Here is a 144,179-nt window from a genome sequence, read left to right on the forward strand (position 1 = left end):
ACTGGAAATATGAATCAGTATGAATTAGAGAGTTGATATATATATATATATATATATGATTGACAGATGATAGAGAGATAGATGATAGATCAGTAATAGATATATAAAGAGAGATTATAGATGGAAGAAAAGTAGATAAATGGATGACATAGATAACAAATATAGACAGATATAATATAGATATAGATAGATAATGGATAAATAGATCATGGATAGGTGATAAATGATAGATATGATAATAGATGATGCCTGCCTGGATGGGTAGATGGATGAATGAATGGGTGGATGGACAGATGGATGGACAAAGGTAGATAATAGGTAACAGAATGAGAGAGCTGTGGGTTTCATAGTTAGGAAAGTAGCATCTATCTATAATATGGGTTCAGATCTCAACATTTTTCTTTATGCCTCAAAATCTGCAAATGCAAAACAGATACAATGACATATCAAACAAGAGGTTTTTTTAAAAAAATTATGTATTCATTTAATGTATATGAGAACACTGTTGTTGTCTTCAGACACACCAGTAGAGGGCATTGGATCCCATTATAGGTGGTTGTGAGCCACCATGTGGTTGCTAGGATTTGAACTCAGGACCTCTGAAAAAGCAGTCAGTGCTCTTAACTGCTGAGTCATCTCCCCAGCCCCCCAAAAAGTTTTTATAAGTATTAAAGGAATATAAATGTGTGTATAATGAAATCCACAGTGGTTACAATAAAATATTATATTTTAATGTTTTAATCACATGTGCATGTATTTGTGTGCACATGTGAGTGCAATCACTACATGCATATGAGTGACTGTGAAGGCCAGAAAAGTGCATTTAATCCCAGTTCATACTGAGAGAAATCCTGCCTAAAGGAGGAGGAGGAAGAAGAGGAGGAGGAGGAGAAGGAGGAGGAGGAAACAGTCATGTTCACAGTCATGAATGAGGTGTGTGTGTGTGTGTGTGTGTGTGTGTGTGTAAAGTCCTTTCTTGACAGTTTTTTCTCCTTCAAAAAGGTCCAAGAATGTTTTCCACCAAAGTGTTAACACTGTTTATTTCTGGATAGAAGCATAAATATCGGTATTATTTATTTTCTATTTTATTCTTTATGAAGACTTTAAATTTTACATGTTTTCTATAGATAAGGCCCTTTTATGTTTCTCATTATAGCCTGGAACTTGATCCTCCTGTCTTGTCATCTATGTACTTGCATTACAAAAACGCAGTAGCACACTAACTTCATAATTTATTTTTATACATACTGCATATATACATCCTTTCTCATTCTGTGTTCTTGTCTATTTTAGGTGCAAAAGATATGACTGGGAATAAAACCAACTCTCTGCTGGGCTTGAAGGCCTCCACTGACCAGGGCAGTGGTACAATAAACAAAACTAGACTATATGGCCAGCAGAAGGAAAAAAACAGCTACTGAATATTACACTATGTTGTTCTCTCATCACAGTGGCATCTGAACAGAGACAGGATGACACAAAACCCCCATGCTGACCATCACAGGAAGGAAACATTCTAGACAGAAATATACACAAAGGTCATGAGTGTAAAAATTCCACATTGTTCTTTCAGCTTTTTAAACATTTTAATTTTTGTGGAAAGGAAAAAAAAAAAACAAGGAAAGAAAGAAAAAACCTAGCCCTGCAGCTCTATTGTCAAACTAGCATCACTGTCATTCTAAACATCAACAGCAGAAGCAGGGAGTGGACCTTGGTCTTACCCCTTGATTGTACAGCACTAGCTTCAAAAGAAAATTATACAAGGAAACCAAGTGGTCCCCTGCATTCACTAGTATCTAAGAGGCAAAAAGGCTTTGGATCCTTTACTTTCCCATGTCAAGAAACAGCGGCTGGTTGCCAGCACTGTGCCCAGGAGCTGAGTGATGTGTGGAGATGAAGGAGACAGATTGCTGGCCCCCACTGACATAACAGCCTCAACAAAAACACTGGATGTCCAGAATGGTTATAGAATCCTGCAAGACAGAATACTGTTAAGGCTCAAACTGCTACACAATGACTTTCCCTAAGTGAGATGGGGCAGATTCCATGAGTTCCAGAGGCCAGGAACTATGGTGGCTATTAAGAATCTAAGGACAGTCAGTGATATATACTTTTAACTCCCTTTCATCTAAGTATGTTGGGTTTCTTTTTTCTTTTTCTTTTTTTTTTTTTACCAAGGCACACTGCCCAGAAAAGAAAGCATGAGTCCTGAGGTCATTCAAAGTCTGACAGCAATAAGTTTAGGGCATGACAACTGCTAAGAACACTCTCTAACACTCCCAAAAGCAGTATGAGTATATAGCGACATCATAGCCAGATATCTGGGGCAGGAAACCCTAGAACTGGATTACGTCTTGGAAGCCAGCATGCAACTGAGCTTGCTCCTTCCTTCGGGACCCATGATCTGCAGAGACCTATCTCCTTTTCTCGCCTGCTTTCTCGGCACCACACTACCCAACATTGATGGCATCAGCATACAGGTAATGTTAGACAGGACATCTAAGTCTATAGATGTTCAACTTTCATCTGAAGAATGTAAGACTGACTGCAACACCCCCTCACCCCCATTTCTGCTTCTAGCTGCCAGTGTTGAGCTTCTTCAGGCCTCACTGTAGCCAGAGCTTTGCACTGGCTAAGGAGGGAACTTGTGACCCTATTTGGCACTGGCCTACAGAAGGAGCACATCAGCATGCCAGTAAGGAAATGTTGCCTACGTATGAATGGTCCAGGTCATGACTTTCAGTACACATGAAAAGAGTTAGTGAGTTTGACCATTTCTGAAAAAAGATAAGGAAGTACATAGATTACTGTCAATCATTATCTGCCAAAAGCTAAAGGGGTACAGACCTTCTGGTAAGGTAGTCTTAGGGATAGATTTCTAAAGTTACTTTTATGAAGAAGTTTAAAAACAACAGTCTCAGAGTACTAAAAAGTTCTCTCACCAGACTTGAAACCAAATTTCCTATCCAGATGGCTTCCAAGGCCAAGAGGGAGGGAAGTCCCGCTGCCTTTTTATGTTGGTCTTGATTGTTGTTAATGATCCCCAGCTGTAAGGCTCCCACATCTCTTTAACCTCTCTCTGGTTGGCCTCACATATCTCTGCCTCTCTTGCAGAGAAAATAGAACACAACACAGCGTCCTTTCCCCAGAGTGTGTGCTGTACAACACATGCAGGTCAGCTGCCAAATGGACCCTAAACTTTGCCCGATCACATCAGCAAGATTCCTAGGCTGTCTTGGATGAAGTGGATTGGCATTGTGACTCCTGGTGGTAATGTGGAGTCATCCCAAGAACCAGCCATGGAAATTCAGTGCTCCATGGCCTGTACTCAGCTCTCTGATGCTTCTGCTTGCAGTTGGTAGGAGTCGGTGCCTTCAAAGTTGAGACTGTTGGAGATGCATTACATGTCTGAGTCTAAAATCAGAGTCCTTGCTTCAAAGTTGCTTTCCAGAGTGTTCAGCTGATGCTAACACTAATGTTCATAAAAGTTTTCTGCTATTTATAGCTCACTCATTCAAAAACATTTATACTGGGTGACTCTGTGTATGCAGAAGGCCCAGAGACAAAACAAGTGTTACAGCACTGGCCAAGCCAGGACAGGAATGAGGATAGGTAATATTCAAAATAGAGGAACCTTCCAGGCAGAAACAGCAGATGTACAAAGGAAGAGGCTAGACTGGGGTGCATGACAAGTAAGAATGTAGTTCTTCCAGGACATGTAGTCAGGATGTGAGGGGATAAGGACAGGAAGAGCCTGGGAAAGGGTAAAGAGCAGAGAAAAAAAATAACCTAGGCCTCCCATCAAAACTCCATCGAAGGACACTATATGATGCAGATCTCTCACAAAGTTCCCTTCTGAGGTTAGACAGCCCCTAGGCTGCTGTAGCTGGTTTGCCAATTGCCCTACATTCCTGACCATTTGTTGAAACCTACACTGGTTAACAATGGACAATTGAATGTTTCACTTCTGTTGATTTAGCTGTTTTTCCCAGTAGGCTGATTTTGTCTGACCACAGTACCAACCCAAAAACCCAGGGAACTATTGGCTCTCATAAACTATAAAAAAAATAGGCAAATACTGCAAATGAGCTTAAAAATCTCTGTGTGTAAAGGACCTGAAGTTGTTTCAACCTTATAGAAAGTAGCTGCTTTCAGCCCTCTCGCTGACAAGCATATACTTTACAGCACTTCCATATCCCAGCAGCTGCATCCAGAAGCCCTGGGCGCCTCAGCCAGCTCCAGATGAAACGCCCTGAGCCCAGCACAGCCTCCTCCTCCTCTTCCTCTTCCTCCTCCTCCTCCAGGATTTTAAAAATGGACCCAATAAAGAAAATTTGATTTCCAAGCACAGAATCAAGTTTCTTTTGTTCTTTCATTTGATTCTGGGCCAGAGGGAGCAAGGCCCTCTCCTCTTCTTTATTGTAAATATAGAGGAAGAAAGGGAGAGATTTGAATCTTAACCCTGAAAACCCCAGCTGATGAAGAGCAGCAGTGCAGCAAAATCCAGCCCGCGGGTCAGGCAGGCAGATGTACACATTGGCCAAGACACACCACAACATGGCATACATGTCGAAAACTGTGTTAAATCCTTCCTCCTGTGGCTATCCTACCCCAGCCTCACAGCCCAACCTCCCTCCCTCTCAGGTACTGCCAACACTGAAGAAGGTTCTAGGGACTAGAGAGATTGTTCAGAAGTAAAGAACTTCCTGCTCTTCCAGATGACTAGATATCCGTTCTCATCACCCAGGACAGGCAGCACACAACTGCCTGCAAGCTCCAGGGTACCTGATCCTATTTTCTGGCACTTAGAAACCAGCATACCCTCAAGCTCTTCTGCCCATCTGTTGTTAAAGTGCAGACTCAAGGGAAAGCCAGGAAATTACTGGCTATAGGGATACGAGCGTTAAAGCAGAGGTCTAAGAGACATTAGAGCACATCCTGGGTGAAGACCCTTGTTTTAGATAGGTGTTCTAAAAACAGAATAGTTTAACCTTTTCCTCATGCCCACACTCTCATTACACTCACTCTTTGAAATACAGAAGAACCCTAACAATCACCCAAGCACACTGAGTATGGTACACACCTCCAGCACACCCAGGGTGTGTGCCTAAGGGAAGATGAAATGCAAAGAGGAAACAGGAGTAGCTTAGGTCAAGAGTTTGATGCGAGGCAGCATCTTCCTCAAACAGGCTGCTCCATTTGTACATCTCTGAAAGAAGGGTTTGTTTACAATCACTCCGAGAGCATGCACACCCATTGCTGGATTGAGACTCAGACCTGTTTCTACCCAAGGCTGGCTCTTCCATCCTAGGGTGAATAAAAGTCAGCCTGTGCTCTTAAAAAATAAATGCTTACCTTATGGTGTTTTGAATAAGAATGGACACCCTATGTTTATATATTTAAATACTTAGAGAGTGGCACTATTTGAAAGGATTAGAAAATGTGGCCTCCTAGGGCTGGTTTTGTTGTATGTCACTGGGCGTGGGCTCTGAGGCTTTAGATTCTCCAACCAGGCCCGGGAGCTGTCTTTCTGCAGCCTGTGGATGCAGATGTACAACTCTCAGCTCCTTCTCCAGCATCATGTCTGAATGCATGCAGCCATGCTTCCTGCCACGATGAGTAAGCCGACCCCAATTAAATGTTTTCCTTTGTAAGAGTTGTTGTGGCCATGGTGTCTCTTCACAGCAATAGAGTCATGATTAATGCAACCTCCTTCAGGAGGACATGTGGTGTACACCTATTGTCCCAACAACTGTGTCAGGGACCATAGAAACAAAGGCAGCAAACATGGAAGCAGGATAAAAACAAAAAGTTCACATTTCCAGGCGTCAGGAAACAAGACCATTTGTATGCACAAGCCAGAGCAACAAAACACAGCTCAACAGCATTGCTTCAGAGACATATCAGCCCTGCCGAGTGGACAGTTATGAAAATTCTGTCCTGAGATTTGTTGTGATTTTTCTCAAACGCCAAAAGTCAGTCTGTTAAAAAATTGCACCCCGGGGATAGCTCTACAATCCATCTCTGACTCCATGTCATGTTTCCTCAGTTTACTTCCAATCAAAATGCATATTTTTCCCAGGGCTCCCAAGGGTTGGGTCAGTGTAGCTAATGAAAAGCAAGCTGTCTCTCCTCCCTGCTATACACAATGGCACACTAACAAAATGCGGGTTCTGATCCTGGCATGTTTGTTGTTGGTGATGATGTGGAAACTGATGGCCGACACCTTCAATCTCTCTAAGCTGCAAAGGCTCTGTTGGGAGAACAGGAAGGAAAAAAACTTTTGATTTTGACTAGAAGTAAAACAGTTGGATAAACATGACATGACATGGTGTCAGAGTGCATAATGTCAGAGTGCATAACCATGGGACTAGAGAACTCACAGACATGGGCAGAATACTTATGGTGAGACTCAGGAGTGTGCTCATGGTATTGCAGACTATCAGGATGGAGTTCTTACAAGAGGCAAAGAAAAAGAAAGAAAGAAAGAAAGAAAGAAAGAAAGAAAGAAAGAAAGAAAGAAAGAAAGAAAGAAAGAAAGAAAGAAAGAAAGAAAGAAAGAAAGAAAGAAAGAAACTCTTAAAATTTAGCCATTATCCTTTTTCTACTGTACTAATAGAAATAAGGTAAAACCCCAAAATCACTAATTTAAGACCAAAGGTTATATTCCAGGGACACAGAGTGCATTATGGAAGATCTAAGATTGAAATCAGAGGGGAACTGGAGCAAGTTTCCAAGACTGACAGCGGAGTGGGAGCATTAAGCAAAGTACAGAGGGCACGAAGTAGAGGGAGGGGTCTTGAGGGGATCAGGCTCCCGTTCCAGCTCTGCAGAGTACACTAGGCTTGTTACTCAACAGAGTCAGCTGTTCTTCCATGAGATGCAACCATAGCCTCTTTGCTTCAGTCTATGAACTCTGCTTCACTCAGATGATTCATCTCAAACAAGCAAAACAGCATCAGGCTATATTCTTCCTACTGGAGGGGACTGAGTTCATTGTCTTCATTAATGACAAATAATTTTCTGAGTAATTCAGAATGCTGAATCATCTACTGTCACCACGTCATGTCTAAATAGCCTTCTCTCTCTAGCTCCTTTAGAACACTATTTTTGTTTAACCTTTCATGAACTGCAAACAACTTTGATACCCCCATGAAAGAATGGAAAATTAACCCAGGAAATATGCAAAATATCAGATATAATTTCAGGAGTTTCAAGGATTCCTGAAAACTAAGGGAGTTCTTACATGAAACCTAGATCTGGCAGCAGCAAAAAGGGATCTTAGATCCAATCTGTTCCCTGGGTGTTATGGGCACCAAGATTACAGTTACTGAATTCATTTGCACACTCCACAGTACCACCACTTAGAAGGGAATCCATGACTTCAGTGGCTGTTTTGTAACCTCCAGTAAACATAGAGAATGAGGAAGGCTCCTGTGGTCCCCCATTTCTGAAGTTCTTGGATTTTTGTAGTTTGTAGTCTTCATGCTCCAAGAGAAAGGGGACATACAATGAGCTGTTTCAAATATTTTTCAACCCACAAAAAGTGCTTTCCAGTGTTCCTTTATTCTGCTGTCTGCCTTTGCTATACACTATCAGACTCAATCCCCTCTTCCAAATCTTAGACCTGTGTACCTTCATCAGTATCCTCAGTCCTCTTGTCTGGAGCAGGAGAATGCTTGAGAGGATGGAAATGGAGAAGGGGAAAGGAAACCACCATGTCCTGCAGGTGAATTGGAGGTTTCCTCTTAAGGATCTGTGAAACAGTAGCCAGTGGAGCAGACTGAGACAATCACATCACTGTTTCTTTGCCTCCAAGACAGCCTTTATTACTGCAGGGAATATAGGCTGATTGTGATCAACTGGCTCAGGGCCAGGAATCCCAACTCCCCTATTAGAGGAGAACAAAATAAAAGAGGTAAAATGAATTAGCATTGCATGCTTTTCCAATTGTCACAATGGTATGCTCAGGATGTTTAATCAAGGATGAAGTCTGACCCTTCAAGAATGATTGAATCAATACCAAGGTACAGTAATCCTTACTTGAAAGGAAGAGTTGGGAGATGAGTTTGCAAGAGGAACTGAAACTGTCTTTCTCTCCATACTACCCTCAACTCTATAAGACCATCTCTAGGTACTGACCTCAAGGTCTTTTTAGAACCTTGATCCTGTATTGAAGAGATTGAAATTCACTAACAAGGTAAAATCTTGGGCTCCAGCCCAGACTGACTGAACCATGTTTTGTAAATCTCCAATAATTCATATGTACACTTGCTATTCAAATTAAGAATCATTTATGGTGGGTTTTATTGTTATTGTTTGTGCTGGGGTCTGGATGGGTTGTCATTCATTTTACTTTTAGACAGGAACCAACAATGTAGATTAAGGTAACCTGAAACCCTGAAACTCACTATGTAGCCCAGGCTGGCCTCAAACTCACATTAACCCCCATGTTTCAACTCCTGAGAGCTGGGATTACAGGCATAACCCACCAACTTTAAAGACATATTAAAGGATGAAACAGTTTCCCAAAGTTTTTCTCTCAGTCCAGACTAAGGCATTTTCTCTTTGGAGAGAATAAAGTCAGAGTCTGGTTCAGAGGTGAAAGTGTGATTTTCAATACACACAAAGCCAGAAGAAGAACTGCAGGGAAAAAAAAAAAAAAACAGCCTGAGACACAAAAGCACAAAGAGGGTGGTAAGATAGGCCTCAGTAATGTGATAGGAACCCTGAGGGCACTAAGGTCAGTCTCGGTCTCATGACAGGAACCCTGACACTGTCTTCGGCCAAGGAGTCTTAGGACTGAAGCTGTGAGACTCGATCTGTTGCTTGTGATTTCCACCCCACACCAGGCTAAGCACACTCTCCCCTAATTAGAGCCTGTGTCCTGTTTCTAGGTGACAGGTGGTGATAGAACGCTCTGATAGGGTACCCTCTCTCCATTCATCACAAAGCATGTAGGTTCCAGCAGGTCTAACAGAGAAGCCGTCCTGATGTGTTGTCCATGGGACTGTCACTTGTGATGAATGAGTTACACAAGTCTTGGTGTTTTAGGGACTCCTATGAAGTGTCAGATCAAATAAAGCCATCAAAAACTTAGAGAAAGGGACACAAAGAATATATTAGGCACTGACCAGTTACTAATGCACTGGTGATGTTCGAAGCAGAAATCAGACAGAAGACACAAATGTGAGTTGCTGTTTTCACCGAAAGAAAATGCTATAACGCGTGGATTTAGATTCTAATCTCAGCTGCAGGGATCAACAGAATCTTCACTCTTCTAAGTTGTTAAAAATGCTTCTCTGCATCCTTCCACTGTTTACAGCACAGCACTTGTGAAAACATTTCGAGATAATTCTTCCTTAGTCAGTTCAGAGATTCTTGCCCCTATCTATAGCCATAGGTCAAATGCCTCCAGCAAAAGTGATCAACAGACAGAAAACAACAAAAAAAAAAAAAGAAAAGAAAGAAAGAAAGAAAAAAAGAAAACTCCATCAGACACTTGTTCCAAGCTGCAGACAATCTTAGGGAGAGCGACATAAGGGAAGTAATTGCCATCTAATGGGACAACAGTGAGCCTCACGTAAGGAAGAAAGCATCAGATTAAACAATGCTGAAGATTCCCCCACTGGACTCTGAAAAGGGGAGAGCGGCCCAATTCCAGCCACTGAACTTCCCTAGGATTCTGAACTCTATACCAACTTCAGGGTCTATGGTTTTTCAGAGGTCCCCACTACCTCTTCACTACATGGTCATGAGGCCCAATGACGGTACGACTGGGGTTGTCATACGATAAACTCAATGTATAAAATGATAAAACTGATTTAACTATATTTCAAGCCAAGGATCTAAGATGAAATTAAAAATAGGATGTTAGGAGGTGAGACTCCTTTTAATCATTTAATTCCTCTTTCTTTTGTGAGTGCTCAAAATTTAAAGCCAAGTCTTTACAGATGCCAGGCAAACACTCGACTACTGTGCTACATCCCCTGACCCATTTAGTCCTCTTAAATTACAGTTATCAACGCACAACAGTGAGGCTGATACAGTGTCCTAATAACAGTCTGCCCTGAAGGGACAACCATTTCTTATCTGCTGGCTGACACACTTCTGTAAGATTTTCTAGCATCAAATCTGGGGTACTTTTTTCAAACAAAATGGTAGTCAGCATTTGTGTAAGCAGTTAGCACCACTTGCACCCTGGGCTGAAAGAAAACGTTGGCCTCTACAATGGACACTCAGAATCCAAGGAAGACACTGAAGCTTCCCAGGTGCTAGACTCAATTGCTGACCAGAGTCACTTCTTCTAGGAGTATGGCTAACAGAGTTTTTAAATGCAAAGCCCAATCTGCTCCTGATGCCGGCCTACATACAGAATCATACCGTGGCCTGGCATAAGAATGACAATAACGTTCCTATTGCTGTGGGTTAAGTGTGTCGTCCTAAAACTCATAAATTGAAACCTTACTTTTTTCAGTGCAGCAGTGTTGGAGATGGATCCCAGTATGAGGTCTTCAGGTTGGGGGTCGGGGGGATAATGCTCTTACAAACGGATCAATATCTCTCTCAGGGTAATAGATTTGCATATGAGATTTTTATCCCATTTTCTCTCTGTGTGTAGGCCTATTTTCCTTTCTGTCTTCCGCCACAAGTCAAGCTGATACCACACCCTTGCTCTTATATGTTCCAGACAGCACAGCCACAAAGCAAAATATACTTTTTTTTGGAAATTACATGACCACATCTCATTTATCCTGTCATAATCCCTGAGAATGAACTAAAACACCAACTAACTCACTCCAGCCCACCTAATATGAACTCTTTCACTAGAAAAAGACTGACAGTATCCCTTATCTAATAGAGTCGGTGGAAATTAACTGTTGGGATCTAACGGGCAGCCATCTCAGCTGACACCAAGCCACCGTAGAGAACCCTAGGACAAAACCTTAGGAAACATTTAAAACAATCCAGGCAATTTCTCTGTTCATTTCCATCTCTCTATGCTTGTTGGTGTGGTCACCCTTCATTAACGACAGATGCTACACAGACCCACGGCTACTTGTCACTGACACCGAGAGCCAAACCTTTAACTTTGGAATTTCAGATGTCTGCCACTGTGGAAGAGAAATAGAGATTTCTCCCATCCTTGATTGTAGAGATAGCAGCTGTCTGAGTTTACTTCTCTGTTGCTAAGCTAAACATCATAGCCAAAGCAACTTGGGAAAGAAAAAGGTAATTTTAGTTCATATGCTATCAGTCCATTATCAAAGGGAACCCGAGACAGGAACGAACGCAGGTGGGAGCTGAAGCCAAGGCCAGAGAGCAGCTCTGCTCAGTGGCTCACTCCTGGCCTCACTTTTCAGCTACTGTTTTTACTCAGCGCAGACCCACCCACCCAAGGATGGTTACCACCCACACTGGGATACATCAATTAGCAGTTAAGAAAATGCTGCAAACACTTACTCTCACAGGCCAATCTGATGCAGGCAGTCGTTCAGTCAGTCCAGAGCCCCTCACTTGGGTGTGTCGCTCTGAAAACCAAGATTGGCCATCACAGCAGCTTCCCGTGGTATTATTCTAAATATATAACATGCAAACTTTCAGAAAGGGCCTCAGGAAATGTTTGTGTCTCTGTAACTCAGGAAATTAAAAGGTGAAGAAAAGAAACGTGGGCAACTTGGCCCCTTCACCTTCCACAGAGCTCCTGACCACGGGGCAACCAAAAAGATGGAAAGTCACCAGCTGGTGACTCAAATCCAGAACAAAGCATTACATGATGCTTGACTGAATCTTTCCTTCTCAAATCCATTGATCTTAATAAACTTCATTGGTCTGTAGGGGAAAGAAACAAAACACTTTTCTGTATACCTGAACCATGACACACGTGTATTGCTGGTTTCCTAAGTGATTGTCATCTGTAATGCACTGTCCTAAGATCCAGGGTGGATATGAGACTCTAGCTTCAAAAATATAACTTAACCAAGAAATTAGGAAGTAGTGAGCATTATTTAGAATAGGGCTCAATTAGCCAAAATGAAAGTATGTAAGGATATTTGCGCAGCAGTGAGAGGATCCAGCAAAGTCCAGGAAAGAGCAGAAGCAGGAAAAAACTGGAAAAATCTTTAAGAAAGGAAAGTTATCCACAGGCACCCCAGCACAGCAGCGTGTAGCAAGGTAAGAAGGAGCAGGTCATTATGAGGCTCAGTGTGTGTGGTGGGAGCCCAGTGAGGGGTTTGCACAGCAGTCTTCATACACAGATTTCTACACAGACTGCCATCTATGGCCTCATTTTCTTTGCCTTTGGAATGTTTCTAGATATGTCTTCAAGTGACTCCATATTGCGCTGAGTTAAAGGAAGTGTTCTCTCACGAGATCTACTATATTGTATATAATCATCACCAAGAACATAATAATTCCCTGAATTGTAAAATGCTGAACATCTTAAGACAAATTAAGAAAAATTATGGAAAGATCATCAATTCACATAATATTCTGTATAGTTTACCTTCCCAAATGAAAACACTTGGGCCTAAAGAGATGAACTCACAAAAGTAGGCTGGTAATACTTTATACCATATTGTGTAAGCTCCATAATTTTATTATAAGCACGATATAATGTGGTCCTTATTCTGATCAGCACATAAGCTTCAAGAAAAACGTAGAGATTAAAAATCATTACATGATTGGGGATATTCATTGAGATTAAAAATCTCATACATTCAGCTGATTAAGACAGATGCAGATACTTAACAGCCAATCATTGAACTGAGGTCAGGGTCCCTATGGAAGAGTCAGGGGAAGGAATGAAGGAGCTGAAAGGGATGGTAACCCCATGGGAAGACTAACAGTGTCAACTAACCTGGACCCCTAGAAACTCACAGAGACTAAGCCACAAACCAAAGAACACACAGGGGCTGGTCCTAGGCCCCCAGAACATGTTAACAAAGGACTGACTGTCTTCTCTAGCCTCAGTGAGAAAGGATGCACTTACTCCTGTAGAGACTTGATGCCACAGAGAAAGAGGATGCCTTGGAGTAGGGGTAAGTTCTTGGAGGTGAAGGGCAGAGGATGGGGTAAAGAACTCTGGGAGGGGGGCCTAGAAAGGGGCAACATTTGTTGTGTAAAAAAATAATATAATTATTATTAAAAAATAAAAAGGAAATCTCATACATTGGACGTTTTGTTATTCCAAGACCCTAGTTATCCAATACAGTTTGTGCTTTTATGATTCTCCGTGACAGCAGAGGCTTACTCTGCTACAACACTGTAAATGAAGTACCAAGACACCGAACTCAAGCCAGGACAGTCACAGACGCATCAAGTGCATCATCAATCTTTCCCACGTGGCAGTTTGGGATGCAAAACTCTATTTTAAAAAAATCAGATAAACAAAATAGCAGAAAGAGAGGTGTACATAAGTCCTCTCATTTTCTATATTCCAAGCAGCAGGTGCTGCTCCAGTTTGGTGGTGTTCTTATTCCCACACGTTAGCAAAGAGCAAAGTAGAATTCTCTCTACCCTTAACAGAAAGCTTTGCCAGCCTTTTATTCCTATTGCTTTGCATTTTACCAGTAGTATATTTTGTCTTTTGCCATGTATAGATATATTTTTATAGTTTGACTAGAAGTATGTGTGTGCGTACGCGTGCATGTGTGTGTGTGTGTGTGTTTGGGAGAACTACCTATATATGATCCAATGCACAAGCCCCAAGAACCACAGAACCATAACCCATGGTAGGGCTGCCAATGTGTGTCTAGAACCAATGTGGCAAGCCAAGTACCCAAAGTGTTTCCTGCACACATACATGATCTTCCTTGTTCCTATCCCCATCTTACAGGCTTTATTCAACTTTACCTCATCCCATTTCGGATGGCCTCACCTCCAATTCTGCTTGGCACTCATTTCTAGCTTCATTGGGATCTAACATCTATAAAATAAATTCAAAATGTCTTTAAATTACTTTCAAAATACACTCTGTTAGCATAAAGTTGCATAATTACAATAGCTACGTTGCAAAGTGTATTTTAAATTCTTTTCCTCTAAATGTCCTCTTTCCAGCTTGAGAACTCTCTGCAGGTTACTCTCCTGTGTCTGTGGAACTCACATCATGGTCAGTTTTTCAATTGCAAAAACTGAATGACCTCTGATATGAAAAGAAACCAAGATGGAGGTAAAGGCTCCTCCCCTCCTGGGACCACCATGTCCATTACCTCAACAGTGAGGGTGATGTCTAGTTGGATTTCTCCATCCTTCCTATTTACCAATGTAAAACACCAAACAAAATCTGAGCAAAGCCCTGATTTCTGTCCAAAAACCTTCTGAGCACCCACACTATACACCTCAATTATTACATAAGGGGCTAGAAGTCCATAACCCATGAACTTTGTAGCTGTACAAGTTAGTAATAGGGCATGGTAGGCATGATCCAGCCATATTTGTGGGTGTTGTGGTCACAGGATGGTGAGTTAAGAACACGTGTGAGCAAGCACAACAGAAAATTTCTACAAATACATGTCTTAGAATAGAGTGAGTTTGGTGCCTCCAGCTGTTCACTGTTCTTCCAGCAAGAAGCGTTTGACATAATATAGTGTGCTCTTGAGAGCACAACCAAGGCTCCTCTCCACTTAAGAGACAATTCCCCTACTTCTTTTTCCTTTTTTAAAGTGAATTAATCCTTATTTTGAAGAAATGTTATATGCTTACCTAGACAATCTCTCTCTTCTCTACTATGGACCACTTGCAAGAACCAAACTTTTGAGAAACAAATCCTGAACACTTGCAGATGCAGTCTAAACTTTAATAACTTTAAGAGAGACACTGGGGGTTCAGACCCAGGTCAGAGAGTGAGTCTGTTCCAACTGTTCCCCTGAAAGCTTCCAGAACTTACTTGATGTTTCTTGGTGGCGCCGTCACCTGTGTGCACAGCGCTTGCAGTCTGTTCTGTTGGTGGGTTTGATAGACCTCAGCGATTACTCACTGCAGTGTGTCCAACCTCTCCCAGCACATCACGAGCTTCACTATCTGCTCTTTATGACACTATCTGTCGCTGCCTCAATCATCCCATCCATAAAATGGAATTAATAATTCCTGTCCTCATTTACCATGAATAAATATTGCTGGGGAAATGAGCATATAAATTAAATAGCTTGGTGCTCTTTGGAAGAAAGTTGCCTTAGAAACACAGGCTTATTATTTCTCCATAGAAAAAGCTAAATATATTAGAGTTTGTACAATGTTTCTGGCTGTGATTTTGCTCTTTTTAACCCTAGGCTGAAGGACTACATTAATTCCAGTCCCTAGGTGAACCTTTTATTCCATTTTCCACAGGAGGAAAAAAAGTTACTTTGCAAAGAAAAGAAAGAAAAAAATGCAGTATTCCCAAACCTCATTTAAGGAACATTCTGTTCTCCAAATTACAACGCAGCAAGCAGGCGAGTGGGAACTTTTAGAATCCTGCATCCAAGCCGCTTCCACACAGCACCCACTAATACAAAATGGCTTTAATTACTTTAATATAAATCCTGGAAATGTGCAGATGGATTGTAATAATTATGCAAAACTGCGATGGTCCTTTATAGAAACACAGAACTTGCTAGCTAAAAGAAAATGAAAGGAACACAAGTTCAACACAATATGTCAGGAAGCATATCTCCTAAGAAGTCCTGTATTTCAAATACCAAGCTGTACGTTTCATCTGATGTGGCCGTCGTTATGGAAACTATGCTTTTTGATTGAATAGCAGAATAAATACCTACCTAAAATCAGCATGATGGGCTACTGCATAAATTAAGAACTCCCAAGACAACAATAATGTGGAGTTCTTCCTTGAGATAAATTTGAGAAAAACACGTGTGTGCATGTGTGTGTGTGTGTGTGTGTGTGTGTGTGCAATTATGAAATCAAACAAGAGCATAAGCATTTCAGAATTGAGTTTCCTTCCTTACCTGGAGCAGGGAGGCCTGCTTCACACCGCGTGTGAGTGGCAGTGTTTTATCTCCAACATAGTCACTGACCTCCTTACTCACTTATGGTTTACTGAGGGGAAAGATCTGATGCTTTGCCAAAAATATCATCTTTTTGAATAAAAAGTCACATTCCTCCACTTTCCTTCCGAATTAGTGTAGAAGAAGACTTGAGAAACGAACAAGGGGTTATTATAGTTGAGATTTTGAAATCATGTGGATCATATATAAATGTGGAAAATCCCCAGGCACAACCGAAAGGCCAGTTAAACAGGGTTTTCCTCTTTTTATGAGTGTGGTATTACACTGTTGCTGGTTTCTATTCATACTAACAGCCTTTCATAAATCATAACATAAATACCTCTATCTTTCCATGTAGATATAATTTAGCCACTTGCTGACTTAACTAAAGGATTGCTCTAGAAAGTACGGAATAAAACATAATGACACTTGTTTTCGCACTTTTCCTTTTAATCAGGAGATATGTGAGAAAGTCAGCGCAACAGGCCCCATCTTACAAACTTCCCCATAACGGGCATGCATTCGCCCATTGGATCAACATCTTTCAATTTATTAGCATGACAAAGCACACAATTATTTTGGATATGCCTGAATGCAATTTTCATTAACTTTGCAATGATTTATTAACAAAAGTGTCAGGAATGTAATAAAAGCAGCAGGACTCCTTAAAATGCCAAAATAAAAAAAATGAAGACTACGCTAGAATTTCCCAACTCGCCTTACAGCACCAGGTCAATAAGGTTGCCTGATTCCATCAAAAGCATCAGCATGGTGAGTGAACTCTGCAATTAACAAAGAGTAAGCACAAAAAAATGCTAATATCTCATTTGAATGTAATTATGCACAGATTACTGTTCACTGGAACAAGAAAAGGGATTTTAATTGTCATCCAAAGTTACATGCAAACCTAGACTCTTGTTAACTTATTTCTTTTTTTTTCTTTAGGATGTACATGTGAGAAAGAAGGCAATTCACAGTTCTTATGTTCAGGGATGTTGTAAAAGGGAATGCCTTTGCTTAAGAGATACAACTCACAAAGTTTTAAAACAGCATCATTCCATGTATATTGGCAAGGTTAGTTTGTAATAAGTTTCACCATCGTTTGCATTTTAATACTATTTGATCTCATTTACATGTTTAAATTTGTTCCTGTAATAAAATTCATTAGTATGTTTATCATAACTACATAATGAATATAGCCCTTATGTAAAATAAAAAATTGAAAGTACATTAGAGACATTACAAGCTGTTTGAAATTACTGTGCTTTGCATATTATACCTTATTAATTAAATTATAAATTATTTATTTATGTTATTTCTTTAATCAGGGGCAAGCACTAGAACAATATTATATTAGTATAAGAAACACAACACATCTCAAAGCTAAATCACGCGTGGGCCAATTTTCCATACTGAGGCACACTGATCCATTTTGCCTTGGGGTGGCCAATGCCGCACTCCCCCTGCTGTGCATCAAGGGCTGCAGAGAGCTGCTAAAAGCAGGCTGAGCATGGAGCAAATCGGTGTTTCCTGTGCAAGTTAAGAACTTCACTTGCTAGTCTAATGTCTCCCTTTGCCTTCGCCTTTTATTAGTATAATTAGATCAGATATGCAGATGGAAGCAAAGAGCAAATCATTACAGGAGCTAATGCCATGTCCCTTTTATTTGGAGTCCATGGGTAAGAAAAAAAGTAATCTTTTCTATTATTTCCATTTTTCTTCTGATTTCCTTTGTCAGCGGTGGTGCTAAAGAATATGAGGGAATGAAGTGAAGGAGCTAGAAGAGGAGAGAAAGAGGGGGCCAGAGGCAGGGAGGGGAGAGAGAAGAGCAGAAGTGGCAGAGCCTGTTTGATGTGTAGGGAAAGGGCACTAACTCACTAATGCTGCTTTTCCTCAGTTCTCCTAATTCACCTTTAAAGACATACATTTAGTTGGTATGCTGGCACATTCTTAGCAATCTCAGCACTCAGGAGATAGAGGGAGGGTCTTGAGTCCCAAGGTAGCCTGATCTACACAGGGAGACCCTGTCCTAAAAGAAAAAGCAACAGAAATCACTTAAATGTGGGTAAATCATCTGATATCTCTGCAGGTCTGTAGAACACTGAGGTCCATTTTCTAAGCATGTTTCTAAAATCTTGTTGAATAACTCTGATTTGACCACAACCTGGCCTGTGTCTGAATTCACTCCAGGTCTGATCATTTTGATAATTTATACTTCAGGGTCTGTACATCAAGCAGACAAAGGTTTGGAGAGACTCTTCATGCCTTAAGGAATCATATATGTGGGGACCTGGAATGACAAAGGTCATTCAGGGAGCTGTCTGCTGGGGAAAGTCAGACAGCTCCCATCAAAAGGTCTGGAATTTAATCCAGACACAGATAATGCCTGCCCACAGAATCCCCTAGTCATTTGGATAAAATGCAGCAGGTTATCTATATAGTGTCAGTTCAGGAAATATCAATTCTCATGCAACTTTCTTGTAAGAACATGATGTAACATTACAACAGACTCTCATAAAACTCCACAGGCCCGTGTGACATACTAAAACTGACTCTTATACCTATCTGCTTGGGATATAGAGAAATACAAGGTGCATGCTGAGAACAGTACTATTTGAAGCTAATAATAAATTCCAACACCAACACTGATGTGTGGTAGATTTAAGTACTTCTTATTTCATAGATTTAACTCTGCAGTTTGTATCATCTTTTCTTCGGTATGCGATTCCCTCACTTTTTTACACTCATTTTACATACATTTTACATACATTTTGATACATGGCAAAAGAGGAGTCAATGAAGACTGTGACAACAGAGTACGGGGAGGAAGGTCGTCTGTTGTGCATAGTCTGACTTTCTGGAAAATCAGTATATTCAGACACACCCAAAGCACTTTGTGACATTCACCTAACACATCCTTCCAGGCTCTCTGCCATAAGGCAAAGCTAGACGAACCAAGTTCTAGATAGCTAGCTGTGGGACACAGGACTAATGGACTCTTTTCTGTGCTTGGTCTCTTAAGAAGATCTTCACCAATCCTACATCAGATAGAGGGCTAATATCCAATATATATAAAGAACTCAAGAAGTTAGACTCCAGAAAACCGAACAACCCTATTAAAAAATGGGGTACAGAGTTAAACAAAGAATTCTCACCTGAAGAACTTTGGATGGCGGAGAAGCATCTTAAAAAATGCTCAACTTCATTAGTCATTAGGGAAATGCAAATGAAAACAACCCTGAGATTTCATCTTTCACCAGTCAGAATGGCTAAGATTAAAAATTCAGGAGACAGCAGGTATTGGAGAGGGTGTGGAGAAAGAGGAACACTCCTCCACTGCTGGTGGGGCTGCAAATTGGTACAACCACTCTGGAAATCAGTCTGTCGGTTCCTCAGAAAAATGGGCACCTCACTTCCAGAAGATCCTGCTATACCACTCCTGGGCATATACCTAGAGGATTCCCCACCATGTAATAAGGATACATGCTCTACTATGTTCATAGCAGCCCTATTTATAATTGCCAGATGCTGGAAAGAACCTAGGTATCCCTCAACAGAAGAGTGGATGCAAAAAATGTGGTATATCTACACAATGGAGTACTATTCAGCCATTAGAAACAATGAATTCATGAAATTCTTAGGCAAATGGATGGAGCTAGAGAACATCATACTAAGTGAGGTAACCCAGACTCAAAAGGTGAATCATGGTATGCACTCACTAATAAGTGGATATTAACCTAGAAAACTGGAATACCCAAAACATAATCCACACATCAAATGAGGTACAAGAAGAAAGGAAGAGTGGCCCCTTGTTCTGGAAAGACTCAGTGAAGCAGTATTCGGCAAAACCAGAACGGGGAAGTGGGAAGGGGTGGGTGGGAAGACAGGGGAAGAGAAGTGGGCTTACGGGACTTTCAGGGAGTGGGGGGCTAGAAAAGGGGAAATCATTTGAAATGTAAATAAATTATATCGAATAAAAAAATTTTAAAAAAAGAAAAAAAAAGAATTGTCTACCTTATATGCAGTTTCCTTGTGCTCTATATTCTCTGTATTCATACCGAAAGCATACCGCTGGGAACCTTCAGAAGGCAAGCTGGGATGGACCAGTACACAGGTTCTTTCTATTGTGTTATGCCTGGAGTATCGTTAGAACCATTAATCTATTCTTATTAGAACAAAAGCAAGAAAGTCACTAGAAAGTGATGAAGTTTTGTTTTCTGTGGAAGTCCTTTTGACTGGAAATGAAATTCCAGCTATAATTAATTTGGTGAATATGAAAAAATGTCCAGAAATCATTTTTTTTATTTAAATGGAATGTGGCACAGACAAGATGATCCTGGAAGACTCTTTCAATTGGAGTTTTCTTGAGAACAGTATGCATTTTATAAAGTAATATGTGACTACAAACAAACCTTGAATATATATTATGTTCCAAGTAGTGCTCCATACAAAGCAGGAAAGCAACGCAATGCAGTTTCCTAAAGAACTAAACCAAACATGGAGATGATCATTACGGAGAAATTAGATTCACTCAACAAAAGGTTTCTATCAAGAGCACGTTTCCAATCACTGTGCTGTTTTCCTGAGGGCAAATTTCCAGCCAAAATGCTTCATTAACAAATAATCATGCACCCCCCACCTTTGTGCTGCTTCTGAACCCAGAGAGTGTGAGCTGCACATGACGATGGAGAAAGGTCTGAACAGAAGGGAGAGGAGGGGTGGATGGCCCCACTAGACGATGCCAAGTGACGAAGTGACATCAAGAGGAGAAAGAAAACAGAATTTTATATAATTCTAATGATTTGAAAGGTGAAAACTAGCTTGATATTGTGGCTCACCACTTTAATCCTAGCACTAGAGAGGCCAAGGCAGTCAGATCTCTGAGTTTGAGGCCATCTTGCTCTACATAGCAAGTTCTTGACCCACAAAGACTACATAGTGAGACACTGTCTCAAAAAAAAAAAAAAAACGACGAAGTAAAGTGTAAAGATTCTTTAAAGATTTTCATCACAATTTTTAAAATCTTAAAATTTTAGATAAACCTATTAATGCTGAACCTAATATTAAGCATATTGGTCATATTTACACAGTGATTATTAAAATCATGAATACAAATTGTGAGTCTATAAGGATGGGCTAAATGCTGCTTTTGGGTTTCTATTGGCCAATTACCCAGGGTGATTACACAATAGAACTCCTACAATCCAGTGCTTCTCTTTCTTTGGCTTGGTGATTTCTATTTTATTTGTTGGGGGATAAATGAATTATATTGGTATAGGGAGATTATAAAAATTTAAATTATGATTGATTCTAAAACTTTTTTCATGTTTTTCTTTTGGGGCATGAATGGAAGCATTATGGAATATTGGTTTCCATAAGCAATTCAATTCTTGGTTGAATATTATTTAAAATTTGAAGGAAATAGTCTTTAAAGGTTTGATTTAACGTTTCCATAGTTGTACATACAATAGTTTATGAACTCTAGTAAGAGCAATGACACAGATATGGATCAGATAAAAGCAGCAATATAATATTTAAGTCATCTCATACTTTAAAAGTTCAGGAAAGCATTCTGTATCCAATGTGTGGAATATTTCATGTCAGCCAGTATATGATGAGGACAATAAAAACATCCCAGAAGATCCACTAATATTTTATTATCTATATCCTTTTTCTTAAAATAAAATCATTATTATTATTGTTGAAAGAGAGTTTTATCACATAGCCCTGGCTGGTCTAGAACTCATCATGTAGATAAGGCTTGTTTCAAATTCCCAGAGATATGCCTGCTTTGGCTTCTTAAGTGCTGGACTTAAAGGAGTGTGCCACCAATCCCAGATGTAGTTTCCTCTTACCTTTTCTACATGGTATATTAGTTACTCTTTCTGAGCCTCAGGTTTCTTTTAATGAGTTAAGGAGTTAATATGGTTCTCTTGAGAATGTATATTAACCAATAATTTTTAGATTCTGGGCTCTGGAATTATTGTAGAAAGCAAATTAGAAAAATAAATTCACAGATAGCTTGCATTCCAATAGGGGTAGATAGATAAAACAATTACAATTAATATGTTTTTATGGGGAAAAGCAAATCGAAAAGGAAGGGGTTGGTAAGGCAATGGCAGAGGAACAGCCACAATGAGAAGAGAGAGCAGGAGGTGCAAGGGTCCTGAGGTAGACTATAGCTGACACTAATTTAAAAGACCACCGGGGCTTGTGTGGGTGGAGTCAACATGAGGAGAAGAGTAAATGAAGAGAGGCAGAGAGGAAACAGGCAGATCTTGCAGGAACTGTATATTTGTTGCAAGGACTTTGGTTCCTGTTCAGATGTGATTGGGAATCTGCTGAATGCTGTGAGAAGAAGGGCAGAAGTAAGCTTTGCTTTGAAAAGGACTTTAAATGCTACGGTGCTCAGACCCTCTGTGAGGTGAGATGTGGAAGGTGAAAGGAGTGAAAGGCAGGGATGGCACTGCTCTGGGATGGAGAGCTGAAAGGATAGAGTTGCTCTTTGCTAAGAAGGGGAGACAAGATCCAACATGAGTGAATGTGAGTTCAAGTGTAGAAGACTACAGGGGCTTCCAACGAAAACAATGAGCTGGGAGATCAGCAGACCATTGGTAGGCAGGTCTCAAGTGGTTGTGGGAAATCATGAAAAATGATCAGTATTCTTGAAAAGTATGGGGGATTTAACTCACTATCACAATTTGTGATTGACAAACCCAAGTTGTCCTGCTTTTCTTTGAATTTTTTTCCACTTATAATTGAAAGTTTCAAGTCAGTTTTAACTAACTAAGCTATTAAAGGACTGGGTGCTAAGTCACTGGCTATATACACATGATTGTATGCTTCCCTCGTGTGGGCTCTGCATCTTAACTTAAAAAGAGTTTCATAACATATTACTTCTTGAATTAAGTCAAAATGTTTCGATTTTCTCTTCCTTGTGAGCATTCCATAAGAGTTATTCTAAGTATGTATTAATAGACCACCTGACTGGGTTTGGTAGGACAGGTGGGGGATACCTTTCATTGCAGAATTGGTAGGCTGAAGTAGGATACTAGATTAACAGCCAGCCTGGCCATAATGAGACCTTGTCTCACAAAAGCCAAAATAGCCTGTGTACACACATGCATGCAGGTGCGGCATCCATACACTCACACACTCACACACAGACACACACACACACACACACACTAAAATAAATCTGAAAAGCAAGCAAGCAACAAAAAAAGATCTTGTATAAGGCTGGACAAGATGGAGCACTCTTGTAATTCCAGCACTTAAGAGGTAGAAGCAGGAGGATGGTAAGTCTAAGTCGTGTGTAGCTGCATTATAAGCTTAAGGCCAGCCTGGGGCATATAACATGCTCTCTCCCCTTTAAAAGTAAAGTTAAAAATAAAATAAATGATACACCCCACAAATGGATAATAATTATTTTTACTCAAATCTGCCTTACAAATCTAGAAAAATTCTAAAGTGTTTTTCACACGATTTGGAGGCTTTATAAACTGTATTTCAACTGAAAGAAGAATCTGAAGTTGAGACTCATGCAGAAGAGACATGAAGAGCCAAGAACTGAGACTCCGTGCTCACAGGAACGAGACAGACAATATCCTGGCTCCGCCTGCTCACACTTCTGCTAAGCCATGTTGAACATCTGGTGATGTCCACTGACTTTTGATTCTGAAATTGCTATCCTTTCTTATTATTAGCTTATTACATATTATTCTGTGCAAAGTTACACCCTGATAAATTTAGAAAGTCTTTAAGTCTGGATCTCTAAATAAAATTGAAGGTAATGTTTGGGGTAGAGATAGCTTATTGAATATAAACCAATGGAGCAGAAGGTTATGAAGGCTAAAGTATTGCCTGCAAAAAAGTAATTCTTATACATTAATAAAAAGGTTTCAGAAGTATAGTAAGTATTGTTAATGTCTAGCAAAGTGTGTGGGAAAGCCCTGTGCAACGGGTAGGCATAAGTCATGGGGATGTGTGTAGAACACTGTCTTCCTATAGAAAATCCAATTGCCTCTAAAGTAAGAAACATTGACTTAGAGGCTTACATAGTAGTAACTATAATAAAAAATCAGCATTATGACAAGAATTCAAGTCCAATAACAGCTCACATGGACAAAAACATGACAGTGATTTTTCTTTTGTTTCCAGTCGTAGGGATTGAACATAGGGTCTCTAAGTACTCTGCCAAGACCTAGGTCTCCAGTCATCCTTCTACTTTGACTTTGAAACAGGCTCTCACTAGTCCAATCTTCTAATTTACCTTCCTCTGCATCAGCATGTAAAATAGCTGGGAAACCAGGCTGATAATTATTTCTCAATTCACAAACCATAAACAAAGGAAGGAAGGAAGGAAGGAAGGAAGGAAGGAAGGAAGGAAGGAAGGAAGGAAGGAAGGAAAGAAGGAAGGAAGGAAAGAAGGAAGGAAGGGAGGGAGGGAGGAAGGGAGGAAGGGAGGGAGGGAGGGAGGGAGGGAGGGAGGGAGGAAGGAAGGGAGGAAGGGAGGGAGGGAGGGAGGGAGAAAGGAAGAGAGGAAGGAAGGAAGAAAGGAAGGAAGGAAGGAAGGAAGGAAGGAAGGAAGGAAGGAAGGAAGAGAGGGAGGAAGGAAGGGAGGGAGGGAGGAAGGAAGGAAGAGAGGAAGGAAGGGAGGGAGGAAGGAAGGAAGGAAGAGAGGAAGGAAGGAAGAGAGGAAGGAAGGGAGGGAGGAAGGGAGGAGGGAGGGAGGAAGGAAGGGAGGGAGGAAGAGAAGGAGGGAGGAAGGGAGGGAGGAAGGGAGGAAGGAAGAGATGAAGGAAGGAAGAGAGGAAAGAAGGAAGGAAGGGAGGGAGGGAGGGAGGGAGGAAGGAAGAGAGGAAGGAAGGAAGAAAGGAAGGAAGGAAGGAAGGAAGGAAGAGAGGGAGGAAGGAAGGGAGGGAGGGAGGAAGGAAGAGAGGAAGGAAGGGAGGGAGGAAGGAAGGAAGGAAGAGAGGAAGGAAGGAAGAGAGGAAGGAAGGGAGGGAGGAAGGGAGGAGGGAGGGAGGAGGAAGGGAGGGAGGAAGAGAAGGAGGGAGGAAGGGAGGGAGGAAGGGAGGAAGGAAGAGATGAAGGAAGGAAGAGAGGAAAGAAGGAAGGAAGGGAGGGAGGGAGGGAGGGAGGAAGAGAAGGAAGGAGAGAGGAAGGAAGGAAGAGAGGAAGGAGGGAGGAAGGGAGGGAGGAAGGGAGGAAGGAAGAGATGAAGGAAGGAAGGAAGAGAGGAAAGAAGGAAGGAAGGGAGGGAGGGAGGGAGGAAGAAAGGGAGGAAGGAGGGAGGAAGGGAGGAAGGAAGAGAGGAAGGAAGGAAGAGAGGAAGGAAGGAAGGAAGGAAGAGAAGGAAGAAGGAAGGAAGGGAGGGAGGGAGAGAGGGAGGGAGAACAGAAGGAAGGAAGGAGGAAGCGCGATGGGAAGTTGTCCTTTCTGATTCATCCCATTTACTTCTTAATGAAATACTTTTGCAGCATACAGTTGACCTGGGAACCAGGTATTCTTGCTTCACCTGGAGCTTGTATGACTAGGAAGGTCCTGTAGGTCACTCCGGACCTGCTGAGGCACAATACATTTCATCAAGATTCGTGTGAACACTTAGGTTTGCAGAACATTTATACAAAGTATAGTGAAATACTTTTCTGAAAGCCATTAGAAGAGTTAAGGCTCTGTTGGACCACCTCACAGTGATTGAGCAAAGGCTGCCTCAAAACTATTCTGGCCACAAGGACCTTGTCCCCTGGTGGTCCTGCCTATCTGGCCTTTTACTTCCTATTGGGAGTGCAGACAAATGGTCTTCATCACATAGCCAATGCTCTTTAGACATTAACTCAACTCATCAGAAAGCAATACTCTTTTTCATCCTTTTAGCTCTGCCAAGAGCACTGCCATTATCACCTGAATAAAAATAATTTCACCCTCAAGTCTAACATTTAAATGATATAAGATTCCAGTTTAATTAGGACAACAATGTAAAGCCAGCTAAATAAAAAGCAGGAACAATTTTCTAATGGATTTGAATTACGAGCTTGTGACAGACCGTGACAGATGACATATTTGCTTTTCATGGGAGCTAAGTGAATACCTTAGATAAAATGTGAGCTTTAAAAGAACATAGCAAATCTGGAATTAATTAATGCGTTGACGATTTAAGACACCTAACTTCTTCTTATAAAGGGAAATAGATCTGTAAAGCTGGTTAGTTAAAATGACAAGATTCAGCACATTATTGGAACTTAGTACCAAGTTGGGAATTTGACCTTTCTTCAGAGATTGACGATGTAATTACTGAAGATGCTATAATCAGAACTAGCTGCAAGTCCGATAGGTCAATTGTATGGTGGAGTTCTATTGTGGGGTGTCTGGTCCACTCCGGTCACTATCGATTAACCTACCAGGCACTGCCAGCTCTGCCAACTTCAGAGCTGTTTTGGGGGAGTTGCCACTTTCATCATTTCTGGCACATCAAGCTTTCTTGTACATCTTGGCCTGGATGAGGATCCTTTTGGCAAAGCGATTAATAAATTTGAGATCTGGTATCAGATCTAGTGCTTTAGGATGACCATCATTTCCTTAAGAAATAAAGAATTCAAATGGGAGTATAGAAACTCAGTGGAAAATGAGAATGTAAGTGTACGCATGCTTGGAGACAGCACAGTGAACTCATGACTAATTACTGTGCAATTGAATACTAATGGAGAGACCCATGAAATCAACATGAACAGGAAATGAACTCAATATGACCAATGGTTCTACAATTAAAATCAAATAACTGCCTCATGATAGAAAGACTTAAAAGATATGACTACAACCAGCACAATTATTCTTCAGGTTATATACATGTTACATAAAAAAAAAAAAATAAGCACAATGTGAAAGAGAACTAACTATCTGGCTTGATATCTTTTGAAAAGTTAATGTGTATCTGAAACGTGAATTATCGTATTGTAATTATCTCAAAATTAAAGTATGTAAAAGTAGTTCAATAGCAAGGCGCTTATTAAAGCAAATCAGATAAACATGAATTTCAGGAAGGAAACTTGAGAGGTTAACTTTCGGGGACTGCCTAATTAATTCATTATCAGTCTGGATGTTTAACTCCTTAGGTCTTGGCAGCCCAGTCAGAAAGCATCTGACAGAAGCCCCGGCATTCAAAAAACAAGAAGCAAAGAAAACAAACGGTTTATTAAAGACATTCCCCCTTAAGCCCGAAGAGCAAATAGAAATCATTAAAACTTGATTATTAACTTTTATAACCACTTTTTAAGAATAACGGTGTACACACTTCCTTTAGTGCTATTGCACTCCCTTCCTTTGCCAGGACTCAAGAGCTGCAGGAAGCCGATAGAAATGAAGCAAGCGCAATATTCTCTCTCTCTCTCTCTCTCTCTCTCTCTCTCTCTCTCTCTCTCTCTCTCTCTCTCTCTCTCAAAAAAAAAAAAAAAATCCACTCAGTTATCAGCTGTGGATCTAATCAAGGCCCTAATAAGTCTATAATGGCACATTTGCTTCCCAGGAGAAACCACTGCTTCTCATCACTCCAGAAAACACCCCTCTTGCAAGCAAGGTGCAACCAAGAGCCACAGACTCCCTGCAACAGTCTAATAATTTGATTGGGAGCCCTTAGGCAGGGATAACTTAGATGACAATTAGAGAGCCTTCACACTGCTGCTAACATCTGTGTGCTGAAACACTGTATACTGATTAAAGGTTTTTAAAAGAGAACTAAGTACTTCTCCCATTAGAGCTGAGTCGAGTTCTAATGGCCCTCGTCCTTGGTATGTAATACTTCAACATTCCCTACAGAATGCAAAAGCTGGCTAATCACCATCTCAGGAATGTCCAATCCGTGGCTCCGGTGTCATGGGCAGAAGGGCACGGTCCTGGGAAGGGGAAGAAAGCACGGTTACTTCCTTGCCCTTCCTGGGTAGATTTCCCCTTCCTGGGTAGTCTGTAGCTACACAGAGGAGGCGCTTTTGGTTTTGCTTTTCTGTTAAAGGGGATACTGAGAAGAGGTTCAAAACTCAGAAAAATTACCATGGGGACACCAATTAATGAAAGTCACCATGAGTGAGGGATGCTCAGCCCCTTTCTCTCTGCCCTTCTGCCTTGTTATTAAATGAGTCGTGCATGCAGGGGAGGGGTGTGGAGGCAGCCCAGCTCTGGAGCTCTCACAAGCCCTTGCCTCGCCTCTCCTTCCCCTCCACTCATTAAGGCCCTTTTCAAGCGCATGGCTGCAGCAGATGTCCCTGAGAGAACATTTTGTTTCCCCCCTGCATCTCGGCTCAAACACCTGGGCTCTGACATGACGTCCAGTGGAGGCTATTTTCTTTTTCCTTTTTTAAATTTTCCTTTTATTTGGTTTGCATACAAGGCTAATAATGAGGTTTAAAAAACTATACACAATCAGTATACAATTACACTCATCGGGAGCCTGACATGTAATTTCTGATAAACTCATATAACTATGAACAGCAAAAGGAACCACAGAGCGCACACAATGTGTGGGGTCATCAGAATACAATGCCAACACAATCTCTGCGTCATGTCTTGTTGCATAGTATTAATCAGTGCAAACATTGTTTGGGAAATGAGAGGGGAGAGAAAGAGCAGTTTCCCAGCTGCTAGTGCTTTGCCATCAAATGTGATCGGTGGTTTCATCTCACAGAAGAACTTCACTAAGAGCCTTGGACCAAGGAATACCTCTTGAGGAACTTGCATAAGCTGTTCAAAATGCAATAAATAAGAGATCCTTCTTCATAGCAGCAACCAGCTTGGTCATTTCACAAAAGATACTTCTTGGATTATTTCCATAACCCCCCACATTCAGGAAATACACTTAAACCCTTTGCAGCTCCAGCCAGTGACCATTGGGCGTCCAAATAAGCTACAGGATCAATGTTACTGGCTCATCAAAAGATACAATTTTGATTTTCAGTTCCTACACATTGAATCATGATTATTTATTTTCCTGTTGCTGTTTATAGGTAAAGAAGACGACAAGGTTTCATTAAGAAAGAATTATCCTGGCCCACAACAGGAGAGCTCAGGTCCCTGAGAAGCACGGTGCAGTGCTATTGTCAATACTATTGATATGTCTTAGGAAAAGGGAGACTGGAAAATGCAGAAATGTCACCAGCTTCGTCTTATCTTCATTTTAATAGCACGTAGCACGACCTGTCTGGGAGGGGTTGACTACTTCAATTAGGTTTATGCTATTTTCAATAGGCCCTCAAATGAGTGTATTTAGCTGGAAAGCATTCCCTGGCTTTATTATTACTGTTGACATCCTTAAAATGCATTCTATTTATTTTTTTAATTCACCAGGAGGGGTGGAGGAATATGGGAACAATAAAGAAAACAAGCCAGTAACATGCCCTTGGGGACCAATAGCAAAGGGAAAGAATCACAGGGGAAGAGAGATGGCAGATGAAAATGAAAGACGTAGCTTATTAAACCATCATAATTAAGAAGAAATAGATATTCATAAAGAGACCCAAGACCAAAGTCTTAAAGATGTCCTCAGTAGCAAGAGCAAATGTTGGCTAATAAGAAGTAATCAACAAATAATCTGCATTAAAAAGCCATCGGAAGCACAGGAGAATGAGATGCAGAGACCTGCCTCGCTGCCCTCTGCCCCCTGCCATAGTGCACGGTGGGCAGACCTAAACTGAAATTAAGTTCCACAGCACAGCACTTCAGACACACACAGGTAAGAAGCGTGCAGCCCGTGCCTTGGCACCTGTGGCTTATCATGGGATAGCCTAGGCTGCGAACCCTGGGATTACAGTTGCCGCCAGAGGATCAGGAGGATCAGGACTGATGAGGAAACTGACCCCACATCATTCATTTTGGCACAAAACAGGAATTAATTGGATAGATTTTTCCCGTAGTTCCTGTGTTTTAAATTAGCTGGACCTCTGAGCACTGAGGAGCCAAGGCTGAAGGAAAGGAGGACTACACTACGTTTGGTGCTTGGACACCCCCTAGTGTCTATGTGAGCATGAACACGGCCGGCAGGCAAATTCTTTGCACCTCTGTTGTATTGAACAGAAAGGACCAAATACAGAATTCAAAAGCTGAGACGGAAGTCCCAGGAGACCACAGGACTGGAAATCTGCTCTCTGGGCCGCAATCCCGATGTCGGAACCCCAGCTCACTTCAGATACTTCCTAGAGTTCCCACTATGTAGCAACTTGTTCAGTGTGTCAAGAATCTGCCTCAAGAAAATATGGAAAATTATACCTGTGGCCAGGAAAGGGCCTATAATTTGTTTCCAAATTCTCTTTAAGAGATGGATCCCAGAGTTAATATGATGAATACAAAATGAAAAGGAGATATGGAAGGAAAGAAATCTCTTTGGTAGTACCTCTGGCCATCTGTCTTTATATAGATATCTTGGGAGTGTTTGCAGAAGCTCTGTGATGTATTTATGTCTGACCCTGTGATTGGATGCGAAGTCTGAATAAAGTCCGGGAAGACGGCTGGCCTCTTCTCACAGTCAGCGGTTCTCCGTGCGAGATTTCATTTGTGTGATGGAGATATAATTTAAAAGTGGCTCAGAAACGCTTCAATATAAGTGCCTTTAAAGGTTCGTGTACAAATCATGTGTGACTTCCTTTCCATCTAAGTAAATTAATTTTTGGTATCCTATGGTTATCTATGGGCTAGGCTTTCTCTGTTAACGTATTGTTGAAATTATGAAGTATTACCACGGGTTTCATCCACACTCACCTCAGAAGTGTAAAGGAGTCAAATGTTATTCTATATAGCTCTCACAAATGACCCTGCCCACCTCCCAGAACTCCCCACAGTTTGGGGGAAAGCATTCTATATATGAGTAAATGAAAACCCAGACTTTGCATTTTCCTAATTTTTCTATCATTTTCTAACTAGTTGAGGAAAGCAACTAGTCATTCTCTAAAACACTGAAGACTACATTATCACAGCGAAGGAAACTGTTTCTTTCTGCGTCTGGGATCTATCACCCAGACTAGACCTAGCATTTCAGAGGTGAGTGTTCTTAAAGAGCATCGTCCTGTAGACTGTAAGGAAGAGAGAGATGCCAAGAACGGCTTGGCCTAGTCCACAACCACCCGAAGCCGGCGAATGAAACGCTTTCACTTTATATTTTATTTTTATTTTTTTACTTCTTTCACAAGAAATGCTATTGTTTTAAATACCAAGCAAAGATAGCCATGTTTCTGGTTAAAGCCCACACAGAATAAACTTATTTGAAAAAGGAATCTTGGTATATAAGAACAAAATGTATATAATTCTCTTGATCTTTAATCGCTATGTCAATGTCTGTTTTAGAGATTATGGCTCCTGACAAATATGCTCAGTGAATTTTTGGCTGACAAACCTGGCAACGCAAATACTGTCTGAAACACACTCTGAAGGCTAAACACTGTTATAGTAGCTACTTTACATAGCCTAGTAGGTTTCCCTTTAGGATACCAATTAGACTTTTTTTCTTAAGTGGCAGTATTAATTTTTGTGGTTACACACAGAACTGAGATTTTTATTTAATACGCTGGGCCTTCTTTTAATGCTTCTCAAGGAGATCAACACTTTGCCAGCAGACGGGCCTTGCAGCAGGGGTGATTACACTCATTTTTCATGTAATTGGGAGTCACCATTTGGTTGCCATATTTCACTTGCTCATTGACTCATCATATAATCCTTTATAATGGGGGTTTGGTGTATGTCGGGGAAGAACTGTGCCAAGCAGCCGGGAAATAAAGAGCAGGGCAATCCCCCGCCCCCAGCTGGTGGGAACAAGAGGGTGTCTAACAGCTGCCCAGCCTTCAGACTGCAGTGCATTTTCACTTAATAAAAGTGACCTAACATACTGAAAAAGGGGGTTGAGTAGGATTGAGGAGAATCTGAGTTTTTTTCTCAGAAGATATCTTAAAAACAGGTTCTACTGTGCACGGTCTTTAAAAGATGAAAAGCCCTAAGTGCTCATTAGCAATAGGAACGCCCCTTTGTCCCTCCTCATTCAGCCAAGACCTAAACCCCAAATAAATGCAGCACGCTGGCCCTCGGGGTCGCTTATTACAGCTTTCGTTTCATTTCACATCAGGTAGCAGCAATCAGTACTAAGTCATCAGTCATGGCCCTGCGTGAATCGTCAAATGATATTAGTACGACTCAGACGGACATTCGGACACCTGAGTTCTGAGCCCAGTTCTGTCATCTTGGAAGAAGTCTGTGAACATTAGAAGGTCTCAGGTTCCCCTAACATTACAAGCAAAGAAAAACATTGCTCTGATTCCTGGGATTCTCTAAGAAAGAAGAAAAATAAATAACAGAGGGAGACTGAAAATATTTCACGATGTAAAGACCAACTACAAGGCCGTGCAGCTTAGCTTGAAATGATGCTTTCTGTTAACACTGTGCCGTCTGTGAGCCAGTGAGGTTGGCACAGCCATCTGTAGTGTACATTCTATCTGACTCTGTGTGTGCAATTCCCTTTGGAATTTTCCAAAAGTATTAGAACTAAGCTGCTCATTTTTTGTGAGCAGTATCAGATGAAAAGCCTCCTTCTTAGTTGCTTGTGAATGATCAGTAGCTGCTTTCTTCCACAGGAGAGCACTGGCAGCTATGATGCCTGAAAACAATAGCTAAGGCTGGATGTGCTGGACCTAGCTCTGAAACACTGGTTGGATGGAAGACCTTGGGTTTGTGTCTCTCTGCCAACATTTTGTTATTGTTGTTTTGTTGTTGTTTGTTTGTTCATTTGTGGCGGGTACTGATAGAATTCAGGAGCTCATACATGATAAGCATACACCACTAAGTTACACCTTTAGCCCCAGAATTTTCTTGTGCCTGTGTATACTTTTAAATTAACATATATATATGTGTGTGGATCTTCCTCTATAGCTCCCCACCTCATTTTGGGAAATAGTTTCTCACGATACCTGAAATTTACTGTATCTGCTACATCAGCTGACTAACAGGTCCCTGAGAGCCATTGTCTCTATACCCCCACTACTGTGGTAACCATTGCACCCAACTTTTGCAAGGGTGCTTTGCATTGGAATTCAGGTCTCTAATAGATCTCCCCAGCTCTGGGACTTGCTTTTAAATGTAATCATCTAAATGCCACTCCACAACTGGTGCATGCTCACTGTGCTTAAAAGATCTGAGATACCACTCGTGTGTTAAAAACTAACCCCACAGGAGGACCACGACAAGATAGAATGAGTTAGGTTACCATCAATATATCTTGCACGATTTTAAATAAGCTTAAGAAATAAACAAAAGTCTAGCAAAACAAACATTTGCTTAATCAAGTTTAACCTTTGTGATACCAAAAATAAAACAAAGCCTAGAAAATAAGACCTTCCTGCTAGATTTCAGGAGTTAGTGTTTCTCTTCCAACATTCTTTCTTTCCTTATACCTGAGTACTTTATATACTCATTGCTTTCAAAACTCCTCTTCAATAAGCTCACTGAATAGCAGGCCATCAAAGGAGACAGTTGGAATAACTCAAATCTAATTTTATCTAACAATTGCCTCACTTAACTAAAAGTAAAGATAGAACACCAGAGACAATTCCCCCCTGGTAACTGAAACTTCAAATAATTAAACAGTTAACCTTACACTTTTAAAACCTCTAAACACTGAGGACCCTTTACTTGCCAAAGTCCAATTTGTCCATTTACATAAAAAGTAATAACTTAACAGTTGTATAAATAAGCTTTTAGAATTAAGTTTAGAAGTTCATTTCATAAGCTATAATTAGCTTTTGCCTTAATATCTCCGAGAAGCTCAGTTCTACTACTTAGATCAGGAGGAGGGTGTACTCTTTGTAGGTTTGTCTTGGTTTTTGTGGTTGTTGCTTTGTTCTGTTTTAAAGACAGTCTCACTCTGTAGCCCTGGCTGGCCCAGGGTTCACTGGGATCTGCCTGTCGTGGCCTCTGCCACCCATCCCCATGATGGGAATAAATGTATATGCCCCAGTGAGCACACTACTGCTAAGGACTTTTATCCCATTTCTTACCACCAAGACAAATAAACCCATGAAGAACCAAGTCATAAAATGGATATGGCATGCTGTTCTTTTTCACAAGAGAGAAAAGTTGGGCTTGTTTGACTGGTTGGTTGGTTTTTGTTTTGAGTTGTTGGATCAAAGTCATATTTGAAAGTATCAGATATTTAAGAATCACCCACTTTGCAGCTCCACCTTGGTGTGAATCACCATTTCTATCTGGTGAGCTACTGTGTCTACTTCAGCGCACGCTATGAGTGACACCTACCAAATCATGAAGCAAAAATTATACGCAATTTGTTATATCCCTGCATCAGAACAATAACTCATCTAATTCCCTTAACAAAATTGCTTCACTGTTTTTTTAAACTTGTTTTCTTTTCTTTTTTTTTTTTTCAGAAAAAGAGGGAGGGGCATGGAGGTAAAGGCTTTGGGACTATGTATCCTCTAGTTTTCCTTTTGAGTTTAAAATCATAAACTACCCACTAGTGTGAATTCTTAGGCACAGCCTGTCATATCCATTGTGATAATTAATATAATGTCATACTGTAAATGCCACTGTTGTTCCGGCTGTTATCTTGGTGATCGCTGTTGTTTCTGACAATGCTATTAATAACATTACTATGTTGATAACGATCCTAACAAACACTGTTAAACACAAACAGCACAAGGCACTGCCTCCGACTCTGCCTGGAAGGAAGCAGGTAGACAAGTGAAACTGTAAAGGCAGCCACAGTACACAGCACAGCACATGCTATCCGTTGAGTAGGAATAAGGGAGCCGTTGCCAATGTGCTGGTAAAGCTTCTACGGACATTCTTCCTACTAAACATTCAAATGAGGCATTGTTGGTGAGATAGGACCAATGCAAGTGAAGCTAGACAGAAGCAAAGAAGCAAAGATTTCAATTTTAGAATTCGTATAGATAAAGATAGATAGAAAGACAGACAGACAGACAGATACATATATGCACATATACGTGTGTTAGCAACCACAAAGCAATAACTTGGAAAGAACTTTATTTCCTTAATCTGATTACAAAAGTAATAAACTCAATTGTAAAAAAAGGGAGGGGCAATGCAGAGTAGCATAAAGAAGAAAATAAAAAGCCTGTGTAATACCACCAATGGGTGGGTAATTTGGGTAATTTAAATTTTGAGTAATTTATTTTGTAATGGGGAAGAATCTTGATTAGAACAATTTATCTAAGTGCTTTTCAAATATCCCATCATAAACCATTAGTGGAAGGTACAATCAGTTCGGGGTGTTATGCTCAACATTCTTTCAAAAAGAAAATGGAAGTTTTTTATTGCATCATAGAAGTTTTCATGGAACTTTTAAATACATATTATATATGTACACATATAATATATAATGCATGCAGGTATAAGGTTATGATATAACATGAATTTCTGAATGTAAGTCACAGACAAGATATTGAAAGTAATGGCTAAAAAACTTTGTCATAATTTCAGGCTACATATCTCAAAAATGGGAAGGCATTTGTACAACATTTTAATAATATGACATATTTCCTAATACACTTAGTCTTGGTGAGAAAAAAATCTTTCAAGTGCTATCTTATTGGGTTACTAATGGAGTTGTCAATTGCCCGCACTTGGTTGCACTCGTGTACTGGATGCCATTAAGCAGAAAGACACATTGCTGTCAACCTTAGAGAGCTCACAAAATAGATAGGTATCAAGTAAGCAAGCACCCCAGAGTGCTCACAAAGTCCAAAACAAGTACACAGCCTAACTTAGGCCAAAGGAATATTCAGAAAGTGCCTTGACTCTTGCAGCTTGGTCTCACAAACCCTGGCTAAGGGCTGTGAGGGAAAGAGAAAAAGACAGACATACAGACGCACATACAAGAAAAGTGACATCAGGTAAGGTCCTCCAGTCACTGTTACCTGAACCCTAAATTCCCAGATCCTGCCCTTGGGGGGGGGGGGTTGATTCGTCTCTGGGGGAGGTCTCTGGAGATCAGCACTCACAGGTCACAAATGTCCAGGAAGAGGAAGCTGCAGACTCTGATCTTGACACACACTGATCAATCATTCGTAAACGTTTATGTGTGGACCTCTGAGCACAGCTCGGCCGTCCCTCTTGAGCCTGACTTTGCCAATTTGCCATGTGACTATTGGTTTAGAAGTCCGCTAAAGGTAGTACACAGGTCTAAATAAAAACTCCCTCTGATATTACTAACTCTGAGCTTCCTCTGGTTCCACAAAAAAAAAAAAAAAAAAAAAAAAAAAAAAAGCATGCACTGAAAAGTAAGATTGATAGCATCAGAGCCTAAGAGTACAGAAACTGTACAGACTTTAGGTAAGCATGCTTCAATATGCATGTAGGCAGGTAGGATAGTCCATTGTATGCTAGTGCAACAATATAATCGAGACCGGATGATTTATAGTTATGAGAAAGTCATTCCTTAGATCTGGAGATGCAGGCCTTGTTCATGGGGACCTTCTGGTTGTGTGCACACGTGTGACAGAGGGAGCAAACTCATTCCTTTTATAGCAGCATTAATTTGTTTGTGAACGCAGAGTTCTTAGGACCCAAACACCTTATTAGGCCTAGCATCCCAGTCGCGTAGTGAATGCTATTTCTACCTTAGGAATTGGAGCAACCACATTCAGAACAAAGCAGAGCGTTGCATGATCTTTCATGCGCCTTTCAATTCAGGCATTTCTTCATTTTTAAAAGATTTCTTGTGGCAAAAGAATCAGAACAGTTCTTGGGGGTTTTGCTCAACTTTCTATATAAGCGCTGTGCTTCCGCCATGGTGCTAACATCTTCATAATCCACCACTGTACCCCTTGTAATTATCATAGCCTGCTATACTCTCGGCTCAGTGGGGAAAGAACTAAAAAGAATTAAGTGCATTTTCTATGTACTGCCAAGCACATTTAACCGATTGGCCACAAGTATGAATTCTGAAAACCAGATTAGAGGCACGGTTTAAGCTCTTGTTCTCTACACTCTGGAATTATTTTGCAAGTAATTAAATATTCAGCATTAGGACTCTTTAAGAAAAGTTAAGATTTCTAAGAAAAGAAACACGTCTAATTTAAGCAGATAGTTCTGCAAAGCTCAACCATCCTAAGTATGATGGCACAGCAGAAAATAAAGTGAAATAAAAAGTTACAGTGAGTCTCCTGTTTGCTAATGGACATGTCAACCGCTTTCTAAGCATCAGTATTTACATGTAGACCAGTGCTTCTCTTAACTTTTGCCAAAGAAGTTTCTTTCTTCAGTGGGCATCAGTTAAGGAAGAGACTCATACTGGTTCAAAATGCTCATAAAAAGTGATCACTGAGTGCGAATCCCCAAATCTCTACCAAGCCACCTTGCCTCAAAGCTCAGCAAGCATGGGAACATTGCAGGAGCTGGAGTGCAAGAAATGTGAGCTGCAGAGATGGGGCGGGAAGAGCGCTGTTGGCGGTGACTTCTCGGTGTGCATAGCAGTGCCCTGCACAGGACATCCAGCATGGCAGGGGACAGTGCTTTAGTACAAATGGCAGTTGATGAATAACAAAAAAAAATCTAAAAGCTTTAAAAAGGAGAGAACCTGGAAGTGGGCAAAAGGTCATGTTCCTGGGCATCTGAAGGAAGTGGGAAGAGAAACTTAGGGATGGGTAAAATCAAGATACATTTTATGCATGTATGAAATTGGCAAGAATAAAAAAAACATGTTTGAAGTATGTTAGGTAAATTTGGTCTTGATTATATACATCTATTTTATACTAGAACCACATTATAAAAGTTTTTCCAACTGTCATGGCAGTACAGGCCTCTAATCCCATCATTCATTAAACTAAGGAAGGAGTCTCTCAGGTAACAGCCCATCTCATGCTACATAGCAAGACTGTGCTTTAACCCTATAACCTCAAAATAATAATGATAAATAATAATAATAAAATAATAATAATAAGTAAGAACAATAATAATTTCTCCACAGCATTTAGTAGGGTTTTCTCTAATTCTGGCTACCAAAAATTAATTAGAGCTGCATCTCAGCCGGGCGGTGGTGGCACACGCCTGTAATCCCAGCACTCTGGGAGGCAGAGGCGGGCGCATTTCTGAGTTCAAGGCCAGCCTGGTCTACAGAGTGAGTTCCAGGACAGTCGGGGCTACACAGAGAAACCCTGTCTCGGGGAAAAAAAAAAAAAAAAAGCTCCATCTCCATCTCCTACATAGTAACAAATGCAGTGGTTTTGTACTCATTCCTTCCACTGCTACAAACAGATACATGAACTAGTGACTTATTGAATTAACCAGATACTAAAGAAACTCCTCGAATGCCCTTCCTGCAGAGCCGAGCAGGAGGTATGGAACTTTAATCTCCGCATCCTGTCCAGCTTTGTCTGTGCCCTCCGCACATTAGGTAGCAATATAAACTCATGTCCTAGAATACAAAGCCACACAATCTAGTGCTTGACAGTTCTCTGTCTTTATCTCACCAGCCCTCAAGTCTTATGTTCTGGACACAATCTGCCACACTTACATACACTCCCACTTGGGGTGTGACCAATGGCTATTCATGGATCAGAAATCGCATCTGTCCCTTCCATCCTTAATCAGAAAACAATTTTGTTCATCTTCAGGTCCCTTTAGGAACTTACATGTTCCAACAATAGAGGGGCACATATCTCCCCAGTGAGAACACCCTGGCATTGGATGTACCTCCTTGTGATACTGACCACAGTTTATAACTATGGATATCTTACATGGATTCTGTGTTTAGATTGCTTTTCTCCAGGAGACGGTCAGCCCCCAAATTGCAAAGTGAATGTCCAACTCTTTCATAATATGAATGTAGAGCTCTGCTCTTTATGCAGCCATAGAATATGTGTGCTTTAGTACTGTTCACAACTTAACCTGGACTTGTCATTTAATCTTCCTGAAATTAATTTTACCATCTAAAAATGAATACAATGCTACCTTCCTTGTGTACTATAGATTCTGAAAGTACCTTTGTGTGCGTGTGTGTGTGCATGTGCGTGTGCGTGTGCGTGTGCGTGTGCGTGTGTGTGTGTGTGTGTGTGTGTGTGTGTGTGTGTGTGTGTGTGTATGTTCTGGAATAGAGCGAAGCTAATGAATGAACTCAGTTCTACACCTACTTTCCTGTGTGTGGCCTCTGTGCCACATCAAAATGTGTTTTAACACCATCCAAGGTAAAGAAATGTTCAGGGATCTGACACCCTCCGCCATGAGTTTACTTTCCCATCCTACTCCCCAATTAAGAGAAAGCTCATTGTGAAGCTTAATGGAGAGTGTCGCAGGTTCATCAGAGTTCAAGTCAGCAGTCTGGAGTGAATCTGTAATAATCCATGACCACGGACCAGTTTGTATTTTCCCACTAATAAAACTCAAGAATGGCTATGTTTAAATGAAATTTTGCAGGTCATTAATCCATTTGAAGGCCTGCCTCTTTGGGCTCTTTAATTGGGAAACAGTGGTGGTAGGCCCAGACTAAAGTGTGGAGTGTTGTAGAAGATGGTTTGGTAGACTGTTCACAGTTTATGGATTTATTAAAGAATTCCTAAATAGATTAACAGGGAAGCTCTAAAAGCCACTATCATCTGTCTGCATCAAACAGATTTGGATGATAAAATCTACAGTGGCTCCCTGTAAAACACCAGCCCTGGAAAGGTAGGCTCTCAACTTTATTTTCACCTGTGGAAATAACAGCTTCAGAAGATGGGTTTTGCTGAAGTGTGGAAGGAGTTAGGGAATTAGGAAAAGAGGAAAAGACCGAAAGGGGCAGCTTAAACTTCTTAACACGAACATTTCAGCAAGTCATCCCCAAACTGCTTGCCTCCAATTAGTTAAAAATTTGCCAGACAAGCACTATGGGGCCCCAAATTGGCCACAAAACTAAAGGACAAGTTGAGGCCAGTAAATACAATTAACTCTGACATCCTGTCCCAAGGCTAACGATAGCTAAAATAAACTTATGGCAATAAACCATGGTGAGTTTGAGTCACACGAAAGGACCTGTAACTGCAGAGTAAAAACCAAACCTGTGCAGTTAGCTGCTTCTTCCACTTGGCATGTGGAGAAGCAAAGTTCTAATGTCCTACTCTCCCCTCACGGAACAGAATACGCATCTCAAAGGCCACAAACTACAGGCATCTGGCTCTTTGCTCTCTGTGTGCCCGCCGCCGCCATCCACACAGGCGTGTCTTCTATTCTACTAAGATCTTTCTAAGTCATCCCTTTGGGTTTCCACTTCGGAAGGGTGTTCTCACAGGGAGGCATTCCAGTGGCTCTACAGAAATAAGTCTGGCCTGCTTCTGCTGGCTCTCACTGTTGCAAGCCATAAAATGTCTGCTCTATGGTGGATGCTGGGAATGACAAAATAAAATGTAAAGAACTGAAACAAGTAACCGGACCTGGGTCCAATCTTCAGCGCCATAAAGAATAGTAGCAAGCAAAGAAAATCATAATGAACCACTTGAAGAAAAGGTGGCCATTTATTAATCTCATACATGGGTGGTTCACTTGGTAGATAGATGGATACATGAACAGGGATAGTTATTTCATAGATAAATACATGCATATATACATAGTTAACATATGGTACATAATGTACTAAAATCCCCTTTATCTGTGTATCAGACTGTCTATTTCCAACAGTGAATACTTGACAATGAAAATAATATCAGAATCCATATACAGTATTTTTCTAGACTTGTATGATAAAATTTAATTTAGAAATTAAGCATAAGAGATTAACTATAGCATATCATAAATCTTAGCATCATCAATGTCCATTTTTTCTTTCCTTATTTAGCCCACTCTCTCACTCCCTCAACTAAACAGAACACTTCCCATTTTCCCTGGGCGCGTGTGAATCATAAGCTTCTGCTGCTGAGGCTATTATTAGGTAAAATGAGGAGAGCTGGAGAACAATTCCTGCACTACTGAGACAGTAGATCGGATAACATGATAGAAGCCGCTAGTAATTGACCAATGGGAGCATCACGCACACTGCACAGACATTCTAAACAAAGGATTGTGCCATGTCCCAGGCAGGATGGTGCCGGATCAGACAGAGAGGGGGAAAAACTTCACCACGCTGCTCAGGACAGAGAGCAGTTTCAAACTGGCATCAGTCCTGGAGTCTTTAAAAATATTGATGACATTCTTGACCTCAGTAAATAACTGACATTATAGAAATTATACTATGGATAAGGAGGACTGCTGTATATGAAATGCATAGCTCATGTGCACATTTATATATGTAATGTATATAACATGTGTGTGTGTGTGCGTGTGTGTGTGTGTGTGCGCGCGCGCGTGTGCATGTGCTTGTGTGTGCGCATGTGTGAGTGTGTGTGTATACAAACACAGCATGTACACAATGTGGGGTTGGGGCAGCCTAGAAGGAGAGAGGTGCTACTGACTAAGTCATGAAAACTCAAAGTAGAGCTGGAAATGACACCGTCCCCAGACCCTTCGCATTCAGGGTTTACGAGTGACTGCTGTTAATCCAGAACCCTGAGGAACAAGTTCACAGAAGCACCTTAAACTGTCTCCATACTCTCTGCAGAGCTCCCATGACTAACTGCCGCTCTGTCCCCTTTCTGCACTCATCTGTCTTCTTGGGGCTGTACCGACTCGTCATAAAGATGATGATTGAATGTTGAAAGTCATCTAATATTGTCACCCACAGTAAGGACACAACTAAAAATGTCTATGGATACTCAGGAAGTACCGGATTTCTATAAGCAAAAAGAGATATCCTTAGAAAGGATCGCTGGGATTTAGTCTCCCCACAATCATACTGCTATCAGGTTGACAGCCACGCAGAGCCACCACGAGTCGGTCTCCATTTGCTTTTCCCTGAGCAGGAGTGCACTTCAGTCACAGCTGAAAAAGACAAATGGGACACAGAAAGCTTCATCCTGTTTACCCAGGATGAAGTTGGAAAAGTTGAGATCTCGACTTCCACAAAATACACCATCCCTACGCTTTGTTTCCAGTTTTAATCTAAATAAATAAGACAAAGCATCCTGGAGGCTCTCGCTCCTGACTGGCGCTCACAGGTCAAATTGGGATTTACAAGGTAGATCTCAGCATGGAAGTAGGTTTGTTTGTTTTCGTATGAGTGCAGCTATTTCTCATGTATTCATAAACTATGTGGCTTTCATCCAATTTCGAAGCTACTACAAACATTAAGTCATTTTACCACATGAAACAATATATATGTACATATAAATACACACACACACCACACACATATATACATCCTCTTAACTTGCTAGAATATCCCTTTCTGATCCCTCTTCTCTTTTTTTTCCAGACTTATCAGTGAATCAGACAGAAAGACATGGTTTTGTTACTTAATAGATACTATAATATTAATGTACTAAAATCTGGTTTTGTTTTAATATTATCTTTTTAAAAATTCAGACTAACTGCTTTGGAGAACAGATAACTATTTCATGAATTTCAAGATATTAACAGTAAAAATACATACAGTCAATTATAGGAAAAACATGAAAATATATTAAGCTAATATTTAATATTATCAATTGCTAAAATATGTCATAATACTGGGATCATATATATATCATAACATATATATGTATATATCATGTGTGTATGTGTACATATGTACATATATATGTATATATACATATATATATGAAGCATGCTACTCCCAGGAAAATCAGAATTTAAAAATCAGAGTTTGTAACAGCCCTTTTTTAGATTTTATCAGTATCAATAAAGGGAAGATTCATGTATATTTTCCATACATTGCACATTGGCAGCCATTGTTAATCATGTGTCTGAGTAAAGGGAGAAACATAATCTCCTCTCTGTTTGGACAATTCATCCAATACTAAAATTACCTAGAAGGATATTAAGGATTGGTTATGTGCCTGAATCTGACCATTAACTATAAGTTGAATTATTTTAAAATTCTGGATTCAAACAAGCACATATCTTTCTTAAAGAAGAAAAGAAAGAAGGATTTTAAAAGGAGAAAGCAGTCACTTGGTGTTTGTTTACTGTCGGATGCCCTCGGCTCTCCTTGTCCCTGTAAGCATCAGTGAGGTAGTGTGTGGACATGCTGCAGTTCCGTAGTGTACTTGTGTGCAAAAGCCAAACATAAAAACTGATCACATGCTCACAGCTGGAGACCATGTCGGCCTCATTCAAGGAGGCAGCAAGCATTATCATTTAGTGCTCCACAGCGGGAGGAAAATGGTGGCAGAGAGGAGAACCTGCACATCAGACACACCCCAGGGTTCCCTGCCCTCCATTGCTCCTCGCCCAAACGTAACTCTTTAAATTTTAAGTAGGAAAAGAACACACAGAATCATCATCCAACAACAACAAAATGGGGTGGAGACTGGGAATGCACGGGAAGGTTAAATGAAGACATGAGGGATATGGCCACATGGGGTAAGGAAATATTAGGAAGCTTGACATACACATTAACGTGTCCTTAAGGCCTATGCACACACACACACACACACACACACACACAAGCATGTATCCCATATCCACACACATGCTCATGCAAACACACACACACATACATACACACACACAGGCATTCATATGTTCATATATTCCCACACACACATGTGCACATACTCGAGGCCCTGAATATTTACTTGAGTTCAGATACAGCAGCTTCTTTTTTCTTGGAAACTAGGCTGATTTATCATTGTTGATCACAAACAAGTGACTCCTTAGTAACTAAATGCAAATGCACGCAAGAATAGCTCATTGATGAACCTTCTGTCTTATAAACCTATATTTATCAAATATAATATTATTAATGCACATTAAGATAATTGAAAGTTGAAGACATATGAACTGTGGCACCTCTTATTTTTCCATTTCCAGAGCAGAAATCACCTTCAAACCCTATTATTTCATCCAATTTCCTCATAGAAAACTATAATAAGGTGTTAATTTTAACTTCCACAAGTCTCAATTTTCAGGTTATTTATTATTTAATATAATAATACTATCATTATTTTATGAAAAAATATTACGTCAGTAGGTTTATTTTACCAGAAAGGCAAAATTCATGAGAGCAGTGTAATTTTAGAAAGCAGGGGAATTTCTGCAGAAATAATTGATATTTCATGTCTCTGGCAGTCCTTTAGTGACTGTTTGATCAGCCCCCTGTCCCTGTCTGCCAATGCACAGTGTATTTGGCGTCTTCTGCGTGCATCTGCTTTACCTATGGTCCAGCTTACAGCTCTTGTGGGTGTCTGTTAGATGCAGACTAAAGAGCCTTCCCGAATCGCGAACACTTTGCTGTTTACAGTGCTCTGTGTATTGAGAAACACTTCTCCGATCCCCTGGCTGAGTAAAGTTGCATCATAGCTCAGTCCACGCTTCCATGTGTAATATGTCATCCTTATCTCTAGAATTGCTCTGATATCTTACAGTAAATTTCTGATATGCTTTGTTTATGGTTTGTCACAAGTACAAAAAATTGAGCAGCAAGGATATCAGTTAGGGATTAATACTATTAAACAACATTTAGATGTTACATCTACCTTCTAAAGTACACTTTTGATCCTCACAGAAGTGCCCTACCCAGAATTATCTGAGTTGTGACTGTGTGTGTATGTATACATGCATGCATGTGGGTCTGGGTGGATATGAGGACCTACCACTATAAATATATGACATATTTATATGAGAATATATATACATTTTTATATATATACATATATATATACATATATATATCAGTCTTTTAAAAACTCTACAAATTTCCTTATGTAGAAAACTAGATAAATCCCTAGCCAAAATAGGAAGGAACAAACTGAATATGTGCATTTCCTCTTTAAACAGGGAATCAGATCAGCCTAACAAGATGTTTCCCTGAAATACTGGCCTCAAATGAGTCCATTCAGCCATGGCAAGGAGAGGTTTCCAGCCAAAACATTTAATTAGTGCCCAATTAAGACAGCCAGAATGATGTGAAGTCCAGGCTCTGGCCGCGTGCTTGCCTCAGGATGGGTAAGCAGCTTAAGTGACTCTAGTCTGACTAAAAGCTGTCAACTGTCAAACTGTCATTGGGCCATATGGGTCGGGCAGCATCTCTGTAAAGAATTCGACTTGTCCACTCATCAGGGAAAAACACCTTTAACTCCGTCGGGTTGACAAGTACCCAACAGTGCCTCAAAGCATGAAAGGACTGAAGCTGTGGTCCTGTTAAGGAGGAACTGGTCCTGTGCCCTTTACTGGCACCCTGCAGACACAAAAAAAGCTCCAAATTCTTCACATGGCAGCTACCAGCCATCTAATAGTCTGGCCTCCTCTCTCACCTCTCCCTTTTGATCCCTGAGTGCCACTGAACAGCCTGTTGTTCTGTCTGTAAACACATTGTCTCTCTGGACTCTGCTAACATGGTGCCTCTACCAACAATACCACGCTTGGTTCTCACTCCACCAAGCCAGTCACTTCTCACTCAAACTCAACCTCCTATGCTGAATTTAAGAATCAGCTCTAACCGGAAGCTGGCCTACTCATTTCCTCTACCCCGTCTCAGGTCGGCAGGCACTGGGGTCTCCTGAACCAGGCTTCACAAGCCCTGGGGCGCAATCTTAATGTCCTTCAATTCATTCCAAGCCCATTTTCTTTCTTAAGTCTATAGAACTTAATAGGAGGGAGGTGCCGTCATCCTCCTAACAGCCAACAAATCAAGCACAAAATCACATTAAAACAGACCTCTTTTGGGGTTTATTACTTTTTGTCTTAAAATATACCTTTTAGGCAAACAAATATCAACATGTGGTTGGACAGACTTGCCTATGTAAACACCCTACACTGTCAGGAAACAGGTAATTCCCCCATTCTCTGTAGCATCCCCCATGCCTCGATCGCTGGGGACACAGCACAAAGAGTTGTAAGGAGGCCTAAGGGTCACTGACTACAGGATCAGGCCAAGAACTGCCAAATAGAGAGGTCTGCTGCCTCCCAGCTAAGGTCAATGATCTTTAAAATAAGGTCCTACATGTTTGGATTGTGTAAGAGGGTTTGCCGGTGTGAGAGCCCTGGCTGTCCTGGAACCCGCTTTATGGACCAGGCTGCCTCAAACTCAGAGACCGGCCTGCATCTGCCTCCCGAGTGCTGGAATTACAGATGTGCACCACCGTGCCAGGGAGGACTGCTTCTCTTTTACTGTCAGAGTAGCTGTTCACTTTATTCCATGTCCTACCTGGTGGGAAAGAATGGACGTGTGTGACATCCCTTTACCTCTCAGTTTTGTAAGAGTCAGAATTGTTCCTTGAAATATCGTTTTTCTAAGTGAGAACTAGCCTTATCTCTAAAGTTAAAACCAGACCATGAAACCAAAAATTCAACTTACTAGCTCAATTTCATATTTACATGATTATATTTAACCAGTTTTTAAAACAACTGATAAACAAGTTAAAGCAATTTCTAAGGAAAGAATAAACATTACGCTAAGCTCCAAAGTGAAACTTAGTCATTTGATGGAAGTATATATATATATATGGAATGGTCATCTCTTTGGCAATATCTACTATACTACCGATGATACTTGCCAAAACTAATAAATGAAGCTGTAGATACTAAAGCAGTTATAATATGAATTGTTATAACATGTTAGATGGAATCACTGGGAACAAATCTAGAAATATCCTTTTTTTTCCTCACCAAAATGACAAGGATCCCAAACGTTCACACTGAGTAACTACACTGGCGTATTTTAATAGGTTTTTCTCCTAGGAATGAATACTCTGTGTAACAATGGGGTGGGTACATTAAGTTGAGAGAAAGAAGAAAACTGTTTAGAACAAAACCAGGATTTCCTGTATACAGTTTCCTACGTACAGCTCCCGAAGGCCATCTCTGTTTCCTTCCCTGGGGATCCTGGAGGGAAAGCTCCAACTGTTCTCACCTCAACATGTGTGTCCACTGACCAGTCAATCAAGACTAAGAAGGACTCTCCCGGTGTCTCTAAACCTAAAAAATGTGGCCTTAACCAGGCCATGGTGGTAACAATGGACAGGAACTGCCCTCTGAGACGGAGGCCTGAGAATGTCCACCACTCTTCCAGCACGGGCAGGAGTAGAGTACAGAGGTTTGCTCTGTCCTCCATCATCTGCAGGTGTGTTTATGAGCCTTTTCAAAGAGCTACTAAGAAATGTTATGTGGTGGGATAAGGCTTCCTAACCCCCATTTCACCAGCTCCTCTCCTTTTTTGCTTAGCTTAGCTCCCTTATTGAGGATAGGGTATTAAGTAAAACCCCAGACACATAGATATATGGATATATAAATGTAGATATAGATTATTTATAGATAGAGATACAGACAGAGATAGATGTACTTGTAAAATATAGGAAGTCAGAAAACAAGATAGTGAAATTTCAATGTGTACATGTATGTATGTGTTACATGTACTTGTGTACATATCTACTTGTGTATGGTGTTTATGTCTGTGTTTGTGGCATGTGTGTGTGGCATTTATGTGTGTATGTGTGGGGGGTGTCTATGTATAGTGTGAGAAAGTGACAAACTGTAAGAGGACAACAGAGGCAGTCAAAAAGAAACAAAGACAAAGATAGCTTTGTGCACAATTTCAGCAAAAGCAAACTATCTGGTAGCTCACCTCATGATCTAATAGCCCAAGGGACTACCACTGCCACTCAACTATATTATAGAAATAAATTTACATGGAATGTATTGATTAAGAAAGAACTTTGAAGAAAAATCTCAATGCTAATAAGAGAGGGAGAGATGTCCCGCTGAAATCCATAGACTGATCATTGCCTTCTTGTAAAGGGAAAAACTATGTGTGACAAATGAGACTCGCACGTAATGGAGCCAACTTATCCAGGATCTGAGGAGAACGAGGAAAACATGCCTGGCTGGAAGTAACTCCTGACAGAATAACGACCGAGCAGCGATTGCTATAGATCTGGTGGAGACATGAGATCTCTGACTCTGATTCACACGTCTCTGATGAGATTCGGAAAATGGTACCCTAAGATATGCCATATTGATCTGCAATTTCTGGGCAACTGGGGAGGAAGACAGGAACAGGAGACTTTTCTCTGATGCTCCTTCTCTATTCACAGATCAGATTGACCAAAGAGACACAGAGCTGTCTTCAGTCTTCCCTCTGAAATTACATTAGCCAAAGATTAAACTCATCACAGGGGAAGAGTGAGGGTTCTGTCTCAGGCTGCCACCTGTCCTGCAAGCCCTTTCTTCTCTCCTGAAGTTCATTTTGTCACACTCGAACCACCAAAACTGCCAATGGGCCAATTCCCTCTCCTAATAAAGGATATTTAGGTCTAAGCCACAGCTACAACTTTTCTCCTTCACTCCATTTGTTAGTTTATGTTAGCAGACTCCATTACTGAACACTGAGAGGAAACGTCTTGATGTCTCTGTATCTTCAAGGGCAAACCTGATCACAGATTCAAGAGAATTGTCACATATATGAATGCATGCATGCATGCATGTATGCATGTATATGTGTCATATATGTATGATTATCATGCATATCATATGATGTGCATATCACATATGCATATCATATATTGTATGTAGAAATATGGTATATGTATGTGTGTATATATGTATATATATGATGTTCAGGTATATATAAACATAAATATATGTATGTGTATATGTATACATACACATATATACATAAGCGTATACATGCATATTAACTAAATGAAATCAAGTACCAAGTTTGATACCAATCCATAAATGGAAAATCAAGGGCAGTGTATGGTCTGGGATGTATATTAATTGGCAGAGTTCTTGGCTAACATGCATAATTCTGGGTTCAGTCTCCAGTATTTCATAAACCTCCCACAATGGAATAAATTTATAATCCTGGCCCTGGAGGAGTGGGGATAGGCAGATTTAGAAGTTCAAAGTCATCTTCACTCAGCAATATAGGAAGATCAAAATCTGCACACACACACACATACACACACACACACACACACACACACAAACACACACTTTAATAAGTCTAGGAAAACAAACCAATTATTTATCCCTATGTAATAATGACGCTGAGGCCTATTGACTATATGTAGTTTTTTACAAAATGATGAAAAGAGCTAAAAACTTTAAAAAAAAAAATGGTCTAGACAATGAAATCTTAAAAATCAAATTCTGTCAAAGAAAAACTGAAAACTGAAGTTTAACAACACCAAGATTGTTTTAGATGATCTGAGAATGACATTTTCTGTATATTACTAGAGACTATAGACATTGAATATTCACATAGAGAAGTATAGATAACAATCATGAAAAATGAAGGGAATGAATTTCTACTTCACAAGGTAATCAGATAGGTATACAAAAAAAGCACAATGACACTTAAAATCAAGTTTTACATTGCAGGAAATATATTTTTACATATACACAACACACACAGATATTCTACACATGAAGTTCAAGAAAAAGAGTAAGCATTTTAATGAGTTGTCAGCCATCTAGCCACCTAACAGCATCTTAGACTACAGAGAAGGGTGCCAAGGAAGGGAGAGAGAAGAGCTCACATGTGGCCAGTGTGTGAAAGTCAAGAAAGATCATAAGAAATGGCTCTTTGAATCCTAAGAAAATGGGCAACAGTAAGGAACCCTGACTGCTAGTTATATGAAGCTAAGTCTGTTTAACAAGAGTGAACTGATTTCAGAGTAAAATATGTTGCTTAAGTTTCAAGAGAGCTAGGCATGGTGGTACACTCCTTTACTCCCAATACTCGGGAGGCAGAGGTAGGTGGATTGAGGCCAGCCTGAACCACCAAGTAAGTCCAGGACAGCCAATGCTCTGTTACACAGAGAAAACCTATTTCAAAAAAAATACGTTTCAAGAAAATCTTAATAATAAGAAAACACACTCCTATTCACAGCTATGAAATCATAATTCTACATTGGATTCCCAACTCCTCAAAGGAATTAGGCATCACTGAATCTGTGATGTCTACATGCAAAGAATTGTGAGGCCGGGCCTTCTCTACCAACTAGCTTTGTCGTTGCATGGCTTGGGTCTCATAAACCTGTCTAGAACTGACAGAGAATGAAGAAAAACAGACACAGAGCTGGGATGAAGTAGATTGGCCTTCCCAATAGGTAAGCCTAAGCACCCTGGAAACTCAGCATGTTTATCATTTATATACAGTCTAGGGAGAAGACTATTGCACTCACTTTTGGAACCTTCCCTCTGTTCTCTTCATATTCAATACAAGTATGCATGCCTGTATGCATGGGTGCATTCAGCTGCATGCATGTGTGTGTGCATGTGTGCATGTTCATTGATAAACAACCTCAAGCGTCATTTCTCAAGCATCACACGTGTTTCTTGTTTAGGGTCTCTTCACTAGCCTGGGGCTCACCAATTTGGTTTGCTGACAGCAGGACCCAGGGTCTCACCTGTTTCTGCCTTTCCAACTGGAATCACAAGGCATACCACCACCCTTGATTTTGTTATGCTGTTCTTTTGCTTTTCATGAATTCTGAGGGTGGAATTCAGGTCCCCCTCCTTTCATGCAAAGCTTCCTACTGAGCCATCTCCTTAGCCCAAATTCAGCTCCTATTTTGAGGTGCTGGTATATCCTTTCTCACCTCTAAAACTTCTTCCCTTAAGTTCACTATACTGCGCTATTTACTGTCCCTGACCTTCTGTGGACTTTATCTTCCACCAGTGTCTACTATAAATTCCCTGTTGTGGACAGATCATCTTCTGTATGTCTTCTTCCTTGTGCAGCAATCAGCACAGCATTGCAGGAATGGTGATAAGATCATGCTCCGAGCCTCAATAAAATAAAGATGCGTGGAAATGATTAAGTTAATAATTTCTTAGGAAGCATCTGGCAGTTACTTTGAAATCTCTGTGGCAAAGGTGTCATTTCTTTTGCTCGTTTTAAATGTGTGCCCTGGAAAAACTTTAAGGAGGTGCAGCTAAAAGCTCTCCTCTATGAGGATGCCGGAACAAAACTCACTGAATTAAAAAGAAACTCTTTTGAAGTAATATGTCCATCTACTGGACTCAAACAAACATAACACCAATTCAAACAATCCAAATCTATGTCTAATAGATGGATAGGTTGAGGTTGAGCTATGACAGAGGGTGTGCCAAGTTCCACTAAGGTTAGGCTGCACAGAGCAGGTCCTTGTGGACTAGGGGAAGTAGAAAGAAGATTCAGTTGATGTTGGAATTGGCTAAGTGCATCTGATTAAACTCCTGCAAATAGGTGTGGCTGCAAGTAAATAATAATACTGAAATCCACTGGACACAGAATGGACAAGGGACAAGGACACAGAGGGGAAGCTGGCAAAGAAGTAGAGCACACAGAGAAATGCTGTTGAGGGGACACCAGCGCACTAGTCCTTTGCAGCTTCCAGATAAGGTTGCTGTGATGCAGTTACACATTTGGATGATGGGTTCCCTCACCACAGACCCAAATTAATAGGTCTAACCTAATGAGGACTGGCCCTCTACAACTGTGCATCAACATAACCCTTCTTTCCTTATAAGCTAATTATCATGGGTAGTTTGTTATAATGACAGGGACCCCATATAGCTAACATTGTCATTTCACTTTTAGGCTATTTTTTGTTGTTGTTTTCCTATTTTGTACTCGTGCCCAGATTCAAAGTGATGGCTTCATAATAATAAATTAATAATTAAGGAACCCAAGAAAAGATCCAAAAGATATGCCAAGAAGGGTTATAAGCTTGGCTCCATCTCTCGCTTGAGTGAGAGACAGAAAATAGGTTTGGATTTGCCTGCCTGGATGGCTGGGAGGCAGTGACAGACATCCAATTACAAAGCTCAGGGGGCATTTTCTCTTGCCACTGGTGAAAGCCAGGCTGCCTGGCATTCACACTTTAAAATACTTATTTTTCTTCCCAGACTTTAAATGATAGAGTCATGTTACCCTAGCCTTTCCAAGAGCTTCAATATATACATAGCTTCCCACTGAACTTTGTTTAGTGTAAAGATTGAGAGGCCTGTAGGGAATTCCTGAACTCCTACATGTCTAACACCCTAGAGAACTGCGATTCTGTGCCTTTCAGACTTGCCCTCAGCTTTCAAGACCTGACCAGTGAATAGACAGAACAGTAGACTGTTGCTGACCAGAAACAACTGGACACTGACTACTACCTTGGGATCATGACATGCATTGATTTCCGTTGATAGAAAGCATTCAGTTCTGGCCTCCCTTGCTCCCTGTGAAGACAGCAGAGTGCAGACTGCCATTGCATTGTGCAAGCAGGGCAGAAGCTCAGCAGGTTAATCTGCCTAGTCGGATTCACACAGCTGGTACACTTTCACACTGGCACTGGAGCCCGAAGACCCCCGAGTCATGTGGACACAGGAACTGAGGACTGCACTCCAGAGAGCATGAAGCTCGGAGACTTTCTGAAAGATATGGGACAGAGATAAAACCCCAAGCCAGAAAGGGAGTTAGCAAATATCAAAGGCCAGCTCCCTCATTTTGAAGATATGGTCTAGTTTGAATGAATGACTGACCTAAACTTACCCATCAAACACACATAAAGGAAACTCCCAGTCCAGTATGGTCTCTCACTCCCATGACCTCTTTTTATTTAGTGTGGTTTAAATAAAACAAAACAAAACAAAAAAACTTCAAAGGCATCCCGGACTGAAAGCCAGAGAGACAGGTTAGAATTCATTTATGCTGACCAAGTAAATTGGAGGTTTGATCAAACACAGAATGAAACTCAGCACCACGTGTAGGCTAACTAGAGATGGCCACAGAGAAAGCCCAGAGGGAGGAGGACGCCACATCCAGAATTAGCAGATCTCCATTTGCTTCCCTGTGTCCTCCCATGGAATGTTTGGAAGTCTGACAAGGGGTCAGTGTCTTCAAAACTCACTTGGCCACTACCTGTCCCGTCTTACTGGTAAAGGGGAGGTTGGATAAAATAAGCATTGGTGGTACACAGAGGTGTTCACAGCAACTGGTGGTAAGGAATCGTGATCCTTTTGCTACGGTTTGTGTCCTGCACTTTCACTTGACGTCTGAAGGTATTTGTTGGGCCCTTGTTAGCTGTCTACCCTGAGAATGAGAGGCTGGCTGTATGTCATCACACAGATTACCTAGATTCTCCTTTTTCAGGCAAGCATCTTAACTGAGACAGTGAGATTTAATGGGTACTATATCAAGAACATGGCACTAAAACTGAAGAACAATATCTAACATACTACACTGTCATCTATAAATATGAGTTGTATGAAACTGTTATTTATATATGACCAAAAAATTTTGAGAAAGCTCAGCTTCTTATAGAATAAAGACATTATTAATTCAGCTAAATCCAAACACACAAAAGAAATAAGTAGTTTCACAAATTAAGAGTTTATCAAGGTATCTCTAATATTGCCCTATTATACAATACTTAAATATCTGGGTTCTAAGAGAGTAGACAAGCCCATAAGGAATGAATCAGAAGAAGAGGACCCTAAAAAATGCTAGATTCAACTTGCTTACATCTGGTAACTACAACGGATCACGCTAAGCAGCAGACACAATGCCCGATCTTGCAGGATTTTTGTTTTTGCTTTTACTTCATGTGTATGAGTATTTAGCCTGCATGTATGTCTGTGCACCATGTGCTCTTGGTGCCTTCAGAAGTGTGCAGAGAGTGTCGGGTCCCTTGTAACTGAATTTAGAGTTGTGAATGGCCCTGTGGGTGCTGGGAGTTGAACCCACACCCTCCAGAAAAACAGCCATTAATGTTAATATTTTGGCCACCTCTCAAAACCCTTGATCTTATTGTAAATGATGAATTAAGAATTCCTATGAATTAGAATTAGTTTTCATTTCCTATAAATTAGATGGCAAATGGTTAGACTTCCTGACTGGTTATTCAGTGGTTAAAAGAAAAGGAAACCTAGAAGACACCTGTCAGTCCCTGTTCCTCAGTCTCTGCTCTGTAAATTGCAATACAGGACATTCTTGCTTTGGTACTGACACAAAGGTCAGGTTGCATCTGTAAACACTACCTGGGTGGAAAACTACAGTTCTTAAGGCATTCAAGATACTGCAAGATACAAGATTTCTGACTGAGCTAAAAGTGAAGAGGCAGTGAATATGTTGAGCGCTGCTTGTTTCAGATCTAGCCAAGAATTTTTTTAAAAGGCTGCAATGCCAGTGATTAACCTTCAGTCTTTGCAGGGTGGGGTCATGGCTGGACCAGAAAAATGGAAATACGCATCATAGCAGAAAAACAGCAACTCCCTTCTCCAACTTCCTAATCCAGGTAGCCAATTGCTGGTTGTCATTGCCCTAATCTAATTATAACTCTCTCCTATTGAATTTAAAAATACATGAAATGACTGGGAAAAAATAGCAACGTGTAAAAATCAAAGGCTTCTCTAGTTAATGCTACATTCAAAGGTAATTACTTAACACAGGAGAAGGCGAACCACACAACCTACAATTCTGGAACTTTCTATAGGCCATTTTTCTTCTCTTTTAAATAAAAGAAATTCCTTTCATTTTGTCAAGAAAACTTTTCTCTACCTCACTACTGCCTGACAAGGGAACAGATGGCAATTTAAGGGGAGAATTTATGAGAGCCACAATCTTAATGTTGCATAAAGGAAAGAAAAAGACTCGCATCAAAACCACTGACAAATGTACTCGCTAATATTAATGCACTCCCCATTCATCCAATATGCTTCCTAATTGCTTTTCTGTACATAATAATGTGGCACCTGCTGCTCAACATTGCAAACGCATCAGGATTTCTCCAAAGTCAAACAGCTCTGCAACTGGCCCTCTCCCAGTGATAAATGTAGACCACTGTATCACGCACAGTTCCTGTCAGTGGCATAATTAAAATTTTATACTTACAGAAAAAGATAGTAAACAATCAGTTCTTAAATGGATTCACAAGAGGAACTCTTGTTACAGCCAACTTCATAATTAGCATGCATCATGTGCTGCTAACACATCCATGACAAGAGGAGGGAAGAATTAGGAACTTGAGTTGTTCCCTTCAATGCTATGTTAAAGTACAAGAAAAATAGAACAGTCTACTGTGACTGTACCACAGTACCATGATTCTTCCCTCAAAGCAACACATAATGCCCCCCATATAACTAGTCTATGTTTACTTAAGTGACAGAATATGAGATTACAGTAAAATGCAAAAAATTGTATGCTCATCAATCAGTAAAAGCGTAGCCTCACCTTCCAAAGTATTGTGTGGTACAGGGAGGGGTACAGAAGCTACAGCTTGCTGGCCAAGTACAGCCTTCAGGTTGTATTGGTAAAATTTGCAAATTGAAAATGGATTTACCTATTTAAATACTTGAATGAAAAATAGAGTTTCATTACAAATGAAAATATTATGAAATTCAAATGTGTCTACAAATAAAGTTTTATTGAAACACACTCATGCTCATCCATTTATGCATCATCTATGTCTACCCTCTTGCTACAAGGGCATAGTTGAGAAGCTACATTACACACAGTGTAGCCGGCATAGCTTAAAATATTTACTCTTGGTTTCTGTACAGAAAGAGTTTGCTGACCCCCGATCTAAAGCATTTGTAGTGTATAAATCTACGTAATTGGAATGTGTAGTTATTTATATGTGTGTGCACACCTAAACAATTAGTGATCAATGAGATAAAAGCAGGGTTAATGCAGTCTTATGTCTATGTGGGTTCACATGTATACGAGAAAGGTTACAAACTATAATTCAAAGTATAATTAAATATTAATGTCTGAATTGTGATGAAAATCTAATTATATTAATTAACTATGTGGGCTTTTATCTTGGCTATAATTAAATCTAGTAAATATAGTCTTTTGCTTTTGTATCTAAACACTGTATGTTTCTTATGTCTATGAAGAGTCTGTTTTGATTTTAAAAAGAAAGAAAACATAGCAAAATAATGGTAATTTACTTTCATCTATCATTCAAAGTTCAACTCATGAGAGAATACAACTGACATACAAAAATTCATACACAAATATACCAATAAGTTTATTATGACAAGGGTGGACAGATACGGCAGCCATCTTCCAGGGCCACCTCAGATGCTCCCAGTGAAGGGAAGCAGGCAGAAATTACACAAAGCCTTTACCAACCCATTGCATAATTTTCAGTGATTATCGAATGAATAACTATTTTATTTCTCCTTTTTGTTGCTGCTGTTGTTATTGTTGTTGTTGTTTTGTAGACATGGTGTCTCTGTGTACCCATGATTGTCTTGACTCACTCTGTAGACCAGGCTGGCCTGGAACTCAGAGATAAACCTGCCTCTGCCTCTGAAGTGCTGGGTTTAAAGGTATGCACCCTCCACTATCACGCTTCATTTTTATTTTTAAAAGGCATGTTCTTAATTTTTGAAGATGTATGTGTATGTGAGTGTATACCAGGAATGTGTAGTTGTCCATGGAGGTCAGAAGCAGTTGGTGGCTATGGAGTTCCACGTTGTAAGACGGTGCTGGGAAATGGCACCATGTCCTCTGCAATAGCAACAAAAGCTCTAAAATGCTGAAGGGGCTCGTTTCTCGAGCCCCAATCATTGGTCTAACAAGAAAAAAACTCAAATGCTTGAGAGCAGCAAGCTTCCTCGGTTCTTTGTCCTTCCATTTTAACAGAATTATTTCAATTGAAAATAGAAACAGTGACAAAGGGAGAGAAAAATACATAAATGGGAAGATTTCTGCAGCCTCCCGCACCACAAAGGGTCTGGTGAGGCAAGCACCCAGGTGGCAGGCTCACTCTGCTGCTTTGAGTGGACTGTCAAAGGCTCTGTCTCAGTGAGTCTGACCTGGGGTTAAGGCCTGGACACACTTTCCTCCCCCTGGTCACAGTCCCATGGCTACACCCATTCCTTTAAGGCACGGTTAGTTATCATCTTTTACACCTGGAGGAATAGCCCTCTCTCCTCAGCTGAAGGAGAACCATAGAAATAGGAATCTGGAGGCTCTCTCTTGCCTTTGCTTCACCAGGAAAGCACGCCCCTTAAGACGTAGTACCTTTTTAAACCTGCCATTCCTTTGAGCAAATAGTATTAATTCCAACACTTTTTAAAAGAGGGGGAGAACTATCTGTGAATATAAATGAAGCAACAAATTCCACAACTAAAGATCTCAGGAGATTAAGGTCTAAATCAGAGCCACAGATGCAGATAAAATAATTGTATCATGAATGAAAATGTTATACACTAAACTTCTAGAAAAACCAACCCCCACCTCCTTTTTTGAAGATAAAACTGCATAAAAATTGCTGCTGTGGGTGAAGAAATAAAGTATGTTTTTAGTTTTCATGCCAGGGAGAAGATGAGATTCATTTTTATACCAGTTCCACAAAGGCTGGCTAGCAACCTGCTTAGAATACAATCGACAGGATTTAAATTTCCTGGGCCTTTACACGGCGTGCTCATTTGCATGCTAGGCCCCAGAATGCTCTTCTCCCCCTGCCATTTCACAGAATCACCGAGATCTGAGTGCTGGGAGCAAACTGCACGGTTCAAGGGTGCTTGTGAGTCCAGCACAAAGCTCTTTTATCAGTGTGTTCGCAAGGGAAAACGCAGTCCCTTTCCCACCTCACGGGGCAACGTTTCCTTTGAGGGGCAGCTTCAAATATCCCCTCCCCAGAAACACCTCCTCAGCCCCGAAAGGGCTCTGGATGCCTCTACAAACTCGCCGTGGGGATTACTAATGAAGAGGTGATATCCGTGTAGCCCTGGAAGGATTTTTGGGAAAGGTTCACTCCATCCGTGTGCACCCTGCTGTCATTTTCTCAAATTTCTTCATTTAAAAGAGTGTACGTGGCTGTTCAAGCTCATAGGAAACTCTAACAGAGACACTGAAGGAACAAAAAAGAAAAAAAGCTATCAACACTTTATATTCAAATCCATTTCGGGATGATTAAAGTATATGGAAATGTCCCAAATATCCAGGTCAGTGATTAATAATTGAAAAGAAGAGAAATAATAAACTCAAGACATTCTCTAGCTCGAAGAGAAAATATGAATCCAGTCGAATGTCTGCAATCGGGTTTTAATGCCTAGACAACACATTCTCATCATAAAAAGACATACTGTATGTAACGAGAAATGTTCCCTCAGTGCAACATAAAGATATTAGACAGGATGCACTTAGGCAAAATAATAAAAGGACTAGATTCATCAACAGATTTAAAACTGCAGGTTATCCACATCACTGAGAGACAAGTGCTCCTAGGAACAGGAAGGGAAAGGGATGGGATGCCTATGTAAATAAGAGGGCGTGGTGCTGGAGAGGCGCTTTCTCCAGAGTTGCCAGAGCCCTCACAGCAGGGAATGTTTTATTGTAATGCAAATGTATTTGATTTCCCCCCCCCACTTAACCCCCTCGCCAAAATCCCCTGTCACTGTGTTCCTGTCTGAAGAATCATCACAGTATTTGCAGTTCTATTAAGCACCATTTTATATTAGCCTAATTTACGTAACCTGCCTAATAGGAATCGGAAACGTTACAGTTATTTTACTGGATCCAATTAGTATTTCATTGTTTTAGCCTGAACACAATATTGTACAATAGTCCTCAATACTCAGCTAAATGGGATAGGATGTACGCCACATAATACAATAAATGGAAGCATATGTTTTAAGCTAATTAAAACGCAGTTAAAACCTGCCTGAACTGAAACCAATTGCATCCTTTAATATCTGGTGAGTGACTATTTTTTTTAAACTAATAATGAAATGTCATATCAGGGTGAACTTACGGAAGGAAAAACATACCAAAAGTTAAGTACTGAAAATACGTGGACTAAATTACTAGCAGATTGTTTCCTGGAAACGCATTTCTCTTCGTACCTGTCACACAGCAATGGAGAATGAGTTCTTCTCAAGTTAAATACACAAATTCAAAAAAAAAAATGTGTAAACATCATTGGTATAAATATCTCCAATCAGGCTAGTGCGAGGCTTTAAGCATTCTGACAAATAAAAATAGCTTATCAGATTTTTTAACATCTGTTCACTTTTATGAAATATATCAAGTACTCTATGTTCTGTGTATCAGAAATACTATATTTAGCAAAAACACTACACATCAAGAAAAAATTTTCAACAAGGAAATTGCAAATGTGGCAAAATTATCAACATCAGTAGATATGAGGCTGGCATGAAGAAAAGTGAGCTGTTCTATCAAACCGTGGAATAATAATAGCAAGCCCGAGCGAGCGCAGCCCTGTAGCTGCATAAAGCCTCACAGTCTTCACACTGCAGGGAGAGCCTTCTGCTCTAAGTTCAGGGTGTTTGTTCTTGTTGAGCTCATTTGCAACACTGTGCAGACCCCTCCCTCCTCTGGGAACTACAGGCACTGCCTCAGTGCAAGTAGGGAATCTCTACTTCTAGCCAAGCCAAGAAGAGACAATGCTGACACCTGACCCAATTAACCGCACATCTCTTCCTTACTTTTAAATTCCCAACCCCATTTCAATGAACAGAAAACAGAACTCAATGGTTTGCCAAAACACAACTTTCAGGAAAAAGAATGAGAAGGTTTTTTGAATACTAAAGGATAACCAAAAGTTAAATTCTTAGCAAAATATCAAATTTGATATTTTTCTAGGGGGAAAAATCGTATTTTTCACACTAGATAATGGTTTAAAAACATCACTATTGCAAGCTCTCAGACTCACTTGATCTTCTGCTGTGATATTATGATGGCTGTACCGAACATACCAGTGTGCTTTATGTCATTCCTTTTAACTTTGCTGTTAACTCCCTAACAGCTGGCATCAAATACAACCACTTGTGATATAATGAGCTTGTATATTGCTAGCAATTACAGAGTTAAGTTGGATAAATTCTTGGAGTACAAGAGAAGTGTGTTTTCTACCTGACAATAAATTAAAGGTGACACTCTAATTTAAAATTGCCTATAATCATATATAAAAATCAACAACAAAAAATACAATGATTGAAACCACAGCTCAAAATTTGCCATGTTTGACTATATCCATCTCATATTTGTTTATGATACCTGTCATCTCCATTTATTATTTAAACACTTTTTATGCATTTTGGAATTATGAAGTATGTTTGTGATAGTTATGGATTTGAGAGCTCAAGTCATGAATGCTACATATTTTGCTTTTCTTGTCAATAAATATATTTGAACAGAAGCCAGGTAACCAAGCTGCAATATTCCATAGATGAGGAAAACACCAGACCAGGTTTTGCTTAGCTGTTCTTGGTAACCACATAAGCATTACCTCTCTTCAGCAAAACCCATGTATACCAAAGAACTACTTTTTCTTTAGTTAATATTTTAAATATATATTTAATATATTTATTATATTATCTGTATAATCTGGAGCCTACCTTTTGAGTCATAAAGAAATGGAATTCAGGAAGCAGATGCAATTAGAGACTCAAACATCCAGGAGCTTGGGCTTGATTTGTCAATGTAAAAAGACCAATGCAAATTATATAAGGAGACACATCACAGGAGGACCCCTCTCAACACAAAGCAACTATTGAAACTTCAATGGGAACCATGAATCCTATGTCATATCAACGAGGACTGGGTGATTTTTTCAATAAAAAAAAATGTTAGAAGTAAACTTAGGCTCTGAACAAAAACTTAAAATGTTTCCATGTTGTTATAGTTTCCCATTCTGAATACTTTTCAAGTACAACAATGCTTTCCCAGTGTCAGGCTAGGACTCTACTCCTGAGCTATTTCCTGAGTCCAGAAACAATGTAAATGTAAGCTGTGGTGCCTTCCAATAGTGTCTGTTCCATACAGTCAATGACGACCAAATGCTCCCTGAAACCTTTGGAATTCAAAATGACAGAAGTTATTTTACACAGTCCACACATATTAAAAAAAAAATCACAGTAAAGAGGTTTGACTTGGGAACACTGACCAATTCCCTCCTGTTCTGTAACCAATTTCTATTATTGAGTTTGGACACACAGACTGGCACAGATTCAAAGTACTTAAGCAGATCAGCCCTAAAAGAAATTAAGCTTGTTGACAGGCAAGAATTTGAACTGAAGTGGAAATTGCAAAATGTAGCAATTAACCATTACTTTATAGACACTGATGATATTCAGAACATACTACTCTAAAATTCGACACCTTGGCATAGTGAATATTTTAGGCAGGAGAAGCTGAGAGGCAATACATGTATGAAATCCTCTCTGACCTTGTCCTGTCCTCTCACCTGAAGTCAGGAGGTTTCTGCGGAAGGTCCCTGTAACAGTGTTAGAGCAACAGTAAAAGCTCATTGAGAGAATCCATTTTCCTTCTGGACAAGCAACTGGAAACAGTGTTGTTACTGGCCTGGGTGCTCTAGGGCATATTCGACCAGCCAGACTACAGAAACAGCAGAAAGAATCATTCCTCTAATGAGGCAATGCGCCTGCCTTGCCTTCCTAGCACCCTCTTTCTATGTAGTCACTAGTGAGCTGATATGGGAGTCACATGAGTCCTGACATGAAAAGAGCTGACTTGTCCTTTGTCTTCTCTTCTTTGTCTGTTGCAGTCAGACCAGAGCCTAACTTCTGATTCAGACCTGCTGTTTCGGATACTCAGGATTTTCCTGAAGCCCGAGCCCTTTGCCATGCAATCTCGTGCCTGGCCATGTGGCTGGCCCTCTGTGACTAACTCAAATGACATAGCTCACTCTTTCTCTGAGCAGATGCTTAGATTTACAGTTTGTCTGCTGTGGATTTTTTTTAACTCCAATAAAATTGTCCTTGAGCTTTCTTCTGGGTTTGTGCTTAAATTCTTTTATTGATGAAACTAAGAACCCCAACAGGGAATTCTTATTTCTGTGGCAACACGTGGTAACACTGGAGGGACTCACCAAACTTTGCAGTAAGTCATAAGACCTTTATGTTGTGGGTACCTTTTTATCCTGAAAGGGACTGAGCACCCCTATATCTGAAGACAATGGGGTCACAAACACTGAACACACAGCTGTGCTGCCCCAGGTGATCAGTGCACCATTGCCTGTCTGTATATACTCTACTCTTCATGAAACCTGCTAGAACACTGTCAGCTGTTGCTTAGATCTTCATTTCCTTTTGAAGATTTACTTAAAATTGAAACAAATGTGAATGCTATATCTTGTTCCCCTGTCTTTGATACAGGAACCTTAGCTAAATGAAACGTGAAGTAGTAAGAGGGAAATACGCAGTGCTCCCTTTAAACATCCGATTCACGTTCCATGAGTGGATGGAGGCAGAGCTTAAAACATTATTTCTAACATTTTTAATTACCAAAAATGTTCTATTTCTTTTATAAACACTTCAAAGCTGTAGGCAACCGGGAAAGGCCAGAGCAGTCACTAAGCATTATGGAGGAAGTGTGTGCCGTCTAACGGTGAGACATGCTTCGGTGAAGAAAGCACGCTTGTGCCAAGCCAAGCGCTCCACGGCTCCACGGCTCCACAGGCTGCTGAGTTCTGCTCGTGCTTGGGTGTGGCCAAGAATAGTAGTGTGTCTTCAGAACCAAAGTAAATACTGCTCAGATACTTCTCCAACTAGGGCTAAAATCAAGCTGCAGCCTCTGTGTTCAGTATTCTCAACTCTCTCTCTCTCTATCTCTCTGAGTTAGCTATATGCTGTTAATCCAAAGGATGACTTTGGGCAATGTTTATAACTGATGGCTCAGATTCGTGAAAGGACCACATCGACAGACTTAGAAATACCATCTGCAAAGTTCTGTTGGATGAAAATGTTCAAAGATATGTGCATTTGGAACAACAGAAAGACTAAGATAGGCTCTATAGGATAGGATCCTATCTTAATTAGATACTAATGAGGAGTTATCTTCACCAATTCAATACCATAAGGAATCTTAGATCAACATAGACTCCTGTTGCTCAGTCTACCTCAGAATTAAATGCCAGAATGTCCATTCTTCTGATTTATGGCTTTGCCATGCTGGTTTATAAATGTTAATAATGATAACATCGGCAGTCATATTTTACAAAAAAAACAAAAAAACAAAAAAACACCTGTAAATGATTTGAAAACAAGAAGTGAGATTAAGAATCTCATACTCCAAAAAGTATTTTACATATTACATGATCAAATAATCTCCAAACCAGTATGCCATTAATCTGAAATCTAAGTATCATACAAATTTTGCTTTTACCTCTAACTCATAAAATTATAAGGAACTTCCCTTCAATGGCCAGGCCATCAAATGGGCCAGACCACTTTACCTTTGTTCTGGATGAGGATTTGTGGGCTGATGACAAGGTGCTAATGAGGAGCCAATGTCCCCACATCTGGCAAACTGCCAAGCTCAGGATGAGAGGATTAGAACATTTGTCTGAATTAGCTCTGTATAAAGGAGGGAGGAGCTAGGAGACAGCCAACTCCAGATTGAAAAACTTAACTACACAGGACTTCATGTCCCATTCCAAAGGTAAGGGCTATTTCAAGACAATTCTGTACTTTTCCTGGGTGGCATGGATGATTCTCATGTTGATAAACACATCTTCCTTCTCACTTGGTGTAAATCAGTGAGAATTAGCAAGTTTCAAAGCTGCCCTACATCATCCAAATATGGATGTAATCACAATGAGGAAGCAGGTAGCACTCTGTGTCTAAGTTACATTCACCCATTATGAATATAAAGTCAGCCAGTCTATACAAGTGTCTAGGCAGAACTGTTCTTGCATTTGAAATTTAGATGTTTTGTTTACTAATTTTGTCATCAAAAATTCATGTCATGTGTTTTGAGTCAGGGAGGTATTTTTAGCAGTGGTGGGGAGTACCAAAAAGGCTCAAAATTTCAATAGGGTTGATTCTGCCAAGCAGAATAGAACAGAGGTGATTTCTCATCCAGGCTCATCACCACTAAGTTCATAAGAGGTTATCCCTGCTAAATTTAAAACCATGTGGCTATCCCACTATAGGTTTTAATTTATATCAAGAAAACAAAGAAGGGTACTAGAGTGAATATAGGCATTTAGATTAAAGAACCAAATAAACATGTCCCTCCAAATGTCCTGGCTTTAAATCAAGCAAACAAACAAACAAACAAACAACAAATCCTAGATACAAAGATGGTATAGTACTACTCTGTAATCTTCAAACTCGAGGGGCTAAGGCAGGAGCATTGAGAGCCCCAGAGCAGGCTGGGCTACATCATAAGATCCTGTCTCAAAAAGGATAAAACACAAAACTCCAAATAAAAATGTGTGATACATGAAAATAAATATTAATAACAGAGTGAAGTATGATTGTAAATGTATAGTAGGAAGTTATATTACTTTCTTCTTATTATGAGGAATTTAATCATCTACAAAGACATCAGGATTTGTACTTAGGTATTGTAGAAATATTGGTGATATGAGCTTTTAGTTTCATAAATATGGTAATTTAAGTCCATGCCACGATTTGAAAACTAAAGAACACAATACATTCTCCCTCCCCCCTTCCCCTTCATGGGCAGCTACACAATCGTGTACCACAGGAACCACCACTGTGCCTTCTAATTATAGTGCTGAATTCCGACCTTGATGGATCATTCCCCAGATAGAAGCCAGCTAGATCTTTGAAAAGTAAACTAGACATCCAACTCTACGCCACCCTTGGCACTGTCCCCATATCCACCTCTTCTCTCTCATCAACCTTCAACTTCATTCCAGGTTCTCAGCCTCAGAGCCTTCAAAGCTGCTGTGTGGTATGCCCGAAATGTTGTTCTCAGAGGCAGACGCTCTGGCCTCTCTTCCTCGTTCCCTCCCGTCTTCCAGGTCCTTTGGTCAGGGGCCTACTTCTCCTGGTAGTTCTCTTGCTCAGTGCCCTGTTTCTTTCCACAGCATTACATCACACATGGCATTTAATCCCCTCAGAAATTTTACTTTTGCTTTTTTGTTTCCTTTCTAGAACTATGGTAGCACATGTGGCTTCCTCAGTGATATATTTCTCCTGGTCTTCCTGGTATAGAACCTGTATGTACTCAATAATTGTTCATAAAAATGAATATAGATATTGAATAGGGCCTAAAATATTCCTGGTTGTAAATTTTAAGTTTAAGAACAAACAACAGAAACTGTCTTCTTCCTGTTGCTCCATTGTTGGGATTTCTTGTCCTCTTTTGTTTCTACAGTGCTAAAAGTTGCACCTAGAATCTCATGCATGGTAGACAAAGACAGCCTTTTTACTTTACACTTTAAGACCTATCTCACTACATTGTCTGGGGAGATGTGAGTTCTCTCTGTGTATCTCTTTAAGTCAGACCAGCCTTCTGTCAGAGGTTTCCACGTAGCTGAGATTATACAGGTCAAAGCCACCAGGCCTGGTGTGACATTTCTTTTAAGGATTTAGAAGAATAACTGCTCTAGGAAACAATGCATTTGGAGATAATATACATTATAAACTTCATTTTACTTGTGTACCATACCCAGGATCCTATTGGGAACCTACTTAGCTTCTGTGAGATAAGAGTGAAAGACATTAGGTGGACATCTTTCAAAAGACTTACATTGACTCATGTCACCCTTACCTTGCAAATGACAAGCTTGAGGGGCATGTAACCTGCCCAGGATCACAGAGCCAAGACGCCCCCAGCTAGTTTCAAGCTTTAGAAGAATACTTGCAACACCAGTGTAACATCATGAGTGTTTCGAGTGCATAGTAGACACGTTGGACAAACTGCCCAAGGCCTGCAGCTCACAGTAGCTCATTTCTTAGATATACAGGAACAGGTGAGAAGACAAATAAATGAACGATGGAGGTAAGTCTTGCAGAATCATGGCATAGCTTCAAATGAGTGGTTGGTTCGCTAATTCCTCTTTTCATATGGTCCCACTGACTACAATGCATAAAGTTTGCATTGATTGTAACACTGAACAGATTAGCATCTAGTACATGAGCTCTCTGTCATCCTCAGGCCCAGGCTATCTCAAGCTCTCAGAGCCATGCTTTCCACTAGAGAATTAGACACTACTCAGACATTCTCTCCAACAAAATAACTGACACTGGTCCTACCATCACTGTTGAGCATATCTAAGAAAAATGTCAGGAGATACCAGAGTTAGAAAACATAAGAACTGTCTACATGCTCCATGGAAATCTCACTATGAGTGGCTTGTATCAGAAGATGTCTGACACAAGCTGAGAAGATGGATATAGTAAGAACACTCTTAACCAAAAACTTTGAACAGGTACTGGAAGGTCCAAGAGCACTTTTAATAAACCAACACTTACTTCTTAAAGACATGAAGGAGGCAAAAATATTAACCAGACTACCAGATAACAGCTTAAGGGCATGAACGTGTAAGGAATTTTGTAAAGGTACAAAGGGACAGGCTCCATAAAGATGCTGAAACTACGGAGTGATGGCTTGGTGCTTCGGAGGACCAGTGGCTCCTCCAAAGTGTCCAGGTTTGGGTCTCAGTACTAGGACCTATGTGGTGGCTCATAGCCATCTTTAACTCCAGTTCCAAAGGACCTGACACTCTCTACTGGCCTGCCAGGATACTAAGACCCAAAACCACTCAGACACAAAAAATAAAATGTTTTAAAAAATGGTAAAGACAAGTAGGATAAAGGGAATGTGGAAACTACCAGGAACATGCATCTGCAGTGCTCCTGCCAGCCAGCTGTGCTCCTGCCAGTTGTGCTCCTGCCAGTCGTGCTCCAGCCAGCTGCACTGAGTGTGCTTTTATTACACACGGCCAGAATCTGGTGAGCAACCCAAGTTGGTTGAAAAGTGAATTGTCTGAGAGTGGGAGGTATTTGAGACAGCCGATAGCAATGGCTCTATAATGTCACACCGCCGAAATTGTTAAGACTATTAATGAACCCTTGAACCCCAAAGTGGATTCACAAGAAGTAATGAAGACCTATCACTATGGCAAAGAAGCACATGTGTGTGTGAGAGAGAGAGAGAAAGAGAGAGAGCAAGAGAGGAGAGAGAGAGAGAGAGAGAGAGAGAGAGAGAGAGAGAGAGAGAGAGAAGAGCTGAAGAAACAAACAAGACATAGTATAAAATTGTATTCCAATATCACTTTATAATTGGCTTTTCTTGTTTCTTTGTTTACTTACCTATTTATTTCTGCACTATTGAAGACTGAACATAGGAAAACTTTTCTGACACTGAAATTTGAACTCCATATGATTTTCTTGTGTGATGAAATATTATTCTTCTTTTGATGTTGTTTCAACCATTAACAATGTAAAGAAAAACCCTTCATAACTCACAGGTTATAGAATATCAGACTCTGATTTCCTCCTGAGAATAAACTTTCCCAAACTCGCCCTTTTAGTCTTTCAGGGAGAAAGGGCAAGGCGACATAAACTCTCAGACATGCTTTTAAAAAGCAGTTTTCTGCCCAGCAAGATGATCAGTGTGCAAGGGATCCTGCTTCCAGGCCTGTGACCTTGCATCTGATCAGTGCATCCACAGGCTAGGAGGAAGAAGCAACCATGTTATCCTCAGACTCTTGCACACCTGTGCATACATGTGCAGACACACACACACACACACACACACACACAAGCATATACCAAATAAATGTAATTTCAGAAAAGTCTTGGAGTAACGACTTTTTTGACTGTTCTTTAGAACACTTTATAAGGTAGTACACTTGCAGAAGACGGTGCATCTTAGTGAGTGTTCATTAAGCTAACACAGTCATAGGATCAGCACCTAGATTAACAATCAGAACATCTGCATTAGGAGTTCCCCTTGCTTTTCCTTTCCTATCAAGTTGGGCGATGGTGATCACCCAACTTGCGAGTGGTCACTCAGCCATCTAGCACAGGTGGTCTTGGTTGTTCTGTTTGGGGCAATATTTGTTTGGTATGGTAGCTGGATTTAAAAGAAAGCAAACAAAAAACATCATAACATGAAATATAGTTGGAAACCAGAAACAAAATGGGATGTTTTAACTAACATTTCTCTTCTGAAATCAAACAATGACAAAATCACTCACTCCAGAAATGAAAAACGTTGCAAAGAATGTCCACACTCGCACCAAAATCCCAGAGTCAAAAGAATGGCTATATTGATAATCAGTCGCTTGTCCAAATATTTGTTCAAAAATGTGCCATATCTATGTATATATGTTGAAAATCAGTAGATCAGTAATACTGACTGGAAAGAAAATAAACTAAATTTTGAGGTGTGTCCTTATTGTCAAATCTAGTGTCTCATTTTCATTACAAATTTAGCAAATCTTTTAAGATCTCTCTCCTCCCTCCCTGCCCCTCCCCCCTGTGCGCGCACATGCACCTGAATTGTAAGCACCCTGAGTAGTTCAGAAGAGGCATGAGATCCCCCAGAACTAAAGTTACAGAAGGCCATGGGCCACATGTAAGTGCTGATAATGAAATCTGGGTCCTCTGCAAAAGCAGTGAGTGCTGCTAGCCAATAAGCCATTCCTCAGGTCCCCAGGTTAACAAATTCTTGAACAGTTTTTACAACCAACCATGACTGGGCAATACTTGACATTATTAGCCTTTGTGACAAGCCGCATTTAATAGTTGGTGATTTTATTAACTCTTATTTTGTTGTAGGCACTAAAATTGATAATGTTAACTGTGGTAGCAGATAACTAGCACACATTGCAAATTATATTGAAATTAAACAAAACTTTCTTCTTGAAGCAATATACTAAGATTAGAGATCTTTACAACCTCGTAAAAGCAGAAACTTTTAACTCTACAGGCTGTGTTTCAGATCTCAGACATGAACCTGGGAAGAGAGTTATGTAATAGTAAGGCAGGAGTTGGGAGTTTACTAGCACAGGCTCACACAAGCTTATACAGGACCTTTCTCCAGCTGCAGATGTTTTCACTACAGTCATTTTATACTAACAGAATCTTCCTGTTTATTGTTATTTGAGCCTGAAGAGCAATATGTAATCTGTCCACAAATAGCTCTATGTGTGAAAAGATTAATTCTGAAGATCTTGAGATAGCCCTGCTCAAGCATGTCTCATTATCCTCAGCCTCTTTTGTAGCTTGACCATGTATCATGTAAAACATGATGTTTTTATTTTCTTTGCAGCCACTGACATCGGTCACAAATAGTTATACAGAGAGACTCATCTGTAAGTAGAATAATATGCTTATTATATACGTATATTATAAGAGTAATGTTCAAGTGGAATCCTCCTTTTATGAAATGCTTGAATATAGTATAGTTTAAAATAATTAAAGTTTAAAAATATTTTTCATGAAATATTACGAATTTCTGTATTTCAGAGGCTAAACACTAAAATGTTTCAACAATAAGCAATTCGTATTTTTAAACGGAAAGAATAGATTCTACAACAACAGCATATATTTTCAACTTCTGGCTAAAAACCTTAATCAACTGGTTCAATGTTAAAAGTGAGATTTCTGTTAGTTTTCCTATCCTAGTCAGCACAGATTCCATCCACTGAAAAGCACAGATGACATGGGACAGCTCAGACGATTCCTTTCTCTTGGGCTGCATCCCTAAGGACAGCGGCAGGAAACATGCAGTGCCACTGAGAGGAATGCAGTAAGCAGCCCTAGGACACGGCCTCCCAGGAGGCACATCCCACACCCACTGTAACATGGAAACAACACCCACTGTAACATGGAAACATAAATCTGCACTAACTCATCAGCATGAAGAATGAAAATGGAAAAGGATTCCCATCGTCCTATGTGCCTTTGAGACCAAAACTACAAGGCAAAGCTCTCTGGCTGCCTTGTGACTGCAAGTGATCCCAGAAAGTGCGCGTTGGAGACACAGGAAAGGTCTGAAAGCAAGGGCTAAGTTAGGATGCCCAACCCAGAGCAGGTTCCCATCCTGCTTACATTTCTCTCACACTCTTTGTGTCGTGGTGTTGATGGTTCAGGCATATATCTGGGAACTTTTCTTTTTAAAAGATTTGTTTATTTCATTTATATGAGTAGACTGTAGCTGTCTTCAGACACATCAGAAGAGGGCAATTGATCCCATTACAGATGGTTGTGAGCCACCATGTGGTTGCTGGGAATAGAACGCAGGACCTCTGAAATAGCAAGCAGCCAGTGCTCTTAACCACTGAGCCATCTCTCTAGCCCATCTGGGAACTTTTGTCTCAAAATATAAACTGCCCATCATATAATTCATCTGGATTTTGTTGATTTGTTTTTCAATGCAAACCACATTAAATACAATATAAATAAGTATCCTTTTTTTTTTAAATACGACGATTGATTTCCCTAATAAATTTAAAAATTCAGCCTTGATTTCTTTCCACATTGACATGTGGGTCAAATGCCAAGTAAACCTGTGTCTTAGGAAGGTCAGAGCTTGTGGACTTTGCCTTTCAATTAATTCTTTTACTAGACACTAAATTTGAACAACAAAGTATTTGCTTTTTCTTTCTTCAAGATTGTCCTAATCCATTCAGAGCAATATAAATGGAAGATTAGAGCTACTTGGGATTAAGTGTAGTTCAGCACTTTCGTTAAAGTAAAGATCATGGGAATGCATTTGGGCTGAGGGAATGGTTTAATGGTTGCACTCTAAAGCCCGGGGTTAGAATCACCACCGCCTGAAGCCTATGGACACGAATAAGTTTAGGCATGCTAGCAAACGCTTCCATGCTGCTAGCACTGGGGCAGGGGCATGGTGGCTGACTGCAATGCTGTATTCATCATGCACAGGCCCACCTTAGCCAACATCAAGATCTCAATGTGATCATAACCAACTGCAGACTGTGGGAGACACACTGGCACAGCATACTGCATGGGAGAATGTTCCCATGAAGAATCATGACATCATGACTTCAGAGCATGGCTAACGGTAAAATTTTTACAAAGTAAATAAGACATGATTATTTGGGGTACTTTCTACATATTAATATAAATATAAGCATAACGACTTAAATTTTAATAACAACTCTGCTTGGCACTGGGTCCATAACATTTCTGACAGTTTTACAGTTACCTTTTGGAAACCAGTACTCGCTGGCTTCAGCTCATCACTGGCTGTTTTACTTTTTAGCTTTGAGCAATTGGATAGATGTTATTTTAAGGATTAAAATGAACTTATTTGTAGAAAAATGACCCTTAGCTCTGGAGGGTTGACTTTAAGTCAGTGATTGAAATGGACGTCAGATTCTGAGAAGGCTCTAGCAACTGCTTCTTAAAATGTATTTATTCTATTTATTCTTATTTAAAATTGTCATGTGGAAAAAGACAACCGTATTTCAGGGCCTTGGCTTGTTGTGTGTTCTCTGGCTGACTTACCTTCCTGTGTTCTCACTAAGCCCTTAGAAAATGAAGCTAATTGTAGTGCACTATTGGCATCATAAGGTCTACACCCTAAGTTCTTATCAAGGCTTTAAATTTTTCAAATACAAATATAGTATATAATTTCCAACCTGAAATGTAAGAATATAAATAATATAAAGGGAAATTAAGCAACTCCCTGGAAACAAGATCCAGGAAGCAGAGGCTTTGGTGTCATTTGTCAACTATGTGAATAAATTCTATTATTTGTATTTTCACTTTAGTTTCTTTTATATCTGAAGGGCAGCATTTGACTCATAGGACAGACCCCTGAGCCGCCTTTCCTTCCTTCCCTCCATATGGTGAATTCTCGGTTACAGGTTTCTGCCACAGACAAATGTAATACTAGTGTTTTAGTATTTTTTTTTACTATTATTTCTTTCTCTGTATTTGTGAGTGAGTATGCAGATTTGTGTACTGATGCCTTCAAGGGCAGGAGAGGGTGTCAGATCCCCTTAAAATGGAGTTACAGATTTCTGATTCTTTCAGCTTAGTGCTGGGTTTCGAAATCTGGTCCTCATGATTACAACAGCAAGACTTCACTGCTGAGCCATGCCTCCAACCCCACATTTGTATTTTAGATGTGTCCAGAATTTGTAGTTTTTTGGGTAAGAACTATTCTTTTCATAGATTCTTGCCTCAGAATTCTTAATTACAGAAGAAGCATCCTACATTCTAAAATGTTCATTTTCACACACACAAAAATAATGAAAGTATTTAAATCACAAACGTTTGAGTGACATGACTAACCACGTAGAGTCTCAGGTTACGCCCGAGTGTGCAGCATGCAGCTGGGCCTCTGGGAGCTTCTTTTTGTTTAACTGAAAGTCCGACTGGTGGCCAAGCGGGGGCGGGGGTGGGGTGGGGGGAGGGGCGGTGCGGAGGAATTCTGACTTGGGTGGCTCATCTACAAAGGCAGGCTCCACCTCCCGGAACTCTGTAGTGAAAGCAGTAAGACAGAAGGCTCCTGTGAGTGGAGTGTGAGAAACAACGCTTGCAGCTAAGGCTGAAAAATATCCAGCTTCTCTTTAATTCCTCTACCCACTCTCCTTAAAATGGCTCCGTAAGGTGACAAAGAGTGAAAGCTGTAGGTTGCTGTCCAGGCTAATTGAAGACAGCAGAGTTCCAATACGCCATCACTCCTTAACATGAAGTCACAGTTCTCCAGGAAGAAGGTGCTACTAGTATAGATGCCTTACCTCCTACCTTCCTAAAGGGAAATGTGCCTTTGCTGGAGGATTTCTCCCATACAACCCTCAAAGCATAGAACAACGTGTTCCTTTTAGTGACAGTAACTATAAACTCTTGCTTCTACGACCTGCCTGCCTCCAGTGTTCTTCTGCAGCTCAGCCATATAGATCTCCAGACCTCCCCACTCACATCTCCATCACCACCACCATCCTTCTAGAGCCTTTGAGTTTCTCCCTCTTTAATCAAGGCTTTGTAAGTTTTCTTTAAGCATGCCTTCCAGTGTCTTTGTGCTGATCAAATTCTGCTCTATCAGGCAATGTCATATTGTTCAAAAGTCAGAGCTAAGTCTCCAGATGAATCAGTCTTAGAGAAAAAGCTAAAATAGACAGTTTAACCAGCAGATTAATGGAGATTCCATGAAGTGAGGACAATCAGCATTTCACCGATGCACAGGAATACTTTGGTGGTTTTAGGAGATCTCAAGACACAACAGGTAAACTGCAGCCTCTAAAAGATACACAAGGCACGCCAAGACATTCAGGAATTCAAAAGTAGATTAGCTGTCAGGGATGTGGTTCAAAAATTCCTAAAAGAGGTTTACAGTTACTTTTTAAATGATTAATTTATAATATTAGGGGACTTCACAGTATACATATATAAAGTCAGGGCAGGACTATTCCAAGGTGCGGTTGAGGGGAAGGATTTTATTGGAGATATGAGGGAGAATACAGCCAGAGGCCTCTGGAAGAGTCCAGAGCAGAGAGAGAAGGTAGTGCACGGACCATGGACAGCAGACTGAACAGGGTCATGAGAAGAAAAAGAAAGGAGGGAGAGGGTGAGGAGTGGGGTAGGGAGAGAAAGAGGACCCAAGAGAGCTTATGGACTATATCGCAGCAATATATAGGAATGAGAAGCTGCAGGAGGGGAAACTCAAGAGCTGGACCTTGAAAGCTGCCAGGACTATAGACACTTCAAGTTGAAAGTGTCAGTTAGACAGTAGCATTGTCAACCAACAACTGAAGAGTTTACAGAGATTTGACACGGTGTGTACTACACTAGACATATCTTTCTATTTTTAGTTATTTTCTTCTATCTATACTAACCTAAGAGTCTATATAAGCAAGTATAGTTTCAGAAATTATCAATAGGAAAAGTTAGTTGTTTCTTACAATATTTTGAATAGCATAAAAAAGGAAATAGTAACAATTTTATGTCATTACTATATTATTTTTAAAGTGTTTCATCTTATTAAAACTTGTCAGTGAATAATTTCTTTGTCTTGTGTTTTTAGTTACTTAGTATGTTTTTGTTTCTTTGTTTGTTTTTGAAGAGTATTACCAAGGAGCTAAAGCCCTCTTAGAATTTGCTATTCTCCAGCTTCAGACTCTCATTACTTGAATTACAGGCCAATGTCACCATAATCTGCAAGAGTTTTCAGTATTAATTTGTTTCCTTAGAGATATTCCATATAATAACAATGAATTTGAGGAAGACAAGAAAATAATAAAGAAAAAATGGAGACATTAAGAGGTCAGGTATAATGTCATTTTAATTCTATCCTGCCCAAGTGTAGGCAAAACAAGGAAGAAACTTTGTAATTTTTGATTATCATGCTTTAATTATGGAGAAGTGGTGATATTCTGGGCAACTTTGGTACAGTTTAAATGTCACACCCACATGCTTGTGACTGTTGGATAGATGATACCGGTGTAAAAAAAAACAAAAAAACAAAAAACAACAAAAAAAACATGTTTCTATTTAGTAGAACTGTGTCAGAATGTACTGTGTCATGGAAAGAACCATTGTAAACTACTTCAGGCTGGACCTCACATACAGAAACCCCATTCAACTCCAGAGAATTTTTGTATGCTTTAAATAACTCTTTAGCAATACATTAGATTTTCAGAGTGGAGATAAACAAAGTAAAATTTATTTAACTTCTTTTTCCTAAATAGATTTTGTGTTTTGCTCAGTTTCATGGTGCACTTTGCTGGGAAGTCACCTTCCCTGGCCTCTCATAGCTACCGGAGTTTCCTAAAACGCTTACAGGCTGTGCACTGCTGCTGTAATTTACAGTGTTTCCCATGGGAACTCTCCTGCTCTCTTGGAGGACTTTGGAAGTCACAGGGAAGCCTATAGCAGGACACAAAGACGAGTCAGCCTTGCCCTTGTCGATGGGGAGCAAGTGACTGGCACACAGAGTTAACTTGTGGGTAATACTTGTCTACTGCGAAGTGGAAACGCATACTTTTGAAATGACTGGTTCTTCTATTGTGAATTTAACTTTACAAATTATACAACAGATATTACATCATCGAAATTGAAACAAGATGATGAAGGTACAAAATGGCTCCTAACACAAACAAAAAACTAACTCTTAAATGCAACGGCTTTCTGTTGTCTCTGTAAGCTGTCTTTCTATGGGGAATTCAGGCTTCCTTCATTGGTATCTCTAAAAAAATGAAATAATTCTAAGAATTTTTCCTTGCTTATGTAGTTTAAGATTAAAAATGGCAAATAAATATTCATACATTAAGAATGACTACCAGCATGTAATAAGGTAATTCTGCATTACCTTAGATATATTACCCATGATGCTTTTCAGCACAGCAGCTAATTACCAGCAGAAAGGTCATACAAAAAAATAATGTGATTAGAAGAGGTTGAGGAACAAAATAGCCACATATTTGGACATAGACCAAATTCCCTTTTTGCCACTGTAACTGAAAACCATTTCTTCAATATTTAATGAAACGCTTATGCTGCAGCACCTGGTCACATTGTCAGCCTACCCTAACCACTGCCTCCCTCGTGGGTCGTTACTGCAGCCATCTGAAAGGGGGCAAACTGTTCATCGAGGACAATAATGCCAGTCTTTAAGAATCTACAGCTACAAAACAGCAGGAGACAGAGTTTTGGCTTTGATCTTGGGAAAAAATGGCTGGGGGCAAAATGCTGTTTGCTACCATCAGAGACTGTACAGTTAGCAATAACTGTGTAAGTCAAAGCCATTCTCGGGACTCAACTTGGCTGCCCCACTTCGCTTGCAGAAAGCTAGCAGCTCCTGGTGAGAGATGCTTGTCAACAGGAAAACACTAGTTCACGCTACCCTGCTAATGATCCAATGCATCAATACCTCGAACAATCACAACAAGCAGATGTCCTAAGCTAATATAGACTTCCCTGGGATTTTTCCTGGAGAAATGTGGCTTTAAAGGTATTAGTCTTTTGTCCTCACTAGAGAATGGCTAAATCCTGGCACCAATTCCTTGGGTATGTGAACCTCAGCCTAATGGAATTTAATTACTTTCGTGGTATTAATCATCTGTACAGTAGAGCAAAGAGTATTTTATTGCCACTTTTAAGGGTTATCGGCACATTTATTTCAAATGAACTGTCAAACTGCATTACGTGTAAGGCATGCCAGGTTTGAATTCTGCAGCTCAGGTGAAAATAAATTTACAGTTTAAAACTCTTCCCCTACCATCAAAATCCTACCCATTATTAGCAGCAGCACATATGTAAGACTCTCAAAATTAAAAAAAAAATAAGTGTTGAATTACCTGTTCATTTTTTACTCTCTGGTTTTATCCCTCATTCTGAGCTTTCTGACGACTCATTTGCGAAGATTGCTTTACACCGAGGGCCCCAGGAACACCGATTGGCATCCAATAGGCTGTGACACCATTACAGGCTTAGTTACAGAGAAGCCAGGCCCATCTTGTCCATTATCAGGCAACAGGCTCCACCCAGCTCGGTACCACAGGCTCCCTCCCTCCCTCCCAGGCTAGTCAGCAAATGCTTTTGTTTGGGTTCATATTCAGGGAAAGTGGGTATACATTTCTCACTTCTCTGGGTTGATTTTTAACCTGATCTCAAATGTTTCATAAAGACTTCTAAGTAACGCTGGCATCATTTAAAAAGCTTCTCACTGTTAGGGTTCCGTCTACGCTCCTGCCCCACAGTTACCTGGCAACAGCCAGGTAGGCCTGGCCCACTCTAAAGGGGACTGCTCAGCCCCTCCTCTCTCTTCCTTCTCTTACTTCTTATCTCTCTCTTACCTAGCTCACTCTCAGCTTCAATCTTGCCGGCTCTTGGGTTCCCCTCCCCCCTCTCTCCACGTGGTCATGGCCGGCCTCTGCTTCTCTACTCTCTCCCTCTCTCTGCCTTCCTCTGCCTCTACTACCCTCTTAACTCCCCTCCCCATGCCCTGAATAAACTCTATTCTATACTATGCAGGTGGGTGTGTGTCTGGTCGCTCTGGGAAGGGATGACTGGGCATGGGCCCTCTGGGGCACCCCCCTTCTCCAACACTACCATATACCATATTCTCTAAACCCTTTCAATTATTATGATCACAACACTCCCCGTGCTAAGCAGATCCAACACTGGGTTTCATAGTGACAAATTCGGGCTGATTTACATACTTGAGGAAACTTTTTGATTCTGGGAAAGCTTTCTCCATAGATCAGAGGGGGCAAACTCAAGAGAGTGTGGAAAACAGTTCAGAACAAGACATATAATAGGAAAGGCCTCCAGAGACTCAGATTTAGATCCTTGGGATTTAATCTCTCAGGGATTAGTTATATTCCCAAGCTAATTCTTGAATATACTCATAGGCCTAAAGGTTCAAACATGATAGTGTGTGCAAATAAAATGATCTTGGCTCAACTCCCTGTATCCAGTGAGCTTTGTTTGTTGCTGTAGTTATAACAGGAAGAAGGATATATGCTAGTTGAAAAGCCATATCCTCCCCCTTTTGATTGGCTGCATCATTGTTGAATAGGACACATTGTGAACTTCAGTGAAATTTGGCTCAGCAGTTAAGAGATTGCTCTTCCAAAGGTCCTGAGTTCAAATCCCAGCAACCACACGGTGGCTCACAATCATCCATAATGAGATCTGACGCCCAATTCGGGGGTGTTTGAAGACAGCTACAGTGTACCTACATATAATAATAAATAAATCTTTAAAAAAACCTTTTTTTCTGCCTCAACCTGATCCTTCCCTACATTCGTCTTCCCAGGTCCTGACCTGTTCCAAGCTCACCTGTTTAAGGCATTTCCCACTCACTGCAATTCAGAGACACTCTGCAGCAAGAGGCTAAGGGCATCATCTGTGACATGAGATGCTGCGTGTGCCAAAGACACACAATTAGTGTCAACGTGGATGCATTTGCTTCTTAAAGTCTGTCTGTTCTGTGATTTCAAATGAATCAAGAATCAAATGGTATCTCTCTCAACAGCTTCATACTACTCCATAATGAATTAAACGGCTCCCTCGGAAAAAAAATGCAAGCATTATGAACAAAATGCTCTTTCAAATGCTGCGATAAGAAGGACTTAAAAAGACTCTTCTGTCTAGTGCTCCTCAGTCTAAAGATGTCTGAAAAACTCAGAATCTTTGAAAGAAAAGCATTCTCTCAGAAAACACACACTCTTTTTCCCATCTTTCCAAACATATAATCATCAGTTTTGGATATTGAGAAAAAGAAAAATATCAAAGAGCTGAGCTTCCTTTTCCATGGCTGCATGGCCTAAAATTGCAATCAAGGCCCCGATCTCTTTTAAAAGCATTTCCTAAGAGAGGAAAGAATGTTCTACTCATAGCTCTAAAAGATTGCTGCTCTCTCAGTTAATAGACCCCAATATTTCTATTGTATTTCTCTGTGTCTTTCTTCTGTGTACCTCTTTGTTCAGAATTAGTGTTTCCTTTGAGTCTATTACTCTAATGCCTCTGTTTGGGTAAGCAGGAGCTTCCAAACTCCCCAGACCTTGGTCCTCACTTATTCCCCTTGGAAATGAAGCAAGAACACAGTTGAATCTGATTAATGGCGATGTGTGGAATGGGAAGAAAATGATGGGAACTTTTAGAGGCAAGAGATACAGCTAGTTGAAGGTGATACTATTAATAGCCTAATTGGTTATGGCTGGAAACTGAAAACAACTCACCATGATCTAACAAAATCATGTATAAGCAGAGTATATACCAAGTTTAATTCCTAGTAACAACATTCACTTTGTATTTCACAAAGAAGTTCAAGTTAATGAGAGATTTGCATAACTAAACTTTTCCTAATTGAGAAAACAGAAAACAAAAAGAAAAAGTGATCAATTTTCATGTGATGTTCCAGGCTAGCTCTCCTTCCCCTCTGATGTCTGTGAGCCAGACTCTCAGTAAAAGGCCTACTATGGTATCCCATTTCCTTATTTTCCCAGCCATGAACTCTGTGTCTTCATTTGTAAAATGAAGACAATGTTAATCGTTTTAAGAAGCACACGAGGATAAATGAGATAAAATTTATATGCCCAGTTAGACTACATAAATCCATCGTATTATAAAATGACAACTATATTAGAGGCAAATTAAATAATTTCATTTCTTTTCTTGGAGGAAGCCTCGGGCTTTACACTTGTGAGCTCTGGCCATTATTTCTAGGTAAAATGAACAAAGTATCCCTACTAGAAAGAATGTCTGTTCTGCAATCTATAATCTCTAAGTACAGAATCCCTCCTTTTATACTGAGGAAAGCAATACACAGTTTGTTTTGATAACAGGGGAAAGAGAAGAAGGACCTTATTTTATACTTTGTGCCACCACAGGGGCATTAACTCAACAACAAATGCTAACTGTTAGTTAGGGACCAGCAGTGCAGAGCTGGGTGAAGAAGAATAAACGCTCCAGCCTCACAGTTCTGCCTTCCCGTCAGATTCATTCAGTCCTCCCCATCAGCAAACACAGATCACTGCTTTAAATGTATTATTGCATTTGTCAACTCAACTGATAGGCCCAGAGAAACATCAATAACTCAGTGAGTAACATTTCCACTAACAATGTTTTAGGTAAATGTGACATATTTGCTCATCAAATTTCGGTTTTTGGAAATAATTTCTTTTCCTGTGAATTCATCTCCAATTGCTCTTCTGGTTCATTCTTCTGATACCCACTGTCTTCTTGATATGTTTGAGGTCCACTGACTGAAATTAGACTTGGTGTTCTAGATGAAAGGGCATCATTTGTAGTATCATCAACTCAAGAGTTCCATCTTTTTTCCTCCCTGTTTTACTGCCCCCTGGAGTCCTGCCTGCCCCTTCCTCTGCTTCAGTGTGATGGGGAGACTGGCTGCACTACACATGATGACTCCTGATTTGTTCAAACAGACCACACTGTTTTAATCAGATCTGTTTTCACAGTTACAATGTCTTTTTATGAACTGAACTGTTCTTATACTAATTTGGCTTTTCTGTAAAATGGTTTGGGTTGGATAAGTAACACAGTATTCAAAGATATAATGATAAAAAAGGATGTTAGCTCAGTGGCAGGAAGCAAGGTTTTAAGCATAGTGTTAATCATTTCTACAAACATGAGAAATGAATTAATATTGAGGTATTTAACATTTATGACAGAGGTTTATGTGTCTATCCTGTTTTTCATAAATGTCTTTCTCCTTTGACTAATTGACCAAAGGTATCTCTGTGCAAATGAATCCTGCCTCCACCACAACCTGGCTTCTTTCTTCTGCACTGGTCTCTAGGAGGCAAAACTGAAAAGCTCAGTTCTGCTTGCTAGTCCTCTGCACATAAGGACAGTGTAAGACAGGAAGATGAGGCCTCTGGATCTATGCCCAGGTTTGTGGTCAAAGTGTGCATTGTGTGCCTGGACACAGACTGCTTCCTGTCTGCCCAGTGCACATGGCTCCATGACAACCCCATACCTATGATATACAAGTTCTAACTAGGTTCATTGCTAATACCAACAAATGACAACAAAAGAAGTTTTAAGTATGTTACAAGAGGTCTTATTTTAAATAAAGAAAATGTGGTTCTTACTCTTCACCCAGATCACATTTAATATTTCTAGTCACACAATTGCCCACAATAATAACTGGAAGGAATAGATCTTGTTCCATCCCTCTAGTCTTGTTTTAGGGCTCAAAGGCATTGCTTACACACTTCAGCTTGTTTCTGGCCAGTCTCAGGATTCCACAAGACTCTTGCCTTCAATATTGAAAGAAGGTATTTGCTCCCAATATGCTCCCATCATCCCAAAGCCTGTTATTTTTCAAATGCAGTCAAGATTTATTTGAAGAGAAGTTATTCTTTGTCAACTATTTAAGGCAATAATTCAATACCATCCTGCTTCTGTCCTGTCAGCAAGCTTGTCAGATAGAAACCAATCAGGGCACAGCAACAAATGAGGATCACTGTTAATATAATGAAGCATGACTAATGAAATAAACATGCTATACATATTTGCTTATAACATTCAAAGACACATATGTTCAACCTAGTAAATAAAGGTTAACAGGGATGAAGAGATGACTAGGCCGTTAAGAGCACTGGATGCTTTGTGAGAAAACCTTGACTAATTTCCAGTACTCATAGTGGTTCACACCCAACTGTAACTCCAGTCCCAGAGAATCTGATGCCACCTACCCTTTTCTGGTCACTGTAGGCATTGCAGGCACACGGTAAACATACATGTAGACCCATATAAATAAAAGCAAAATAACAGTTAAAAATACTTTACATACCTATCTGAAATACTATTTTTCTATTGAATCACTCTCAGTCCGTATTTATTTAGTTACTGGTTTAAAAAGCCATTTTGTAAACAGAGATAGAATAGAAAGGGTAGACTCTGAGCATAGAAATATAAATGATAGGCTGTAGGAACGGTGTGCACAATGAGAGCTCACAATTCATCCCAAGGACAGCCACAGACATTCATTCTGTGCCTGAGCTATTCTATGAGCCGGGCTACAAGTATAAAGAAAACAGAAAAGGCTTCGTAGCTCACACACATAGAGATCAACAAGAACTCAGGGCTTGACCACCGCACCCTAGCATTCTTTTTGAAGAATACAACTAAGCAGTTTACTAAAAATTTGAAAAGTTCTAGTCTGAAACAGTATATGAACTTGTGGCTTTTAAAGAGTACTCAACATGCAAACTATCTTTAAATTACAGCTATGATATTTATCAAACAAATAAGGATTATACAATTCTTTAGACTTAAAATGTTTCATTTTTGAGACTATAAAACGTGAACAGTTAGTGATTTCAGTACATAAGAAAGGATGCGTATCTTTGCAAAGAAGAAGAGGAGGAGGAGGGAGAGGAGAGTTTTGCATTGGTATGGAGTGCCGATCATGGAGGCAGAGCACTGATTTCACAAAACAGGCAGGAATCATTGAAGGAAAGCAAACATAAAAGCTCAGCCCTTATCAGAATTTGCAGTATTTGCAGTCTTTTTTTAAAAGCTTTTCTTTTATTTTGAGATTATAACATAATTACATCATTTCCTCTGTCCAAATACCCCATATGGCCTCTTCATCCTTTAACTGTTATTACACATATATAAATATATCCCTAAATATATCTGCTCAGTCTATATAATGCTACTTGTGTACTTGTAGTATGTTTTCAGGTCTGACCATTTTGGTATTGGATAGCCAATTGGTATGCTTTTCCCTAGTGGAGACAATTTCTCCTATTCTCAGCATACCTTAGTTGTCTGTAGTGCTTTATGTAAGACTGAGGCCTTGTGATATTTTCTGCCTTTTCTGGGAAAAAGAAACCTCGAATGGGAATGAATGGCATAGACAGCAAAGCGCACCAAAGTAAGGCAGAAGAGCAATCGGTGTTAGCCATCTATCGCCCTCTTAGGTTAGCTAGAGCAGCTGTGGCCTTCAGTGAGCCAGCCAGCAGGGAAGAACACCGAAAATCCAGAGACAGGACTGGATCTGGATGTTGCAGACCAGCCTGGGCGCCAGTGTGGCCACAGTGGGATATGCAAGAGGAAGGGATGGGACAGAGCCAGCTGCAAAGCAGTGCGGCAAGCCTGAGCAGGGCCACTGGTCATGAGTCAGAATGGTTTTACTCCAAAGACACTGGCACTTCCTGTAGGGCTCTGCAGCTTTCTTCTTAATAGGACCATCATGGTTGCTGATTTGATAGTGTCATGGAAGAAACATGGAGCTAATTAGGATGTTTTCAGAACAACCAGGCAAGAGATCATGGCAGCCTGAACTATGTGGACAGGACTAAGACACTGGGAAGTTGTCATATTCAGGCTGTTAGTAAGAGAGTAGATGGTTGTAACTAGAAAGAACACTGGGCAAGAGGAGTCAGCACAAGCGTGTACTTGACTTACCAAATGGAATGAAACAGTTGCCCTTGACTAATGTGTGGGAGATTTTTTGACTAAGGAGTAGAAATAATTTCAGTTTGGAACATGAAAAATTAGAGTTACTAGATTACAAGTAGACCTTCAAGCAAACAGTTACACAGGACTGGTATTCAGAGAGGGTAGTCAAAGATGGAGGCATACTGTTAATTTTTAAAATTTATTGCCTTTGTATGGGTGTTTTGCCTTGCTGTCAGTCTCTGCACAACATGCATGCTTGGTGGCCTCATAGAAGGGTACAACCACACCTGGAACTGCACATACAGAGTATTTAAGCCACTGTGAGGCTCCTGGAAATAGAACCTGGGTTCTCGGGAAGAACAGCCAGTACTCTCAATTACTGGGCCATCCATCCAGCCTCTGTAGGCATAATTTTATAGTTTTTAGTTTTTAAATGATACTAACTTCAATGAGCTGCATGGGAAAGTGGTGCCATCTTTAAAGTTATAGGACATATCTTAGAGGCAAAGAGGACCGAGAACTGAACATTGGACCAGTCTCCTGTCCGGATGGCGAGAAGAGAAAGAACAGTCCGCACTGGGAAGTGCTGAATGAGTAGAAGATAATCTAGCGAAGGCTGCCCTGCCTATCCGTGCGCAGTGCCTGAAATGCAGAGAGAATCTCATGGCCAGAGAGTGCCCACTGTCTACATTAGGAGAGGCTTAAGAAAGAGATCGGGTTAAAGGTCACAGAAGTCACTGTGGCATTGGCAAGCAATGTTCTTAAGGGAAAGAGAAGAAACGCCTGGCTGTAGAAGGCTGACAGAGCTTTGGGCTGCGGGTGCAGCTCAATATGCAGCCCTTGCCTAAAACACCCTTGGATTCATGCCAAAGCAAGGAAAGGAAGAAGAGAGGAAAAGAAAGGGGCAAGCATAGAAGTGAGTCAATAAATCAGCCAACTACAGAACAACAAACATTACCTCCTCTAATATATAGAAACTAGGAAAGGACAACTAAAAAGCTATCTGAAAGGAGCAGATTAGTAGGGAAGGGAGGGGAGTGAGGATAGAGCGGTGTGAAAATAGTAGATGTGATCAGTGCTCAATATGTATGTGTGTGTGTGTGTGCGCGCGTGCGCGCGCGCATGTGTGCACATGTGTGTGTGCATGTGTAAATACTACTTTAAGGCACAATGATATGTATCAATAGCTATAATTTTAAAGGTAACATGGGGAAATGACTATAGATAACTTGCTTTTGAGATTATGTGACTGCAAAACATCATTTTTCAAGTGTATTCTTTTCCAAAGCAAAAGACATGCATTTTTGTAAAGTGATGCATAAACTATGTATTCCTCAATGTTTGGGCTCAATAAATAGAAACTCTCAGTCGGACATAGTAGTACCTAGTACCAAGTACCCAGTACCAGTACCCAGGAGACGGAGACAAGAAAAACAGGTTCCAAGGCCAACCTTGCCCTACATATGGAGCACAATGCAGGTGTGGGCTATATGACCGGTCTCATAAATAAATAAATAAATAAACAAACAAACAAACAAATAAATAAATAATAGCACAGCTGTTATTTCACATAGGTACCATAACCCATTTATACCCTTAAAAAGTCAGATTTTGTATAGGCAACAATAATGAGTAGTTAAGTACAATAACCTGTATGTAAAATAGCATACAGGATAAGTCTCCACAATGGTCTAGCAATACTCAGATAATAAGCTTGGTCCCAGCTTTGCCACTGAGTATTTCAGTTTACAACTCCTAGTATTGACTTTAGAATCTAACCTATGACATGCAACTGCACTGGAGTTCCTTACAGTCTTTGAAAAACTGATAAATATTTCTGCACAGAAGTATCCCCATGTTTTAGAAAATCAGTCTTCAAACTGAAATGCCAGTGTGTTTTCATCCCAAGGAGGTAATTACAAGGGGATGTGGGGGTGGGGCCCTGTGATATTATAAGTGGCTTTACAATAGGTTGTAAAATGAGGTTATATAATCAGTTTGCTAAGCATATGATGCCTTCCCACATTTTATAGTACAATCACAAAGCTCAGTATATATGAACCATCTAAAATGGATTCCAAGCTTGTAGAGCCAAAAGAAATGGTGTGTGTGTATGTGTGTGTGTGTGTGTGTTATTATGTTATAACAACGCCACAGAAGACTAAAAGAAATGAGAAAACTACTCAAGCCACAATTTTAATTTCTGCATGGCAATTATCCTTGGTCTACTGTAATAATCAATTGCAGAAAAATCCTTTGGATCTTTTCTTTGTCTATATCATATGCCATCCCTTTTTATGAAAAGTAAACTTATGTTTTAAAAATATCAAATATATTTCTTAGCACAAAATTTATGAAAATCTCTTGGATGATTAAAGTTAAATCAATAAACCTGAACTGATTCTATATTTTTATGGATCCCCTGCATCTAAAGAGATAGAAGGTTATGGCTTTAAATCTCAAGAGTTTTATAATATGAAAGGAAATATAAAGCAAACACACATGAAATTTACCTAAAAATGTGTAAGTCAGAATAAGGATTTTAGAAGGCCAAAGGAGAGATGTCACAACACTGATAATAAATCTGTTGTCAAAATAAGAGCTCAGGTAAGAGAATCCCCCAGGCAACAGGCCTGGGAGTTAGAATCCAGAACACTTTCAGAAGCATGAGGTTGATAGGAGGAGACAGAAAAGTAGAATGCGTCCTGTGGAACGGACTTCTCAGTGAGGAAGAAGGCAGGCTACCTGTGGGTCTGAAATCTGACATGTGTACCAAGCTCTCCATCAAAATGCCCCATAGCTATCATTAGAGCGCAAAACGGGCTTAGCAGTGTCTAAGTTCCCAGCAAACTGGAGGATCGGATTCAAATTAACGCAGAGCTGTGGACTAGAACGCACCCTCATGGAAGACTACCTTCCCAGCCACAACACACAGGCGGCAGCCAGCCCTCAAACTGTTTCTAGCAGTCATTACTCCTGAGGCTGCTGTTCCCTGCTGAGGCACTGCCTAGTTTCCAAGTCTGTTTCCCAGGAGTGGTCTCCACTTGCCCAGGTAGTAGCATTTTACCTGACCATTTAGGAAGCAACTTCAAGACAAATGGAATGGGCAAAGTGGGCACATGTATTTAACCTGTATAGAATCATGCATGATTTTTACAAAGCTGTTTAAAAGACAAGAGTGCTAATACAGTTAGCACTCATAGTACAATATAGCAACAAACTTTGCTGCTAGCCCTTCTAAAATCCAAGCTAGGCCAAGTGTCATAAGTCAAAGACAAAAAGATCATGATATCTAACTCATAATATTTCTTTACCAAATTCTGCAACCTATTCACACTAGGAACTAATAAGGTATTAGACTGAAATTTTCTGCTTAACTTGGGTACAGCCAAGTGGATATCATTTAATTTTTTTCTTCAAATGTTGGAAGGCTTACAGGCAGTAAGAGGATGAGGCTGTGCTGAGACTGAACTAGTTTGACCTCAGCTCAAGTGCAAACACCCATACTGAAATCAAAGACTCTTCATCAATGGTTCTGGTCTATTAAGATTCAAATCATAAGGCTTCTAAACAAAATCAAGCATTTAACTTCATATTTTAAAAGATTTATTTGTTATATATAAGTACACTATTGCTGTCTCAGACACACCAGAAGAAGGCATCAGATATCATTACAGATGGTTGTGAGCCACCATGTGTTTGCTGGGAGAGCAAGCAGTGCTCTTGTCCACTGAGCCCTCTCTCCAGCCCTAATTTCATATTTAAAATGTTGTATTTTGATAGTTATTTCTCCTGGACCTGACCTTGGTAGCATCCCAGCTTTGAAACGTGTTTTTACTACAAGACAGAAGTCCATCTTGTCTTCTAATTAGATAACACACACACACACATATTGAGTAAAGCTTTCTTTTCAAAAACTTCAGAATCCCCAGTTGCCCAGTCTTCTCAGCTTGCTAGCATAGTTGGAGAAGACTGATTCCTGGAGCGCATCTCCTAGACCTCCAGTCTAACTTTCTCATTCCTAAGATGCCAAAATCCTTTTAGAATTGGTCTTAGTTTAAAGATAAGTTAATTTGGCTCTAATTATAAGAAAAGTAACTAATATAAATTATAGTGTATACATACACATGTGCACACATACATGCAAAAACACTCAGTATAATGAGGCAAGATTTTCTTGTAATCATTCCAATTTGAACCTTCCTCTCTGGAACTCTCTAACACAGTAGCGTTGAAACTGCATGAATAAATTACTCAACAAATATGACCACATGTCTCCTTCGCCACGGAAGCTCAGCTCACACTCTTTATTATGCTACATACATGGTCTGTCAGTGAAATAATCGAGAAAGAAAATCCAAAAAAATTTAGGACAAAGAATAAAACACAAGGACGAACTCCCTCCAGCACAGTGAACATTTCTCACCGATGTCTAAAGGCTGGCTGAGCAGATCAAGCTGTGGGAGGAGTAAAAACAAGCACGAGGTTCTGATTTGATTTCGTTTTGTTTGTTATCCATAGGGGCTAAAATCATGGTAATCACAAGCCTTGCTCCACCAGGAAAAATAACAAGATTTAAAATTGTTGTAATAAGGCAGTGGTTGAGAATCCAGCCACATTATGCTAATTATCATGTTTATGCCATTAGCCAATGTAAATTACTACACTTATTAAGAGAAAAAAATGACTCTGGTTTAGCAGATATAGATAAGTTATAGTAAGGTTTATAGGCTGAGACTAAAGTTATGCCTCTTTTGCAATAAAAATAATGGTTAAATAAAAATAATAAATAACATGAGTGACTGTGCACGTGTATAATAATTAGTATGACTTTTATAGAGGGCAGGACCCCAGCTCATCACCAGTAGTGCATTGGGTTTTCCTCAGCTCCACACAACTACAGTAAATGTTTAGTGTGTTTAATTCTTTCAAGAAAATGTTCCTTTATTTCACCCTTACCTTTTATATTCAGGGAGAAGAAAAATAATCTTCATGACCTTTTGAACCATTTGTTATTTTAAATAATCTCTCTAGAATCCAAATTTAAAACCTAGGAAATATTACACACACACACACACACACACACACACACACACACACAAAACAATGCTTTTATTTGTTTTCCTTTTTGCTTTGAGATTAAGCTTCATTTTGCAGTTTTGCAGTGTTAGGTTAGCCTTGAATCTGGCCTCAGCCTTCTGCTTGCTGGGATTAGAGGTGTGTGCCATCAAACTAGACTAGGGAATATTTCTGGCATCTCCTCGTAGTCAGCAGTGGCTGACAAAGGCCTGAGAACTCTCTCTCCTGAGTTTCACACTAACTCATCTCTACAATTTTTCCTCCATCTCTACAATTAAAATCTAGTCTACATCACCTCCACTCTGGTCTTGGTAAAACCTCAGCTGGTCTTGCTTCTTTGCTGTGGACCATTTACAGCGCTTTACAGGTAATCATTTTCCCTTACACTTCTTTCTGCTCCAAGCTTGACTTGAAGGAGCCTCACCTTGACCTACAAATCCTATCCGATGTACCCACCTGGGCCCCTAGCTTAAGCTTCGTCTCCCTTCTACCTCCACTATGCCTATTCCAATATGGTTGCCTGTTTTCAGCCTCCTTCCTGCTTTGAAGCTTTCTCTCTCCTTCAATTGTCCTCCCCCAAAACTATTGCTCTTTCAGCCCAACAGCTTTTTTTCATGTCTTCTATCTAACAAGTGCTCTCATTGTGTCCATACCTAGTATGCCCGCTGTACATAGCCAGCCCAGCCATGTGGTCTTCATTGATAATGATCACCTTGCAGTCTTTAAATAAGCATCTGCTATCCTTTAGCCCATCCAAAAAAAAAGATGAATTTAAACATGCTTATTGAGTTAAAAACAAGCTCTTTCTTTTAGGTTTAAAGAAAATATCAAAGATTTCATATTATTAGTTTGTAGAAGATTAACAAATCAGGCAGGAGAGTTAAATATTACCTTCAAGTAGCTGAGGTACCTCATAGCAAATTGACACTTATAGGATATAATTCAGGAAATGGAGCTGTAAGAAATATGTATTGACCCAAGAGAAGGGATCATCAGTAATGTGAGGTTACCTTTAATTAAATAACTCAGATGGAACAAGATGTCAGGCACTAAAGAGGGCTTCTTCATCCTGCACTTCAGATGGCACTAAAGCAGCACCTTACTGAAAATAATTAATGTTGCCCATGACTACCTTACTAGCCTTCGGTTCATGATTATATAACAGGTGACAGAGCCGCTGTATTTCAGAGAGGTTAATAAATGGCATTGACATAGTGAAATAAAACAAAAGTTACTTGCCAGAGAAATCTAAAACTTTGACTGGGATATAAAACATAGTCATTAAGAGAAGAAAGACAATTACATTGGTTGAGTATCATTTTTTCAAGTCTCTGAGTTGAGATGATTTCATTACCATCAAATACAAAAAAATAAGAGATATTACAAAGAGATTTTTAAAAACAAGATGTTTATTAAGTCAGGAGTTCTAAATTGGAATAGACCTTCTCAAGTCTTGCCAGCAAATTAATTTCGAGCTGTTGGCCTGGCAGTCATGACGGCAGCCCCTTGTGCAGCCTTTTGAGGGGAGGGGAACAGGAAACTTTCAAAAGAATCATTTCCTTCTAGGGGACCTGCAACCTGTTTAGCTGGGAAGCAGTACATACACCTAGAAGAATTCAGTTTTCCAGGAGAATAAAAGGAGCCATGTCAACCGCATAAACAGTTTTTAAAAGGTATAACGTAATTGTTTTTTTTTTTTAAGTAGCCATGAAATTTGAAAGAGAAAAAAGTATATGGGAGGGGTTGAGGAACGGGAAGTAAGAGGGTAAGGCTACAACTATATTATAATCTCATTTCTAAAACATGAAGAAAAAAATCCCATTCGGGAATGGGGATGAGAGGGACAGAAACAGCAAGCTGGGCAGTTAGGCAGGCCTCGGAGGAGGAGTCACGTCAGGATGCAGAAGACACACAAGAGTAAAATGCAGTGGGAAGGCCCTGAGGATCACAACAGAAGAGGCTGACCCTTCCAAAGAGAAACACTAAGGCGGACATCTGATTGGCTGTCTGTCACGTGCCGCCGCTCTTCTTCAGCCATTGGTCTCACGTGTACACATTACGTGTTTTACCTCACACAATCAATAGGAAAACAAAAACAAACAAAAAACAAAAACACAAACTTCCAAGCTCCCCAGAACTCACTAACAGTTGAACTAATGCCCCTCCCTCCAGGAGCAATACTGGAGGCGTTGATTCCCTCTAAGACCAGAGTCTAGGACATACTGCCTCTCAGGCACATCTTATTCCCAAGCCTGTCTTCGTGTCCAGGTTCCACTGACGATCTAGTTCCTTGGTGACTTTGTTTCTGTGCTGTGCCAGAGAGCTGTCTGAAGTCCGTGACTGGCATAGCCTGATCAGTACATTGTCCTAGAGCTTGAATTCTTCTATCAGTTCTTCCTATTTCAGTTCTGTGACCTTTTGGAGTAATGAAAATTGCTTGCATGGCTACCAATGTGACCCATGACCTAGGCTTTAGCTAGCCAGGCTCCCTTCAAAGATAAGGTCTCATGGCATCCATGTCAAGTGACCAGTTGCATATATCACAAATCTGTGTAGTACCTACAGTCATGTGATGCCCATGCCCCTCCCATGGAAAGCCTGTTGTCCTCATGCCTGAAGGCATGAGACCTGCAGTCAACAGCAACCAGATTTTTCACGGACCCCTTTAGTTTCAAACAGGACCTATGTTCAAGATCACTCTCTCCCAAGTGCAATCAGTATTCAGTGACTGAGTGTGACTGTGAAACTCTCATATCCCAGTTCAATCCATGGGGCCATAATGGCTTTAGGGACCCCATGACACTAGAAGTAAAAATAAAGTTATGAATTGATTTCTGCTGCCCATCATTTAGGGGAAGCTCTTGGGGTTCCTCTGTAAACACCCAGCTAATGAAATACATCTCAGAGTTTGCATCCAAGGAAACACAACTTACACCACTGAGTTTCTTCCCAATACTCAAGTTCTAAATAGTTCTTTCTTAAGCTCCTTTTTATCTTAGTTCAAGGTTAAAATATAACTTTAGTTGCGATCACAGCCATTTCTTAAGTAACATATTAGGAAGACTCTCCAGGTCCATCACTATGTAAAAATATACTGTTGTTTAAAAAATTCCTGAATCTAGAGATTATTAAATGTTTATGTTTAAAATGTGCTATGATCCCAGTACCGTAATACCTAAAATCAACTTTCTGAAAACAATTTTTTTCCTTCCTTACTGAAAGAGAACCCAAACTGGACGCCTCGAACAGCAGGTCCCATCCCCGTCCCCTTTATGCACCACACAGCACCTGCTCTCCACATGCTTCTCAGAGGAAAAGGCTAGAGACATTTGGGGAAAATTCAGAAACATTCTTAGTTACACAGTCACAGAAAGGGTTAAATATTATTTGTTGGCCTTTCATGGACCAGGGTAAAAAATGTCAGTTATCATGTAAGTAAGTGAGACAGTCCCACAAACAAACAAAATTAAAAGTTACTGAGTTGAATGCTGAATAATTCTCACTGACTTTGAAGAATATTTATATAAATGAAAAATCCACACGATTATGTCAGCTTAGGATATAACTCCATTTTACATATAAAAATTTATTCTTTCCCAAGTTTTGCATAAACTCTTGACTATTACAGCTGTGGAGTCAGGGAAGACTACTTCCTGCTTTATTGTGAGGTCACCGGAGTTTTCACCTGGCTGTAATCCACATCACTGGGTAGGTGACCACTGCATCAGACTCTGGTGACTGCAGCCAGTGTTGTCCCACACTCTAGGCTAAGTCCTGCCAACCATCTGTATTCTGAGATACGTATCATCTCATTGTAAAGCATTTTCCTGTTTCTTCTCATGTACTAACAATTGGAGAATTGTGCTGAAGGTGTTTTCTAAAATGAGTGTTAAATACATATTTCCTCTTGGGATAGTAGGCAAATACCAGTGTTTCTAATAAAGAGATTATTGGCCGAGATAAGGTTAAGAAGCATTCACAGAGAATACCTGACTGCCCGTCAAAGGCGTCCATTGATATCTTTGTTTCAATAATGCTTTTAAGAAAAGAAATTTCAAGGTTTAATTAAACAGAAAACACTGGTTCTAAAACAGACTGTAATCACTGTTCACATTTTAATTCATGGCAATTAAAATATGACAATAAAATGCTCACATGAGATAGAAATAAAAGCATCTATAAAGGCTTTGTATATTTTTCTTCTGTCCATATTCTAGCAGAAGTGAAGCCATCTCCCAATAGAGGCGACGCATTCTTTCCTGAGTCTCTTTAATTAGAAAATTCTAATATTTAAAATGGTGTTTTAGAAAGAAATTAGTAATATAAGCCTAAGGCTGTGACAGGCAGGACTAATGACTTTCATCTCAAAAGTTATTCGTTAAGACAAAGTTCCAGTGGGAAGGCAGACACCACTTGTGGTTATGGACCCTGGCAGCTGAGATGAGCAAAAACTCTGTGTACCCTGTGTCATCTCAGAGGAATGTCTGTCTGCCATACCGGCTCATAATGGCTGTTATCTAGACCCCTGACATAGTTTGCTCTTCCTTTTGCACCTATGGGCTCAACTAGGGATGAAGAAGAGGACACAAACTTACTGAATACACCCAAAGCTCCAAACACACTTTTATTTTTATTTGAAAGCGCAACTAGCATCTGGTGCTGTGTAGACAAGAGGTTTTAATCTCATTACAGCATCGAACATAGACATTTCATCTTCCATAAAGCCGTATTTCCCAACACTGTAGTGACTCTTATAATATTATGGTCTCCTTTCGTAGTTCTCTCCTAGAAGTACTTAAAACAGCCATTCTTGTTACTGCGGTGTACACTCTTTCCAGCACCTACCCCCACAGTGGGGGAGAAAGAAAATATGTCCCAATTTTCATTGAAAAGAGGAGATTTGCAAACAAAACTGTTCTTTATTATACCACTGACTTCTTTTCTCTTTACGGAGGAGATTCACTCAGTTACTTACCAATCAGAGGAAGCATAAAAGCATTATATTTTATTGAATGTTATGCTTGCTGATTAAATCTAAAGGACAGCTAGATAGTCCATGCCCAGCACCCATGTACCGTGAGGTGACAGCCTCAGGAGGACATACCAGGTGTCAGGAGCTCTGTTTATTGGGACTCTGTTCATTATTAGGTGGCAGAGGGAGCAGAGACAACTTAGCTCCTGCCCTCATAGTCACCCACCAGTCAGGTAAACTGACAGAGGTATCATATAAAGTTTAGAACATGGAGTCCTGAGGGGTCAAAAATGATGATGAGCCTTGGAGGAATCAAGTACAGAGCACCTGAGAATGAACTGATGCCCAAAGTAAAGTAAGAAGCCATGAGGCCCGGAACAGGGGAAGGATGCAGAGAGTCTACTGAACCCTACTGACCCTAGCTGAGATTCCTACCAGAGGGGAATACAGACTGAAGTGGACATCTCCTGTAGCCAGGGAAGACTTTCAGAGAAGAGAGGGGACCATCAATCTACCTACAAAATCTTCAACTCAAGATTTGTCTTGCCTACAAGATATGCAGTTATAAAGATGGAACAGAGACAAATATCTGAGCAGTGACTGCCCCAACTTGAGACCCATTCCATGTGAAAACAAAGCCTTGACACTATTAATAATACTCTGCTGTGCCTACAGACAGGAGCCTAGCGCAGTTCTCTCCTGAGAGGCTTCACTGAGCAGCAGATGGAGGCAGAGGCAGATTCAGAGACCCACAGCCAAACATCAGGTGGAGTTCAGGGAGTCTGGCGGAAGAGTGGGGGAAAGAATTGAGCAAGTCGGAGGGGTCAAGGACACCACAAGAGGACCTTCAGAGTCAACTAATCTAGGCCCATGGAGGCTCACAGAGACTGGGCCACCAACCAGGGAGCACACAGCGGCTATACCTAGACCCCCTACACATTTGTAGCAAATGTGCAGCTTGGTCTTCATGTGGGTCCCCTAACAAGTGCAGCTGGGGCTCTCTTGGAGTCTGTTCCCTGTCATTGGGTTCCCTTCCCCATCCCTGGACTGCCTGGTTGAGTCTCAGGGGGAGAGTGTGTATCTAGACCACCTGAGACTAGATGTCCCAGAGTGGGTGGTACCCAAGGAGGACTCCTCCTTCTCTGAGAAGGAGAGGGGTCAATGAGGGTTTTTAGGGGTAGGGTTAGGAAGAGAGGAGGAGAGGAGCTTTGATCTAGATGTAAAGTGACTAAAAGAAGAACTCATTGAAAAAAGAAATGACAGGTAAAGGGGAAAGGATTATAAAAGAGACTACAAGCTTTGCTGAGGATGGAAGGCTGCATTTTCTAGGAGATGTTTGCCTTCCTTTTAAAAGGGAAGCAGAGAAGAGAAAGGCCATGGGCCGGAAGGCGAGAGTGCAGAAAAGTAATGAGGGCTGGATCACAGGGAATGAAGGCTGGGAAAGGCCCTGTACACCCTGGGGTTTGCTTCTGCATTGGTTTGTTTTATATGTGGTGCTGGGGGTTGAATGCAGGGCAGAAAGGCTAGTGAGCTAAATCCCAGCTACATCCCTAGCCTATTTACAAACAAATGATGGCAAAGTGGGTTCAGAGGTAGAAAAGGCTCACCAATTTATGAGTAGTAGTAAATACTGCGCATATATATGTATGCAGTATAGTGTTCTTTATCATACCAGTGACTTCTGCAAAAGGTATCTAAAAAGTGTTCCATATACTAATTATCAGGAAGCCATAAAATGCTTCAGGAAGAATGTCCAATATCAAAAAATAACAGTTAATGAGTACTGAAAGGACTCAGGAAGGGGGGATCCATTGCTTAAAATGTAAATTAGTAAAATCGTTACAGAAAACAGTGTAGAAAGTTCCTCAAAAGAGTAAAAATAGAACTACCATATGATCTTGGCAATCCCACTGCTAGGAATATACTCAACAGAAATAAAAGTCAGTCTGGTAAAGAGGCATCGCCCATGTTTTTACAGCACTAGTCACAACAGCCAAAAATGGAAGAACCTAGAAGTCTCCAATTTGGGGGAGGGGGAGGAAATGTAACATGCACTGATGGTAGAATACTGTTCATGTATATATATATATATATATATATATATATATATATATATATATGTATCCACACACACATGCATGCGCACACACACACATATATGTACACACACATATGTACAAATATATATGTACACACATATGTATATATATATGTACACACATATGTATATATATATATATGTATCTACACACACATGCATGCGCACACACACATATATGTACACACACACACACACACACACATATATAAAATGAAATTCTATCATCTGTGACTCCATGAATGAACTGGAGAGGATTTAAGACACACACTATAAGACCTCATTCATATGTGGGATATTAAAAGGCTAATGTCTTAAGGCTTGAGTGTAGGGTATTGGTTACCACAAGAAGAAGGAGGATACTGAGTCACAGGTAAAGCATGGCTGCAGAGGTTCCCTTGGCTGTTGCACATTGGAGTGACTACAGATAATGGCAATACATATTTTGAAAATCTGAAACAATACTTTCACCATAAAAAGTGACATATGGTGATCCAGGTATAGTGACAATGCAACCTGCAATACCAGTGCTTGAGAGGCTAAAACAGAACAATCTCGAGTTCAGGCTAGTGTTCACAGCAATATCTTGTCTCCAAACTGTCTTCCCAGCCAAAAAAATAGTTTGAGAAGATTGGGCAGTCTAATTTATAAAGTGCGTAATATAAACAGTCAGGACAATATCACATGATAGTCATAAATACACATGGATCTATGCATCATAAAACATACATTTAAAATTTTAAATATTTTTCTAAATAAATGTAAGTTATTTTTGTTGGAAAGATTTAATAATCACTTCATTATTTATGGTTTTAATGTCACCTGGTACATTGCATGCTTGTGAGTTCCAGTATTGAACCCCAGGAGCACACACACACACACACACACACACACACAGAGAGAGAGAGAGAGAGAGAGAGAGAGAGAGAGAGAGAGAGAAGTATGGACATACATGTACAAGTAGAATTAAGTGAAATGACTATGTACATTATAATGTATTCTATATTCCTATTATAAAAACATTTAGCAGAAAAATAACTCTATCCCACAATAAAATACAGCAGAACATAAAATACTAGAATTTTTCACCTACTCACTAATTCCTGATGCACAGAAAAGGCAGGAGGTCATGTCTGGAACCTCAAGGTTTAAACGTGAAACTTCCCTAAGGTTTGAATGTCACCACTTTTATCCTCATCTGGGCTAAAATCATTGCTGCTAAAAGAGAGAAAAAGAGAAACTCCAATGTTTATTAAACAACAAAGCAATCAAGGTATCTTGAAAATACTTAGTGTATTTCTCATCATCGCAGCTGGAGAAGGCAAGACACTCACAAACGTTGATGTTGGCTGCACCTCAAAGTACGTTAGGATCCACACTGAAGAGGGAAGGAGGGAAGCTGGGCTTCACTATTGATCTATCAGACAAGAAGGTAATCAATCTTCTTTATAAGCTATTAAAGCTGAGCTGAAGAAATGAACTCACCTGACGCATTCCCTCTGATTGCTTCTTTCCAAGAGCTCAGTGTCAGTCTTATCTAAGCCTACAGCTGGCATTTAGTTTTTTAAGGGACAAGATTTTTCTTTCGTTACCTTCTTCAAAATACTCCAATTAAGAAACACCATTTTTTATTCTGGTCCACGGTAAATTACTAAAACAAATTGAAGACCATAACCTCCTGTTCTACTCACAGCCTCTGGAGAGAGTGAGAGCCCAAAAGCATATGCTCATCAAAGGGAATTTAGCACTAGTCCCAAGTCCTGGTGTAGTGTGAATTCTGAAAAATCTTCCAGCAGCTTGAAAGCAATGCTGAAACCCTAAGCTCACATAAATCTTGGAAATTCAAAGAGAAACTCCAGGCAGTAGTAAACCTGTCTTTACTGCATATACAATTAAGCCAGGGGCTTCTCTATGCAGTATTAGGCCATAGGACATCCCATTCAGCATCTAACTGCCTCATCAATACCAGTAGAAAGGTCATTTTATATTTAAAAGACAAACTCAAAAGTGCTAGTTGCTATACATTGGGAGTGGGAGGAGGGGCTCCTCATTCTCTTTATTTGAAAAGGGTAATAGCACAGAGCCTCAATATGCAAAGAACTATCCCTTTGTCTCAGCTTTCTGGTTTCGATCTCCACCGTCCAGGACCTTCACATTCAGAAACAAAATACTAGGAGAAGTAGCAGCAAAGAATTATCTGGACATTGTTTCACGGCTCCTGAAGGCATTTGCCATTTCAGTGTGTAAATATTGCTGCCTGCTTAATTCAATGACTTGCTTTCCCATAACAAGATATAAGAGGAGCCGAAAAGACCACTTAGCCATTAAAAGTGTAAACTTCTCTTGCACTGGATTAGAATTCAGTTCCCAGCACCCACATCAGGCGGGCTTACAATGAACCATAACTCCACCTCCCACTTCTGGTCTCTGAAGGCACCTGCAGTCATGTGCACATACTCACACAGTGGCATAGATATGCAAGTAATTGCAAATTAAATACAATCTTACTAAAATAAAAAAAAATCCTTACCCCACCCCATGATTTGTTTATTTCTCCATTCTCTCTGCAAATGTCATGTGACTTTCACAGCCTCTCCAAGCAGAATAACCCAAATCCTTTCACACTGTCCCTATGGAACTCACTTTACAGCATGGGACTGAGGCAAAAGACAGTCATCTTTTGGAGTTCGTGGGAGAAAAATTTCATAAGTCTTTACAGATACAAAACAAAACTCAAATCTCTCATACAAAATAAAATTGTATTTTCACAGAGCTAGTATATAGCATCCTGTTGATCATCTATAAACTGCTTATAACCTAGAACACAATGCAAACTCAAAGTAAGGAGTGTTAATATTGTATTGCTTAGGGGAAAATGACAAGAACTCAGTGGGCCAATTGTGCATCGAGCATTCAAAAGACCCTGAGATTGAAAACCAGAACCAGAAGCACACATGAAAGTTTGCATGTGATCAGCATAGGCAGGTTTTTAACAAATTATTTTAAAATAATAATTGAATCCACAGATATCTGTCTTTGGGTCCTACTGTATAGGAATCTCATTCAAAGCAGATTAGGAAGTCTCATCTAAATAAATCATATATGAGGTCTACCTGGTTTATTCTCCCATCACCTTATCTAGCTGCACTGCTCTTGGACTACACATCAACACAAACCAATGAAAAAGCCCGACTGTCGGTTATTAAGATGCTACTGTACATGTGGATTTCCTGAAAGATCTAGGGGGCTGAGGGTCTCACTCTTTACCTAATGAATGTAGGAAGATGGATACAGACTGGGGTCTAATGTTTATTTACTGTAAAAGCCAAGACTAGCTGGAAGTCCATTAAGAGGATGTTTCCGCAGATTATATTAATTTGTAATTAATTTTCAGTGGAATTTATGAGCAAACCCTTTAATCAGTATAACTTAGACTTTAGAAATTATAATATTAACTAATATTAATTAATTAATAATTTATAAATTCCAATAGTTTTAATTATCTTTTGATTAAATTACCTGTTAGTCAATTCCACACTGCTTTTGATATTAATTAGCTAACTTAAACATGATCTACTGAAACTACTCCCCTGTGGATTAAGGCATATTGTCTAAACAGGTCAACACTGAGATACTTAAGTGTGATAATTTAGATTGCATGATTAGCAAACCTAATTGTTTAAGGCTTTGGCTTTTTCATTCTCAACTTGCCAGTGGGTAAGATCTTTAAAAAATGCTCTGGCTTTCCCTAGGCCCAAATTCCAAGACATCCGCATTCTGCTTCTCCCCCCATTTTCCCTCCCATTTCTCTACCCTGTTACAGAATGTTCTAGTCTTCTGAGACCTAAATTAGTGTCAGCCTATTAATCAGCCAACAAAATATGTCAGTGGAAAATGAAGTTGCAACCCCACCCCCTCCTCAGGCAGCCCCTCTGCCTCCCTTCCTGCTGGTGGGGCTGGGGACCCCAGTGCTACAGCCCAATTTATGTCTCCTCTGTGCAGTGACAATCAGCCCAGACCTCATTTTTTTCTGTGTTAATATTTAATTTAAAGCCATCTCCCACACAAGTCCTCATAGAGAATTGTGCCTGTGAATCCACATTGGCTCTTTCATATCAGATGTTTTTCCCTGCCCTATCCCACCCGTACCCCTACAATGCAGAAATTAAGATCTCCTTCATTTTTTTAAAGTTATCAAAATGACAGGTCATGTTAATCATTAAATCAAGAAAATTAGAGCATGCACTCTTATCTTAAGCGAGCAAAGTGCAGAGTTTTATTTTCACTATGAAGAACAGAGGGGAAGAATACTGGCGTCCAAAGGATTTTGGGAAACACAGGACAATTGCTGGAGCCTCAGGCCCTGTTTCCACACACTTTAGGTCAAAATCCTCCCTAAGGTGTCACAGAAAGACTTCACAACAAAATGTGAAAGTGGTCAAATTAGGTGCACCATACTATAGTGTGTGCTGTCCTCTAATAATCCCCAAACTCCTCATTTACACAGATCAACGAGATAAGTTATTGTCAGAATTGTTGACTTTCTCTGTGTTAGGATCTGTTGTGGATGCTCTTCATTGAAGCTGAGCTTCGAGCAGTAGTTGGCCATGAAAATCACCAGGACTGTTTGCTAGCTCACAAACTCTGTGAGCTACAGATGTAGAAAATGGGCTGGATGACACAAGAATGGCTAGACTACACAGTTGTGAGTTATGGTTGGTTTTGTTGTGCTTTTTGCAATTCTAGATCTAATGATTTCCTTTTATGTTGAGTACTCTTTTATTTTAAAACAAAGAATGACTTGCTTCCTTCATGAGCCGATATAGAAAATTCATCTCAATACTTGGGGAAGTTCTCCTGGCATCGTTAAAATTGCTTCTTCTAATTAGAACAGCCTTAACTTAAACCTGTGGGGCTCTGCTAGGTGGATGAGTAATGAAACATTCTCATGACAATCACCTTTTGGATAAACGCAAGTGAAAATTTCTCTCTTAATTACTTTGATAAACAGAGATAGAAAGTGGCAGGAAGAGGAATAAGAGATGGTAAAATAAAATTATTAGAGATGGAAAACTTTCTACTCATTAAAATCCAAAGCAGCAGCGCAATCAGAAGAACATTACTGTCCGAAAACCCTATCATGTGAATTCAAATCTGAGCAAAATCTAGAAGGCACAAAACCTGTGCATTAGAGGACCAAACATTGCAGGTCCAGATTCTGAGGGGACAGCATGTGTATTCAACAACTGCGAGGCTGCTATAAATACAACTGAGAAGAGGAGAGAAGCAGGAGGCAGGGATGGGAGGGAGACCGGAGGAGGGCAAGGAAGGCCACGGGGAGGACTGAGCCGTGTGTGATGTCATGGGGAAGAAACGACGTAACTTAGTGTTCATAGTCTTAATTCTTTTGACTTGCATTTATATGTGCTCTGATTACGTCATTGTCCCTCCTCCCTCCATCCTTCTGTGTTGCTGTCTGCCTCTGCTCAAATTCATGGATAATCTAAATTGTGAGTGAATTACTGTTTTAAGAACAAGAGACCAAGGATTGGGGTCCAAGAGAAAGCAAGACACTGTGGTCGAGCTGAGGCCGAAGAACAGGGAGCACAGTGGCAGAGGCCAGTGGCTGTATTCAGGACATACCTTGAACACAAGCCACACACATGCCCATACGTTAGGTATGGGATCATTGCACGGATAATGCAAAGGCACTCTTAGGTGGGATTCAATAATGAAAGACGTTGGATAAACGAAACTAGTACTTGGTGAAGCAACAGTGGCAATTCTATGAATATATTTGGAGCAGGAGAAGAAATAACTGCAGACAACTACTGTAAGGTTTAGCACAAGGTACAACCATCTGTTTAACTTTTTCTTCCTCTGAACGCTTTAAAACACACAGTACAAGGAGAGAGACTGACTTCTCGTTCACAGTGCCGCTCAGGGGCTGTCTCAGGAGTCTTCAGCTAGACGATGCACCAATGAGTTCTCTTGCCTTCTCTGCATCAGTCAGCTAGGCACTCGCCTCCGCAGAGAGAACTTGGGGAAAGCAACCTATGGAACAAAACAGCTCCTGCGGCCCACCTTTTGATCGGTTTCACCCCATCATAGCAGTGAGGACATGAGTCAAGCAGCCCATGTCACAGCAGCCGGTAAGCTCCAGGACGGCGCCTGTGTTGGTCCCCTGCTCCTGCCCTTCTCTTCGGAGCCAGGGCCCTGCCCAGGGAGTGGTGCGGCCTGCATACGGGCCAGCTCTTCCCGCCTGTGATATATTTTCCGGGAAAGATCCTAGAGAAGCATTCAGACATGTGTGTTACTAATGTCCCCAGTGCTCCAACCCAACCGAGTGGACAAAATTAAGCACAGATCATATTCTAGCCAAGGCTGTGCACTAAGAACGGGCTCCAAACTAAGCATATCAAGTTTTTATTTTTTTTAAGATGATTAAATCATTATGTCTTGAAATAATCACAATATTCTTAAGGTTAAATAAAATAAAATTTTAACTATAATGTTAATGTTTTGTCACAAAAATTCCTATAAATGTTTAAGGGATTTATAATATATAACTAATCAAAATAATATATAACTTTGGCCCTTAATGCCACAGACCAATTTAACTTTCATTTTATTTGAATTAAAACAATAAGCACAATATTTCATATAGTGTGACTTATCAAATGTTAGCAGAAAAATAAGAAATGAAAATAGTAAGGTGTGGTAGCTCACTCGTACAATTCTAGCACTTTGGAGGCTGAAAGAGAGGATCACAGTTTTGGTTTTAGACTGAGCTCCAAAAGCCAAAAGCTAAAATAAAATAAAAAAAAGAAAGAAAAGAAAAGAAAAAAGAAACACCCATAATTCTAAATTGGCCTAAAATTATTGATATTGAATTATTTTATTTCACAAAGGTACCTCCATCCATATCTATACATATGTCAAATTTTCCCATAATGCCTACATATTAGATGTAGATATGCAAGCGCATCTCCTTTTGGGCTTCTAACTGAGGCCTTATATAGATCATAACAATATGTCAACAAAGCTGACACCTGCACATTGGCTTGCAAAATAAAGCTCATCTTAAAATATCATAAATCTAACAGAGCATGTCTTATATTCTGATCGGAAGAAAATTGGATACTAAACACCAGGGACAACTGATCTTCTGAGTCTCGTATGTGAGTAAGTACAAAAAGAAAAAAAGGGAGAGGGAGAAAAAATCGTTACTTGGAGTTGATGGTTTAACTGATCATGATCAATTTGAAGTGCTTACTGCTTAAGTAAATGACCTTTGGGGTGATTTCATTAGCTCACACACTGCAAAAGGTTATATCTGAATTCAATTTTATGATTGAGTCCAAGCATATAAAAATCTCAAAATAGTTTGAATGGATATGAAAGTAAAGAGCTTGGACTCTGAAACAAAGACCTGCCAGGTAGGGCCCAGCCTTGTGGTGTATCATTAATTGTAACTATTTAAGAGGAATGGCACTGGGCGGATATTGTCACTGTCTGTCCCAACTCTACAATGCTATAAATGACAATACATAGAATGGTGTTTGCTGCTATGAGGAGGTCCCCAAACTGCAGAACTGCTCTTCTTCTATGTCTTGATTACACTTCTTTCTTCTTTTCCATCTTGATGATTCAATGAGGCATACGACACTATTTTTTAATGAAAACTTTTCTTAAACACCCATGAAAGGACTTTGAATGTTTCCTTGAGACATGTTAAGCAGGAAAACAAAGAAGGTTTTTGAAGACTGGATTGGACACAGATACTTCCAGTCTTTAAGTGCTTAGAAGAACTAGGGCAAAATGTTTTCTCTAAATATTTCACAATTAAAAATAATACTGTATAAGAAAAAATGCTCAAAAGGAACAAAATGGTATTTTTATCCTTCTGGCCTAGAAGCCAAATAGAATAGTTGATTTTCTTGAGGTTTCTTTATTTCATTGCTGTTTTAGGCGTCTTAAAGTTGAGGGGTTGAAGACAAAGCTCCGCTGTGGAATAGAGATTTGGGTGCACAGGCACTGGGTGACATCCCAGCTCCAAAACAGGAGTCCATGTTCAAAACCCTGAGGTAGTTTCTGCCTTGATGTAATCCTGTTTAGTAGGTGTGTTTTGTGTGACATTTAAGGCCCCTTTCTGTCACCTTCCACACTTTTTACCTCCTAGAATCTTCCCTCTTTCTCCTCTGTCTTCTCACAGGGGGCCACTGCCCCAAGCCTCATCCTCACCTTTGTGGAGAATTTCCCTGCAGTCCAAGGACAGGATATGAGGCAGTGGTGGTTATAGTGGGGAAAGAGGTGGTCTCAGGATCCTTCAATGGTCTCTTTCCCTTCTCCCTAAACCTACTCAGAAGTTAGCATAAAAGAACCTCAAGAAGGGAGAGTTAACTCCTATCTGTAATTCTGATATTCAGTAGGACAGTAAATTCACCGCCAGCCTGGGCTATACACTTAGATCTATCTCAACAAAACAGATACTAATGATGTTAATATGATTTTATGATTCAAAGCAAACATGACAATTTTTGGCAGGTAGCAAAACAATTCTTAGGGTCAACAATGATTTTTTTTCCTTGACCTAGCTTTACTCAAACTTCCAAACTCTCTCAACAGCCTGACATTGGGACTCTGTTGTCTCTATGCCATCCATGCTAAGACATGCTATGACATTTTAACCATCTTCACTAGCTAATCAGGTTTCTCCTCTGCTCCAACCCCAGTGCTCCTTCACCCGGGTCCTACTTCACAAGGATCCTATCAAGAAGATTACTAACAATCTCTCTTAGTCCTGAAGCTCCACCCTGGTAGTGCTTTGCCCATTGATGCCATTGGCAAAGCATTGATTACTCTTTGCTTCTTGCCTACAAATTCCCATGTTTTCTTGTTGTGTGGGTATTGAGCTCAGTCCCTTTCCTCCTGAAAAAAAATCAGTGGTCTCTAAACCAATTCAAAAAGTCCAAAATATGCTTATCCCCATACCATGTTTTCTTGTTCCTTAGCAAATCATTAGTGTGCTTCAGTGGATACTGTAGGATTCAAAAATAAACTGAAAATAAAACTAATGTGAGAGCAGTGCCCTTCCTGACCAGGAGCTAAATGACCACACCAAGGAAACAGAGGGGAGTCCTAGAATGTTGGCAATGCTGGGTTCTTGGCCAGAATGAAAACTGCTCTGTTCACTCACAGATGTTCATTAAATTTCTCCATCTTAGATACTTTTCTCTAATTATAATGTCATTTAGAATTTTAAAGTCTTTAAAACAAAAAAAGAAAAATATATCTGACAATTTTGACACGTTTCCAAATTTAGAATGCTGAATGGAAAATTGAAATTCTGTGGTCTAGTATAATTTTTCACCCATTTTAATAGTGGAAATCATCTTTGTATGATTCTCACAGACACTGAAGTGTGATGTATGTCAGTGCAGTAATACAGACGTGACTATCCACACTTGCACACAATGTACTCTACTAACCCATTTCCCAGATCTGACATACTTATTTTATTGACTTATGGGTTATGGGATAATTAATTCCCATATATCCTGAAGATTTAGGTAGATACACAAAAACTTTTCCCATACTTTAGAAGAGGAAAGTCCTCCACCTCAATTATGTAAGTCATCAATGGACAATTTTCTTATTATTTTTATGTAGCCAGATCCATCTAGTTTGCCTGAATTCAAAACGCACATTCTCTTTTCCTAGCTTGAAACGCTGTACAGTTGTGACTCTGTTTTGTGCATATTGCCTACATGAGAACCTTCCACACACGCAATAAATGCTTTAGGAATGAGGATCTCAACTGAAGCTGAGCCTTGCTCATCTAAAAACCACATCTCTTAAATCTTTGAGTCATTAGTCTATTTAGAATTTGATTCCGAAGCTGCAGCTCATGTCTGCCCTTCAGACACCAACTTGACTTTTTAAACTCCCCAACAATTACAATGGAACCTTGCACTGCAACTGTGGAAGACTCAAAAAAGAGCTCAGACTGAGTAAGCAACCACACAAAATTCAGTTGAGCTCAGCCATAGAGGAACGTAAGGGAGCAGCTAGAAAGAGGAGAAGGCTACTGTTGCTGGACTAGACAACAAGATTCAAGGCTTTAAAGAAACAGTAGTTGTTAACTACATCAGTCAGTAGGGAAACAACAGTTAACTAAAGCCAGGTAATAGCAGCTACTCCACATTGAGGCAAGTGCTCTGCTCTTTTCTTTACTCGACTGTCCTACAAGCATGATCCTATATTACACCTCCTTCATAGAGAGACATATGGCCCCTAGAGCAAAGGTCACACCTCTCAGGTCACATCTAGCCGGGCTTGGAGCTTGAGACAACATGCCCGATGATCATTCTGCTTTCTGCCACTCAGAAACATGTATCAGAACAGGACAGACCTCTGTCTGAAGAAAAGAACAGGATTTCGTTGAAAGGACTTGTCTCTCTGTCCCTCTCCATCTGTCTCTTCTCCAGTAACATGACAAGAAGACCTGACAGTAGGCACTTTAAAAAGGCAAAGCTTATTTTGGGCCAGAGTTTCAAGAGTCCATGGTGGCAAAAACATGTGGTAGAGACACTCACATCCCGGCAGACGAGAAAGCAGCAAACCCTAGACGTGAATAGGGGAGTGGGTACATCTGCCACCCCAATGTATCAAAGTTTTGAAAATTTTCAAAATTACCTGGAGACCAAGTATTTCTTGTGGGGTACATTTTAAGTTCAAATAAGAAGCAAGTGAACCCAAAACCAGGCAGGAAGAAGACTTTAAGAGGCATTCTGTGCTGTGCTGCTGACCCAGGGCTTGACTGTGTGCTGACTATTAGACAGTATTTACTGCAGGACAAGCAACATTTTGTTTAGGATGCCTGTCTGAGGGGACAAACTCAATCGCTATGGCTTTCTGTAATGAAAAGTGAACAATACTATCATGTACTTAGAGATCCAAAACGAATGGGAAGGCAATGAGAAGGCAGAGCGTGTTACAGCACGGACCTGGAATGTCTCTGAAGCTTCCATGTGTTAAGGACTGGGACCCCAATCATTAGAGATATTAAAGGGTGGCAGACTAAGTCAGGAATGGAGCTTAGAACAAAGAAGTGAGGTAGCTGGGAAGATGCCCTTAAAGGGATTCGATACCCGAATGCTGTGTTCCTGGTTGGTTGGCAGCCATCATAAGGTTAGCGCCCTTCTCTTCCTCATGTGCCCTACCATAATGCTCTGCATGCCACAGAACCCAAGACAATGGAGACAGCTGACCATAGGTGCAGACGATGAGTCTGCGAGCCAAACCAAGTCTTCTCGCTCTCAGCTCCTTCCCTCCAGTGTCCACCATGACTGCCAGCTAGCACACAGTAGGAGCCAGCGCAGCTCTGGACTTGGTGAGAGACAGCAGGGGCTAACAGGCATTCAGCTGAGACAAGGGTGTCAGTGTTGTGATCAGAAATCATCTAAGTTTGAAATTTGGGGAACAACACATAAAGCACGATAGAGCCATCGTGGTTGTGAGTGACCGTAGCCATCAGCTGAAAGGAGAACCCCAAATTAGTGCTAAAGAAGGAGCCCTGAGAAATGACAGGTTAAGAACTCAAGGTAGGAAATGCCCCATAAGGCTGCTTGAGAATGTAGAGGCAGTATAGGAAATGGAAGTGTCACTGAAGTCCCAGAAAGAAAGGCTCTGGTGAGGCACAGTCAGGTTAGCAATAACAATTTCCTCCAAAACAACAAGAAGAATATAACAGCGGCAAACTAGCAGACACTCAAAAATTCAGACTCAACCATCACAGTTCAAACCAAAACCCCATCCAGTATAATTGCAAATGGTTCCTTTTATTTTTTTCAACTTGTTTATAGACAGAATCTTCACTGTGCATATGACTATTCCCTGCTCCTTGAAGTACAAGAGAATTAAAGAAAAATAAGAAAATAGAACAACTTACAATTTCTCTGGCAGTGTCATATATAGTTAGGAAACAATCTAAATAATCAAGAAAGCAGATGTCATCAAGCTGAATGACATTGCACTAAGGCAAAAGGGAGGAAAGGAGCTTGGGAAAGACAGCTACTGAACACAAGCATGTTGCAGAAGGCTTCTGTTTTCAGCTTACTTAGCAACTGTTCAGTTGTATGGGGTGCAATAACAAACGAATTTGTCTTTACACTGTAGTATGTAATCGAAGCTTGACATCGCCTGGACCACTATAACTGGTTCCTGAACCATGATATTGTTAATCCTGATAAACGGGCAAAGGCAAGACAGTGAATAGGAGGCAAAAGACAAAGTATTCTACATCAGGAAGAACAAAACTGCCTTCACTTACTCCATTCTTTGGTCAGTGCTCCCTGCCTCTTTATTCATATTTCACTGTTAACTGACAAGATCATTAAAAAAATCACAGATGACACTCCATATTTGCTACCCCACGATAATATTGTACTATCTCATTTAATCTTGACAACTCATAATTGCACATTATTATCACTGTTGACCTTTTACAGATAAAAAACAAAGGAACAAAGGAAAATTCAGACTTTTGTTCAGGAACACAGAGGCAGTAAGTAACAGGTTATCTTTGATTATTTCATCCTGAGGGAAATTATATTAAATCATATTCTCTTGCATGAATATGATTTATTTACAAGAAAAACCATGGTGACTCCATAAACACAGTGTCTATTGTATGGAGAGAGAGAGAGAGATAAGATTGTGTGGGTGATATGCATCCTATCAGATCACCACAGACTAAGGCTGGACTTCAATAACAACAAAAACAAGAGAAAGTCCACATATACATAGAAGCTGAACAATGCTACTCAGTGATAACTTGGTCAAGAAAGAAATAAAGAAAGAAATTAAAGACATTTTAGAATTTAATGAAAATGAAGGTACAACATACCAAAACGTATGGAATATGATGAAAGCAGTGATAAGAGGAAAACTCATAGCTCTGAGTATCTCCAAAAAGAAACTAAAGAGAGCAAATAATAGCAGCTTTACATCACACCTGAGAGCTCTAGAAAAAAAAAAAAGAAACAAATAGACTCAAGAGGAGTAGAAACCAGGAAATCATCAAACTCAGGGCTGAAATCAACCAAGTCGAAACAAAAAGAACTACCCAAAGAATCAATAAAACCAGGAGCTGATTCTTTGAGAAAATCAACAAGATAAACTGTTAGCAAGACTAACAAGAGAGGACTGTATCCAAATTAACAGTGTCAGAAATGAAAAGGGAGATATAACTACAAAAACTGAGGAAATCCAAAAAAATCATCAGACCATACTAAAAAGGCCTATACTCAACAAAACTGGAAAATATGGATGAAATGAACTCTAGACAGATATCAGGTACCAGAGTTAAATCAGGATCAGATAGGCCATCTAAACAGTCCCGTAACCCCTAAAAAAACAGAAGCCATCAATAAAATTATCCCAACCAAAAAGAACCCAGGACCAGTCGGTTTAATGTAGAATTCTATCAGACCTTTAAAGAAAACCTAATACCAATACTCTTCAGACTATTTCACAAAATACAAACAGAAAGAACACTACCAAATTTGTTCTATGAAGCCACAATTATGCTTATACCTAAACTAAAAAAAAAACAAAAAAAAAACAAAAAAAAAATAAAGAAAGTAAACTTCAGTCCAATTTCCCTTATGAATATCGATGCAAAAATACTCAATAAAATTCTTGCCAATCAAATCCAAGAATACATCAAAACAATCATCCATCATGATCAAGTAGACTTCATCCCAAGGATGCAGGGATGGTTCAATACATGGAAATCCATCAACGTAATCCACTATATCAACAAACTCAAAGAAAATAAACCACATGATCATTTCATTAGATGCTGAGAAAGCATTTGACAAAATTCAACACTGCTTCATGATAAAAGTCTTGGAAAGATCAGGAATTCAAGGCCCATACCTAAACATAGCAAAAGCAATATACAGCAAACCAGTAGCTAACATCAAACTAAAGAAACTTGTAGCAATCCCACTAAAATCAGGGACTAGACAAGGCTGCCCACTATCTCCCTATCTATTCACTATAGTACTTGAAGTTCTAGTTAGAGCAATTAGACAACAAAAGGAGGTCAAAGGGACACAAATTGGAAAGGAAGTAGTCAAAACATCACTATTTGTAGATGATATGATCATAAACTTAAGTGATTCCAAATATTCCACCAGAGAACTACTACAGCTGATAAACAACTTCAGCAAAGTGGCTGGGTATAAAATTTACTCAAACAAATCAGTAGCCTTCCTATACTCAAAGGATAAACAGGATGAGAAAGAAATTAGGGAAACGACACCAATGCAAGCAAATGAAAGATCTGTATGACAAAATTTTCAAGTCTCTGAAAAAAGAAATCAAAGAAGACCTCAGAAGATGGAAATTTCTCCCATGTTCATAGATTTGCAGGATTTATAAACTAAAACTGGCCATCTTGCCTAAAGCAATATACAAATTCAAAGCAATCCCCATAAAAATTCCAACTTAATTCTTCATAGTTAGAAAGAGCAATTTGCAAGTTCATCTGGAATAATAAAAAACCCAAGATACCAATGGCTTATGCTCTAATATCAAGAATCGACAAATGGGACCTCATAAAACTACAAAGCTTCTGTAAGGCAAAGGAGAGGATCAATAGGATGAAATGGCAACCAACAGACTGGGAAAAGATCTTTATCAATCCTACATCTCACTGAGGGCTAATACCAATATATATACAAAGAACTCAAGAAGTTAGTCTCCAGAGAACCAAATAACCCTTTTAAAAAATGGGGAACAGAGCTAAACAGAGCCTTGTCACCTGAGGAAATTCAAACAGCCAAGAAGGATCTAAGAAATGCTCAGCATCCTTAGTCAATTCACAGACCACATGAATCTCAAAAAGAAGACCAAAGTATAGATGCTTCAGTGCTTCTTAGAAGGGGGAGCAAAATACTCACAAGAGGAAACATAGAGACAAAGTGTGGAGCAGAGACTAAAGGAAATGCCATCCAGAGACTGCCCCTCTTGGGGATCCATCCCATACAGTCACCAAATCTAGACACTATTGTGGATGCTGGGAATTGCTTGCTGACTGGAGCCTTATATGGCTGTCTCCTTAGAGGCTCTGCCAGAGTCTGACAAATACAGAGGTAGATGCTCACAGTCAACCATTGGACTAAGCATGGGGTCCCTAATGGAGGAACTGGATATGGGACTGAAGGAGCTGATGGAGTTTGCAGCCCCATGAGGGAGCAACAGTGACAATTGGCCAGACCCAGCTCCCTGGGACTGGACCACCATGGCTCTGGCTGCATGTATGTCAGAAGTTGGTCTTGTTGTATGTCAGTGGGAGGAGGGGGTTCAATGAGGGGGTTCAATGCCCCAGTGTAGGGGAATGCCAGGATGGGAAGGCAGGAATGGGTGGGTAGGGAAGCATCCTCATAGATGCAGGGGGAGGGGATAAGGTGTTTTTGGAGGGGAGACCTGGAAAGTTGATAACGTTTATAATGTAAATAAAGAAAATATCCAATGTGTGTATGTATGTGTACACACACACACACACACACACACACACACACACACACACACACATATATATATATATATATATATATATATGAGATGGTGTGGTGACAGAATTTTAATAGGCAGAGTGTGATTATAACATATAACATAGCTGCTATTCAACAAGTCCTTCTTAACCCAAAATATAATAAAAATCCTACGACTCTAGCAAGATAGCTATGTATATATTCATATATATGTGTACATATTCACAGGCATACAAGACAGGAGTACATTCTAGTTTACAAATACATGTTGGTATATAAAGTAAAGAATGGATTTTTAAGAATAGATACGCCCATGTGACAGCTGTTATGTTCTTCTTTGCTGAAGGGAGAGCTATGCTGATGGGAATGAACACAGCAGTTTCGACTCAGCCTGTTGCCCTGCTCAGTTGCAGAATGCCTGTCAATCAGCAGGGAGGGACCTTACCCAGGAGTGGAAAGGCAGTCACCTAACTGCTCCCTACCAATTTAGTAGGGGATTCATTCCAACTATTATTTGAAGTGCCTAGAAATTAATGTAATATTTCCTGTACTCATTTGCATTGCCTGCGGGCTGGAGGCGCCCCCTGTGAGGGCCAGAGTTGGGTAGGGAGCTGTATCCAGGGCAACTCAGAACCCAGTTAAAGCACGGACATTGCTTGTAGAGCAGGGCTGACACTGGGATTAGGAGCTGTTCTAGGAGACCGTGCCAGCCTGATAAATTGAAGTGGTAATTTGGGATTTCACCAGAGAGAGCAGTAAATGTAATAGAATGAGGGAAAAAATCCAACGGGAGCAAGAACTGAAAGAGTCATCCAAGTTGCTTTGTGAGGGAGGTGTCTTGAGCTAGGTTTTGCATTTTCAATTTGAGTCCCTCCTTTTGCCTCTGCATTTGAGTCCTGAATTTGAGCATCTCTTCTGCTACTGCAAATCTATTAGTAAAGTGGATTGCTTTTGTTAGTCTAAATTGCTGTGTGTTTGCAAATACATTTCAAGAGCATGCCACTCAGGAGAAAGCTTCTCAGGGACCCAAACTGCAGTGTCTATAAGTAACTCTTGACCTTGATGTATCTGTGCCCTGTGTGTAATGAAAATAGGTGCAGAAGCAGTTGACACCTTCCCAAACTATTCAATTCTTATTGATTCACTTGTTCTATTGTGAACAGAAAGACATCTACACACTAGCTTAAAATTAGGAGTTCCTGAGACCAAGATGAATGAAAGAAGCAGGGTTTGTCCCGTGGGATTTGAAAGGACAGAGTTTTCTCAGCTGGGATTGTTGGGGACTTTATTGTCTGGGCACATCCCAAGCACATTCATTAATTTATGTCTTTAGTCTACTCATCCCTGTACATTTTCAGGATTGTTATTTTTTTAGCAACACTAGCCTGGTAATTCTTCTAAGTGCTATATAATTTTTAAATGACGAAAGCATGAGAACTCTCAAATTAATCATGGAATATTATGAAGGTGGGAGGAGGGGCCAAGACTTGAGATCTCCACATAAAATTAAAATTCAGTAACTCACAAATACTACTGCCCATACATATAAGAGAAAAACCAACCCACACAAATACACAATTTTCAAAGGCAGCATTGGCTGCTTCAAACACACAGCTTCTGTTCTATTTTTACTGAAAATATTTCTCATTTCTAACACTGTTATTTAATTTTTTATATAAAATAAACAGTCACCATCATGTTCACAAGAAATCTGTCATCTTACTTTCAGAGCCAGGTTTTATTTTTAAGCTTGCTTCCTCTACCTACAAATTAGAAACAGAGGGAAAATCCAGGTAATCCACTAGTCTCTAAGACCTAAGAGTGATCCACATGGCAGAAGAAGACATGCAAGGACAGAGTCAGTCATGTTCTTCATCATAGAGGCAACAAAATCAGTGGTCTGGGTTTACAGGGCCTTTCCCTCTAGTGATTCCTGGCATGGGATGGTTCTAGGGTATTTAAGTTTTCTTTCCATATAGATAGCTATGCATTCTCTGCTTCGTTCTGTCCCTTCCTCTTTTTGGACATGGAGCCATTCCTCTGAAACACTTTCCCCAAAGTACAAACGGAAGAAAACATTTCATGAGCCTCTCATTAGAGTCTATGCTACATTTTGTGTTTAAAATTACCATTTACTTTAAAAAGGCATTCTCAAAGTCTATAAGCTTACCTCGTCCCCCCCCCCCCAAAGCCTTTCAAATCTCTTATTGACTTGAATCCTAAACATTTCCTGACGCACACACAGGTCAAGTCTTGCCTCCCTCTCTTCATCTGAGCTCAAAAAGCCTTATAGAAATGTGAGGGTACAACAAAGTCAGAGGCACAAAAATATCAGCCTTCCATTAACTTTCTCTCCTGTGACCACTGCGACTGCTGTCTGACTAATGAGATCCAGCTTGCCCCATACCTTCTAGAACTGTTAGACAAACACTTGGCAGGCTTAATGCTTTAAAGTCTAGCAACACATCTGCATTTTGTTGAATTATAAATGCTTTGTCCATGCCTATCTTTTACTTACATGCAAATAGATGTTTTATTCCTTTTGGCTTGCATTTGGTCCTAAATTGTCAGACAAAATTGATTCTCTTTGAAGTTTTCACGCTGTAATCTCAGAAACGGAGATTGAGCCTAACGATTAAAGCCTCTGTACACACGAAGGCAGAGATGAGATCCTCCCCCTTGCACAGGAGGGTCCTCAGCACAGTGTGCCTGCGTTAACACAGCAGTTCATCCTCCTTTACTCTACAGGCTCTTGACATCTGCCACGGAAAAATAATTCCTAAAACAGAGTTTATAATTTTAGGAGAAAGACTCCTCATAAAGCAAAATATTCAGGAGTTTCAGAGAAAAATTTATAAAAGCTAGACACCCAGTTCCACTACTCCAGAGAGCAAAATCTTGACAACTAGTTGTACAGAGCCATATTGGGGAGTCATACCATGGTAGGAACTTGACATTGGCCAAGGACAATCCCTGGCTTCAAGCAGGAATCGGACATTAGGACATAATAGGGAAGTAGGTTAAGGCAGGAATTTTTATCCTAGGGTGAAGCTCAGTGAAGGTTAAGCTCATTGTTCCTCCAGGTCTAGGAATTCCTGAATTAAGCAGGTGACCCACCCAGCTGCCGAAGCAGTCGAGACAAGAACCTCTAGGAGAAGCTAGACAACTTCCACCGGAACTCAACCTGGAGTCTGGGGGAGAAGGGTTTGCCCAAACTGTTAAAAGGTCTGACTAACATTAAAGTTTTGGCCTCGATCAGTGAAACATTGTCCTGGCCCTTCTTTCTTTTCACCCCTTCCCCATCCATCCCTCAGCTTCTGTTCCAGCAATGCAGTTCGTAATAGCTGCAGGCAGCTATGGAATACAACAACTAGTTACTGAAGTCATCGTTGCTTTGGGGAAAAGGCTTGGTGGGAAGCACAAAGGAAAGCATCACCAGCCCACAGTCTGCAGGTAAGCAGCGGTGTGTCTCAGTTATCACATGCAACAAGCCACAAGATTTGGAGGTCTGCTTGGACTGGGCAGGGGCAGGTCTTCCATTCTCTCACAAGCTGCCTGGTGACGCTGGCACGGTATGTTCCCAAAAGGCTCAGTGTAGCCCACAGCTTCAAGCATACCTCCATTTCTCTTTTTCTTCCGGGTGATCCTTCCCTCGATGGGCATTTTAAATACACAGATCGACTATTTTATGTTATCTCTTCACACAAATAATTTAGTAGAACTATAAATGTCTTTAAATACACCGTGTCTGGGAGAGTTGTCAGTGTGTGAGCAGAGTATAGAGTCAGAAGAAATGTCAGCTCTGTTTTGTTCTGTTTTGTTTTGCTTTCTTTAGACAGGGTTTGTGTGTGTGGCCCTGGCTATCCTGCAAATCACTCTGTACTCACTCTGGCCTCGATGTCAGAGAGCTGCCTGCCTCCACCTCCCGAGTGCCAAGATTAAGGGTTCACCATGCACTGCCCAGTGAAACATCAGTTCTTAATCAAGAAATAAGGAAAGGAGTTTTATTAATAGACCCAGGAGTAATAATCTTGGAATCAGGACAGCCACTAAGCCTGATCTTAGCAAACTGGATCATGAGTACAAAATCAGAATTCAGAACAAAGTCTCACTGAGGTCCCCTCTGGCTTCTAGAGTCAGTCATCCTGGCATGATTTCCCTAATTGTAAAAGATGGCACACAGTATGTTTGTTTTGTGCCACTTTTTCAGAATGCCACCAGGTACTGGCAACACACACCTTTAATCCCAGAACTTCAGAGTCAGAGGGAGGCATATCTCTGAGTTCCAGGACCACCTGGTTGACAAAGTGAGTTCCAAAACAGTCAGGACTACACAGAGAAACCAGTCTAAAAAAACAAAAACAAAAACAAAAACAAAAAACAAAAAAAGACTGCCAAAACAACAACAGCACTTGGACTTGACTTGGTAGGAAGTAGTAAAATTGTTGAAAAAAACCCACATTCTTTCTTTGTTTGTTACCAGGTTTAGACTCTTTTCCTACTTTACCGGTAGAAAAGAGAATCAGGAGATGTAAATAAAACTTCTCTTTATCACAGTGAGAGGTGGGTCTTGATAAGACACACCAACACTTGAACACAAGCTGAGCAAATTCCAGTCTGTGTAAGGAACGTGTGACCCAACAGCTCACAAGAATATGCAGGAGCCAGGATGACACGGAGCCAGCTGCTGCCACATCTGACAATTCTAGAAACACTGGTCACCATTCCATCTGCTTGTAACAATGTATAACCTGCCCAACTCAAACAAACTTTTCATTTAGTTATGCAGACATGTTTTCATTTATTTACTGGTGGAAGTAAACACCAATGTGCAGGGAATAAAAGAAAGAATAAATCCAAGATGCAAATCTGCATCAAGCAGAAGTTCTCTGAAGAAACGTCTTCATGCAGATAATTTAATGATCTGATTAAAGGAAAGAGGTGCACAAGTTTCCAATGTCTTCTTGTTTTGTGAGTAGGAGAAAGGACGATACACACATTACAAAGACAGGAAAAATCATTAATTAAGAAATGCCAACTGTATGCTATATAGAGACAAGTGACATATCTGTGTGTGTGTGTGTGTGTGTGTGTGTGTGTGTAAGAGAGACAGACAGACAGAGACAGACAGACAGAGACAAACAGAGAAAGAGAGAAATTCTCACAGCCATGAAGAATTATCATTACAATCACATCACATAAAATTATATTACAATAACCTATAGAACACAAGGCTACTAAATTGGGGTTAACTGAATTAGCCAAGGTCATACAGATAGCTTCTCATGCATTCCAACAAACTTGTTGGTCTCCAAATCCTAGTCTTCGCATCCAAAGCCCATTTTCTGCAGAGTAGAAAAGATATCTTTCAGAGCAATGTGAACATATAAAATCGGGGCTTGAAGGACTAGGAGGAATTGGATAGGCAGGAAAGAGAAAGAAGAGGGAAGGCTAATTTGAGCAGGGGTCAGCAGTAACTCTGATAAAAGAAGCACCCAAGGTATGTATGGAAATACACGGGGCCAAAGGCCATGTTGAAGACCAGAGATGACTAGAGTTTCAACGCCAGGCGTCGAGTATTAATTCTGTAGGAAAGTGCAGAGCCATTGCAATGTCTCAAGCAGAGTGGTATCACAAGCCGAAGCAACAGTAAGAGCTCTTCCTGAAGAGCTAGAAGACTATGCCAGAGAGGGGGAAAGGCAAGAAGGAATGCGGAGGCTTTGGGGCTGCTTCTGTGATTGTTAGTACCCTAATCACATAACCTTAAAGCAATGTCATCACTTCAACTTTCTTGTGAGCACATGCACCATCTTTTTTAAAGCAGGCCTCCACTTTTTCATTTATCTTTCTATTTTTACTGAAAGAAAAATAAAAGTTCAAAATGGAGCCTCAGTCCTCACTAGCAGCCTTCAGATCCCTGGTGGTAATGGGTCAGGTCTCTGGAGGGCTCCATATTTTCAATAGGCTGTTTGCACACACGAACAGGGCTCATACATTTTGTTCATACCCCTGAAACAATTGATGTACTCCAGTACATAGTGTATGTTTTTTATAATTACACCAGAAGAAAGCATTCTTTATGGAAATAAATGTGCTTTTTAAAAACACATTTCTGAAAAAGCAGCAGGCAAGGCATTAATAACAGTGAAATGATGAACCGGGTGGAAGTCTGAGAAAAATTCTATATTTGCATTATACAGGCATTGTTTTCTTTCCCAGCACCTTATTTTTCATGTACATAAAGAGAAAGCAAGCTACAGCAGGGTGAGACAAAGATCAATGCTGAATGTATTACTTGGCACTGGTCAGATGCAGTTTAATAAGAAAAAAATTGATCCATTAAGCTAAACCTAATTTTTGGCCGAAAATGGTTGAAATCTCTTCTTTATATTGCTAGCTTCATAAAGACCTTTAATATTTGGAAGAAACAACTCAAGACTGAGTTTAATAAGATTAAATGTATTGCAAATATACTTAACAAGAATCTATCAAGTTGTTAATGATTGCTATTAATATCAAACAATCTTTGTATAGAATTTCATATTAGAGGAATTGTAAAATGCTGCTCTAAGAAATGCAATATAAAAAGGGTTTCAGGTAATTTGTAGCAACTACAGTTGTAATTGCAGAACTCAAACCTCAACCTACAAGATACTGCCATATATTTTGTCAGTCCAGTTTCTGATGCTAGCACGATTTAATTGTAAGCGTTTGGACCCACTCAAGGTCTACACAGCAAAATCCAGAAGGACCACATCTAGTTAGACAACTGTGCAGGTTCGCAGCAGGATTTAGGAAGTATAGACTGTGCTGAGACAAGACTTAGAATTATTTCTGAAACTGAATCTCAATTTCAGAGGAATTCTTCTAACTTCTCTTCATTATTAGATGGTTAAGGGAAATGCTTTCACTCTTAAAATTTGTAAAATCATAGATCTTGAAAGCTAGAAAAGAACTCAGTGACTGTTTGGTCCTATCAGCCTGTGTGCCCATGCAATGCCTAACCTGCAGACAGACTCTGCTGACTGAGATAATCAGTCCAGTGTGCATACAGTTGGGGAGAGACTGAATTTTTAACTTATAAAAGTAAGAAGCAGTACAACTAAAGAAAACATACAGACTCCCCAACAGTGAAACAGAAGCTTGTTATAACCACCATGCATCAACCTGAAAATCACATTGAAAGTGAATCCTTCTGCTTCAGTAGTGAAGATGTTGGCCTGAAGGCTCTAATTTCCCATTCCTCTTAGTTACACAGAAGCTCACTATTGTACTACAACAAGCCCCAACAAACGTAGACACACATACACACACACACACCACATATATAAACACATATGCCAAACACACACACACACACCACACACACACACACACACCACACACACACACACACCACACACACACACACTTTTCAGGACTCAATATTTAAAATTCATTGACAAAAATCATCAAGTAATATTAAAGAGTATAATTTTATAAGCAATCAAATTAAGAAAGAGTTTTCATAGTAATTCCCAAATTTTGAAAAAGAAAATTCTGTTCTTGTGGCTATGTTTTCTAAGATCCATCAGCCTGGACACTGGGAGGTGAACTATTTTTTTTTTTTTTTTGCCTCCAGGGTAACCAGTTTAAATTGCTTCTGAATCAGGAATCAAAAAAAAATCATCTTAATGGCTATTTAGTGTTGCATGCTAAATGGCTAGGAGTCTCAGTACAGTTCCTAACATATATTTGCATTAGAGACTTGTTACTCAGAAGAAAGGACAAGAACTGAAAGATTACAGGGTGAGGGCACACAACTGACCCCCACATTACTGGTATCAGAAAGACAGTCAAGTACTTAAAAATGCCATTCAGCTCACAGGGGCAGATGACATGGACATTGTAAATCCAAGATTTGTTCTGAGCTGTGAAGTCTAAACATTTGCATATTCCAATGTTTTTCCAAGCAAGACACCCCCCCCCCCTTGCCAGAGCAATATGAGTAACCAGATTCTAAAATGTTGAGTTCACAGCCAACATAAGACACCCCACCTGGAATTATAGCTCCTAAATATTTTAACCACAAAGAATGATATAAGAATTCTATTGATGATTAATCTGTATTTTAAGCATATAAATCATGTCTTGGTTGTCATGCTAATACTGATTTAGAAAAATACACACTTCAGCTTATATTGATCTGTTTTTCTAATTCTTCATCAGGAGGGACTGATATGCTGCTACTGCAGTTTACTTTCCAAGTTATCCTTTTAGGAGATGAAGTAAACCAAAAGATATTGAAAACCCAAAGTAAATTACATCGTACCAGTTAGACTTCCCTGAAGGAATAGATACACCCCTCTAATCCTCTCTGCTCGCCACTAATGGGCAGGGGATTCGGCTCTGTCTTAATCTTTGCTAAACTACAAGTCTGCTTTCAGTACACAACATTTGTCTTCAGGACATCTATCAAATATTTAGTATATCTCCAACAAAATTAAATTTTCTATTAAATTACAATCTATATTATGAATCAGAGACTGAAATATATATATACATAAAACCCAATATTCAGTTGTTATATTTACTAAAGCTCACAGAGAAAGAATGATTTAAAAATCATTATAACTATTTTTTAAGTTCTAAACATAGAATTTAAAAATTTTTTAAATGGTTTGCTTATACAGTTAGCATTTATATGTAACTTGTCAGTGGAAAAACAATCCAAATAGTCATGAAAAAGAGTAAATAAACAAAAATAAATAAATAAAAAGAAGAGAAGATCCTGATGTAAGTGAAACTAGAACCTCATTAGTGTCACAGGACACTATTGTCCACTTGTAAATTAAACTGAATCCTATGTCTGTGTACACATGCATGTGGACAGAGGACATGTGTAAATGGATGCTGCCCATGTAGAATGATACACAAGAAGACATCCAAGAGCCAAACTCAACATAACTGTAAATTAAATAACTGGCAGTAGTCTACAGAGGGAACGCAGTGTGAGGACATGAGACACTTCCTGGGCACTTTCCCTTCAATGTCATCTAGAGAAAAAATAACCAACCAGAGCAATCCACCATCAGGGCTTCAGACATCGCTGAACATTGGAAGGACATAGGTTCAAGAAAACACAACACTACTAAGAACCCCGCTGCTTGAGAATGGAGGTGAGGGCATCGGGTGCTTAAAGAGCTTTAAGATGGAAGTGAGTTCTGGAAGCCACAGTTGAGGCAGAATGGCAGCATAAGTTAGACTTTGGTTTAAATGTGAAAAAAATGTGAAATAGGAAGACAGACATGAAATTATTAACTGTCTCTTGAGAACATTAGTTTTTCCTTTTGTTAGCATAAAGAAACAGTCGTTAAATATGTTTTCCAGTTAAACTGACGAACACCCTGGTTACAAATTTTGCTGTATTTCTTACAAATGTTTTGTGAGTAGGTGTCACTCAGCATCCCTCTATGTGCCTTTAAAAACGTGTAACAAATTTAGAAAACAAATCAATAGCCATTTTTATTTTATTTACTATATATTTTGTATAAAGCTATTTTTGTTAATTCATAAATCTACATCCAGAGGCTAGAAATAGAACCCAGATATTTTGACTTTTACTTTACCTTCAAAGTTCATTTTCAAAGGTGCATTTTGTGAAGTTTCCTAATAATATACATCAATATTTAGCTAATCAGGATAATGGAGGAATGGAGGTTATACATCACCAAAATCATGATTAAGGCAATGCTAATAAAAAATGTTTTTAATGCAGTCAATGTAAACTTAGTTAAAATTACATTTATCTGGTTAACATAATTATAATGCATTTAGACAATCGAACACAGACTAGTACTGTTCACATATACATTTAACATGTATCCTTATTTTATAAAACTAAAATGTAAATGTACACATACATTAACATTAAAATATAGAAATGCAGAAATGTATTACTTTGTACAAAATAATATGCACATATAGAATTTGGTGTACTGAACAAGTTTGTCTCTGAAACAGGTCCTTTCACCTGTACAATTTAATTTTTTTTGCAAGAACTTTTTCTAATTTATAAGATGAAGATACATCTAATGTTGAGACTAATGTCAGGCAGTTGCACTATAAAGGCGAGTATTGGAACTGTTAGTGCCTCCCAAAAGCACAGCACTTGTGCCTGCAAAGGTCACATGGGAGAGTCAACACATAAGCTTACTCTTAGCCACTTATTCAATGTGACTTCCATGCAGTTGTTCACTTCAGGTTATTCGAGGAGAATGTGCATCTAAGAACCTTCCAATCTAAAATCATAAAACACTGAGCCTTGGCCTGTGGGGATAACTCTCTGTGACCCTTGCTGGCTGGTGGGAAACACACCAGTTGTTAAAGCCTCAGCTTTGGAGCATTTTCTTTTGGATTGTTTTGTTTGTTTTTTGGCTGTTTTGGTTTTTTTGTTTGGTTTTATTTTGGGGTATACTTGAAGAACATAACCATATTAGCTAATTTGTTAAGAGATCTTTATGATATTTTAAATTATAACAGAGATTGCTCAACGCTTTCTTTTCCTCCTTGCCTAATTGTGGTACAGTTCAAGATTTTCTTTCTTGAATGTTAACTTTTTAGGTCAGGTTGTCAATATTTTCACTGTATAGCCATTCACTCCGCAAGTAGGCAATGCAGACACTCGCAGTGAGCAGAAAGCATTATGCAGCATTTATTTGTTAATACATATTTCTTAAAAGTATCATCTAATATAGTATTTGTTTTGAGTATAGTCAAGACATAAAACAATTAAACTGAGTCAGATAATAGAAAGGCACTTAAGGTGACGGACAGGATCTCTCTGTCTATAGAGTCACTATGTCACTCTCTCCATCCCTTCTGCTTCCTCCACATCAAGAAAACAATGGAAAGGGAAACAGAGAGTTGGACTTTTAATTCTTTGTACACATTTTAATTCAAATACACATTTGCTTCATCTAGGACCTTGTTAATTAAACTGCTCAAGATACTTGCAAAGATTGTTTGGTGATGCTCTCTGGGGCTTTAAATATAACTCAGCAGAACCCACACACACACTTTAAAAAAATAAATCTTAATATTATCTCCCTCAATCATCTAAAAATGGGTTTAAGGAATTTCAAAAGTGGAATTAGGACACTGAAATGCTGGATGTAAACAAAATCTTATCAGTGATTGCAGTTGGCCTGTAAGAGAAGGCTGGGTTTTTCTAGAAACTTTACCCATGCTAGCACAGCACTTTTTGGAGGGATCCAATTAGAATTGCCAAATGCTATTGCAATTTGTTCCTAAAATTAATTATAATCAAAATAAGAGTAAATATATATTAATGACTGTTTATGTTCAATCAATAACATCAGCAAATGAGTCATTTTAATGCATAGCACACATAAACATACATTTCAATTACTGAAATATATAGCTATCCTTAGGCATAAAGGACTTCACATATCTATAAATTTTACACATGTGTACATATACCTAAGGGGTTGCAAACTATACAATAGTCTGATATTTACAACCTTATTTTGCATTGTCGATACCATGTGGCTTAAGTTGAGAAGAAAATACTAGAGACAGACTTCTTGAACTGTGTCCTTGAGTAGAATAAAGAGCATGGAGGAGAAAGGGGACCTGACTGCAAGACAGAATGCCTGAAAAATCCTAAAGAAATCAATTTAAATAGAAATTAAAGGAGAAAAAGAGTCAGATAAAGAAGTTAGATTAAATTTTTCCAATGCCTGATCCTTAATGCTTAGGTTTTTTATCCATAAGCTCAAACCCTGCATTGTGGTCTGTATGTGACACACTCTCTCTAGAGTAATGTTGTCCTCTGCATGTGACACTCTCTATAGAGTAGCCTTGCTGTCTGCATGTGGTGCACTGTCCATAGAGTAGGGGGCTCATGGAAAGTTGGAGTTTATGGAGATCAAAAATCAAGAGAAGAAACAAATGCAAGGGCAGTAAACAAGCTGACCTTCCCTGCTGCCCATGGGACCTAGTGAGTTGACTTTATGCACTGTTCTCATGGCCTAGTGAGCGGACCTCTCCACATCACGTGACCTGTGGTACCTGCACTCCTCGCACCACTGAGGAGTGATGGGCCAGGCGTCATTTATATCGTCCCAAGTTAGTATTCTAATCACGAGCTATTAAGGTGGTGTTTCCTGCAATAGCAATAAGAAGGCTGATCTGAAACAAAAACCACGAAACAAAACTATAATGAAAAGTAGAACAAATGTGTGATTTCTGGGAAAATATATAATACTTACTTATAATGACTTCAGAAGATTTCCATAATCTATGGGATAGTACACAAAGGCTCAAACTCTCAAACTACTAAAAATACATATATTCTGCCTTCTTTCCCCTAGCTTCATTGAAATTATAGAATTATTATTAAAATAAGACATCATTTTCCCCCTTGGAATCAGAGGACACTGTCTTCTGAAAGGGGACACACACGAAGCTGGGTTCCAAGTGTAAAAGCAATAGAGAAATCATTGGCTGTATTTGTTTTGTAAATGTTTTAAATACCCAGCCCTTCTTGTCAAGGTCACTCACTGCTATGCCTATAGGAATGTGAGTCTAGATCTTCTGGTCAACTTTCATATTCACAAACCCTAAGACAAAGCATCTTCCAAGAAAACCGGCCCTATAAAAGTTGGCTGGGAACAGAAATTGCAAGAACTTTCATGCTTATAAAAGCATTACAATTTAGAAGTTAAAAGAAAAGTATGTTACCCTGAAGAGTAATGTATGTCTGACATTTGAAAAAGAAAAGAAAGGGGCTAGAGAGATGGCTCAGTGGTTAAGAACACTGACTGCTCTCCCAGAGGTCCTGAATTCAATTCCCAGCAACCAGATGGTGGCTCACAACCATCTGTAATGGGATCTGATGCCCTCTTCTGGTGTGTCTGAAAACAGCGACAATTTACTCACATGCATGAAATGAAGAAAAAGAAAAAAGAAAAAAGGAAGGAAGGAAAGGAAGGAGAAAGGAAGGAAGGAAGGAAGGAAGGAAGGAAGGAAGGAAGGAAGGAAGGAAGGAAGGAAGGAAGGAAGGGAGGGAGGGAGGGAGGGAGGAAGGAAGGAAGGGAGGGAGGGAGGGCGAGGAAGGGAGGGAGGGAGGGAGGGAGGGAGGGAGAGGAAGAAAGAAAGAAAGAAAGAAAGAAAGAAAGAAAGAAAGAAAGAAAGAAAGAAAGAAAGAAAGAAAGAAAGAAAGAAAGAAAGAAAGAAAGAAAGAAAGAAAGAAAGGAAGGAAGGAAGGAAGGAAGGAGGGGAGAGGAGAGAAGAGGAAAGGAAAGGAAAGGAAAGGAAAGGAAAGGAAAGGAAAGGAAAGGAAAGGAAAGGAAAGGAAAGGAAAGGAAAGGAAAGGCAAGGCAAGGCAAGGCAAGGCACTGGGTGGTGGTGGTGCATGCCTCTAATGCACTTAGGAAGCAGAGGCAGGTGGATCTCTGTGAGTTTCAGGACAGCCTGATCTATAGGTTCAGTTCCAGGACAACCAGGGTTACAAAGAGAAACCTTGTCCTGAAAAACTAAAAACTAAAAACTAAAAACTAAAATAATACTTAAAAATTTTAAAAAGACTGCAGGTCTATTTCTCTAAGAAGCAAGAACACCTGTAGAATCCAGAAGACTGTGAGGGAGGTTTGAATCTAACTTGAGCCAGTAGCTAATAAAATGAATATAGTCAGGTTGTTGAATCCTGCTGAAAGAAACAGTTAGTAAAATGGGATTCTTTTTTTTTCTATATTCTTTGTTTACATTCCAAATGATTTCCTTTTTCCCAGTTCCTCCCTCCCCATATAAAATGGGATTCTTATTAAAGGGAAAAATACCTACAGACAGCTACCTTTTCTACTGCAGGTCTGTTGGGGAGAAAGACCTTGGGATTTGAGGTATTTCTTGTCCCACTTTCATAAATATTCTTAAAGTAGAAATATATGCAGATAATTTCAAAGAACAAACTTCAAGTGATTTTCATGCATGAGATAAGACTATCTCTCTCTCTCTCTCTCTCTCTCTCTCTCTCTCTCTCTGTGTGTGTGTGTGTGTGTGTGTGTGTGTGTGTGTGTGTGTGAATATGTTAAATATACATTACTATTTCCCTGGCTCTACATAAGAAATGGCTGGCAGTATCTCTCTATGCACACTGAGACTTAGAGGGTTCTGTTGGCAGGTGAAGCAAGCAGGGACTTTTTAACTTTCATTTTATACCCTCCTATAATTTTCAAATCTTTAACAATGTACATAGATGATTATGTGATTCAAAAAACAATTTGGAACACAAACAAATTATTTGAAACAGCATGAGATAATGTAACATTTTTAGTTTATGAAAGCAATGAATCTGTAAACTTTTTCTCACAAAGACAAAATAATCTATGAAATTAATGATAAAATATTACCAAAATAATTCATTTTTAATAGGCGATTAAATGATAATAAATGATTGTGAGCATGTTTTATGAGTATACAATGCCATGGGGCTAATGACTTAACATTTGTTTCAAAGATAGTACGAAATGCTCTCAATAGTTGATCCTTGCAACTTACTCAACACACTCTGTATAGCTGCCACTTTCGTGAAGACTGCAAACATCTTAAGAAAACAAAAATATCTTTATAATAGGCAAAAGGACCATTTTTGACCACCTTCTACTGCATACCACACTGTAGTCATTAGTAGTATTGAATAGTCTCGTAAATGGAAAAAAAATGAATGAATGATATGCAAGCTACTCACAACACCATCTTCAAACTGCTAGTGAACTTGTTGAAGATGTTCATAGCTCTATCCTACTTAAATAATGAGTCCTTGATTCATAGAACATATATTGCCTGTTAATTGCTCAGTGGCTACTGGCCACTGAACTAAGCTGATTAGACCAGCAATGGAGACTAATACAGGTAAGTCAATAGATGCTTTTATATGCCAAGTATTTCTATTGGACACATGAATGGGGAAGTTAAAATTGGGTCAGTGAAGATGGAAGAAAACTGGTCAACTACTACAGCTAGAGGCATAAAGCCAAGGGAATAAGTTCTCTCATGAGGCTTAACTGTACTTAGTCCCATTTCGCTATCCTCCATCCTGCAGGTAGTTCTTCCATGTACAAAAACATTGAGATTCCCATGACCAAAGCAATGAAGAGAATCTCCAGTGCATGCTTTGGCTTTGCCTGCTACAAACATGAATGACACACTTTAAAAAACTTTAAAAGCCAGCATCTGCACTTGCACATGCGATCACACTCCTCTCTGCAAGGTTCAGGACCTTTCAAAGTTCTCTACCATTCTTACCTGCATCATCGGTTTTAGGTCCCCTGGACTTGTTCCTTTGGGATATGCAAATTAGCTGCCTCACTCCCTTCACTTGAAAATGAAACTGTTGACCCAGCCAAAGCTCATGCAGCTTTCAAAGGCCTGTGTGAAATGTGTTCTCTTCACTCTGCTTTCAGAGACATTGACCATTACCATGGGGAATTCATGTTGCAGGTAATGACAAAAGCTACAAATCAGAATTCTCTTTTCCCTTAAAGGGATATACTTACCAGCATATCACCTTCTTGAGCTCATTGACTTTGCCAAATATCATTTCAATTTTTGACCCCTTATCTCAACAAAAATATAGCAAAATGGTATTACATGAATGCTTTGGTTTTTTGTTTGTTTTTTTAATCCAGCTTTCAGCATACTGCAGTTAAGTGCTTGCCCGACTATCCAACTGAAACTATTCCTATCTAGTAAGTTCTCAGATTACTCCCAGATTCCCTAATCCACTGGCCAAATCAGTCCTCAGGAGGTGCCAACCATCAGCAGCAGTATCTCACCCACACATCTTTCTTAACCACTGTCCACTAGTCATGTCTTCTGAGTCTGCTTGGCTGACTCCTTCTCTTCCAATCTGACATCTTAATGGTGGTGTGCTCTAGAAACTCACATCTCCATGTATACTCACTCTTTGATGATTATCATCAGACTCATAGCTTCAGATACCACCTGCCAAATCATGGATCCCCAGTCAAGTGCAGACTTTTCTCCACAGTCCTAAGTCCTGAAAATGCCTACTCTACAATAGCCGAATTATGTGTCAAACTCAACAAATCCCTGCTGAACTCTATGGACTGAGGTACTAGCATCCCAGTTGCTCAAGCCAAAACACTGGAGTCATTTGACTACTTTCTGTTACATGTCTATGTCCTATCCAGAAAGAAATTTCTTCCATTCAACCTGCAAGATAACTGCAAAATTATACATATGTCTATACCACTTTCCTGGAGCAAGCCTACAATGTGAATTTTAAGACTACAAACATCTCTAAGGTGTCCCTGTATTATTACCCTAAACATTGTACTCTCAAATCCATGCAAATAAGAATGCCCTTTAAACATAAGGTCTGACCATGCCTCTTGCTTGCTCAAATTAAAAATCGAAACCCTAGAGCTCCTTCATGGTCCAGCCTTCTGATAACACCTACAACCCTTAGCGTCTTCATTCTCTGACCTTACCATGGCCACTCAGAGCCCACGTATGCACCACATTGGATGTCGCTGACTTAGGGCCTGTGCCCATCCATTTCTGTTGGCTGAGGATGTCTTCTATCTACAGACTTGTTTCCTTTCCTGCACTCTGGGCTTTCCTCGTCTCTTCCTTTACTTCTGTGTACTGCAGCCCACCTCCTGCCTGGCTGACGTCTCTCACAGTGTTACCTTAGCCTTTTCCTTTCTTTCTATCATCTCTTAGCCTACTTACAGATTTCCATGTTATGTTCACTGCCTGCCTGCCTTCACTAAAATTCAAGCTTCAAAGGGGCAGGAAGTTCGGTGTGTTTTGTGTGTAACATATGAATCTGGGGTAGCCTGACATCCAGTAAATTCTCAAGACTGTTCTTTTAAAAGAATTTAGGAAGTGACCATTAACTGGCAAAGATTTTATGCCATAATTTTTAACATAAAAACAAGTTTGTGATTATAAAAATTGTAAGCCTCAACATCATCTCTTCCTAATGAAAGTTGAGCTGTAACAGCTTGCTAGTTGATATTTAAAATTTACAGAAGAAATGCAGGAGTATTCCCACAACTGTACCTAAGCCTCGCTCATAACGAGGACTCAAATCCTGGGGCCGTACGAGAGCTCATGGCTCCTGTAGGAGTCAGGCATTTGTCAGCAGTGACACAAATGGGCCTGCATAGTGTTTTGTACATATGGTGTTAACTTTTATGCTTTAATATATACACACAGTATAGCTGAATTATACTTGCTCTAGGCCCCATCACTTTATTTTACTGACTTTTGTGTATTTTAAACCTCTGGCATAATATAGTATTAAATTAACAAACTTTCTTTTTTTTCTTTTTCTTTCTTTTTTTTTTTTTTTGTTGCTTAATTTCTACAGAAGAAAGAAAAGGAAAAGAAAAGAATAATTGCTTCAACCTTACATTTCTTCCATGGCTTGAACAATCAAAATTCTTCCAAGTTTAGGAAGTGCATGACAACTTGATATTAGAAAATGAATGTGAAGTCCCCAAACATCTCTACATCAATTTCAAGAAAGCTTGTAACACACTTATCATTATGCCTAATTTGTCTAAAATATGTGACATAAAAGAATGTATGGAACTTGTAAAACAGTTGATGAAATATACTCATTCCAGTATGAATTAAAAACTTATTGTAGCCATAGATTGCAGTCATTTTAGACTGAATCTAATTTTTGCTATTCAGCTTAATCGTATAGTTATGACAACACAAGAAAACATCTGAAAAAGAATGCTTAATTGATTTTAAATGCCGTTCACTCATTGAAAAACAAAAGAAGAATGAATACAAATATAATGAGGCTAAAAATTGAGTTTGAAAATAAATGACATCACTTGAAAGAATAAAAGAGCATTATGGATCCATCATGGTAGATTAGTATAAACTGAATAGGTTACTAGGTGCAAGGACTTTCAAGTCTATACAGCTAACTTTTATATAAATGTTATCATATGTATATAACATTATACATAATTTATATTATATGACATAATTATAACATATGCATTATATTCATATATAATATATAGTATATATTCATATATAGTATATATTTTTGTACAATCCAAATAGATTTAAAAAGGTTCTCTGTTCCCAAGAGAGTAAGATAAAAATGTGATTTTATGAACCAGGGTTTCTTGTTTGGTAAACTTGTTTTGTTTTTACTATTGCTCATTTTGAGACAATCTTACTCTATAGCCAGTGCAGACCTAGAACTCACTATGTAAACAAGATTGGCTCTGAATTCGTGGCAATGCTCCCGCATCAGCCTCTCAAGTGCTGAGATTACAGGTGTAAGCCGCCACATCAAGTGGAAAAAAATCTTAAAACACTACTTTGAATGGATTATGCTCAAATGTACAGCACAGTTATCACAACTAGATCTATACTAAAATGATCAATGGTGTATGTTATCATTGGAATATCAGTACAGGCCTGGCTCTTTCTAAATATGCTTGATTAAAAAAGCATCTCTCTTCTTATCAATCTTTATGTCACTGTTTTCAAATGTGTAGTTTAAAAATTCTTTGTCTAAAAACTTTTAGGACTGGTTTGCACCAAATCAAAATATATGATTTTAGGGAAGAAATGTATGTTAAGCTTAATAGAATACAACTTAATTTTTATTCCTTAGGTATCACTAATTGTTTAAAACTAATGCACTAGAAATAAATGTTGAATTTTTGATCCAGCAAACTTTCTATTCTGAGTGTACATAAATTGAATTTCAAAAAGGTTTTATAGCTGGTGTAATTTTTCCTAACTCAGAGTGGCCTCTCCATCAACTCTCAGATTAGTTTAAATTAAATACATTTTGGCTTAAAATTCTCAGCAATTACCTAATCAAATAACAAATGCCTAAGTAGGATTCTCATGCTCACCAACACTCATAGGTAGGTCCAGACTCTGGTCAGAGGCAGGCTACCTACCTTTGCCATAGAAAAAGGACAATGATAAGCGGAAACAGCTCTTCTAACAAGCTCCCACTTAGGTCCACTTTGATCACTTGCAACTCTCCCTTTAAAATGCCCCAGTAGAGGCTGGAGAGATGACGCAATAGTTAAGAGCACTGACTGCTTTTCTAGACGTCCTAAGTTCAATTCCCAGCAACCACATGGTGTATCTATCACAACCATGTGTAATGGATTCAATGCTGTTTCCTGGTATAGCTGAAGATAGCTACAGTGTATTCATATAAATAAAATAAATAAATCTGTTCTTACAAGTGTCCTAAAAGCACATGCACACTATGACTAAAGTAACTGGGAAGAACTGACTGTGAAGTTAGGACTGTCTCTGGTTAGTCAGCTGTACTAGGAAAAAACATTGTAGGAAAAAAACAACAACAAAAAACCACACAACACACTCTGCAAACAAGTCAAAATTGCATAACACTGCACAGTACAGCACAGGTGAACAGGTTAAAGGTAAGCAGGACTATGAGGAAGCCAATGCCCCTCCCTGCAATGGCCGAGGGCACACAGACGGCCAACAGCTCTCCAGATTCTGGATGCTTGGCTCTCACTTCTCACCTCATGTTTTAATCTTCATGATTTTTTTTGTTAGCATCTTATTAATATCCATTAGGAAATGTAGTTCCAGTTGGACCAGCCAAAGGGCAATAGGTTGAACCAGGTCATGGTAATAACAGACCTACTTTCCACAAAATCTTCAGAGACTGGATGCAAATTCTGCAAAAAGTGCTAAGTATTCAGATTCAATCATTTTTTCTGTGTCTTTCTGCTTGAAGTACTCTGTTTTTGATGAGGATGTATATCTCTAAGGGACCCTTCTATTTCTTTTAAATGCAGACAGTATATGAATTATCCTAAGAGGACATGATGTGCCAGAAGGTACGGATAGATTTAGATCCCCAATGGCAGGGAATACTTCACAAGAACTTTTACACTGTTTTCTTGTCAATACACAGTTATATGCATATATACCAACATTTACAATATTTATTTTTAATTTACTCCATAAATAAGATGTAGAATAGATAAAATATGACATACTTCTAATACAGAAAACAGAAATAGAGAAAATAAGAGAGGCAAGCATAAACAAAATCACACTAAGTTAAAATCAGACTTATTTAGCAGCAATTCATTTCTTCAAAAGAGACAGATAAGAAGTCAGGGTCTACCTTTATGTTATAGACATGAGATAGATATTATACCAGAGAATCAATTAGTAATGGTGCAATCAAAGCTAGGAAAGTGACTCACACAGGAAGGCTGTTTTAATTAGAGTGGGCAAGCTGCTGTATGTGAAGTTGGGACACAAGGAAAGTGTGAAGAATGAGTTAAAGACCTATGAATGACATTCCAGGAAGAGTCAAGAAAACCAAGGATCTGGATCCTAGGTGTTGGCGGGAATCTACACAAAGGAGCTGGAGAAGCAGTCAGGGCTCAAGTCACATGTGGACCCTGTGACCACAGTAAGTCAGTAGATCCTATGACATGCATAGCAAAACTATCCAGGAAGGTCCAATTATTTGGCTTGCTCTTCCAAAACCCACCAATTTTCTGCGCTGACAATGATCTATAAAGAGTAAATTATAGACTCAAGAAAATAGTTATGGGGCTAAAAAAGAAAGTGCAACAAGGTAGGTGCTGGAACCAGACAAAAGGGTCAAATTCAGCATCTCTTTGAAGATAAACACAACAAAATTTGACTACTGTGTTGGATGCATCTGAAAGACAGGGATCAGGATGTGTCAGTACTATGACGCCTTAGATGACTGAAGCATGGCGGAGAGCAGTGGTGCTTTACTGAAATACAGAGCACCCTAGGGAGATGTCTGCAGAGTAAGGCTAACTGAGATTATCCTGTCACGTGTGGGCAGCTGCCAGGGATCCACACTTGGGGATCACCGACACAAATATAGAGTGTGAGCAACCAGAATGAGGTGCATGCATCGACGGTGAATGTAGATCAAGATAAAGGTATGAGGAAATCTGAGCCCTGAAACCTCCAAGATGTGATAGCAGCAAAGAAGAGAGAGCATTCAGAAGAGACCAGAGAGGTGGGTAACCACAGGCATGGTGTCCAAAAGTACCAGCTGAGAACGTGTTTTAAGGGTACTGGAGGGCAGAGGATTTGAGCGGAGTGGCAGGTCTAAAAGCTTGGCTACAGCATGGTCCAGAAAGAGGCCAAGCAAGCATGCAGAGAGAAGCAGTGCCTTAGCCACATTCTCCTCCAGATTAGCAAACCACCACTTGCATTGTGTCTCCTGTTGATGTGTTCTTCTCCGCTGCTTAATGTTCAGCACGGCCTCCAGTTGTGTTGAATTGAACTTGAGAGTTCTCTGTTCAGCACCGCAGTAAAAGCTCCACATTGCACAGTTTAAGTAAGAAAGAAAACAAATAACAGGTAGTGACGCCAACCTAGGATTCTCCTACTAGTGCTGTTGACATTGGATTTTACTAGTTAAGCACCTGAAAAGAATTATTTCTTTATATTTATGTAGCTTTCCCCTCTGACTGTGTCAAAGAAGATAAGATAAAGAGCTGCAAGATATCCGAATGAGAGAGTTTTGATGATAATATTGGTTTTGATGAATGTTTAGTTCACTAGAAAGAGGCTTTGCAGACTCATCAGGAAGAACGCAATGTCTGGCTTTCTCCATCATGCCCTGAATCCTTTCTTCACTGTGCCTGTCAATAACTTTAAAGCAATACTGTGGATAAGAACTACCAGGCATGATAGGCATATATAAGAAAAATATGATATATATATATATATGCAAATGTCATAATGACACCATCATATGTAATTAATATAACTAATATTATGCTAATAAAATTAGTAATGCTAATAAAACTTAAACGTAATTCCAAGGTATATTAAATAAAAAGGTTTCTTTTTCTTTTATCTCTTGTATTTATACCCATCCACAGCACTGGAATTAGAGGGGTACACTACCACTGCTGGCCAGAAGTAAATATTATTATTATTATTATTATTATTATTGATTTATTTACTTTACATGCAGACCACAGCTTTCCCTCCTAGAAAAATGTGTCAACACAAGGAGCAAACATTTCATCAGAATGTGTATATTAAACTCATTAAACTGTTTCTAGTTCGTTCCTCTCTGAAGAAATCCTTCACCTGTAAATCTGAATAGCATACTCAACTGTTTGTTGAGTGGTTATGATCTGGTCCTCTTCTAAGAACTTCACCTACATCAAGAAACAGAGGGAAAGAGACAGTTCTTATGAAGCACTAACGCAAACTTCAGGACACAGGCAATAAAACATTACATAATACACAAGAAAGCTGGTAGTGCTGAAACAGTGTTGGGTGCGGCAACAGTAAGGAGAAAAAGCAAGGGGAGAGTGGTGGAATCAGGTTCTCATGGCACGATGGTCAAGGTAGAGCTTCTAGAGAAGGCCAAACCCAAGCAATGGCTGCAAGGGAGGAGGTGACCGTCTGACCGACAACGGTGAGCCTGAGCTGGAACAGAGCTGTAAATACACCTGGAAAGTTAAAGGACAGACACAAGTGAGGGAGAAGGATGGGGAAATGGGGCCCAAGGGCTTGTGCTGAAGGAGGAGAGAGAGCCAGTGATGTTAGTTAGTCACCACAGTGTGAAGCTGCAGGGTAATTCAAAATGACTTTCAGTTCATCAGGAGCTGCATGGAGCTATGTGGAGGGGAGTCTGTGTGTAAACATAGATGTGCTGACAGCTAATCCCCTGTGGTGCTGCTAGCAAAGGTGAAGGTGCCACAGACTGGAAGCTAGAGGTGGAGCTGGTAAGAGATGGCGAAGGCTTCTAAAAGATATGTTAGGCTTAAGTCCTGCTGGGCACGTGACTTCCCACCCTGTCTAGACTCTACCCTCTTCGAGGGCAGAGTTTGATGTATTCCTGCTAACATTTCTAATAAATAATCTTTAATATTTTAATAAATAAATGGGGCTCACTAGACAAAGACTCTATCTCTGGCACACACCCTATATTTCAAGACATGTTTATAAATGGACTATAGCACCACCCAGAGCATCAACTCTGAATGATAGGAGAAAAAAGGAAAGAAAAGAAGCCAGCATTAGTGTGCAACCGATGGCAGATTCCTACAGAAGAAAGATGCCCTTTACATCCATGAGCTTTATTTAATTTCTGACAAGATTTTAGAAGTAATCTGCATTTTCTCTGCTTTCTCCTTGAGGTGTGATAGTAGCTAAGGGAGAAAGAAATTTCGAGAGCATGCAGACAGGTTCACAGTAGGTTTTGTCATGAAAATATTCATCATTATAAAAGCCAGTGGAATGACATTGCATAATGCTAACCCTTACTGTAGTTAGCACTGCGGGGAAGAAATCTATCGTTGTCGTGGAATTCCATTATAATAATAAAAAAAGAAAACAACAAATGTACATACAATAAATAACTCCTCTGACACATACATACTTGGCATTGCAACAGGCAAGTGATCAAATCATCTGCTATTAACTCATAACCTTGTAAAAGCTCATTACAGAAGTAAATTCGCTCAGTAAAAGTTTCCACAGTTGTGTCCATTTGTGATCAAAAAGAAAACTTCCTTTAAAGTAAGTTATCCAGCATTTAGAAACACAACATCCAATTTGGATATAGAATATTAGGAACACTGCTGCCTGTAGGGTGCATATCCAGGGAGGAAAGAGTCAGGGTGGAACAAATTTCAATCCTTCTCCTAAAAAATATAATGTCTTTGGACAGTGAGTCTTTATCACGTTAGTAGCCAACTCCGAAGCCTGCATTTTGGACATATGCACTTGTTAAATGGCTGTAATTTTTGGAAGAGAAAATTCTTCTTGGTGAGGTGCTTCCTTCTTCTAAATACTTTTGGGAAAAAACCCAGCTCCACATGACAAATATAATTTTGAATTTGAAGTCAAGGTTTTAAGGCAGGGACTCTGCTATCTAATCTTTCTGCAAGTATATATTCAACATTTAATATTTCCTGCAAAATGATAACCACTCCCCTGAACAGTTAAAATGTATTATGAGAGACAACCTTGTAGCCAAAGAGTTTAGATGGTCTGACTTTTGCCCCTAGCTAGAGGGCATCTCAAGGCAGTCAAGGAAGACCTGCTGGAGGAGGTCAGGAAAGGCGCAAAGCTGATTAAGAAAGTCAAGAGAATGGGAGTCCTCAGTAGAGGGCAGGCATGATCTTCCTCTTAGGATGACTGTCCTGGCAGTGTAAACAGACGGCAGGGAACACTAGCATGAAGGCAGAAGGGCAGAAGGGCCACTCCAGATGGTATGTGGACTCAAACAGGATCTTGGGTGTTGGAACTCAGAAAATATTAGAGGGCCTGGAAAGAAGAGACAAGCACGTTCAAGGCACATTTAGAAAATAGACCAAGACGTGTTTGTCATTGTTTAAGTAGGACAAAGGAGGAGGGGCCGAGGAGCCTGCAAGGCTGAATGATTGAAGGCTGAACACTAGCCAAGAGACAAGTAGCAAGCAGAGGGGCAGCTAATAGATTTCTAAAATTATTTTTAAATTTTATTTTATGTATATATTTCTTAGTCAGTATTCTAATGGTATGAAGAAACACCAGGAAGGTGTCTTATAAAAGAAAGCATTTAACTAGGGCTTGCTTATAGTTTTAGAGGTTTAGTCCATTATCACCTTGGTGAGAAACATGGCGGCAGGCAGGCAGGCATGGGAGAGCAATAACCAAGAGCTACATGACTTATCTGTAGGCAGAGAGAGAGAGAGAGAGAGAGAGAGAGAGAGAGAGAGAGAGAGAGAGGAGAAGGAGAGGGGGAGAGGGAGGGAAGAGGGAAGAGAGAGGGGAGGAGGAGGGGAGGGAGAGGGGAGGGGGAGGAGGAGGGGAGGGAGAGGAGAGGGGGAGGAGGAGGGGAGGGGAGGGGGAGGAGGAGGGGAGGGGAGGGGGAGAGGGAGGGGGGGAGAGAGACCCTTAGTGACATACTTCTTCCATCAAGAACAAATCTAATCCTTTTCAAACAATGTCACTTCCTTGAGACTAAGCATTCAAATCTATGAACTTAATGGTGCCATTCTTTTTTTTTTTTTTTTTTATCGTGCAGGAGGAGCTGAGAATTCTATATCTTCATCTGAACGCTACTAGTAGAAGATTGACTTCTAGGCAACTAGGGTGAGGATCTTAAGCCCACACCCACAGTGACACACCTACTCCAAGGCCACACCTCCTTTTTTTAAAATTTTTTTATTCGATATAATTTATTTACATTTCAAATGATTTCCCCTTTTCTAGCCCCCCCCCACTCCCCGAAAGTCCCGTAAGCCCCCTTCTCTTCCCCTGTCCTCCCTCCCACCCCTTCCCAGTTCCCCGTTCTGGTTTTGCCGAATACTGTTTCACTGAGTCTTTCCAGAACCAGGGACCGCTCCTCTTTTCTTCTTGTATCTCATTTGATGTGTGGATTATGTTTTGGGTATTCCAGTTTTCTAGGTTAATAACCACTTATTAGTGAGTGCATACCATGATTCACCTTTTGAGTCTGGGTTACCTCACTTAGTATGATGTTCTCTAGCTCCATCCATTTGCCTAAGAATTTCATGAATTTGTTGTTTCTAATGGCTGAATAGTACTCCATTGTATAGATATACCACATTTTTTGCATCCACTCTTCTGTTGAGGGATACCTGGGTTCTTTCCAGCATCTGGCAATTATAAATAGGGCTGCTATGAACATAGTAGAGCATGTATCCTTATTACATGGTGGGGAATCCTCTGGGTATACGCCCAGGAGTGGAAATAGCAGGATCTTCTGGAAGTGAGGTGCCCAGTTTTCGGAGGAACCGCCAGACTGATTTCCAGAGTGGTTGTACCAATTTGCAATCCCACCAGCAGTGGAGGAGTGTTCCTCTTTCTCCACACCCTCTCCAACACCTGCTGTCTCCTGAATTTTTAATCTTAGCCATTCTGACTGGTGTAAGATGAAATCTTAGTGTTGTTTTGATTTGCATTTCCCTAATGACTAATGAAGTTGAGCATTTTTTAAGATGCTTCTCCGCCATCCGAAGTTCTTCAGGTGAGAATTCTTTGTTTAACTCTGTACCCCATTTTTTAATAGGGTTGTTTGGTTTTCTGGATACTAACTTCTTGAGTTCTTTATATATATTGGATATTAGCCCTCTATCTGATGTAGGATTGGTGAAGATCTTTTCCCAATTTGTTGGTTGCCGATCTGTCCTCTTAATGGTGTCCTTTGCCTTACAGAAACTCTGTAACCGGGCAGGTTATAAAATCAACTCAAGCAAATCAGTGGCCTTCCTATACTCAAAGGATAAGCAGGCTGAGAAAGAAATTAGGGAAATGACCCCCTTCACAATAGCCACAAACAATATAAAGTATCTTGGGGTGACTCTTACCAAACATGTGAAAGATCTGTATGACAAGAATTTCAAGACTCTGAAAAAGGAAATGGAAGAAGACCTCAAAAAATGGGAAAACCTCCCATGCTCATGGATCGGTAGAATCAATATAGTTAAAATGGCCATTTTGCCAAAAGCAATATACAGATTCAATGCAATACCCATCAAAATCCCAACTCAATTCTTCACAGAGTTAGAAAGAGCAATTATCAAATTCATCTGGAACAACAAAAAACCCAGGATAGCTAAAACTATTCTCAGCAACAAAAGAAAATCTGGGGGAATCAGTATCCCTGACCTCAAGCAATACTACAGAGCAATAGTGTTAAAAACTGCATGGTATTGGTACAGTGACAGGCAGGAGGATCAATGGAACAAGATTGAAGATCCAGAAATGAACCCACACACCTATGGCCACTTGATCCTCGACAAAGAGGCTGAAAACATCCAATGGAAAAAAGATAGCCTTTTTAACAAATGGTGCTGGTTCAACTGGAGGTCAGCATGCAGAAGAATGGGAATTGATCCATCCTTGTCTCCTTGTACTAAGCTCAACTCCAAATGGATCAAGGACCTCCACATAAAGCCAGACACTCTGAAGCTAATAGAAAAGAAACTGGGGAAGACCCTTGAGGACATCGGTACAAGGAGAAAGTTTCTGAACAGAACACCAATAGCGTATGCTCTAAGAGCAAGAATTGACTAATGGTGCCATTCTTATTCAAACCTATGGGTGTTTCGCATGCAGGTATGTCTGTGTGCCACTTCCATGTCTGGTACCTGTGGAAGCCAGAAGAGGGATTTAGATCCCCTGGAGCTGGAGTTACAGATAATTGCGAGCTATCATGTAGGTGCTAAGATTCAAACCAGGTCCTTTGTAAGAGAAACCAATGCTCTTAGCTTCTAATCCATCAACGCAGACTTAGAGCACTTGTATGTATGTATGTATGTATGTATGTATGTATGTATGTATGTATATTGTATTTCTGAGATTATAGCTGGATTTACTGGTGGAAGTTGCCTGTGAGCTGCAGGCATTCTGCCCACTCTGCTTGTCCAAGGACTCACCCCTTACAGAGATCCCTGCAGAAGGCACACACACACCCACTTCATCCTCTCTGGTAGCAGAATGAAATTGACAAGATCTAGTCTAGCATGCAGAACAGATTTTAGATAGTTGTGCCTATCGAGTAGTGTGGATTTCGGAGCTCCTGTCACACAATCAGACACATCTCTTCTTTTTTAGTTTGTTTTTTTGTTTGTTTGTTTGTTTGTTTGTTTTAACCCAGAATCTCATGTATCCAAGATTGTCCTCAGACTTCCAGTATAGCAGAGGGTGACCTTCCACCTCCTAATTGCTGGGGTTATAAGCAAGCACCCACATCTTGCCCCATGACTTTAGAACTCTCTATTCTAAACTTTTAATTTCAAATTTCTATTACATTCTAATGAACATTAAAATATACAGTACAAAACAGCAAAACAGAAAGAATATTTTCTTTCACTTTATTTACAAAGCACTAGAGGGCATTCTTATTAAGCCTAATATTAAATTAACCCACTCATCTAATTTAAATAAATGTCAATATCCTATGAAATTTGATCATCAAAAACTTGCTCATTATAAAATTAAGGTATATGTGTTCTTTCTGAGAAGCTTTATCTACTGGGTTAGGAATCCTTCAGCACTGTGAACAGCCGTGTGCCCAGAAGGATGAGTGGGGTCGTTTAAGCAGCTGGCGGATGCAGGACAGCTCTCATGACATGTTTCCCAAATATTTAATCACCACATTTCTGCAATAATGGATCCCCTCCCAAGTGCTAGAGATAGAAATTGGAGAACTTTATATCTCCCTCATGCATTTCTGGACTAAAGTGAACCAGCTTTCAGCTACCAACATCACCAAATATTATCTATCAACAGACTTCCATTCCAAATGCAACCAAATATTATCCATCTAGCCACTATAAAGCCAAAAGGTTCTGCCGGGGCAGTGGTGCATGCCTTTAATCACAGCACTTGGAAGGCAAAGGTATGCAAAGCTCTGTAGGTTCAAATCAGCCTGGTCTGTAGAGCAAGTTCCAACCAACCAATGATGCATAGTAAATCTCGAAAAGTAAATAAAAGGATGAATAAACAAAATGTATTCTCATCACCAATAAGAAAAAACTTAAGTTGAAACATGTGATCTATATTATTAATATAAGAACAATTCTGTGAGTTACAGCTAGAGTTTTATAAAGGTAAGTGTGATAGCTATCGAAGGGGGCTATAATTTATAAGAGAAGGACCTTTGGTGAATTCTTTGTATATGTGTTTGTGCATATTGAGTCCTAACCTGGAATATTTATGGGAAGATGCATTTTAAAAAGTTACATAATCTTGTGGACATTGCTGAGAAAGTCAGCAGATTGTAAGTTAGCTATGAAAATTAGAATAAATGTCATGAAATTGGAATATATTTGTATAAAAGTTCTCTAAAATTCAAGCAATTGCTCCTTCCAAAGTTTGAAATAACATCTAATAGATTAGCTCCTGAGAATTAGGCTGGGCAGTGTCTCCCATGCTGTTTTGTTCTGTGGTCTCCCTCAGTCCCACCATCACCACTGGACAGTCTCGCCTACTCAGCTCAGCAGAAATTATGGTCAGAGCCTTCTTTAGCTGCAGTGGACTTTGAGTTTAACTAGAACAAATGCAGAAGTGGTAACGCAGAACACACCTTTCAACTCCTTATCCCCTAAGTTCCCTTAAACACTCAAGAGAGACAGTGGTGGTGTGTGTGCATCATTAATGCCAATGCTCAAAGGGCAGAGGCAGAAGGATCTGGGAGTTTGAGGCCAGCCTGATCTACAGAGTCAGGTCTACAGCCTTGTCAGGACAGTCAGGACTACATACATTGAGAAACCCTATCTCAAAACCAAACACAAAGACTAAAAGTTAAAAGAGCCACCATAATCCTCAGGAAAGGCATGAATTCATTTGTTACTCTTTTAAGTAAGCTGGAAAATACCATTTTAACGCTGAGATTCTAATTTTATTTGGAATCCTATGTGTTCTGTGTAGGTATGTATGTGTGAAGGTGTGTGTGCCTGTGGACTGCAGAGGCAACAGATGCCCTGGGGACTGGAGTTACAGGTAGTTGTGAGCTGCCTCCAATGGGCTTGGGAAACCTAATTTAAGTCAGCTGCAAAACCAGTGAGCACTCAAAACTGTCCAGTCATGTCTCAAGTCCCGACTTTAACTTTTCTTTAACTTTGTGTAATTTTGTAAAAATTCTTAAAATACAAAAATCACATATGATGCTTCATTTATGCTACGAAGAAAGGGCGAAAAGCTTGGCCTGTGAGTTCTTAAATCACATTGCTACAAATAAACACTAAGTCAGCAATTATCAAGCACCACCATGAGCCTTACTTGAGTCAAAGCCCTCCCCTTTAGAGATAGCTATAGTGTGAAGTTTATATTTTATTTCATTTCTATCACTCCATTCCTTAGGTTCTTTATGATGTTTTAAAAAATCCATAATATAATTCTATGAGAGTTAACATAATAGACTGTAGCAGCTGTTATGGTCTATTGTGTAAATAAGTAATTACAGAATTTACAGACTATCATGTAAATATGTAATTATGGACTTTTTAAAATGTGCATTATTTACTCGATAGTCTATCGTTTACATATGTAATTATGGACTTTAAAACATGTATTATTTACTCAGTCTGTAACAGTTCCTTGGGACAGAGTCGTTCTGGCCTATCGGGTAAACATGTAATTACAGAAATTTTTTAAATATGTATTATTTATCTGATAGTGCTGCTACAGATTATCACATCCATATGTAATCACAGATTTTTAAAAAACGGGTATCATTATTTTGTATAATGTTTCCGCAAGTCAACTCAAGAGACTTTCAATTTTTTTGGATCAGCTATCCAAAGCTATGGAGCGATTCAACTGTATAGAATTTGCAAACAGCTGTAGGGTTCAGTATGTCCTAAACACATTTTAACTTTCCTCAGAAAGTTAAAGATCTGGCCCTGAAAAGAACAAATGATTTTGAGGGGAAAACATGTGTTTTTAAAGCTCCCAGGTTTGGGATCTATATTCTAGTTGCAGAATTAACTGTATTGGCTTATTTATAGTAAAAAGTCAAAAACCTCTTAAAATTTTTGATCTCTCTAAGACAGAGTATCCTAAATGCATTTCGTCTCCATTAATATTGGTCGGAACAGGTTCTGAGCTTCCCCTTAAGCATTGGTGTGATGGTGGACGGGTTAAATTTGGCTGGAGATGGGATGGGACTTCAATCACCAGTCACTGTGGTGCAAACATTCTCACAGTGGCCCATTTAACTGCCAATGGCGGTGGCTATTGAACTCACAATGCCGCTTTACTGGTAAACTGTCAGAAGGTAGGAGCCCATCACAGCATGCCACCACCTCCTATACAACTCCGTATTTCTGTCACTCATTTGTGGTAACTGCACCCTGCCTGACATACACCTTGAGAAGCTCAGAAACAAAGTCTTACCCCAAAGGGTAAATCAGGTATTTAAATCATGAAATTAAGTCTTTCAATTAAGAGTTAATCAAAGACCCTAGAGTGACCTTTTTATCTGGTTCTGACATGTCTTGGACTTCCTCTAGATCTACTGTATATAAACACCCCATTATGAGTGGGGTTTGGGAAGGGGATGGTTTACCACACTGGTCAACAAGCTAACCCAGAACTATCAGGGTAAACCTATCAAAAACAGTCTACACGGTGTTGCAGAGGAGGGCTCACATGAATGGTGGGATTGGGAATTTGAATGGCTTATCAAGTGATGCTATATTTTTGTGACAATAAATGAGATTAAAAGTTAGGTTTTAAGTTTTATATGTTTCAAGAAGTTTTCCATAGGCCAACATGGCACATAGACAGATTCAATCACCACTTTGATTTTATGTATTTTGTCATTTAAGTTACAAACTTAGATTAAAAAGTACTCCATGAAAATATTAAAAAAGAAAGTGAATATCAGAGGGTGCTATCAAAACTAAGGATATGGAAATCTCATTTTTTAAGTTAAGAAAAGAAACAAAAGCATGTGCAGAAAAGAGGCTTCTGCATTATCTGTTCAGCAACAGTTTTTAAGCCTGTGATTGAGTATCTGTAGATAGACTCCATGTGTTTATTAATTTAAAAATTCCTAACTTAAATTTGTAGTGTAACACACAAAACACAAAGAATCAGTATGCACATACATGATTATCATGACATTCTAAACATAGACTGCCACATCAAACAGCCATCAGGTAAGCTGGGCTGTTCCTCAGTGGGAGAACAGTGACCCTGAGGTAAATATCACATATCACATTAAGGATATGTGAGGCCATGGCTTCAATCTCCTGTACGGAAACAAAACAAAAACCAAACAAGATAATAAACATTCAGGTGACTCCCATCCAAAGGCAACAGATATTATAATCATTTGTCTAAAGATGCTCCTGAGGCTTTTGTTTCATTCCATCACTAAACATTTGATAAAGAAGGGTAGCCCTGTATAATACTGGCTTTTAGGTTTTAATTATGTGAAGTCATTATTCAGACCTGACACCAGAGGTGTCATACCTTCAGGGAGAGATTGTGCTCCCCAGTGTTTAAATCCCCACATAGAGCTACACAAAACAAACATTTCATCGGGGCATCACGTGGCCACTCCACGCCAGCCCATGCCAGGAAGAGGGCAGGTGTTGCCCGCCAGAAGCTGCAATTTCATACTCTGCTATAAAAGCAATCGGAGTCTCCTGCTCGTTTGAAACCTAGAACCTGTAAAAACAAAACAAAACAAAACAAACAAACAAACAAAAAAAAAACAGGGAACAATTCAACTTTGTCACATTTTACCATCACTGCTGGGTTATGTACCAGGACCCATTTTTTGTTTTTGTTTTTGTTTTTTGTTTTCTTTCTTTGTTTCTTCCTTTCCTTTCTTTTCTTTTCTTTTCTTTTCTTTCTTCCTTTCTTTTCTTTTCTCTCTCTCTCTTTCTTTCTTTCTTTCTTTCTTTCTTTCTTTCTTTCTTTCTTTCTTTCTTTCTTTGTTTACTATGCTAGAATCACAAACTGCATGCGGTCCTGAAACAACTCAGCTCTTCTCGGGTGACGGGTGGGATTGTGGGCAGTGGGGGATTACTACGTAGGGCATTCAATTTCCTTTCTTTGTTGAGGAAATGGATATAATATATGCCCCAGTTAATTTCAGATAAAGAAAGCATTCACAGTTCACGGCCTGGGGAGCAGAAAAGAGAAAGGACAGCCAGGACATATAAACACTCAGTTCATCCAGGTGCGTCTCACTTTAAATGGTAAATGCAACCCTGGAGTAGAGTGAAAATAAAATGCCTATAAATTTAACATTTTAAATTAGCCAAGGATATGGTTACTTAGAGGAAGGTCATGTCTCGGCAATGTGGATCAATTAATTTGCAATTTATCAGTTTATGAAATGTGAGCTTTCAGATGTCAAATTTAAAAGCAATGTATATATGTTTCTAGGTGTATATGCCCTTGCATGTAGATGTATTAAAAATATTCTAATAGTAATATAGTTAAGATCCAGATGCGCTTAAGACATTGGGTGTATCTTGTTCCGCATGTTTTGGGGGAGGGGATGTGTAGAGTAATGTAGGAAACCTTAGCTTGAGTACGGGAATGTTAGATTATGAGAAATACAGGTTTCTCTAGTTGTAGACAGTTACCTGTGGAGAGCGAGTGCTGTGTAGGAGCCCAGCATGTCCACAAAAATTGGCTGCAAAAAATTAATGTGGAGCTATTTTGGGGGCAGGATTATGGGTTCTGGGCCCTCCAGGGACAGAATGCTTTGCCCATGCATTAAATCCACATTCCCAGAGAGCTGAATGAAAGGACTGCAGAGTGCTGTGCCAACAGCTTCTCTGGCATGGAGTCGTCTTTCTTCCTCCCCTGGCACCTGTGTTGAGGTGTGCGTTGCATTTTACAGATGTAAACTTAAAGAAAGTGTGGGCTTCGTCCTTTGCTTTGAACTTCTGAAGGTAGGGAGAGAAGATAGGGAGACTTAACATCATGTAGGGAGGTCTAGAGAGGAGCATCCGCACTGGGTGAACAGTCAGTGTAGCGTTGAAACTGTGCTGTGTTTGGGAAAAGCTCTAATGCTATAAACTACCAAAAACATAAAAAAAAAAAAAAAAAAAAGACTAGACTTTTTTTGTTTATTTGTTTGTTTTTTTGGGTTTTTTCGAGACAGAGTTTCTCTGTGTAGCCCTGACTGTCCTGGAACTCACTCTGTAGACCAGGCTGGCCTCGAACTCAGAAATCCACTTGCCTCTGCCTCCCAAGTGCTGGGATTAAAGGTGTGTGCCAACACTGCCCAGCCTAGGACTAGACTTTTTTTTGTAGCATTTTAAATTAGGCTGTAGCCATATTCAACACAGGCTATTGTTCTTTAAAAAAAAAAC

Source organism: Apodemus sylvaticus, chromosome 11, assembly GCF_947179515.1.
Source record: "Apodemus sylvaticus chromosome 11, mApoSyl1.1, whole genome shotgun sequence".
Classification (NCBI taxonomy): domain Eukaryota; kingdom Metazoa; phylum Chordata; class Mammalia; order Rodentia; family Muridae; genus Apodemus; species Apodemus sylvaticus.